Raw genomic sequence first — 139,275 nt, 5'->3', positions numbered from 1 at the left:
AATCATTATTTGGTTCTCTCAACAACAAAAAATAAAAAAAATAAATCATTATATTTTGTATTGTAATACTCTAATTTCAAATATCCAACCAAATACCTATATCTTACCATCCACTAAAGGAAAATAAAAAAATAAATTGCCAAGCTGTGTTGTCGCCAGCTATTGATTAATTAGGAATGAATAATTATTTTTTGGTTGTTGCCTAACTAAAGGTTGGACTATCGTGCAATACTTTTCTTTTAAATAATCTCAAACAAATATTAAAATTTTCCGACACCCCAACTTTGATGTACTACTAAACATGATTATAAGTTGGCTAAACATGGGAAACTAAGGTTGATTAAGAAATTAAGAGACAAAATGGTCGATTTGGTTAACACGTGGCGTCACTACTAGCCCACCATTAGATGCATCTTATGCATAATTTATTTAGATTTGACTGCATTTTGCAACGATTTTGACGAAATAATTTATTGTTGAAAGTTTGTGATTGTTTGGGATGACACCACTGGTTGATTTTATTATTATTTTTTTAAAAGTAGTTAGTACTCGTGGAATTGCAATGCAAGTATAAGAGTTAGTTAATTAATTTACAGTAGTCAAAAATGCCATCATTATTGTAATTTGGCATAATAAGTCGTTAATTCATCATCAAACTTCTCTAGACTGATTGCTGCAATATTATCCACAAATATTTATCCGAGTTGTGATACATCAGCATTAATTATAGATCGATATTAATTTCGTCCCTTGTGATTAATTACGCGGATAAGATATTTATTTATTCCTAAAAATATCTTCTGCTTTTCTTCACATATCCAAACCGAATAAAAATCTCGAAGAATCATGCGACTATAGTACTTTAAATTTCCTTGCTCATACTCAAATACTAAGAAAACAATATTACAAGAAAATATATATTAAAAATTCGAGAAAATAAAAAAAAAACATTTAGACAAATTTCATTTCGAGAAATGCAGAATTGATCTGCTTTGGCGCTCCTTACAATATTTCTTGAAAGAACTCAAATAGCTATGTACTAAAACCTAATTTCTTGAAAATCATATAATATCATATCATATAATATCATATTTCAAATAACAATTCCCTTTTGATTATAACACGTATTAGCAATAATAATACCTAAATATATGCTCACTAGATCTCCTAGTTTTTTTAATTCAAGGAGAAATTACGAAAAAGCCCATTGCAATTTTTTTCAAGGGCTCTTCCTCAAATCCACCACCACTACGCTCACATTATCGGTGCTGTGGCGGGCCAGCGCCAGCTTCGTGAGCAGAATCGACGCGTCGGAGCAGCCCTTGTCGGAGCTCTCCCCCGCCGCCGTCACGCTCATGTCGTTCCCCGGCGATCTCGGCGGCGACGGCGGATTCCGCGACTGCAGGCACATGCGCGCCACCCCGCACGCCGTGTCGTTCGACACCACGTCCCACAGCCCGTCGCTCGCCAGGATCAGGCACTCGTCCTCCGCCGCCCGCTCCGTGATCGTCACCTCCGGCTCCGATATCACGAACGGCTTCAAGTAATTATCGCCTGATCGTAACATGAAAACCAAATGCACGAATTTAGATCTAGCTCGATTATCGATTGAATGATTAGGTTAATTAGGTTTTGAAATTTCGTGTTTAATTACCAATTGCGCGGGACATGGCCAGGACTCCGAGAACTCGAGGGCCGTCCCAGAAAATGACTCGGCCGCCGGCTTCTTGGATCCGGTTCAGCTCATCTGGCCGGTCCGGCTGCAAACAAGTAAACAACAGAAATCAGATATGAATTTGAGTAACAGTAATTAAATTTGGATTTGGGGAATAAGAATATTCGATTTTGGCGTGGAATCGAACCTTATGATCGACGGAGAGGGGAATCGCGACGCCATTGCGGCACAGCACGGCGCGGGAATCACCGCAATTCGACACGACGATCTTGTCGGGGGTGACGACGGCGACGACGGCGGTGGAGCCGACGGCGTCGCACTGCGGAGTCTGGAGCTCGCAGCGGCAGGCGGAGACGCAGCAGGTGCTGTCACGGCCGCTGCTACAGTCGCCGACTTCCTTATCCATTTTCGAGAAGCTCTCGCACATGACTCGCTCCCACGACGACGAGCCTCCGGTTTGGAGCTCGTCTTTCACGATCTCGTGCATCCTATCTCGGCACTTCGTTGCGACCTGCAAATCAATCAAATCCGATTCAGTAATCAACCAAAATTAATCAAAAAGTTAAACGAATCCAAGCATGAAATAAAGCTTACATGCGAGCAGCCGTGGCCGTCGTAGACGCCAAAGAAATGCATCCCGCTGGGGAAATTAGGGCTTAGGCCGCTAAAAGAGGGGTGAATTGCAACAGCGTCTTCCATATCTCTTCTCCGTCCACACACGGAGGTCATCCCGAACTTCGGAAAATCCGGAGCCACCTCAGCCTCAGTTGCCACCGCCGACGCCGATACACGTAACTGCTTCGCCTCCGGCTCCACCTCACCGGCGAGCTTATTCAACTTCTCACAGCTCCGAGCGGCGACCTCGCACTCTCTAGGCGGCAAAACCGGAACAACGGCATCGCATCTCTGGCGCTTCCTCTTCCCGCGGCCGTCGAGCGGCGGCGCCACCGCGGAATCGGTGGGGACGAACTTGAACTGATGGATTTCCATCCTCCTCCTCCTGGCGGACCTCGAGGTCGGCTGCACCGGTGCAGACGTCTCCGTCTCAGCGAGATTCACTTCACAGCACATTCCAGCCATCCATCCGAATCAAAAAACAACTCAAATAAAATCAAATCAAATCAACACTCTCCAAAAACACAAAACAGCAGGAAAAATCACAGAATTGAAGAAGGTGAGAAGCGAGATCGAAGATATGAAAATTTTTTGGAAGGAGAGTGGAGAAGGACCCAGCAGCATAAAAGGGAGAGAGAGGCACATTATACAAGTAGTTGATTGGCGGGCAGCTGCCCGTCACCGTCTAGGGCAGGACAGGGGAAATGAATGATCCGACACTAACAGTTGGTGTGACGTAGAGACGCTGAATGCGAGAGGGGGGATCTGGGCCGTCGATCAGGGAGACACGTGTCGGGGAGAAGAGGAGGGAGGATACGTGGACGAATGGGAAGCGAGCACGAGGGGGGTGAGGTGGGGGCCTTCCTTTACTGACACGCATGTGGGTCGAAGCAGTCCCGTGGGTTGTTATTCGCTTTTTTTGTGTTATTTTTATTTTTATTTTATTTTGTGGGAAATTTTCTTTATTTGGGGGGAAAAAGATGTTGGCTTTCCACGAGGATTACCAACACGTGGCGAGATCGTGGCGTACGAGATCCTGTTTCTGGTATTTGCCTCCCTCACGCGTTCTCGCGGCGCGTACAAAACTATTTTTGTATTTTTTTTACTTTTAATTTTGTGTGAGAATATATTCATTATTGAAGTGCGTTCATATCGAATTGAATGGGATATTGACTAAGTTACGTTGTTTATTATCGAAACGGTGGAGAATTATTTTGTCATTGTTTTTTTTGGAGTAATTGAATGATGAGTAGGAAGAATAAAATTAATGTATTTTGATGGTTTCAATTATACGATAAAATTGATAATAAATGAGGACTCAAAATATTTTCATGAATATGTGAAGTTCAGCTTCAAGCTCGTGCAAGAAGTTAGAAGTGTCTTTTTTTTTTTTGATCAGGAGAAGTTAGAAGTGTCTAATAACTTAGAATTTAAAAGCAATAAAATTATGAACTTATAAATATGTATAAAAAGATTGAAGGGTTTGAATAAAATCTTGATTTTCTGGCTCAATATAAAATCGAGCAGAAATAATTTGGATTTGAAAATTTTAATTAAATTGAGCTGAATCGAATATTTCGATTTGAATTTTCTAACTAAGCTTGGATTTTGGTTATTCACATTTAATGTTTACAAAAACACACCATTTACTTTTCCATTTTGACGGGTCTAACACTACTAAAGGACATAATAACTGTCCTTTATCAGATTCATTTTACATATTAAAATACATATTTTAAATATTTTATTAAAACTCGTGCCTTCTATTCCACCATACAAATTTTATGGACGAAAGGGAGTGTTATTTTTACAAAAGTCAAATAAAATTACTTTAGTAAAAGAAAGTTAAGATAATTCAAATTTAAAAAAATATATATATTTCATGTTGATACACAAAATAAAATATGAGTATGAAACGTACTCCCTACGTGTCATAAAAATATTTACTTTTTATCAATTTGGTACGTATTATATGAGTGAGCATTTTTCTTTTTTGAACCATTTTTTCCACTAAGGCTTTGTTATTTTTAGTTAATACATTTATCATGGAAAAATGAGGTTCTTTAACTACCTCATTTTCGCTTCTCTCATTTTCTATGAAAGATAATTTCACTATTTTGCATTCATTCTTTTTATTCGAGTATTGATAAGGAATAAAGAACTTGTGAAATTGTCTTTTTTTTTATAGAAAATCAGGATTAATAAACTAAAAATTTGATTGGATAATTTCTTGTTATTCATTATTCTTTCATAATAATTCATTATTCTTTCATAATAATTCTATCAATCAAACATTGTTTTTTTCTCACTAGTAACACACTTAGAGCAACTCCAGCGTTTGAGGCGAAGCTCGCGTCGATCCGGTGCGCTGGAGTGCTGCCCGCGCTGGAGACCCAGCCAGTTCCGAGGCCGAGGCCGAGGCGAAGCAGAGATCCGGGGCGAAGGCGAGGCGTGCGCGCCCTTTTTTTAAAAAAAAAAATCGAAATTCCTATTTTTTCGTTTGATAATTATTGTAATTTTATTTTATTTATAATTTTTTATCGAAATTTATGATAATTATCGAAATTCCTATTTATTATAATTTTTTTTCTTTAAAATATGACCGTTTGATACACATTTGGTCTCGTTTTGGTCCGATTGAGCCCTAGAAAATTATTGTAATTTTTTTTATTATTATTATATTTAAATTATGTCTTTAAATTATTGTAATGTAGAATTTTAATTTTAATAAAATATGAATTTTAAAAATAAAAGTGTAGAAATATGAATTTTGTAGAAATAGGGATCTAAGCACCCACCTAAGACACAATGCATTGGAGAGGGGTGTGTCTTAGATGGGGCCCACTCCTAAGACACCCCTCTAAGCAACCAGCATTTTGGATGCTCTTAGTCTTAATATTTATTGAAAGTTATGTAACCAACAATCATACACATTTTCACGTGACATAAAGTATCTAGGAATTTGAATGCGAAAATGAAAATGGGGAAAAAGAAAAGTTGATTGGTGAGAGTGGTGGGGTGCGAGTGGGGGTGGGTGGAGAGGGAAGTACGTATAGAGTGGAGATTGAGACACGTAAGGGACCACATGTCAACGTCCTTGGACGGTCTTAGAATATCACTCGACACGCGTCCTCTTTGTGACGTGGATCCTAAGCTGCCGTCCCTCTCTCTCTCTACGTACATGCACAACACAATAACAATTCTACTTGACCTTTTTATATCCCGGCCCCACTCCTTTCTATTTTTGAATTTCTCCACCTATTCCTTTTCCTATTTCTTAACAAATTTCTCAACATATTTCATTCGATTTCGGATTAGTAATTTTTTATTTGGATTTTTTTTAATTCAAATTGTTTGTCCCTGATTTTAAAATTTTATTTGGAATTTTTTTAATCTATTATTCATTTTTTTCACTTTTTCACCTGCACACAAAACACTACTCTCTTCGTCTCACTTCAATAGACTCACTTCTTTTGGACACGGAGATTAATAAAACTTATTTTTTAGTAAAAAAATGGTAGTAAAGTGGTGTGGTCCACACCAATTAAGTACATCTTTTATACCCAAAAAGAAAAGTGAGCCTATTGGAATGAGACGGGGGGAGTATTTTCTTAAATCTTATGTAAAAACTAAAAGTCTCAAAATAATCGAGACGGAGGGAGTACTATAATAATAACAAATAGAGCTCATAATCCTCTTTAATTCTTGTGTTCAACTTATTTTATGCACTAAATAAATGTTCTCCGTTTACTTTACACCATCAACTTATTATACACATTATTTGTCCTGATAAAGTGAGCCATTATTAATCGAATAGAAGAAATAATGTAAATCATTTTTTTTATAATCATATACTTGTACTGAAAAGTAGATCGTATGTTTTCAATCAAAACACTTAAGATTATATTAGATAGAAATTGAATATAATTTTAACATTGACTCGTGTAATAATTAATAGAAAAAAATCATGGAAGGTGAGGATTTGACGAGTATTTTAACCTAAATGGTTATATATATATATATTTTTTTTGTAGAAAATGTTTTCAGTTTGCATTGGTGAAAACAAAAATATATATCCTTCAAGTATTAAAATCTTATTAATAAATTTAAAATCAGGGTAATGAAGTTTGAAAATCTATCAGTAATAAGAGAATTTTCGATGAATTAGATTAATTCACTTTCTTGGTGTTATTATCCGAATGGAACACACTATTTTAATTTGGGCCATCGGGCTTTTTTTGGTTTCAGGCTAAACTTTTTTCTTGCTCTATTCATTTTTTTTTTATAAATTCAAAATTTCTCCTATGACTAGGAGAGTTATACAATAGCATTGGGGTAAATAAGTCGCACTATAAATTTATGTATAGTAGTAGAAAATAAAAATAAAATAAAATAAAATAAAATTTAAATATGTCTTTAGATATGAGTTCTTTCACTCCATCATTTTTTTCGTTTGTAAGAATTACTCCTTCACTTCTCGAAAGAGTTTTATTTCTTACGAAATCATATAGGTTCGATTTGATTCAATTATAATCAAATTGACTCAATAATAAATATAAGTCAAATTTGAATATTAAAATATTCACTTGATTTGGGTCGATTACACCCATAAAATTGAGGCCGAAGAATGGAGTGTCTAAATTTGCTAGGAATTTAAAATGTGGGATGCAAGGGCGAAAAAGTATAAAACAATATTCATAATTTAACATAATTAAGAGCATGCAAGGATGGAATAAGAAAATATTAGAATGGCCTTTGAAAGCATTTATTCCTCGAATTTCTCTTAGAGCAAGAATTTGGGCTTTTGATGTCTAAAGGGTTCACTAATGGATTGAATGGATCGAGACCCAATATACATAAAAAATGTCGGCCCAACTAAGTCCATTTTAGCTATAGAAATGTAAAATAGTCCGACAAGAATAAAAAATAGAGTCCATTTCAAAATGATATTTAGAGGGTGTTTAGAATAATCTTATAAGGTCCCGAGGGGACATCAAGCGGTGCGAACTCCTGTCTACGAACAGTGAGGTCCAGGATTCAAACCCCACCGCTCCTCTTCCCCAAAGTTAAAAAAAAAAAAAAGAATAATCTTATAAATTTTGAGAGCTTATAAAATAGTTTCAAACGCTTACAAGATGTAATATATCAAAAGCTTATAAATTATCAAATATTTAAATAATTAGTTTATAAACTAGAGAGATAAAATCCTAATTAGAGAGAGCAAAATAAAGATAAATTAAATTAGAAGGGTATGTCATGAAAGTATAACAAATCATAATAGAATTATTTTAGTAAATGGTGGTTGTTTATAATATTTATGAAAAAATAAATTAGGGTTGGGGAACTTATTTTTTTAGAATTTTATAAGTTTTTAGATCTTATTTTTTAACTTATAAACTATTTAATATTTTTTTATTGTTAATGAATTATGTATGTAAAAATATGAAATTTTAATTTTAACTATCGATAAAATTTCATATTTTTACACACATATTTTCATTTGAGCATTTCCTTTTTAGATTGTGCATATTAATTGCATTGGACATATTTAATGAGATTTAGTTATCCTATGTAATTTTAAGCTATCAAAGAAAATGAGATTTAGTTATAACACAATGACAAATACTCCCTCCGTTTTTTATTAAGTGTCATCAGCCTTCAAAATACATATACCAATAAAGTAAGATATTTTATATTTGAAACCTTAGTAATTGTCATAATAAATGCATATATACAACTAATTATTACATTCATACAAGTATTAAATAAGGATAAAATAGGAAAAATGTCATAAATATACTCTCAAATTTTGAAATAAGACACATATTGAGAAACAAAAAAATGAGCTAAATGGAACACTTATAAAAAAACGGAAGGAGTAATGGCTATCATTATCACGAATAAAGTATTAAAAAATAAAATTAAATATAACAGGAAGAAAAACGATACAACATACGGTCTTCAGACCAATTAATGCTAAAAAAGTACCTTAAAAATGCTAAAAAAAGAAAAACAAAAAAGAAAAAAAAGAAAAGATAAAACTAGTAGCAACTTTATTCAAAAGTAAACGAAAAATAAGAGGAAGAAGAACGATTCAACATAAGGTCTTAATAAGATCAATTAATGCTAAGAAAAGTTAAAAGAAAACTAGCATCTTTATTAAAAGAAACAAAAATTTAATAACAAGAAGAAGAACGATACAGCATATGGTTAATGCCGGCAACGAGGTCTAACTCAAGTGGCAAAGTTGAGGCACTATAGATTATTCTTTATAAGAGGTCTTGGGTGCAATTTCGCCTGCGTACGAATACTTTTCCCACTCTTGTATAGATAGTAGTTCCGCCTGCGTACGGGTAGGTTTCTCATATTTGTGCGGTGTAAAGGTCCCGTCTACTACGTACGAGTTGCTTATTTAATTATATATTAGATTAGATACCTCTTATAATTCTAAAAAAAAAAAAATTAATGTCAAAATGTGAAAAAACTAGTAGCAACATTAATTTTATCCTCTGTTTGAGGCCAATTGGCTACACTAATATTTTATAGCAACTTTAATTTTAATGAGGGTTGAGGCCAATTGGTTACACCAATATTTTCTGGTAAATACTACTCCCCTATTGTTGTCTCAATTACTATTTTCAATTATCACATTATTATTGTCTTATTTTATAAAAGGTAATAATTAATTAACACTTCAAATGATGTGTGTCCTATAATTTTTAATCAATTTAATCATTCTTCCAAAAATTTTGGGACAATAATAATGGAACAGAAAATGTGGACATAAACTAATAAACCAACGAGTTATAAAAGTTAAAAGTATGATATACTTATAATATAAAAATCATTTTTTGTATGGATGAAAGGTGGTCTAAAAAACATAAGATGCGTTTACCTTTGTTATAAAAATTTCATTTGAAAATGATGGATAAATAAATAATAAAATATTATTCTTTTTTTCTTCTTTTTTTTATCATATATTTATTAGAGATGAAACGATGAGAAAATATTTTCACACCACTACCCAAAGATAATATTATTCAATATTTGAGAGAAAATGAGTTGCATGTATTCCACCCTACCCAGATAATTGTTTTTATCATAGTAAATATATAAAAATATTAAAAAAATAATAAATATATTTTTTCTCTAATAATTCATAAAAGTAAATGGACCATAGAGAAAATCGTGATTGAAAACCCACATGTATAATTAAGAAATTTAGCCCTGCCGTGATGAATAATTCCTAATTAAATAAAAAATTAAGAAATTTAGTAGTATTATTTGTGTAAAGCTGTGTTACCGTGTAGCATATCGTTCAAATTTTTTTACCACCATCTCCGAATAAATTTAAATTTTAGCTTCCTTCAAATTTCGAACTTCAATGCTATACTACTCATCCATTAAAATAATGCATTTCATGTAGATTTTTATAATCGAAGGGTTAAAAATAATACTTTCTTTTTTTAAAATAAGAGTTTTCATTTGAACTTATATATCTCAATCCTAATATTGTTTTTGTGATTTTTTTTGTTTGTATTTTATTTGCCGACTTGTCTAAAAATTCAATCAATATAGGTTGTCTTTTTCTGTCCCAAGAGTTACGCCCAATGTCTTATTTCTTCAATGACAAATTGACAGCTTAAATCTTGTTTTTGGCTATAGCAAGAAAAATCTCATGATCCAAAAATCACGACAACATCAATGTTTAAAGTCATAGCAATTTACAAAAGCAATATTTATATAATCAATTTAGCCACATATGTGTGTGTAAATGTTTTCTTTTCTTTTATAAGTATTTTTTTTAAGAAATGCATTATTGACTTTTGAAGTAATTACTTTTGCTTTACCCAGCAGTTATACTCTTAATTAAGGATTCAATCCGTTTTTTATTAAGTGTCCCAAGTCGTCAAAATACACATACCAATAAAATAAAATATTTTACATTTGTAACCTTAGTAATTGTCATAATAAATGCATATATACAATTAATTATTACATTCATACAAGTATTAAATAAGGACAAAATAGGAAAAATGGCATAAATATACTCTCAAATTTTGAAATGGGACACTTATTGAGAAACACAAAAATGAGCTAAATGGGACACTTATAAAAAAACGGAGGGATATATATACTAGTACTAATTAAGTTCTATCTTTATTACATAGATAGGCTTATATATCGAGGATTAAATTGATTTTCTTTCCTCGGTGCAATACATGTGACTGAAAAATGAAAATGTTAAGGAAAAAAGAAGTAGAAATAAATCAATATAGCGTCTACATATATGCCTTTTCAAAAACCAGAGGGCTTAGCCCACTGGCCACCGGGTCCTCACTTAAGTGAAGTGACCCGGGTTCGATCCCTCTTGGGAGCGAATTGGAGATTGGAGATATAAGGTGGATTTGGTGAATGGAGAGATAAGGTGGTTCTTGGAGTGGATGGGGAACTAATTACTAACATCTAACATGACTTTGACCGATAAAAAAAAAATAAAAAAAAATATGCCTTTTTAAAGGTACATTTATATGCCTTAAGAAACTCAATAAGGACTTTTATTTTCCTTAATTTATTTATTTATTGCACCATGACACGTAGTGCGTCGAATTAGCTTTCATACATTGATAGATAGACTAAATAAAGATACTTAATTATATGTTTTTTTTAATTGAATACTTAATTATGTGTTATAACATATGATTCACACTAGATTATGGTGAAAAAACATAAATAGAAAAAGATATAAAGCTTCGAATCATCATTTAAAAGATTGCCCCTCTTTTATCTACTAATTTATGTTTTTCATTTTTTGAGATTTTATAGGTAAATTAATGGAATTAAATAGCCCTAAACAACACGTTCAAATGGATGTTTCAAAGGCACTGATATCTCAATTAAATTTAGAAAAAGGTAAGTTATGACTGCTGAGTATTCATTGCAAACCCTTTAAACATTTCCACGAATCATCTTCAAATTCAATGGGTCTTTTACTATTTAATCGTGGAAAAGTAATAAATTCAATGTAACAAAGGGAAAGAGATCAATTAAATCATATCCCGCCGTGACTTTTAGCTATCCACTATTATTATCTACACCCCTCAAAAAACTATTATTATCTACAAATGTGAATAAATGATACCTAAATAGTATTAGGTTCATAATAATACACATACCTTGAAATTCATATATTGGGAATCTAAGTCCCAAATCTAGGACCACGATTTCAAATTTGAATCCCATAATCTATCAATTATTTCCAAGACTATTAGAATTATAAATAACTACAAAGTAAATCTCATGACCTTTGACTATTTTTGCAAATTCAACCCAAAATTTGAATACTTGATGATTTATTTATATAGAAAATTAGCTTGACCATTCTAATTATTCTGTACAAATCCGAGATAAGAATCATATATTCATCCAACATCGAAATAAAAATTACCCATTCCGTCCCACTGTATCTGAGACTCTTTCTATTTTGGGCGTTCCACTGTAAGTGAGACTCTTTTCTTTTTGGGTAAAAGTTTTTTCTTTAAGCATCTTTTCACTTTTTCGCCTACACACAAAATACATTTTTTAAATTCTCGTGCCCTAAAAAAAGGTCCCACTTACAGTGGGATGGAGGGAGTAAATTAAGAACTTTTAAAATCTATTATCACAATTGTACTCTGGCAATTCAATTTCGTCATTGATCACTCAAAATTGTATTTCGAGTTGCACAATATCGATCCTCAACTCGATTATTCAACCGTAGACAACCAACCATAAATATGTACAAAATAAATTAAAAGAGTTTGGTTTGCTACAAATCATAATGCCCTTGCTGAACCATCTTCAAAATTTAAGTCGAATTTGTAATAATTCTAAATCTTAGCATATATACTCAAGTGAAATTCTTATAATTTCGAATGAAAAAAAACATAATTACAAAGTAAATCTCAATCTTTGACTATTTTTGCAAATTCAACCCAAAATATAAGTCGAATTTGTAATAATTCTGAATCTTTGCATGTAATTAAGTAAATAATTTCGAATGAAAAAACTAGATACGAGGATAGTAAGATACGTCAAAGACCCAAAAAAACTGTCTTTAAAGGCGTCAACTCCACTAAGTCCATTTATTTCCACTGATGCCCATACGTTTCTCTCTCTCTCTCTCTCTTTCTCTCTCACTAAAAACACATTTTAGGGAGGGACACGACACGATACCCACACACACACCCATGTGAAAATTCACTCCACAAACCTCAAACCCTCCTCGCCAAATGCAATAAAAGCTTTCTGGTTTTTTCCATCAACACATTCTTGCTCAATTGAGTTGCTGTACAGTTTTTTTTTTTTTTGTTTTTTTTTGAAAAAAAAAATAATGTTTTTCAAGATGTGCCCGGCGCCGGAAAATCCGGGTCAGGACCCGTTTAAAGCTCTGAAACCGATACTGAAAGAGAGGACCCGCGACGCGGTAACGACGTCGTTGAAGGCGGCGGTGGCGGCGATCCTAACCCTCTCCATCTCCCTCGCCGCATACTCCGCAATCTACGGCGCGATTCGACCCGATTTCTTCCGCTGGCCCGACCGCTCCGACCGACCCGACCCGGATTTATACATGGCTTTATTCAACTCCGACGATTCCCCCACGAACGTCTCCCACCTGGCCTTCGGCATCGGCGGGTCGACCGCGACCTGGGCGAACCGGGCGGTCTACTCGGATCTCTGGTGGAAACCCGGGTCGACCCGGGGGTATGTTTTCCTGGAGAAGGACCCGGGCGGGCCGGCCCGGGGCGGAATCGGGCGGCGCGTCTCGTCGGAGTGGCGGCGGTTCCGGCGGACGGCGGGGTCGGAGTCGGCGGTGAGGATTGCGCGGGTGGCGGCGGACCTGTTCCGGGTCGGGCTGCCGAACGTGAGGTGGCTCGTGATGGGGGACGACGACACGGTGTTCTTCCCGGAGAATCTGGCGGCGGTGCTGGGGCGGCACGATCACCGGCGGATGGTGTACGTCGGCGGGAACTCGGAGAGCGTGGAGCAGGATGTGATGCATGCGTACGACATGGCGTTCGGCGGCGGGGGGTTCGCCATCAGCTACCCGCTGGCGGCGGAGCTCGCCGCCGCCATGGACGGGTGCCTCAACCGCTACCACTACTTCTACGGATCGGATCAGCGGGTGTGGGCCTGCGTGGGGGAGCTCGGCGTCGGCCTCACCCGCGAACCGGGTTTTCATCAGGTGCGGTTTCTTTTGCTAATTTTGTTCTTTTTAAAAAAAAAAAATTATATTTATATATGTTATTTTTTATATTTGGGTAGATTTAATTAGCTGAGATTTGGGTGTGAAATAAATGAATTACGCTATCGACGTGAGTAACCGCAAAGTGGAGTCGGGCTATTTTATAAAATCGGTCATACAAATTAATTTATTATGAATAATTATATCTAGAATATTACTACAAAAATAGTTAATGATAGTTTCCATATCAATCTTTTTATAAATATATGAATATATATCTAATTAAGATTAAGATATTTTTAAATTTATCACCGGACCAAATTACCAACACTAAAAATAATTAAAAATAACATATCTATGTTAGTATTTCTTCAATATGCCACGTCACCACTAATTTAGTGCCTAAAAATTAGTTATGTGATAGATTTGAATATATGCTAGAACAATTGGGGTAAACTGATATTGTGAGAAATTTAAATCTGAAAATTGTGAAAGTTAAAATACAAACTATAATTGATTAAAAAAAGAACTAAACTAGGAAATGGTATGACACGTGTGTACAAAATATCTTAGGTGCGTTTCCTTGTATATACATTTTATATTTTAGAGTTAATTCTATTTTCTCAAACACTTTATAAAATATTCTTCAAAATTTGTCTTCGAACGTTACAAACTGACATACATACCACTCCTATCAGCTTTTTATAATATTTAAAGCATAATTATGTTTTAAAATTTTCTAAATCTTTAATGAAAAATTAAAAGAATTCCCAAATATTTGACCGTGGTGGGTCAAATTATCAAGACTCTGTGACGGGCATCTTTTTTCCATACTTTAAGATCCCGAGGAAATTAAAAAAATCAATTCAGCCGTAAAATTGGTTGGTTAAAATTTGGCGCGTGGATTTGGTGTCTCTCCCTTATGAAGCCACGTGGCCGAATCTGAATGGGAGTTGGTGATGGGTTTTGCTGCCGTCACATGGCTGTAAAACCCCCACTCATCTGGGCTCCCGCCACGTATGCATCACACCCATTCTTTAACTGGCCGGCTTTTTCAGCTTCATTGCCTTTGTTTGTTAGGTTTTAACGCTGATAATGAATTAATTATTATCTCATTTAATTTTTGGACTAGTATGTCTAGGCGGTGTTTTATTTGACTCAATTATATAACATATTGGTATGTGGAAAGTTGAATATATAATAACAATAATTAAGTTACTATTGAAATAGGTAAGAATTTAAATTTGACCACGTAGAGCTGAATAAAGTGAATCCTTATTACTTTAATTGTTTAATTGAGCTTCCAACTGTAAATCTATGGGACGTGTCGAAAAAGTTGATGTATTTGGTCTTATTTAAAGCTTATAAACAGGTGTTGTGTTGATGTTTGTTTGTTCTTATTCCAGACAAGTAAAAATAGCATTTAAGCATAGACAATGAGGATCTCTCTCTCTCTCTCTTGGGATAAATGAGGATTTTTTGGGTGTTCGATTATTCGAAATTATATTGAATTGGAATTATTTTTGTTAGGGGCCAAGATTCATAAGGCAAGACTACGTACGTGGTATTGTTTCGAGATTAAGTATCGGGTCAAGTCATATCATAGGATATCATGAGATTCTAAATTATATCTAATCCATCAAACCCAACGCTCGATAATTTAGTTGAGTTTGGCCAATTAAATGTTTTGCTGACTAGAACAAGAGTAGTTTTAGTGGATTAGAAGTTAGGAGAGAAAAAAACACTTTTTCATCCCCCACTATTTTGTGTCTCTTATACTTCAACTCAAAGACTTTAAAAGAATGAATACTAATATTAACTTAAATGACAACCCCCCTCCAAAAAGTGTGCTTTACATGCGTGTGCGTGTTGGCTTAGTGGTAGAATGGTTAATGTTTTCTGATCAAAGATATCTTATTCGAGTCCATCGTGGGTCAACATGGGTGTATATTTATGGATGGCGATATATTTTTACCCTAGGGGCATGTTTGTTTGGCACGGATTCTGGCCTGGGAAAGTAATCTGATTCCAAAATATTAAATTCCTGTGTTTGGTTAAATTTTTATGAGTCAAGGAAAGTAATAAGAATCCTGAAAACAAGGAAAGTAGTGCAACTTTCCAGGATTCTTATTCCCTAGCTTTTCTTAGGTATTCTTTTTCCTCATTCTCAGGATTCTTATTTATTTGTATTATTTTATAATAAAATGTAAATTATAATTTTTATTTAGTTGGAATTTAATGTTTCTATTATTATTATTATTATTATTATTATTATTATTATTATTATTATTATTATTATTATTATTATTATTATTATTATTATTATTATTATTTAATTAGTTCATAATTTATTTTAAGCAAATTATATTGTAATTATCGTAACTATGTATCAACTTTATATTATTATTATCATCATTTAATTGATTAATTAGTTCATAATTTATTTTAAGCACATAATAATTTAATTCTCATAACTATGAATCAAATTAATAATAATAATAATAATAATAATAATAATAATAATAATAATAATATTTTAAGCAAATTATAATTTAATTCTTAGAACTATGATCATACTTTATTAAGAAAATCTTAATTTAATTTTTTAAAACTAAAAATCATACTTTATGTACATTATTATTATTATTATTATTATTATTATTATTATTATTATTATTATTATTATTATTATTATTATAAACAAATCTTGATTAAATTTTAGAGCTATGAATCACACTTTATTATTATTATTATTATTATTATTATTATTATTATTATTATTATTATTATTATGTAATAAAATTTGAATTTAATTTTAGAATTATAAATCATATAATTAACCTTGATAATGTACTTTGTTGTTACTAAAAAAATTATAGAGAAATTTATTATAAAGATTAAATTACAATTTAATTCTTATATATATTGATTAATTATATTTATTTAATTATACAAATCCATAATACTAATAAATATTTTTGGTATTTCCAAACACTGGAAAATGAATCTATTAGGATTCATTTTCCACGGAATCATTTTCCTGGGAATAACAATCCCAATTCACATTACTTTCCTGGCAAACAAACATGCCCTAGAAGTAAGGTCTCTTGACATGTCAGACGGTCTGACACAAGACTCCCTCGTTTGAGAATGATTCCCCGTTATTGAACTCTCTTCCCGCCGTATGATTCTTCCAGATTGATATTAGAGGGGATCCCTTCGGGCTCCTAGCAGCACACCCGTTGGCGCCTCTGGTCTCTCTTCACCATCTCGACTATGTCAGCCCCTTGTTCCCGAACCAGACTCAGCTCGAGTCGGTGAGCGTCCTGATGAAAGCCTACGAGGCCGACCCTTCAAGAACTCTGCAGCAATGCTTTTGCTACCACCACAAATACAAATGGTCGGTCTCGGTCTCGTGGGGCTATGCAGTGCAAATATTCCCCACTCTGTTGACAGCGAAGGAGTTGGAGACGCCTCAGCAGACTTTCAAGACGTGGAGGTCTTGGAACGACGGGCCCTTCACGTTCAACACGCGGCCCGTGAGCAGGGATCAGTGCCAACGGCCCGTTGTCTTCTTCCTGAGCTCTGCTGAGAAGGAGGGGACTGAGGAGACAGTCACGACCTACAGAAAGGCCGCGGCTCATCCGGTGGATGGCTGTAACAAGGACTATGCTCGTGCTGCGGCTATTGAAAACGTCGTCGTCTTGGCACCCAAAATGGAACAGCAGGAGTGGGATCAGGTTAGTAAATTGTTTGATAATGGAATTTTGCATCATATTTATTTGGAAAAAATGTGCTTCTTTTGTTGGAAATGCTCTTAGTGTTTCTTGACTCGTCCACACTATGAAAACCATCACTTAGTTTGGAGAAATGTTTTCTTCATGATCATTAGTTATTTGTTAATCATTATTTTATTATTATTTCTTGATTAGGATTTAGAAATTATAGTTATTAGGGTTTTATGAAATCTATAATTAAGATTTAATAATCAATAGTGAAGGATTTGATGATTAATCTGATTAATTAAATTTTGATTTAAATTAATTAGTTAAAACAAGAAATGAAAAATAAACAGTTGTGTGTTAGTTTGATTACTACTCCCTCCGTCCCATTCCAATAGGCTCATTTTCCTTTTTGGGTAAAAAAGTTGTACCACCCACACCACTTTACTACTAAAAAGTAAGTTTTCTTAATCTCCGTGCCCCAAAGAAGTGAGCCTATTGGAGTGGGACGGATGAAGTAATTCTTAATTTGTTGTGAATGATTGATTTTTTATTTATTTATTTTTTTCAATATGCAGAGTCCAAGGAGACATTGTTGTGACATTGATGGAAATTTAGGAAATCGAACGATGAGAATTAGGATTAGAAGGTGTAAACATTCTGAGACGATAACAATTTGAGGTTAGCTTAGCCTCCAATATATATATACATATTTACAGTATTTGTAAATAATTGGCAGACTATTGGGTTACACTATTTTCCATATTATTATAGAGATATATAGATTAATTACTTTGGATCTGGGATAAGTGTTTTTTCTTAGAATAATTACCTATTTTTTGTGTTATGGAATTTATGATGCATTTCATAGAAATGATTATTGAGTAACTCTATGTTTTGGCTTCTTAGTTTCTTATACCTAAAATCTCTTTAAAATATTTCTCGATAAATTAATAAATTACATAAAGTAACTTTAAAAAAAAAAAAATGGTACACAACTTTTGGACACGTGAATTAAGAAAAATATGTAGATTAGTTAAAAGCTTTGAATGTTTCATGTTTTGTGATTGCTTCAAGAGGTGTTGAATCATCCTTATTTTTGTAGTGGCCAAAATTCGTATAAGCCTAATTAACAATAACTATGCGGCCCAACGGGCTAGTCCGATAAAACGGTCCATACGACACTCATAGCCTATATGCGGGAGATACATAAATTCGCCCAAGAAAAAACCCTAAACGGGGGAGTGACTTGGCGACTAAGTCAGACGAGAGTCGCGGGAGATCGTTTCCTAAGAAGTCGGAACCGCTAGGGCTGCAACAGGGGTTCCAGCAGAACCCTAACCCTAGCCGCCTCCCTGCACGTCCGCAACATATATATCTACCAACTCACTAATGAAAGGGGGGACATCGACAATCACTCATATCCACTCTTGCACTCGCACACGATCTCTCATTCCCGATCTCCCTGCTCTTCCGTTCCGCCTCCACGCTTACAACTCTCGAGGGTTCCGATCGTCCGACTAGTCCCGCTAGCTCCGACGCCCGTCGCCCCTTGATTCATATTGCTCATTAGCTCTGCCTCCGACTACTGGATCATCCCGATCATCCGGAGAACTCTCTTATTACTATCTTTTCTCTATCTCCTCTCCATCGTTTAATTATTGTCATTAGGTTGCTAGTGCCCGTCGATTCAGACGTGACTGACGTCACTTCCGTAATTGTTGGGTTCACCCCCTACAATTTTGACCATTATTAGATACAATGAAGTGATAAATACAAGAATTTTTTTTTTTTGATCGGACAAAATAATGTTAGAAGTTAACAGTTAGTATCCAAACACTCCAAGAAATCACCAAGCCCACCTTATCTCTACAATCACCAAATTCGCTCCCAAATGGGGATCGAACCCGAGTCTCATCACTTAAGTGAGGACCCGGTGGCCAGGTGAGCTCTGGTTAAGAATTTATTTAATTAAACATGAATGAATTTATCTATTTAAATACATAAAAACATTATAACCCATTTTTTTACACATTATAACTTGATCTAAAATTTAAAAATACTCATTTATTAATTATAGATGCATTCTAAATTATTAATTGATTAATATCTTAATATCTCTCTAAAGTAGAAAAAAAAATATAGGTCTCCAGGTTATTAATTTATTCAAGGTTTTAACATATAAAATGAACAATTAATTTTTAGTCGCATTATATATCATGTATTTTGATTAATTTTTAGTCTCGTTATTCATCATATATTTTGGTGGGCTATAAATCAAAATACACAAATTACTGTTGGGCCCAGGCCTTGCATTGATTCCACGACCGAGTAAAAGGTATTGGGCCTAACTAAATTCGGTTCCAAATTCTGGGTTATGGTTTTAAAAAGAAAAACAAATTTCCCCAATTTATTTTTGGGTAATTCTATTCATAGCCCCCATTTTACTCAATATAGCCTCCATATAAAATAATAATAATAAATAATTATGAAATTACTATTTTACCTTATAATATATGGCCTCAAATTAAATGTAATTTTTTATATTTAAATTAAAAAAGCATAGCCCTCAATAACACGGAATTGCAACTTAGGTAGAAACTTTTCTTCATTCTCCAAATTCCAACCACGCAACTCTTAACACCAGAAATCTGCAATTCAATTCGTGAAAAATGAAATAAATTTACAAAGAATGTTATTCACATAGATGAATCTGAAATTTTAATTTTTGGTACAATAGACAAGTGACATCCATGTAGGTAGGGAAAGAGTTTCTCCTCTGTACCATGGAAGTAGCCTGTGAGAGGCTTCAGATTCTGGTGAAGAAGCAATCTGATCTGCTCCCTATTGGCTTTGAACTCAGCCTTTGAAACGGACACTTTCTTCAACCTCTTTACAATCACTTCCATTTAGCTCTCAGAACACGCCTTATACGTGAATCCCACTGTCCATTTTCCCATCACCTTTGCTGAAGCGCTCAACAGCTTCTAAAACCTGCGCATCATTCCCAGAAACACCAATCCATTACCCTTCTTCATCCCCTTGTATTGCTCTAATGTCGTTGTCTTGCCGCCGGTCGAGGGAACGCACCTTTATACTTTTGTATATTTTCCACAAAATGAAGCAGATAATTATAAGATGCAACGAAGGATCCTACTGCAATTCCGGCTATTGCTCCATCAGAAAGCTTGTTTTTGTCACTACTTGAGCAAGAATCCAGAGGTCTGCCACACATAGAGGTTTCTAAATTTATTGATCGGAAAAAATGTCTAAACTCAATGGAATTGATCCCGTTATTACGTCGTTGAAGGAAACATTGAAGTTTCTGAGATTGATTAGGCTATTCTGATCAGGAATCGGTCTGCTCAACTGATTGTTTTCTAAATACAAAATCCTCAAATTCGTGAGGTTGTCGAAATCGGGAGATAGATTTCCGGAGAAGTTGGCGAAATTCACACTTAAAGAGATTCGTTTTCATATTTTTGGGGCTATACAAAATAAAGATTTAATTTAACTATGAAAAAAAAAAAACTATATTTATAGGATAAAATAGTAATTTCATAATCATTTATTATTAATATTTTATATAGAGGCTATACTGAGTAAAATGGGGGCTGTGAATAAAATTACCCTTTATTTTTTGAGGCAAAAGAAGAAATATATTAGTACTTCAAATTGGATTGAGACAATAGTAAGGTTGACGAGTTTATAATTATCTAAATTATTTATGATGATTATTTTATTATTGGGGTATTAATGAATTTTAATTTGTGGTCTTTATGAAATTAGAACTAGGGTTCATTGATTCTATTCTTAGGGCTTATGATTTTTCTGTCTGCATCATTCATAAGTTTCTTATATATATTTACGAAAAAACAATAAATATATAAATACTATGACTATTTTATGGTGGATAATTTAAGCATCAAATTCACGGTAAAAAAGTGTAGGAATTAGAGGATAGCCGGAAAATGTGTTAGAAATATGACATTTAGTGACTTTTTGAAAATGATGGGTCTAAAATTAAAATGAGTTCAACTTTGAGAGATTTTTGAAAAAATAAAGTTTATTTACCTTTTAATGTTTTTAAGAATAATTTTCTTATAATTTATCTACAATTTGTTACAGAATTATAATAGAATATCAAAAATGCCTTTGGTAAGGCATTAAATGAACTTGGATAACTTTATAAAATACAGCGAAGTATATATTCATTAAATCATATGTAACACATATTAAGTTAAAAACATTCAATAATTGTAAAATAAAGGATGAGGGTCAGTACAATATTTAAGAACTCAATGCTTAGAATTGAAGTCATAAATGTTAATTAATAACTCATTTTTTTAGGAAGTTGGCAAATGAGCCCATAGATGTGCTCTCAAAATTGATTACTTTATTAATGAAAACGACAAAAGGTAAAAAAAGAAAGAAATAAATAAATGTAAAACCAACCCTACAGTCTATATAATTTGAATTGGGTAGTGCTAAATGGCCATAATTATGGCTGCCATAATGGGTTAGATTGGTAATTTTATATTTATTGCAATTATATATTTAGTTATTGATTTATTATTTTACAATGTTATGATACTTAAAGATTCTTTCCTTATATATATAAAATAATTATATACTATTATTACCGATAATTACAGATTATTTGTTTATATATATAAATTAATTATACTATGTTTGCCTAATTAGTTATTACCGAAAATGAATGGGATTTATTTTTGGATATTTGATAGGTTTTAGGATATATCAATTCCCTTTAGAAGTAGTATTTTCTTCTTACTCTTTTAGTTCTATTTAATTTATTATTTTATATCTTCAATTTGTTTTATTAAATATGGAGTAATATTTTTTTTCTATTTTCTTATGTCGTATATGTAATAGTTATAAGTGTTTCTTTTTTCTTTTTTAATTTCTTATTTTAATTTGAATTCAAACTGTTTCATTATATATTTTATAAAAATAATCAAACAATATGGTAAACTTATGACACTAATACATTATCATCATAGGTATACTCCATTTTATAATTTATATTTATAGTGTTAATTGCACTATTATATTATAGATATTGATACTCTAATACAATATAATGTAAATTTTCATGATTAATAATGAGCTTTAACCTTGAAAATAGTATAATTAATTAAAAATATTCATTCAACATCTCCAACTAAAATAATTTTTTTTAAAGATTATTCATCATTCTAAAATTAGCCAACGTTATTTCAACAAAACAATTGATGCATATTAATGTTAGTTGAATTTTTTTAGACATCAATCAATTATTTATTTCCTAAAATAATTGTGCTAAATAAAGAGGGAAACAAACCGTGAATTGTAATAGGAATCATTTCCTAAAATAATTGTCTAGATGGGTTGTGTGTGTGGGTGTTGGTGGGGTGGGGGAATCGTTTGAGTTTGAAGGGATAAATTATTCATCAAATTAGATAATAAATATTTCAAAGTATTATGGCAGCCATAATTATGGCTCCATATAATTTCCCTAATTTGAAAAAGAAAATGAACGGCTGGGGTTTGCCGCCGTAGAAATTATGATAAATAAGTCGATGCCAATTAAATATGAGTCAATGTTGCTTGCTGGGCCACATTAATCTCAATAATTGTCAGCAAAATAGTAAAAATAATAGTGTTTATTTATATACTAATATATTTATGGAAGAATAGATAATTTTTTTATCAACAAATTATTTGTAACATGTTCGATTTTAAATAGTAACATGTTCGAAAAACTTATTTCAACAAAAGATAGTTAATAAATATGTTGCTTGCCGCTATGATGGTGGGTATTGGCTTCTGCTTTCATCATGATTTTGGCCCGATTGTCTTGTTCTCCGACTCCATTCTTGCTATCCATGTTTTACACGAAGATTACAATGGATCCGAGTCTCTTCCGGATGACTTTTGGGAAGTGTTCGAACATGCAAAGGAAACTTTGGTCTTCAACTTCTGTCACATGCGGCGCGATGCAAACATGGCCGCTCATGAGCTCGCGAGTCGAGCTTTCTCTTTTCCGGATGTAATGATCTGGTTACATGACTTCCCGTCATGGTGTTCGCTAATATTTTCACCACGCCGCAAGTATACGGGTAGTTGTAATATATGGAAGCAAGGTCGTATCCCACAAGGATTAGTAGTTCAATCTAGTGATTATCCTAATTCATTTTACTCGACTATTTAGACTAAACGATTGAGTGATTGGTTTGATTATCTAACTAAATACTTAACAAGTGCAAAGACAAATAAAAATCAAATAAGCAAAGTGGATAAATAAGATGATTAAGGCGATTTAGGGACTAGGCATCGATAATTAAGCAAAAGACTTCAATTATAGCTCAATATTAATCTTGACAATCCTAATTATCTAGAGTGATCTCCCAACTAGTTCTAGCCCCCTCCCGGACGACTAGAACGGTAGATTACGGGTCATAGTTGCCGTCCCCGGTCAACTTCTAACCTATAACTCCCAAAAGCACACAAAGATCGACATACTCTCACCCAACTCTCAACCTCCCGGTTATCGAATTGATATGTTTCAAACACCTTATCTATTGCAATTATTCTCTCCCGATTCAAATTGCAAATTAGAAATGCATAGAATGTGGCCAACAAACCATACAAGAAATAAAACAAGGGTTTGAAAAGATAATGTGCAAAGGAACAAACAAGATTTATATTGAGCACAAATAATCAATCCATTACAATAATCATCTAGCCTAATCCCCAAATCAAAGAGAAATTTAGCCTATCATGTTCAACAATAACATACCCAATGAAAAGAGAAACATAAATGAAAGAGAGAGAAAAGAATAATCAAATCCTATTGAGAAGCTTGCTTCAATCCTCTCTCCTCTTCAATGCCTTCTTCAAATGGGTAGGAAGGAGTATTAATGGGGGTTAGGGCTTGGATATGGAGGTAGGAATGAGTATTCAATGATGGAGATGATGAATAGTGTGAGGAAAAGGGGGAGAAAGGGGTTTAAGGGCTGAAAAACCCGACTGGGGCCCACTTGGGGAGTCTCCGCTCTTTTCCCGCGGTCTTGGCCCGCGCCCGCGGCCGGCAAACGTGGGGGAGAGTCAGGGGATGTCACAGCCCACTATACCAACGACGGGTTAACAGGGGTTATGACTTGGGGTGAACAATAAGAAATGGAAATGGACAATTACTTAACATTAAAGTATATGGAAATGTCACTCATAGATAAAATGCTAGGATTATATATGATTATTTGGATACTTATAAAACATACACATAAATGAGAACTGATTAAGGTGGGTTACCCAATAACACGTATAACAACTTCATAACATAGAGCTATCCTAATCAAAGTGTTTTGCAGCGGAAAACGTGTGAGATATACATATGAAGATGTATACTCAAGGTTACATTTCTTGAAATGTCAAAGGAACACTCGCTCAACATCATTCCATTCCATCAACTGCTCAACCTGCACATTTAGAAATACATGCAGGGCTGAGTATAAAAATACTCAGTGGGCATAGCCGAAAATACAACATGCATACATATATAAATTGAACTGCCATAACAGTAACACACAAGGGTTTTCTTAAATGACCTGCGCTTACTAAAATATTTCTTTCATTTTCATAAAGTCGATCGGCCGATCATTTTCCTTCATATGATCCATATCTGTTCCTTTCTGTCACGCGCCGGGAAGGAGGCCTCCTTACCACGGACGCCAAGACCGGTCGCAAGCGACTCGCGGTCTCCATGAGTGTACACGTTAACCCTAGCTAGCGACCTTTGTCTAGCATAGGATCCCAATTGGATTTCCTTTAAAGTTGGCGAACCAACACAGATAGGATACATATAAAAACATAAACATTTTTGGCAGTCAATCATTTCATTTCATAAACATTTCATAAGAGTCATTTATCATTTGGCATAATAATAAACTGAAATTAACAGTTAAAATCATCTCATGCATATATTCGTATAAGAGGCCTACGACACGCAGGGGATCTCTATATACGTATAGTAAAAGTAATGCCCACCTGATTAGGCAAAGCCTGTCGTTTATCCTTATCTCTGAATCGAAATAGCAGTGTTAATCCTCCTGTTGCTCAAAGCCTACAAGAAATCTATTCTCAATAGGTCTCCTTGAATTCTAATCTTAAGTCATGGTGTAGTGCTTAATATTCTATGATTCACTTAGCCGGGTTTTCAAAATTTAATGAATAAATAATTGAAAACATTTTCTCTTGAGTTAAGAACACCAACAATGTTCTTACTCATCTTTTAATAATTGGAATTATAAATAAAACCAATTAAATTATAAATATTCTTATTGCAAAATATAATGCAAATCTTGTCATGCTTAGCATATAATAAGTAATTTACTTAAAATATGCTTATAATAATAATTTAATATTATTATAAAAATTTACTCTTTGAAAATAATTAATTAAACTTAATAAGTCTAATTAATTATAATAGTGTAGCTCCTTTAAATAAAATCTGTACAAATCCAATTAAATAAATACTTGGGCAGCCCATGATTTAAAATAATCAAAGGCCCAGCTTAATATAGAAAATCGGCCCAAAATTAAGAAATAACCCAGCCCATTTAATTAAAAATCTCGGCCCAAGTACTTATAAAAATCGGCCCATAACTAATTAAATAAATTGAGCCCAATTCGCAAGCCCACCCTCAATTAAAATCGGCCCAAGTCAAAATTTAAAACAAAGGCCCAACACTTCAAAGCCCAACCCCTAACCCAAACCTAAAGCCCAACACTCCCTCCCCCCCTTCTTCTTCTCCCTAGCCGCACAACACTCACACACACAACTGCAATTCACTCTCTCTCTCTCAAGCGGCGCAGCACACACACTCACGCATACACAGACGCGGCTGCACCCTCTCCCTTCCTCTCTCGATCTTTTCCGGCGGCGGTAGTAGCGCCGCCTCCGCCGTCGCCTGACTCCCCTCTCCCCATCTCTCGCCTCTATCTTCTTCAACCTTCATCTCTCGCTCCCCGTCGACCTCTCTCTTTCTCTCTTCACGTCGGAAGTACGACGTCGCGGAGACTCGCCGGAGGCGCAGCAGCGACGAGCTACCGCCACCAGCTCTCTCTCTGACCTCTCTCTCTTCGGCTGGTAACAGCCGCCCACCGTGGAGCTCGCCGGAGGAGCAACAGCGACAAGCTGCGCCACCCTCGGCTATCTACACACACCAGGACACATAGACGGAGGTAGCACGCAGCCGCCGTCCGCCGACTCTCTCTCTCAAGTCGTGGCCGGGCAGAAGCGGTACCGCCGCCGTGCTCTGCCTCCCTCCGCTGAACTTTGGCCGACGGCAGCAGCTTCATGCCACCACCATCGCCGCCCTCTTATCTCCCTCGGAACTCTCTTTGTGACTCCCGCCGACGAGCAGCAGCCGGAGCCGCCCGCCGGAGCCCTAACCTCTACCCAGACCAGCTCCGACCAACCCCCAGCCCATTCCTTGTTCCCGACAGCCGGCGACTCTCAGGCCGTCGCCGTCCTGTCCTCACAAATCCTCAAGACTCGACTTTTATTCCTTCAAATACATTGATGCTTTCAATATAAAACAAATCTCTTCTTTTCTTTAAAAACATTCATGCTTGTAAATAAATGTATATGAACAGAGTGTATGCATATGAATAAAGTTTGCATCATTAGAAATTCTTGCAAAAGTTTATACATGTATGTTGGTTTACTGGATTGGCACAGATGGTATGCTTGAATTTTAACAGTCGAGTAAATGAGGTAAGGGCTCGAGAGGAAACCTTTAGGAATTTGGTTTGAATTACTCAAAATGTGAAATAGGTGTTGCCTGAATCTGGATTTGCTTGTTTGCTGGAATCACTATGGTTGTTGCGCACTTCAGGGATGAAGAAGAGCTTGTGAGGAAATTTCCAAATGGATTGCTGTTGTAAAATATTGATTTGCATGTGATTGCTTTAACAAAAGTATGGCTAAAGTTGTGATTTTGGGGAGACAAGGTATCATGTGTAGTGTGGTTGGAAAGGAAATTGGTTAGGTGGAAAGAGTGGGTGGAATTGAGTAGGTGTTAAAGTGGCTGATGGGAGAGGTAGGTATGGGAGAATAAAATAAAATACAATAAAAATCTTCCGGGTTGTACTATGAAAACTGTAATAATCGTTCAGTGTTCGCTTAAATAAATAGTTCGTGAAAATATTTGAAAGCTAAATTAAATAAATATGCAATGCATATAAATTCAATAACTAAATTTACAAATGTTTTTGTAAATCATATTTATTTTTGTTGGAATTAAAAATAAATTCATTTTTTTTATATCCGGCGTGAATCATCTTACTTCTAAATTTCGAAAATAAATTCTAAATTTAACTCAGGGAAACGGGGTATTACAGGGGACCCGCGGTCCCGCCACGCGGCCGCGGGTGGTGACCGCGGGTGTCTCCTGGAGCCGGGAACAGCTGACACGCGGTCTCACCCCGCGGCCGCGGGTGGTGACCGCGGGGTACTGGGCGTTTTGCGCAGTCCGCTCGTTTTGCTCCGTTCTCCCTCGTCCGGACTCGGATTTGGTCGCCGTTTGCGCTCACGGATTCCTATCGAGACGTACTTCAATCTCATATCTTCAAAATCCTCCAATTAATCCTTTATTTTTCCTGAAATTACTCCAAAACTACACCAAGATATCAAATCTTCATAAAACTAAATATTCGGGCACAAACAAGCATTCACAAGCAAAACATGAAGGGAAATGACAACAAAACATGTGGAATTAAGGTATGAAAACCATGTTTGTCACATGGTTACTAGATATTGTACGTTCTGACTTGAATTAATATATACGTCTTTCTCTCAAAAAAAAAAAATATGTTGCTTGCTTATATACAAAATCTAAACATTCCATGAAGACATAATTAATATAGTTAGTTATAATCTAATAGAGTATTTGTTCTTGTTCTTTTTAAATCCAACATTTCTAATCATCAATGATATACTTTTAGTTTTGAAAATAAATTAAATCTTCTGATATATCAAATCAAGTGTTAGATGGGTCTCATGATCAAGGCATTATATTATTTGTTCTCGATTTTCCATATATTTTTAAATTGGCCTTGGTTAGTACTTAATTAGTAGTCCAAAATCTTGGCCGCCCTTATTTTTATACTGCAAATGCATAGATGTAATTGGTGTAAATTAAAGTCGTATTCACATAAATTGAAAAATAAAAATTCGCAACAATTATTAAGTTGTTCGAAGATTTCCAAATTAAAATTTGATTAAGTAATTTAAATAAATAATTATGGACGACACGAGTTTTAATAAAATGTGAATAAAGTTGTGAGTGAAATAAATGTCTCACTTTTCTTCACACAATAAAAGAAGAAGAAGAAATGTCACTTTAAATATAGGTGAAGTTGTGTGAACTCTACTATTATAAATGAAAATAATAAAATTTTGTGAACGAATCGGAAAGAAAATTACTCCCTCCGTCCCACTTCAATTGGCACACTTGTCTTTTTTGTTTGTCCCACTTCAATTGGCACTTTCCAAAAATAGCATGTGGTCCCTACCTTCTCTACACACATTAAACAAATGGTCCCCACCCACTTTACACACTCAACCCTTTATTCTTAATCTCCGTGCCCAAAGTAAAAGTGCCAATTGAAGTGGGACGGAGGGAGTATAATTTTTTTTTTGTGGATAGTGGGAGTATTAGTATATACTAAAATTTGGTCTCCAATTGATTTCTAGCATATACTAATTTCTAAAGATCCATTTGGAACATAAGTAATTATATTGAATATTTTTGTTTTGTGTTTCTAATTGTGTTATGATCTATAAATGAGTAATTATTTTTGTGACACGTAAAGTGTAGCTATTTTCTATGACAATATAATTTACAATTAATTAATTATTTAAAGCGTGTGTGTGATACATTTATATATATATATATATATATATATATATATATATATATATATATATATATGGGGAGAGGTTCAGGAAAGAACCATAAATAAAAGAAGACTGGAGAACCATTTTCAGTCATTCGATCATCAAGATCTACGGTGGATGCATTATCTTGTTGGATGAATGCAGATCCTGGGTTCGAATCCTGAAGGGAGCATTTTTTTTAAAATTTTTTAGTGCATTAATTTTAACAGCAAATGCATTAATTTTTACAGTGGATGCATTAGATTTGATGGTTCTCTCATTCTCACAAATAATGTAGTTCTCTCTAGAACCACACCCTATATATATGTATATATATATATATATATATATAGAGAGAGAGAGAGAGAGAGAGAGAGAATGTGAGAATATGTACCACACATAATTAACTCACAACAAAAGGCGAACCTTTATTTCACTCACATGTACTCAATCAATTCATTAAAACTCGTACTCCCTCCGTCCACAATTTAAAGCCATACTTGCTCTTAATTTTTTATCCATAAATTAAAGCCCTGTTATGTTTTTGGGTAAATATCACTCCAAACTATTTTCGCACTATCAATTATATCTTGAACTATTGAAAATAATTTTTTAAACCTTAAACTATCAATTTTGTATTAACCGTACTTTTTATCCACTTTTCATTATTTGAATTTTTAATTAGTAAGGCATATAATCACGTCGTTTTATATAATGTATGTCAAAAAAAGAATAATTCCAAATACATCGCGGTATTAGGTGGTGAGTTACATCAAATTTTTGAAGCTAAAAAAAATGAACGAATGGTACAATTGATACAAAATGGATAGTTCAAGGTTTAAAAAATTATTTTCGATAGTTCAGGATATAATTGATAGTGCGAAAATAGTTTGAGGTTTAAAGTGATATTTACTCTATGTTTTTTGTACTTTTTTACTCTTCTTCTTTTCCTATATTTACTAACATTTGTCACTAATGGACCCACCTTAAAACACATTTATTATTTTTATATTCTATATTTACTACACTTTTTATCACTTGTGGACCCACTCAAAACACCTTTATCACTTTAGTCAACTATCCTTATATTTTTCTACATCACCTTTTTCAACTTTCATAGTCTTCGTGCCCACACCAAAGTGGGGCTTTAAATTGTGGACGGGGGGAGTATTATTCTTGAATGCGTACTCATTTAAGGGAGGAGGAGAGTTATATTAATCTAATTTATTTAAAAGTTATTATTAAAAATTGTCTCAAGTTTAATATCATGGTAAGGTCAAATTTTGTTTTTGAAGTTACAAGAGGTATCTGAATACAATCAATTATGAAACTCGCACGCAGACGGGACCTCAACACCACTCCACGGTGGAAAAACATCACCGCACGTAGGCGAGAACGCCTACGTGTGAGACCAAAACATTGCCGCCAAGCGGGATTGAACCCAAAACCTCTCACAAACGAGAGTCTTTGGGTGCCTCAGCTTTGTCACTAGAGCAAGACCTCGTTCGCTGGCAAGGTCAAAGTTCGAGCTATTTTTTTTAATAATAACCCTTTATTTAATAATTTAACCTAGGTATAAAAGTACGTTCTGCAGAGAATCCTACAAAACATTGTGGAACTAATTTTCCCTATTTAATATGCTTTGTTTATTGCTTGTGTTTGAACATCCACTTTGACCTTCCATATCCATTCCTCGCCTTCCAAGAAAACAATAAAATATACAGAACCAGAGAGTGGGAGAAAATCAGAAAAACCTCTCAAATTTGACACAACTCAGAAAAAAATTGAACCCATTTTGTACAGTGCCCACCGTACAAACCTCCCTGCAAAGGATCTGACTCAAACCCTAGCTTCGTACAAACTCAATCTACTTCAAGAGGTACTTTTTTTCTTACATTCTTTCGTCGATTAAAGAGTTCGTATTTTGAGGTCAAACATTAGGGTTTTTTTGTGTGTGTTTAACTGAAAAAGGGTTCATTTATTTGGGGCTCCTTTGATCTTAGATCTTTATTTCTTCTGCTCGTTGTTGTTTTTCTACCATTTTTGGTTTGAAGACAAAAGGTATAGATAAGGTTTAGTTTCTGCCCAAATTTAATGAAATAAGTTGATAAGCTTTGAATTTTGAAGCGAATGATTTGGCATTTGGGGTTTTTTTGTTAATTAATCTTATTTAGATCTCAGAGTTCAGACCACAGTGTAGAACTAAGACAAAAAAGGGTTTCTTTTTCTGATAAATATGAATAAAAAATTGAAGCCCTTATTTTGGTTGTTAGCTCAAGATTTTTTTTTTGAGAGGGGTTGTTAGTTCAAGAATTATTTGGTTGTTAGTTCAACAAATTTGGAGAGAGAGAGAGAGAGAGAGGGGGGGGGGGGGGGGGGAAAGAGAGGTGTTGAATGTTGATAGTGGTTTTATTATATTTTATTTTTTTCTTGGAAGGTAAGAAAAAAAAAATTTAGGGAAAAGAAATGGGCAGTAGATGGTGGACAGATATGGCTCCGATGCAGCAATCGTCTCTCCATCTCATAAACTCCGCCGGAGATGAGAATGCCGGCGATCACAACCCCACCGGCGACGAGGAAGACCACCAGGAAACCGACGAGGATCGCCGCAACCTCGACCCGGAGGCGGGGGAGCCGTCGTCGAGCTCGGGGCGCCAGCGCCGCCCCCGGGGGCGGCCCCCGGGATCGAGGAACCGGCCGAAGCCGCCCGTGGTGATCACCAAGGAGAGCCCCAACGCCCTCCGCAGCCACGTCTTGGAGATCGCCACGGGCGGGGACGTCTACGAGTGCCTCGCCGGGTTCGTGCGCCGGCGCCGCTGCGGCGTCTCCGTCTTGAGCGGCAGCGGGGCCGTCGCGGACGTCACGCTGCGGCACCCGGCGGCGCCGGACGGCGTGATCAGCTTGCCGGGGAGGTTCGAGATACTGTCGCTGTCGGGGACGTTCCTGCCGGAGCCGGCGCCGCCGGGCGCCACCCGGCTGACGGTGTTCCTGGACGGCGGGCAGGGGCAGGTGCTCGGCGGCGTGGTGGTCGGGGCGCTCATGGCGTCGGTGCCGGTGACGGTGATCGCCGTCTTGTTTTCCAATGCGGTGTACGAGCGGCTGCCCGTCGAGGACGAGGATGGCGGCGGCGAAGGAATGCCGCCGCCGCTGCCGCAGAATCATGACGGGGCGTCGGATCAAACCAAACAGAATGTGCCTTTGTACAATGATGTTGTTTGGGCTCCTCAAGCATGCCCTCCTCCCCCCTACTAATTAATCTTGTTGTTTTTTGGTTTAATATTTTAATTTTATTATTAATGTATGTCACAAGTTTTGGTTAGACTCAAATGATCTTGTACCAATAGAAAAGATGAAAAGATTTTGTAATTTGGTGATGATAATTTTATGGTGCATCTTCTTAAATACTAAGTGAATGTTTTTGCACAAGCATTGAGGCTTTTTGAGTTTGGTTTGCAGAATAATATAGCAAATTGCAAAAGTAATACTCTACTATAACCGGTCGATATGATCGAGAAGAATATACTATTTAATTGTACAATACTTGTTGACATAAATTCTTAATGAGGGCTAAGTACTCTTTGGTATGTTGTGTACTAGCATTTATGAATTTTACAGAGAGGCAGAGATTTTTTAGGACAATAACTTATATTGATTTGAAAATTAGGATAAAAACTTTCGAACTTATAAAAATAGGACATTAATTTTTTTTTAGAGGACACTAATTAATAAGCGTCGTAAAAATAGGACATTTCTCAGCTGATAATTGGCCGAAAAATGTCCTGCGGATGCAATACTTATTAATTAGTGTCCTATTTTACTCTAAAAAAAATTAGTGTCCTATTTTTACAAGTCCGAAAGTTATTGTCCTAATTTCCAAATCAATCTAAGTTACTGTCCTAAAAAACCCTCGAATTCAATTTTACAGTAAGAAAAATTTTATGTAGTTTATTAATGCAGTTGAATGCTTATATATGAAGCCAAGAATTCTCGATCTCTTTTGTTTCATTGTATTTAGCTTGGCAAAAATAAAAAGTAACTAGCTTTGTATATATTATTCGAAGTATTTGATTAGGTTTCCACTATATATATATATATATATATATATATATATATATATAGGCACGCTCAAGTGAGATTCCCTATTTTTCGTGAGACACTGAGTATAATGAATAAGATGTATATACTGATGAACAAGGGCCACAAGGCAGTATATACTGATGAATAACGAAATTTAAAATATTTCGCTCCCTCCAGGATTCAAACCCTGAGAAAAAAAATTCTCCCTCTAGATACAATATCAACCATATGATTGATAAAATAAATGCACGAGATCGTATCTCAGGTCTCACTAAAAATAGGGGGTCTTATTGAAGCGCTCCCTATATATATACTCCCTCCGTCCCATATGGATAGGCTGATTGAGATTTTCACAAAGATTAAGAAAAATCATTGGAAATGAAAATATATAAGTAAATTTTCTAGTATGCCCATATATATTTATTATTTAATGATGTATTAAAGTGGGAGTAAATTAAATAATTAAATAGTGATATAATAATAAATGAGTAAAAAAATACTCCCTCCGTCCCCAAAATAAGTTCATCTTTGGAGATGGCACGAGTTTTAAGAAAAAATGGTAAAGTGTATTGATAGTGGAGAAAAATACTTATAATTAGTATTGGGAGTGGTGAAAAGGTGAAAAAGTGTTATAATTAGTATTGGGAGTGGTAAAAAAGTGAAAAGTAAGAATAAATAAAGTATTATTAGTGGTGGGATAGTTGTCCAAAAATGGAAAGAAAGAAAGAGGAACTTATTTGGGGAACGTCCCAAAAAGGAAAAAGATGAACTTATTTCAGGGACGGAGGGAGTATTAATTTTTATGGAAACAAACCTATATAAATGGGACATTCAAAAAAGGAAAACAAGCCTAAGCACATGGGACGGAGGGAGTATATTGTAAATTTTTTATACATGAAAAATTATAAATCCTTTCCTACTAGCTCTTTCTTTAACCATCTAATATTTTAAAACATCACAATTTTCAATATCTAAAAGGGTTATTATCGCCTAAATATACTAAATTTGGTGGTGATGTAGTTTTGCACATAAACTTTTAAAAGTGTAAAAAAATACATGAACTTTAATGTTATCACAAATTCAATTTCTAGGTATTCAAACTCTATAAAAATCTTGTGATTTACATATTTAGAGATGTCTTATACGATATCTTTTAGAGATGCCCAATATGATGTCATTTTTTAAAACGTTCTATTAATACACATCAATATTTTGACTTGCCACATCAACTTTAATTTGAGTAAAAAATGAATTTGTGACAAAATTTCTACAATATTAAAGTTCATATACAAAATCAGATTACCCCAAAATTGATTTATTTAAGCGCTAATAACCCTATCTAAAAATATTACTTTGAATAAATGTACAAGCTACGACATCTAAGTAGAGGATTTTAAGAAATGAGCGAAAATTAAAAAATATTCACATTTGACAGTAAAAATATCTACATCTATAAAAATATGTTAAAATTACCTAATTTCAATCGAAGGGACAAGAAGCCCTTGAACTTGGCAAATTTTGTTCGAAAGTTCAATGGTGGTTTTGTCCCTTTACTTAATATGGTGTAGTTTTAACATGTTCTTGTAAAAATGAGTATTTTTACATATGTACTATCAAATGTGTGGATAGTTTTTACTCAACACTTGAAAAATTACTTTATACTCCATTCGTCCATGAAATATTATCCTACTTATCCATTTTTCCTTATTCACAAAGTAATGTCCTACTCTGCTTTTTGTACCACTACACCCTTTTTTCTTTCATTTATTTACCATCAATTGCCACTAATGGACCCACCATACAACAACTTATTTCATTTTTATATTCTACTTTATTACACTTTATTACTAGTGGGCCCACCACACAACATCTTTATCACTTTAGTCAACTACCCTTATATTTCACTCACAACCACTTTATCATCTTTCTTAAAACCGAATAAGCGCTGCATCTCTGACATCATCTCCTTCGGCTTCAAAACGACCCCCTCGCCTACCAATTTCCGTGCAAAATATCTTCCAACAACCCTCGCCGGAATCTGTCTCGGGGCAGTGCAATTCAAATCCGTGTGGCAGGTATGATCCATCACCACCTTGATCACTCTCCAGATCGATGCACTCTGAACGGCTCGCAGCATGAACGGACAATCGTTGCCATGCTTGCAAACAAACCACAAATGGGTCGTACTGGAACGATCCACGGCGTACTCCACGTGATTCTCCATATGGTACAGGCCAACAGCGATCGCCAAATCATCCTTCGACCGGAATAGAGCCCCCACTGATAATATCCCGCTCTCCAATACGTTTGAATCCTCCCAACCTAATGCCGGCGCATCGTCAAAATCGAGGACTGGAATCCCCCAGTCACGTGCCTCAAGCTGCTGAACTCCAACACGAGGCTCGACATCGGGCTGATCATCCGATGTGAAATTCTGAGGCCCTGTCTGTCTCCACGCTTCCTGTTCAGTCGACACTGAATCCAATATCTCTCTGCGTCGTATCGCCTCTTCTTCCTCATTCGAAGACTTGGACTCGTCTTCCTCCTCCTGCGACGATGAATCGTCCCTACTATCATCGTGTGTCGGGATACTTCTTCCAACGTCCGTCTCGATAGGAAACACAGTAGACCGCTGTCCCTCATAATATACCTGCTCTTGAGTCTGAGGAACCGGAGCCGCAGATTGTTTGCCCTTCTCGATCACGTAAACAACGGGATATTTCTTATGCTCGGAAATCAGCCGGTTCAAATCCGAATCAGCCTTCAAAGCCACTTTTATTTTTCGCCCTTCGTCCGTGGTCGATGTGTAGAAAAGCATATAAGTGGATCGACCATCCTCGTTTAATCGATCGTGCACCTCTTGCATCAACTTCGCATGACAAAGGTCTTCCTTAGACATGTACACGACAACCTCATCGTCTCCTTCATACTCGGTTAATTTCCACTGACCACTGTGCCGTATAACGATTGCTTGAAACGACATTTGCTTCAAAACGACAAAAATACAATATTTAAATACACAAACAGGAAACCGTGTACCCCAATACATCAACTGAATATACAAACATGCTAAAAATAACATCAAAATCATATTCAACCCAACCGTGTACAGCAAAATAGACCACCGTGTATAACCGTGTACACGGAAACCCTAACCGTGTACAGAAGAACACTAAGGGTTCAAAAATAAGGTAATTTGCGTATAGAGTGTTTTTTGATGCCGTTTTTTAGTCCAAAACATGTAATAAGTCATATATATATAACATAATTATTGAAATAAACAACAAAAAATCACTAAAACTCAAACCGTGTACTCAAGAACACAAACCGTGTACAGACGAAATTTTAAAAAAAATATGTATTTCACATACCTTATGTAATACAAGCCTTTAGATGATTTTTTATTTAATTCGGAGCAACCGTGTATGTGTTTCGAGAGGATTTTCTTCTTCTTTCTTGTTCAAATGAGTGATGAATGAACATTTGGTTGGTATTCTTCATTAACTACCTACCAGCAACCGTGTACGGACCAATTAAGTTCGTAAATTTAAGGTTGTTTCCTTAACAAGTGTGTATGACTTTGAGTTGGTATAAATGCACCTAACAACCGTGTGATATGGTTTTAATTCCCACATAAAATCACGCCATAAATTCATGTGCACCCATAAATCATACACAAGATATCAGCCTATGGGAATCAAAATTTCTCACATAAAATAACGCCTCATTTTAACGTGAATAGAGAGAGAATCAGATTTTGGTTTTACTTTCTTATTTTTAAATAAAAAATAACTAATACGTCACTATCATTCACTTTATTGACTTGTACTTGTGTACTTTATGTCAAATGTGCTACAAAACTTATTTTTTTATAAGCCTTGATACTTAACTTATTTATTTTATCAAATATGCTACTACTATGTATTGTCACATACTTTGTGGACGGAGGGAGTACAATTGAGAACATAAATCAAGAAAGGATTAATGATCGAACAATATTATAATCTCTACTAATCTTATCAATCCTATCTTAACTTGTTCAAAATGAATATATTCCATTAAAGCATCCTTCCGACTATTGAATGGTGGTTTGGAGGATGATTTGTTATTTTGTCCAAAAGATCACGAAATACAGATCAATTCATAAGACGCTTCTCCGATCCTGTAATAAATAGGTTGAGAATTCGAGTTATCACAGCCTCACAGGGAAAAATGGAGAACCATTATTGATCATTTAAAAAAATAATGTGTGCATCGTAGTTCAATGAAACTCCGATGATAGAATTGATACAAATTAAATATTCAAAATAAAACTAATACTAAATTTTAAAAGTCAAGATAAAATTAATAAAATAGCTAAAGCTCCGATAAATTCAATCTAAGAAAATAAGAAAAATCTTTTATTCAAGAATCCACCTATAACTCCACTAGTCTGACCAAAAGATATAGGCCCTATCGTCTAGAACACCAACTTTGAAGAAATCTAGATACTCCCTCGGTCCACCAATTAAAGGCCTAGGGGAAAAAACACGGGTTTTAAGAAAAAATGTATTTTTATTAGTTGAGTGGAGAAATGGTCCCACTTTTTTGTAAAGAATCTTTGATTTTTTTGATTAAATAATGAATAAAAACTTATCAAAAATAAGTAGGCCTTGTTTTTGTGAACGTCCAAAAAGGCAAGTAGGCCTTGAATTGGTGGACGGGCGGAGTAATTAAAAGGGATTCTTATAAACATATAGTTATTTATTTAGTTATTAAAATACCTCTAAAATTAAAAGAAATAAGAATATATATATACAAAATATGTAAAACTATATATTTTTAAAATGGTATCATATTACACTTATCCATGAAAAGCTTATAAATGTAGCACTAGCTAGTAACAAGTAATTTGTTTCATTGACATTAAACACATTCAACACAACTTCATATACTTATACAACCTCTCATCGTTCAACTTTATGTTATACAATCCATAATCCAAAAAAGAGTCACAAAAACTTCTTAGAGTTTGTACGTGCAGCTCCCATCATCGCTCCTCGCCGTTGGATCGAAGTTCTTCGCGTTCGGGTCCGTGCACCCTTCCGGCACCGGAACATTGACCTGCTGAGCCGCCTTGCCTGCACCAAAAAAGAAAAAAATGTTGAAAATTTATGTCAGACTGTCTAAATGTATATGCAATTATGACTGCCGTTAGACAGTCTGACACGAGATTTTCGCGACTAACCGTAGAAAATCCCTCGGTCAATGGTATCTTTGTTGGCCTCTCCCAAAGCAGCATCTTTCAAGTATGTCTCAGCCAATTGCACCCTCTTGACATTCTCCTGCTCCTGCACCAGCATGAACCCGTATTCTAGAAGCTTCTCCAACGTCATCTTCGGCTGCTCGAATGTCGGCGGCCCGTCCCTCGAGTTCACCAGCTTGCCCCCGACATTCTCTATCCCGATTGTGGTCACCCACTTCCTCACTTCGTCGTCGTACACTCTCGCCCTCAGTGCCCCAAAGAAATCTGCGCGGCACGCAAAGTCATTCGGCGTGGTATCAGAGTCACGTGTTCAAGTCTCATCGATCAATGAATCAAATTTTTATTAAAAAAATTATTATATTTAGATTGTATTTTATTTTCATATAGTAGTGAAAAGAAAGTCAGAGATTGAGAGAAAAAAAAAAGAACACACTTTTTGGCTTAAAAATATTGTTTGGCCACATTAATTGATGAGTTTAAGACCAAATTCACGATCAAATATATATTTAGTTGTAAATTACCTCATAAATAGGATAATTAATTCACAACCATATACATATTTCCATTTAAAGAGTAATTAGCAACTAAACATTTTTTTAATCTTGAATTAATTAAGTAGTAAAATAGCAAAAGCAGCTAACTTTTTTTTCTTAACTTTTCTATATTAGTATCTATTTTTTATATTTACTACTATTTTAAAATGACTAGTTTATCAGTCCGCTATTTTGTATTTTCCCCCACTTTTTATATTTAAAATTATCGTATCGTTCGTCCATTTTTAAAATCCTAATTTACTCTGTCTCTGTATTCAGAGGCAGAGTAAGTAGGTAATTAAAGATGAGAAACTAACCGATGGACTGGCCGGGGAAGGTGTCGACGAGCTTGACGACGGCCTCCTCGGGGACGCCATCGGTGCGGAAGATGCCCTTGCAAACGCCGATACGGTCCTCGCGGGTGGGGGCCCAGTAGAACTTCTCCATGCGCCCGTCGCGGATGAGCGGAGCATAGAGGGTGGAGAAGTCGTTGCCGGTGACGATGATGGGGACGCGGGGGTTCTCCTGCTTGTTGTACATTCCCGGCAGCTGCACGTTGGTGGGGTTGTCGGCGATGTTCATCAGCGTCGCGTTCACCATCTGGTTGTTCACCGTGTATTGGGTGGTGCCGCCCATCCGCCCCGCCCCGGCGTCCAGGTCGTTGATGAACAGGCAGCACATCTTCCCCTTCTTGATTATGTCGGCCGCCTCCCGGTACCGCTGCCGGATCAGCTTCGCCGGCTCTCCGGCGTTCCCGCTCTCCAACTCTCCCGCGCTCATCATGATAGGGCTGTTGGACGTATACAGGGGCGGACGCAGAAAATTAGTTTGGGAAAGTTAAATAAAAAATTCAAAAAAATATGAAATATAAGGTGATTTTTTTTATAAAAAAAAAAATTGGTTTGGGGGGGCTAGTGCTCCCCCTTTCGCCCCATGTATCCACCACGGGGTTTAATTATTTGAGATAGTCTTGTATCTTATCGTCTAACGGGTCAAAATATGTTACTAACAAACAAACACCCTTAAATATGGGTTCAATCAACATATTATTGTTTCAAATTATAAATATATTATTGAATATGGATTGAATTATCCATATATTTTGACACGTCAGACAGCAGAGACAGATCTAGAGGCCGGGCAGCCTCGGCGGTCGCCCGGTCAATTTTTTTTATTACCTATATATATGTATATATTTTGATGAAATATTGGCGGTCGTCCGGTCTGTTTTCTTTATTAAAAATTCATTAAAAACATCCGATGAAATCTCGCCCGATCCTAATTAAATTCTTAGATCCGTCCCTGTCAGACAGTCTTACGTAAAATTGTTGGTGGTTGCGATACTCACTTGATGCCCATCTTGCGAAAAACGAGCTCGCATTGGAATGATTTGCCTTGTCCTTTGCCTCCCCAAATACCCAAAATAAGAGGGATCTGTATCCAAAAACCACATGAGATTCTCTCTTGATGGGATCATGAAACACAACTACTAATTCAAAATATGGGAAATAAATTTGCCAAATTAAGAAAGAAATGAAGATATCACCTTGATGTTAGGCAATGTCATGAAATTCTTGGTGATGTGAACAACAAGCTTGTCCATGAAAGCTGGGGCAATGTAGAATCCATCCAACTTGTTGTCCAAGTTGTACCTACACAATAAGTAACAACCATCATCAAAAATATATATATTTTTTTAATTTATGTGAAAAAAAAAATAAGTGGACTATTTTAATAGGACGGAGGGAATACTACTTACTCGCGGAGGCCCTGGCTGATGTACTCGTATGAGCTGAGGACAGCGTCGTGTGTGCCCATTCCGGTGGGCGCCTGGAAGAGCGAGTCGACGAGTCCCTTCCCTCTAGTGATGTCCTGTTGGTCGTCGGAGACGTCCTCGACGAGGCCCTTCCACCTGTCTCCGGAGGTCTGTTTCTTCTCATCGACATCCTGAGCCACCACCCTCAGCTTCCTCGACGAAGCCTTCGGGGCGTGTGAGGGGTTCGCCTTCTTCAGGGCGCCCCCGAAGAAGGCCGTGCTTGGGGCTGCACTGCCGCCATTCAACTTCACCTGCATCATCAGTAGCAGGTGAAATTAATAAAATACGAGACTGAAACACGACATAAAGGCACTTTATGTTTTTGGTTTTTCCCAAAACAACAAACTGCCAATTTTTTTTAAGAGTAGAAAGAGTGTCAAAACTGTAACTTTTTTTTATATATAATTATTTTCAGCAATTCATTTTCTTACTGGTGGTGTTAAAACTCAAATCCCTTTTGCATAAAAAAGTTGATCTCATCGTAAAAAATGGGACAAATTGTTTTATAGCATCAAGAAAATACAAAAAATTTAACAAATCATAACCCGAATTATTATAAACTACACAATTAATTATTAAATTATTCTAAACCGTACCGGTGCGCGGTTGACAGCACCGACGGTGGAGACGGCGGCCGCCATTGATCGCCGATTAGAGCTCGAAGTGAGTGTGATTTTATTGGATATCTGATAATTTTTGGTGGTAGCTAAGTGTGAGGGTGGGGAGATTATTGGAGTTATATATATAGTAGAAATATTGGAGTTTGAAGAGTGCACACAAATTTGGATATTGAGATGATAGAGGGGTGTTCAAATGCCTATGTCCACACAATCGAGATTGCACATGTGCCACGTGGCAAATCAGTATTGGTTTTCAAATTAAAGGTTGTTTTTTTTTTATTTACAAAATTTAAATTTTTTGAGGTTGAAACTAGTAATTCAGAGGGTTCTTGAGGTTGGAATTTTAGCTTTACTCCTCACCACTTGTATTTTGTTTGTCATTTTTGCTTATTTTATGGGTTTGAATTATAAGGGGAAATTTATTAACAAGTTCGACAGTTCGAGAATGATTTTATTATTCTCTGAATTTTCCTATTACAAAATATGTTAGATAGTATTATGTTCTATTGGTATTTATAATGTCATGGAAAAATTCTTTAGACGTTATAATGATATATTAAGAACTTATGTTCTATATTCAAGTAATTATTTGATTGTGTCATTAAATTAACATTTTGTATTACATGTTAAAGGGTGAAAATAAAGGTAGTTTAGTCAAATAATAAATGGTTTTTTTTTTTTTGGAGAGAAAGGGAACTAATTCATTAAATCACGATGAACGATATTTGTGAGCTAGTTAGGACGAAAAATTTGATAAATAGATCATAAGATCAAACGACAAAATTCACCAAACAATGGACAGTCCAATTGACCTCCCGACGAATATGGCAAAAATCAAACATAGTATGTTCTTTGACATGAATAAACGTAGCACATAGTTCATCCACAAAGAATCCATACCCTTAATCGGACCTCCAACCAGTCAACCACATGCACGACCAATAAGAAGTCGGTGAAAACCATGATCGGATCCAGGTCCTGCTCCAAATAGAATCCAATACGTACTTATTTTTCATATATTTAATACTTCATCTGTTTATAAATAAGTGTTCTCTACCATCAAAAAATGCATACCAAGGAAGCAATCAAATTCACATTTATAACTTTATTTGTTATTTTATTTATATATTAAAAAAGTATTAAACATAGATATATGGGAAGAGTATGAATAATTTACTCTATTCCTGAGATGGAAACTTGTTTGGAAATAAAGAAAAAGATAAATGGGACACTTATTAATATTCGAGCACTACTAAGTTACTAACAAAGGAATTATGCTTCTCTAAAAAAACCCAAAGGAATTATGGAGAATTTCCATCTTTTAGTTTGAAAGAAATATATAGATATTTTAGCATACTACATAATGTGTTCTAGATCAAATTAATTTCGATAAAAATAAAAGATTGAGGAATTTTATTAACTTTCATGTTTGGTTTGCCTTTATACGATAATGCTTCTTAGTTTTTATACTATTAAAATTGTTAATTAAATATGCATTATATTGATAGAGAACTTGCAATATCAATTAAAATAGAGAAATTGCATAATATTATTTGAGATCTGTTCCATTTTATTTTTATGGTTGAGAATTGTGAAAACTATATCACTTTGTTTTTTTTTTGTTTTGAATAGTGTCCTTACTAGGCTTGTTTTTTTCTTGATTACTAGAACTTTCACCTCTTTTCTAGTTTTAAATTTTAAAAAACTAATTTAGAAATAATATTTTATGACTTGCATCTTCAGAAGTTGCAATTGAAAACGACTATCAGAAACTTATTTTTTTAATGTATATTTTGAATTTCAATTTTTTTTTTCTGGAATGTTCATGATTTAGACATTCTTGTCCCAGGGTTATTTACAAAACCCAAGTTCTATTTTGAAAGTCTCTTCTCATTTAATCTGTCACAAATAGTTACATAATTCAAAATGTCACTCGGTTATATTATCAATGCAAAAAATAAAATTTTCTATTTCAAATGGAAGTGATTAATAATTAATTAGTAGTATCAGATATTACTATAAGAGTGAGAGTTGTATAATTAGATCTTCTAAAGGGTCAAAAGCTTTATGATAAATCAATACTTGAATTCAAATATTATTAATCATACTATTTGAAATCAGCAATATACCATTAATCCATGGATTTGTATGTACATATTTTGAACAATAACTCGCCAGACTTCTTACACAAATTTTAATGATATTATAAAGACAGTTCTTATAATTACTAATAGTTGCATTTTATTTTATTTTTTTTGAATAAAATAGATGCAAAAATATTAAATGACGGCCGAAAATTATACTCCCTCCGTCCCCCCAAAAAAAGTATGCACGAAAAAGAAAAGTTGGAGTTGGTAAAAACTGGAAATTGAAATTTAAAGTGAAGCCCACACATATTATATCAGTCTAATTGCTGAAGATTAAAGAAAAAAACACTTTGCCTCTTTGAAAGAATTTTTTTTTATAAACAATTGGTCTTCTGTTTTTTCCTCCCACAATTTCCAAATAAAGAAAAATGAGATACATCACCTCACCAATTTCCTCCCACAGAAGCTGCTGCAAGAGCTACAAGAATATTGCTATTTGCAGCCATGGCGAATAAGAAATGCAGCAGCAGACAAACACATTGCATCTACATGTAAGTCAAGATAAAAGATTAAAGTTGCATCTATGGTATAACATGAGAAAATAGCAGGAAACTACTGATTACAGCAAGAATGAATAAATTTGAGAAATACCCAATAAATTTTGAATCGACCAACCACCTTCAACATTAGGGATAAAACATCTAAACAGACTTTTGAGACTCAAAATTGTTGAAAATTATTAAACTATCACCAAAAACAACAGACTTTGAGACACTCAATTTTTTTGAAAATACATATATTTTTCAAATAATTAAGTAACCTCATAAAATATACGTATGAACTTATTAATAAATTGACTGGAGGCAAGCAAATTCAATCATATTTAATACTCAATTCGAGATTAATTAGTGATAAAATTCGAATTTCACATAATCATGACACCATGTATGAAAAAATTAGTGTAATTGTAAACAAATTGAAGGCGTTGGTTGTGAGAAAGAAAAGGCAATACCAACACATGATATGCACAGGAAACTTGAAAATTGTGATGCTACAATAAAATCAAATGCAACCCAAGTGTTATGTCAGAATTTGGCCAACTGCATACCTTATGTTAAATGTCAGAATTTGGCTTCAGCCAACAAGTCACGAGCTTTATTACCACATCATCAAATCAATGCAAAACTGTACCACAAACTTTCTTGGTTAGTTGTCAGATTAGAAACATAAAAGATATAGAAGGGAAGAACAAGAACAGGAATAAGAAGAAGGTAACCTCAAGAACACCACTCCCGAGCATTCTGGAACATACGCAGCCACGGGCTGGGGCCTTTCTTGTCCACGTTCCAGTTCTTGGGATACCAAGGATACTGCCACATCAAGAAGCAACGCTCCGGATGAGGCATCATCGCGAGATGCCTACCATCCGGGGAGCAAATCGCTGCAACGCCTAAAGGAGAGCCGTTAACGTTGAAAGGATACACTTCGGTTGGCTTCCCACCGTCGTCACAATATTTCACGGGGACCAAGCTTGACTTCAGTACACGTCCAAGCACATCATCATCTGGGAAATAAGCTCTTCCCTCCCCATGAGCAGCCCATACACCCAATGTACTACCCTCCATTCCTTTCAACATCAAAGCTGGAGAATCTTCGATTTTCACACTTGTGAAACGGCATTCAAACCGTCCGGATTCATTGTGTATGAACCTCGGCTGCGATGGATCTCCGTTTTCCCCAAGAACACCTCCAACTTTGGGGCCTGGAACCCACCCTAAAAGAGCCATGAGCTGACACCCATTGCAAACTCCTAAACTGAAAGTGTCTGGCCGCTCGTAGAATTCTTGAAACTGAGCTAGTAGAGGCTTATTGAATCTTATAGAAGCTGCCCAACCTTTTGCCGAATCTAGTACATCGGCGTAGCTGAATCCTCCAACAAATGCAATACCACGGAAGTCATGCAATGAGATACCTCCATTAAGAAGGTCAGACATAGCAATATCCCACGGCTCGAAACCAGCGGCATAGAAGGCAGCTGCCATTTCCCTATCGCCGTTGCTGCCTTCTTCACGAATGATGGCAACCTTCGGTTTTGAAGTAGAATTCATGTATTTCTCATCTGTATACGATGGAGTGAAGGACAAAAGCCACGAAGGCTCACAACGACTTTTCAAGCCTTCTTTCTCGAGTTCTACACAAGATGCCAGCCTTTGGAATTTTTCCAACTCAAAGCTGGTTTCTTCCCACAAGTCCCTGAGCTGCGAAGTTTTTTCGGTCAAGTGATTTGCACCATCAATGTTCAGCTCAACTATGGGAGAAACAGTAACTTCACCAATAACTTCAGCAGTCACTCCAGCACTCAAAAGTTTCTCTCTCACAACAGCTGCATTTATTTTGCTGACTTCAATGATAAGGCCAAGCTCCTCGGCAAAGAGTGCTTGAGAAACACTAAGAGCCTCTGGAATAGTCAGATTCAAGCTAATGCCGCAGTTTCCAGCAAATGCCATCTCAAGAGCACTTACTAGCAATCCTCCATCACTGATATCATGGCCAGCTGAAATCAAGCCTTCCTCGATCAGGCTTTGCACCGCATTGAAAGCACTTTTAAGGTAAGAGACATCATCGAGATCGGGGCACTCATCCCCAACTTGACCAAATACTTGTGCAAGAGCAGATCCACCAAGACGCCGCTTTCCTTTCGCCAAATCAATGTGGAGGAGAAGACCATCATCGCCAAGCTTCAAATCGGGTGTCACAGTTTTGGTTATGTCGGGACAAGTGACATAAGTACTGATAACGAGATTTCCAGGAGCCTTGACAACTTCTCCAGATGAATGCGCTGCCATAGAAAGACTATCCTTTCCACCATCAATAGCAATGCCAAGTTCGATCATGGCTTCTGATAGAGCTATGGCTGCATCATACATGGCTGCCCCTTCCCCGTCCAGTTTAGCTGCATACATCCAATTGCCACTCGCCTTTACATCAGAGAGAGAAGTGACCCTAGCCCAAACAAGATTTGTAAGAGCTTCTCCAACAGCTAGCCTTGCCATAGCTCCTGGGTTCAGAAGGCCTTTGATCGGCTGCTCCCCGATCGAGCAAGCACCTCCTGTAATGCCGGTATAGCTTTGAGCAATCACCGCAACATCAGAAAGTGTAATCTGAAGCGGTCCCACAGTTTGCTGCTGTGCAACAAGGCCTGTGACACACCGATCAACTTTCGTAGTCAAGAACCGCTTCGAAGCAATAGAAGGAAGCCTTAATACCCGTCTCAGAGAATCCATAACAGATATTCCCGTAGCAATATCAAGAGGCTTCCTAGCATTATCAACTCGATGAAATTCAAAAGTTTTCTGGGGCATATCTCCAAGCACCTTCTCGAGCTCAAGATCCACAGCAGGCGGTGGAGGAGGTACTCCATTTGCATTGCATTTTTCCATAGTTAAACTATCCACAAGAATGATCCGCCCTTCACCACTAATGGTACCGATAACTGCCATTGAGACTCTCTCTCTTTCACATATAGACTGTAAGAACTCACGGCTTTCAGGCTTCACCAAAATAGCATCTTGCTCTTGGTACTCTGCACCCCATATCTCCAAAACTGACATTGTGTAATCACCAACTACCACAGCCCTGATGTCAATAGTAGCACCCTCTGGATATATAATCTCTTTGACAACATTACAATTCCCGCCAGCGCCTTGATCATGAATGCTAATGATAGGATTCTTCTCTCCCATTTCAATACAAGCACGAACAACTCGATATAGCTTCTGTGCCATCTCTGCATCTCCGCGCTGCACAGCATTGAAATCCAGCTCAGCATCATTTTGGCCACTAACCATGCTGGATGCAGCACCACCCCCCAGACCAATACGGTATGCAGGCCCTCCAATCTTGACAACCAGCATCCCAACTTCAGGCTCCCCCTTCACTATGTGGATATGATCAATCTGCCCGATGCCTGCACTAAACATTATCGGCTTCAACCATTCTCGCCTCTCCCCATTTGGCAGCCTCATTCCAAAGGTCCTGGTGTAGCCCTGAATCAATGGCTCGCCGAACTTGTTTCCATAGTCAGATGCACCATTGCTAGATTCTATGAGAATCTTAAGGGGAGAAGCCAAATGTGAAGGATACGTGAATGATGAATCCTCCCACGGAGCATAAGACCCTTCAACATGTAGATTCCCAACACAGTAACCAGCTGTAGATGCCACAACAAAAGAACCCCTGCCAGTAGCATGTGTGTCTCTAATCCTGCCTCCAGCACCTGTCTCAGCACCAGGATATGGTGCAACCGCACAAGGGAAGTTGTGGGTCTCAGCAGTGAACAAAATATCGAGGTCACGAGCACTCATGTCCAATGGGCATGTCAAACCTGGATGGACTGGCCGCAGCTGATTCACAGGAAACCCTCTGATTGCACTGGAGTTGTCCTTGAAGCCAATGACTGAATTGTTTGGGTTCGCTTGCAAAGTGCTCTTGACAATCTGCATAAGAGTCCTATTCACCGGCTGCCCATCTATCACGATCTTCCCAGTAAAAAACCAATGCCTGCTATGCTCACTGTTAGACTGAGCAATATCGAACAACTCAACATTTGTCGGATTTCTTTTGATGTCCTCCATGAAAAGCTTGGTGTAGTACTGCAAATCTTGTTCATCAAAAGCCAACCCCATTTCCTCATTTATCTCCTCCAACGCCTTCCGCCCCTTCTCCATGACGGGTATATAACGGACTTCCTCAGGGACGACAGCCCTCTCAAACGACGTCAGCTTCTGATTATAAACACACTCAGTCATTCTATCATGCACCAATGCAGCAAACTCACTAATCTGACTCTCCACCAACGACGCACTCCCAGGAGCAAGGCACAACAAGTATCTCCTCGATCGCTCCAATCGGCTTATCTCAGTCAAATTGCAAGCTCGGCAAATTGATACTGCATTGGAAGACCATGCTGTGGTGAAAGACAAACGAGGGCCGACTTCTACCACAACAGCATTCGAGCTCGATTTCATCTCTTCGTCCAGAAAACTCTCTGCCCCCAGGTTATCGGGCTCGTAGGTTTCCCCCAAAAGCCATCTAAGCGCTGAAACCTTATCCTCGGAGAGAATTCCATCCACCCCGATGTTGAAACACTGTTCGGTTTTCAATCCAACGATTTGGCTTGAAACTTTCGTCTGAACCAATTTCAGTAGCTCAGCCGTCTCGTTATCTTGCAGTAATGGAATGCGATAGAAGTGCACAACCTCTTGAGAAGCCCTCTGAAGCTGATCGGCCTCCGCGCTTACTGAACTGCATACATCCCTTGAGACCACCGCTTTCACCTTCAATTGCCTCGACGCAATTTCTCGACGAGAAATTCTTACAGAAGGCTGTTTTCTCGGCAGCCTTGTTCCCCAAAGCAAGCAGTCCGTCTGCCTAAAGGAATGTTTAGGCAAAGCTAGTTTTTGCCTATAGGCACCCTGCAATTGCATACACAAAATACGTCTGTAAATAACCCCGAAAGGCACAAGTAAAATTTGCTCAACTTTGTAGATTAAGAAGTTAACTAAACATACTTGTAAAAAATCTGCAGCTGTGAGCTCCAAAGCTGCAGCCATTGCCGCTCCGTATCTCTTGCTTGCTCTCTGTTGGCAGCGCTGCAATCATAAAAAAAAATGAATCATCAAAACTTAGAGTTGATCAATGGAAACTTTAGGATTATAAAATATTTCAAAATCCGTTTACGTAGAATTTTTAAAAATTCAGCTGAAATCATCAATTTATGGTCTGCGATAGTAGAAATCATACCTTTTAACTGTTTTCCGGCAGTGGCTCGACGCGACGACGGCGACGTGAGGGCGGCGAGAGGATGCGGCGGGCAGGGAGGGGGAAGTTTTTTCGCGCCGCGAATACAGAGTGGTTGGAGTCTTGGAGAGGATGAGAGGTTTTCTTGTTTGGGCCGATAATATTAAATGGGCTTAAAGTAATTTCCGTAGGCCCAATCACTAAATAAAAAATTTGATGGACTGGATTCAAAAAGGAAAAGGCGGAATAAGGCGGAATAAAAAGAGAAAGAAAACCAAAAAGCTCATCGAAAGTCAAAACAAGACGGTAGACTCAGGTTCGAGCCTCGTTGAAATCATCACATTAAAATTTAATGGAAAAAATATAAATAAGGAAAAAAAAGTATTCGTCTAACTTAAAATGTGAAAGTGTAATAAATAGTTTATGAACTATATTGAGAATTTGAGATGAGCTACTTTATTTAATCGATAAAAATAGCTATTACTACTAGAGATTTTAGACAATATAAAGCAGTTCGGTTAGTGAGATGTAAAGTTTAGTTTTTTTTTTAATTTTAAATATACCAATTCGATCTGATTTGAAAATTCAAAATATGCTTAAAACTTAATTCAACTTAATTCTAAAATCCAAAAAAAATCAGATTAAATTTTAGGTGGCCACCCTCAATTATGGGTGACCCGGTTCTAACTACGATAATGGGCCGGTAGATGAATGAGCTTTTCATTTAGGCCCACTCCTTGATTGATGGAAAAAAAAATCAATCAATTGCATTTGAATCAATAATAAAGCTTCCAACTACTACTACTGTTAATAATAATAATAATAATAATAATAATAATAATAATAATAATAATAATAATAATAATAATAATAATAATAATAATAAAGCCTCGAGTACGTGATGTAGTTTCCGTACATAAGATGGGAGCCAATCAATCATCACAATTACTTCATTTATTTGTTTTTGCTTTCACAACCATACGATGCCTTACACCTCTTTAAATTGAAAATTGAGTTCATGCTCCGACATAGCTTAGTCGGTTAAAGACTATAGAACAATAATTTTGATTATTCCTGAGGGGTCCGCACTGTATGAACGTATAGAACGTATAAATAAGAGAATTTATATTCTTTAGGACTCGAACTCAAGACATTTAGCCTTAGGCATTAACACCTTACCGCTAGGCCAACACACGTACACAATTAAATAGAAATTTAATTTTATACTAATGTCCTATTAAAATATGTGAGTGGTCTGTATCATGCGAATGTCCGCATAAAAAACATTCTTAAGAAAATCATTGAACCCAAATCTGATTAAAATCTTCCAAACGAAAGTTCAATAGTAAAAACACTTGACAAGAATAAGAAAATGATACTTCCTCTGTTCCACTAACCATCTTTAATTCAATCTCAATTATCCATTTTAAATTTTGGTGAGACCATTTTTTCACTACATAAAAATTACCATCAATTTTCTTAAAATTTGTGACCAACTTTTCATGGACGGAGGAAGCACGAATTTAGTTCACAATATCAATATAGGAGTGTTTTACAAATTTTGACAAGTAAAATATTCTCAACAATTTTTTTAGTATTTGTTTTTTTCGCACTTCAACCTTCTTTAATACCTGACCTATCACTTCATATTATTTATAGTATTTATTTATTTGTCTCTGTCACGCACCCTCGCCCACGTTAGAAAGTCTAATATTATCGAAATATCAATATTATGACAACAACACAAGCCATTTTCAAACCACTATTATTCTATGTATTTTCTTGCACATGTCAATGTTAACGTCTTCCAATATTTGACGTCTTTCGATATACTAATATCTTAATCTATACCGACGCAGTGACCCGAATACTTGTGTGTGTGTGTGTGCGTTTTTTTTTGTTTGGTGCAAAAATTAGCACAAGGAAAGGTAAAAATGTTGAAAAATAGTTGTGTGTGTCAAGCGATAAGAGATTAATATGATTAAGATCAAATGTCTTGGGTTCGAGTTTCATGTAGCGTGGTCTTTAAATTTTTTTATTTGATACTGTTAATTTATCAAAAAAAAAAAAATTGAAAAAATAAGGGTTTACCGTCTCATACAAATTAAGAAATTATGTTTCATACTCCCTCTTTTCAGTGAAATAGTAGCCAGTTCGAAATGGCATAAATTTTAGTAATAAATTAATTAAGTGTGTAGTGAGTAGAATAAAAAACTTATTTTATTTTTTAAAAATAAGTATATTCAAAGATCACGCCTTAGTGAACTTGAATCCAATTTTTTTTTTTTTTCATTAGACATTGACCACTCTACCGCTAGACCAACACATAAGAACAGACAAAATATCGTTTTTATATATAAATTAACAGTATTAAAATAAAGAAATTTAAAAGCTTTGGTCTTTGGTCTTAGGCATTAACCCCTTACCGCTTGACCAACACACGCACACAACAAAATCTCATTTTTATTACAATATTAATTGCAATGTTAAAGTGTTAAAAGGTTCCATTTTTAATGGCAAGTTAGTAATAAATGGGTAAAATAGAATGTGATACATTTTTTGTTAACGGACGAAAATGATAAATTATGTACTCCCTCTGTCCACGAAAAGTGTAATATCTTTTGACATTTTTTGTGTTCACCAAAAGTATAATAATTTTATTTTTAGAAAATACTTTCACATCTTTTTATTATCTTTTATCCTTACAAATACCTCTTATTTACAAAAAAAAAAAACACCCTTAGTTTAATCTCAAAAACTTATATCGTACAATGATATAACCCTTTTTCCACTACTTGACAATCCACTCATTTTATCAAAATATGTGCCCACGAATGGATTACTTTTTTAATGGTCGAATTAGTATGTTTTTGAAAGTATATATAATTAACGTGCAAATTCCCTACAATACCAAAAATGTAGTAGTTTATTATACTTCCTTCGTCCCATCTTGTTTGGTGTAGTTCATTTTGGCACGGCTAATACAAGAGTAAAATTATAATGTAAAATATGTTTGCTATAGAAAATTTATTATTAAAAAAATCATATCAAGTCGAATGAGACGACCAAAAATAAAATTAGGCCAAGTGAAATGGGATGAAGAGAGTAATAAATAACCCTTAAATTCTAAATATCATTATGTAGGAAAAATTTTAAGTATCACATAATTAATGCATTCAAGCGGTGTATATTTTACTCGGTAAGCCATGAGGTTTATGGTTAAAATTCCGTCGCTCGCAATTCCAGAGTAAAATAAAATTATTATTTTAATATGTTGACCTATATATCATCTTCGAATCACACATTATGAAATACCATTTATATTAAATTATTCGCATTTATTTTTTAAAAACAACTCACTCACTATCACAAGTGCCCACTCAATAGAAAATGAAACATGTGGTTATATAGATCCGTACCCGGAAAGCCACTTGAATATCGAGTGGTTTAGAAACGGGTTTAAATGATTGTTTTCGGGTAGGCCCGTCGAGAAACGGGGCGACCCACGAAATATATCATTGGATCCAATCATTTTGATGGTCCATAATAAGTTTCACGTCCTCTAATATAGTACATACTTCATTTGTATTAGTCACATCAATTTACACATATTTAATTTAATATTTATTTCTATTTAATTCGATCTATATTTTTATTTTCAGGGAGTTCTATTTAACTTAATTTGTATTTGATTTTATAATAATAAACTATTTATCAAGTTTGCACCTCATGAAATTAGTCTATTCTTTATTAAGACATCTCACTGAATTAATTTCTTATTTTTAGAATGTTGTATTAAATTATAATCTATTTTTTCAATGACAATTATATCAAAATTTTCTTTAACTAAAATGACCTTACTCATTAGTCATAAAAAAAAGGGTGCCGTTTTGTACGCGCGTCGGCTCCCAAATCCTACCCCGATTTGATTAATTTATTTTTTATGTTTAGATTGTCAGTTTTATTAAGAATAACTATCATTTTTGCAGTCACTTTTAATCATAAGAACAATTACTTTTAAACATAAGGATTATTATTTTTATTTGAAATACCATATCACTTTTGTTCATAATAGGTGTAACTTTTATTCACAATTGTCACTTTTATATAACAGAGTAATGAGTTTGAATTCAGGTCGGATTTGGGGCGACCCGACCCCCGTGCACTGTAGGGCAGCACATACCAAATCAATTACTCAATCTGTCCACGATATCGTTTCCACTTTGTGGACGACACGAGTTTTAAGAAAGTGGTGGATAGTAGTAAGTATTTGGACTAAATATGGAAAAAATAAAAAAAATAAAAATAAAGAAGAATTCACAAAAAAAAATTGATATTATGATAAGGCAAAAAAAAAAAAGAAAAAAATTAAATAAAAAATAAAAAAATTGGAAAATAAATTTATTCACAAAGAGATGAGAGAGAAGAGATAGTTTTTATAAATTTTAATTTTAAATAAATATATTTTTACATTTTAAATCAATATATCAATTTAAACTTTTATCGTAATCTTTAATTTGATATACATATTAAATATTACATAATTAGTCGAATTTCACAATTTTAGAAAAAAAAGAAAACAAAAAAAAGTACAAAGAAAAAATATACTCCATCCGTCTCACAAAACATGAACAATTGAGAGTGACTAGGGTCTTAAAAAATGTTAGTTGAGAGTTATTGTGAATTTAAAATGAGTCTCACTTTATAAAGTGTTATGAGAGTAATGAATTAATCGAGGAAAAGTAGTGGTGTGTCATAATGTTTTTTTTTTTGAATAGGTATTAAAGTGAGATAGAAAAAATAAGGAGATAGTGTACAAAAATAGAAATATCCATGTTTTTGTGAGACGGTGAGAGTAATTCACAATTAAATTTTCAATTTTATTATAATTATAAAATTGTCACTCAATTTTAAAATCAACTTGAAATCGAATTCAAATTGAAATATTAATATGGTTAGTATTTAAGACCAAAAGTCACAAACAACAGCTTTTAATTCTTTATAATTACAACGTTCTTCAATAATCTTAATCAATTATTTCTCCAAAAAAAAAAAAAATTTACGCGTATTACCGCACATGACATGATATATATCGCCAGCAAAAAATAGTTCCGTCCCACGAATCTTGACATGCTTGATTTCGACACAGAAATTAAGGAATTGTAGATTAGTATTTTAAGTGTGTAGTTAATAAAGTATAAATGTGATAAAGTAGGAGAGAGAAGGCGATAAAAGTGATAAAGAATGAGAGAGATAAAATAATAAAAATGATAAAGTAGGAGATAAAAGTTATCTTATTTGAAAATGTGTCAAGATTTGTGGGACGGCCGAAAAAAGAAAACGTGTCAAGATACGTGGGACGGAGGGAATAGTAATAAAATTTTACCTCACGAAAGAATATAAACAAATCAAAGTGGATGAAAATGAAAATGATTATTAGCATTTCCAATTTGGGAGCGATGTCGGTATGCTTAATTAAACCAAGGCCTTGAATCTCTTTCACCAAAATTCCTCTCGAAAAGGGCAACCACCTACCTACCCCCTTTCAAGTTTCAACCCCCCTCTTCCAGCCCGACACGTGTCCATTTCGATAATCCGCGACCCCACGTCAGCAAACGCGTGGCCACGTGGCGGGCTCCGATTACTGGAGCAGCGGGACACGTGGAGGGATCTGCCGTCTGGGAAGGGAGGCGGGAAAATCCTTCCTTTCCCACCTTCCAGAAAGTTCCTGCAACTCCTGGAGGACAATGGCTCAGGCATCTAGCGGCTCGCCTTCCGCCACGTGGACTGTAGGCCACGTGAGTTTCCGACGTGGCACCACTCTTCACCCGAAATTGATACGCTCCTTTTTCATTTCCCATTGCTTTAGGGCACTTTTCACTCACCTCTTAGCTTAATTTCTGTGAATTACTCTCTCTCTCTCTCTCTCTCTCACAGCATTGATTAACGGTTTTTTTGCACTTCTTGTAATTCCAAAGATTTGAAGCGAGTGCGAGGAAAGTTTTGATTTTCTCCTTTTGTTGCTGCTGTTGTTGTTGTTGCTTTTTTTTTTGAAACACTGTTGTTGTTGTTGTCGTCGTCGAAAAATAGGATTTTTGTATTTACTGTTATTGTTATTATTTTTAAATTCCGAAGAACTAAAGGAATGAATGTTGATGGGGAAGGAGGTGAAGAAGGTGTGAAAATGGAGGAGAAATTGGTGTATATGTGGGGGTACTTGCCAGGAGCATTGCCGCAGAGAGCGCCTATTCTGTCGCCGGTGGTGGTCCGGCTGCCGCCCGGCGAGAATGCGTGGAAGGATGTTTGTGGCGGTGGCTGTGGTTTCGCCATGGCTATTTCAGGTGATTCGGAGCTTGGTTTCTGCGCTTTTCTTCTCGTATTTTTCCACGAAACTACAACTTTCTCCGAATTCATGGTTTTAGATTCGGCATTTGAGTTTCCTTCGGAACTTATGAGTCAAATTTGCATCGGAAGTTATCTTTTTCCTTTTTTTGGGATGGTATATTTGTTGACTTCTGTTTGAAATTTTGAATGTTCTGTTGAGTTCTCAATGGCTTCAGAGAATTGGTTATTTTTGATTTTTTGTTTTCTTTTGAATAAATGAAATTCTCGTTTGTTTCTGTTTTACTCTTAAGCCCCGTTAACTTAGTACTAATTACTTAGTGGCGGATAAACGACACCCGAGTGAAATCATGTGAATCTTTATATTGGAAAAACTTTTTTGATGATATGTTTTGCTTCTTGAGCTGAGTTGTCTAATTCATGATGCATGAGTAATTGGAAGAAGGTAAAATATGGTGATTTTTCATTTTTGCTATATCCTTGAGTTTAACTTGAGAAAGATTTAATGCAGATACTTCATTTGTTGTACTTAAGCTTCAGCCATTATACTTGTTCCAACGCTCATAACCCGCTTTTTCCAGACTCTGGGAAGCTCATTACATGGGGGTCGACAGATGACTTGGGTCAAAGCTACGTGACATCTGGGAAACATGGGGTAATGGAAAGTTACATTGTTTATCTGTTGGCAAACTGGATTTTGCAATTACCTTGTCTATAACCTACTCTTTTCATCGATATTGTTAAGGAAATGCCAGAGCCTTTTCCACTTCCTGCAGAGGCCATAATAGCTAAAGCTGCTGCTGGTTGGGCACACTGTGCTTCTGTAACAGGTATATATGGAGTGTGACAATAAAAAAGAGTATGTGATTTCCACTCCGGAAGCAAATGTCGACAACTTGACCGCCTATGGTTCTCTTTTACTTCATTATAATTTGCATGTGCAAAATAGGTGTCAAGTTTAACTGAACTAAAAGGAACTTGACTAGCAGCCTTCCTAGCGAGATGCAGTGTCCTGTACGAGCTTTAGCGTATTGAGTGAACAAATGCATTTCTATACTAGTGAACATTTAGATATTTTCCTCACCAGGAAAGGGAACTGAAAACCTATTTCTAGAGTACGCCATGTATTCGTGATTTGCACGTGTCATAATTTGCTTACTTTATACTCCCCTCCGTCCCATTTATATAAGCTGATTGGAATTTATTAAGAAAAATTATTGGAAATGAAAATATACAAGCAAACTTCCTAATATGAAGTATTTAATGATGAATTAAAGTTGGAGAAAATTAAAGAATTAAATAGGGATATATTAGTAAATGAGTGAAAAAACATTACCTTTTGTGGAAACAAGTCTATATATTTGGGACATCCGAAAAAGGAAAACAAGCATATATAAATGGGCAGGAGGGAGTAATTTTTTATCAATTCTTTGATGATTAAATGGTTACATGCAGTCAGCGGGGAAGTTTACACTTGGGGATGGAAAGAATGTGTACCTTCTGGCAAAGTCATTGGCGATCCTTCCACCGGTTTAAACACAGAGAAGGAATCATCGGAGAAGCAAAGCTTAATGTTGAGTGAGCAAGGTATTGCTTGTGGTCTCTGGCCCAGTTATGTCCAAATTCTTGTTTTCAACTTATGCAGACTAACTTATTGCGGAGTAACTCCATTACAGTAAGCCCTCGTTCTCATGGACCAAAATCCAGCGACGGTAGAGGGGCTGATGACACTTCTAAAAGGAGACGTGTTTCACCAGCTAGGCATTCAGCTGAGAGCTCATCTGGTGATGAAACTCTTTCAGCTTTCCCTTGTTTAGTAGCTCTTAACCCGGGTGTAAGAATTGCATCTGTTGCTGCCGGTGGTCGACACACCTTAGCATTGTCAGGTACACATTTTGTTCTTTGTTTAACTTCAAAATAGTGCTTTAGTAACAGAGGTGTCATTTTGCTTTTTTTGTCAAGTTGCAGATGTGGGTCAAGTGTGGGGTTGGGGCTATGGAGGTGAGGGGCAGTTGGGTCTGGGATCACGAATTAGAATGGTATCCTCTCCTCATCCTGTACCGTGCATTGATCCATCTTTCAACAAGGGTCGCTCTCTAGGCCTTTCTGGCGGAAACGTGAGTTCAGATAGCCAGGGATATAGAGTTCCTGGAAACTATGTAAAAGCAATTGCTTGTGGAGGTAGACATAGTGCAGTCATCACAGGTATTTTCAATACTATATATTCCCTCATTCATTGAACTTCTGTATTTTCCATTCAATGATGTATTTAATAATTAGCTGCAGTTTTTGATATGCAACCAGTAAAAATGGTTGTCTTGATGTAATTTTTGTTTCAACAGATGCTGGTGCACTGCTGACTTTTGGTTGGGGATTGTATGGGCAGGTGAGAATATAAGTATGCTTGGTCCTGTATTTTAGGATTGGCTTTCTCGTGAAATAACATTAATTAGTCTCAAGTAAGAAATATCAGTTCTATCGTTATTGCTTTATATTGGCCAGGTTAAGATAATATTGTTCATCTTATTTGTTAGCTTAATGTTACATTTGGCTTTATTGCCTTGAATTTTGAGTAATGATGTGAGAACATGTTCTTTTCCCTCAATGTTTTATTGGTTTATACCTCAAGTGTTCTGAATCACGATTTCATTACATCCTTAAACCCTATCCCATATTTTCCAAGGAGTAATCCATTATTGAGGAGGTTACTACCATTACCAAATCTACCAATTGTGTGATTTGGATCTTAATGCATTTTCTTTCTTTAGCAACTAGTCTTTTATCATTACAACCCCCAATCGAACTACTCTTTTTCTGAACTAAATAAAATGAATACAACAGCAGGTAAAATTTGCACTCCACTGCTTTTGCTAGTTGACAAGTGACAACTCTTCTTAGAAGGGTAAATAGATTTGACATAAATTCTGAACTATTATTCCCTCAAAATGCTTACATTTACGGTGTCTAGTCCATGTAATGCCTTGTTTTCTAGACAATATGCCTCTTCCACCAGAAAGATCTTTTGAAAATCAAATCAATTGTTTCATCCAAACAATTCTGCCTCTCTCTAGCCTGGATCAAAAGCTATAGGCATTCTAGCTCTCTAGAGTTCCATAGTGAAAAACTCCTTGAAATTTTTTGTACTTCCACTCCCACATGAAGGAGTGATTATGGTCGTGACCACTTGAGGCAGAACGTAGAAAGATTACCGAGAGGGAACAGTTGATGTCCAATCAAATATGTGATGGACTGCCAGATATTGCCTCGTTATCTGGGGACAGGCTAGGGTGCTAGACTTTTGACTGTTTGCTCAAGTTTTACATTGGCTCATATGGATGTAGTCCGTCCATTCTTCTGTAGTTTATTATATATCTCCGCTAACTGTTTCTGCAACTGAGTAAGAAGCTTCTTTTCTTCTCTTATCTGATGTGTAGTGTGGACAAGGAAGCACAGATGATGAACTTAGTCCTACATGCGTGTCTTCTTTACTTGGAATCAAGATAGAAGGTGTAGCAGCAGGGCTTTGGCATACAATCTCCATTTCTGCTGATGGTGATGTTTATGCTTTCGGAGGAAACCAGTTCGGTCAGTTGGGAACTGGTGCCGATCAAGCTGAGGTATCATTATAGCTATGGTTTTCCAATTGCTGGACTTCATTGAATCTAGTTGTGCTTCTATAACCTGCATAGTTATAACATTGTTACTACTCTTGATAAGACCATCTTTTTGGCGAATTGCTAACAGACTCTGCCTCGACTCCTCGACGCTCCAAGTCTGGAAAATGTCCACGTAAAAGCAGTGTCCTGTGGGGCCCGCCACAGTGCAGTTGTCACAGGTGTGTTTAAGGCAATTAGTCACTTAACAATCTTTGAATAATCCTTCATCAGAAAGACTATGCTGGTTTAGTGATGAGCCTTGGCTAAACTAATTGCTTTCACTTTGTTCATGAAGAGGATGGCAAAACATTTTGCTGGGGATGGAACAAATATGGGCAGGTACAACAATATGCACTAAAACCTAGTGAAGCATCTCACTTTGTCCATTAACCTTCCATCTATACAATTCTTGATTTGCTAAATCTTTGGCTGAGGCAGCTTGGTTTGGGTGACGTGATTGACCGGAATACTCCCTCCCAAGTTCTGATGGACGGATACGTGGCAAGAAACGTGTCATGCGGGTGGTGGCACACTCTTCTCCTCGCGGAACCACCAACTTGAGCATCTCCTTCCCAACCGGAGCGGGTACAATTTTGTTAGGTTAGAAGCAGAATCTGTTTATTGGCATGGGTGTGTGATATGTGCATCGTCGCGTAGGCATATTCTTTAGTGGTCGTCGTCGCGCAATGACTTGGTGATCTTTTAGCAACTGGGTCGATTAATACATCTTTCTCAGCGCATTGTATATTCTTACTCATCTCTCTCTCTTCTCGTGTATTCTTCTTCCCATCACTTACCAATCACATGTATTCTTGCCATACATCTAGTTCTTGGAGTTTGTATGTTTGTTAATTTAGAATTCAGTAAGAATAGTCAAATTTCAGAGGTGTATATATGCCAAGTGTGAAATTTGACATGTTATTTGTTTACTCTAACCAGCTCAGTATGAAGGAGTAGTTAATGCAGTGAAATTCTTGAGTTTGAAAACTGAAATGAATTCATTCTAAGCTTTATATTATTGTGTTTTATGTTAACCTTTTAAGGCTTATGAGTTGTGGCGAAAATTTATCAACTTTATTCTGGAAAAATCAAAATCATGGCATTAGAAACATTTTTGTTGTTGTTGGGGGTGCTTGAGCCCCCCTCAGCTCCACTCATCTATCTTGGTGATGTGGATAAAGTTTTTATTAATTGGGAGTTGGAGATATACATGAGCCTGCAAATAAAATGCATACACAACAATTTAGTCAACAAGATTGCACAATGAATATGAACAATTTAGCCAACAGGATCTATTTTATTTATTATTTTTTGAGGGAAGTCGATTCGTTTTTCACAAGTGAAAGGTATAAATACCAATTATTTAAAGAACGTGGAAAATTTTGCAAGATCTTCAACTGTTTTGGTACGATTCCTACGTATCAATTATCGCCGTGATAATGATAATATATTAATAATTTAAAGTATAATTAGTATGTAAAGACGACTTTGGAGAAGTGGAGGAAGCTTCCCAGTCAACGAGAGTTTGGTCAATTTTCACTCATCTATATATATATAAAAGCAATATAAACTCTATCCTACGTGGCATCGTATAATCACTTTATTCTAATTTTCCTCAATTCTCATTCATTCTTATTTTTTTTAAAATTTTAATCAACAAATTTCTATATGTAATAAATAATATATATTTCTTCTTTTTGAGATATTCGATATCTAATAAATAATAGATAGAGTATTTCTCTTGATTGTAAAATGGAGAGTATTAGATAAACTCGATATCTTCGAATTTTAATCAACAAATTTATATAGATAGACTAAATATCTAATAAATACTCAAATCTAGATTGAGCCAATTTTCAAATTATTTTTTCAAATCTAGAATGAGCCAATTCTTGCGATAACATATACGAAAAACAGAAAGTATGTGTAGGCTTATAATTAGTAAGTAGCTTATAGGTTTTAATCAATTTTTATATCTAAAATAGATTCGTCAATGTCAAACAATATGTGGTCTCTATACATACGTATTCTTCGTATTATTAAAAAAAATCTATTTAATTCTTGCTCCATAATTTGAAAGATATAATGGTGACTAATAATTTAAATATTATTTTAGGTGTAACCAAAGTTTCCACAATGAAGCATGCAACCAGATTTTTTATCAGCTCTGATATTCAAGAAGTTAAAGATTTTATATTAAGGTTTGTATAAATATATATTTAAAAATACATTTTGATATAAGATTTATTCATGCATCATACAAGTGTTAATCACATGTTTCTCACATATTCAAGTTTAAAATAATTTCAGGTGCGGTCTTACTGAAGATTCCAACAATAACACCACAGCTGATATTTCCAACGTTAGCCGAGAAGTAAAAAGTGAAGAATGGTTGAAACCTGCTTTAGTGAAAACAATTAAAGAGATTAAAAACTCTGAGGTAATTTTTAATTTGCTATACATATTTTAAAATATTTTCATAATTAGAAAATAATTATCTTTCAATTTATAGAGTGGAACTATATCTGCAAAGGCACAATAATTGATTTTCACCCTAAAGAAAAACAGAGGTTGTTGCTGGTCAACTTTAATCATAACTGGAATTATTGCCATGTGCAAATTACGATAAAATCAAAAGTTAATGTATTGTGGGGCTATTTTTTAAGGTCATGTACGAAATACAAATTTGGACAAACTTCGTGTATTTTACGGCCATTAACCCTAAAATATAATATGAGATAATTTTATGAAAATGTCATATTCAAAATTCAAATGCGTAATTTTGATATTTAATATTCGAAAGATTTTTATTTAATATTCTCCTCATTCTACAAATATAATTGTAAGAGAGATTGGTATAAATTTTTATAATTGTAATTTAATATATCGTGATTGGATAAAAAGGGTTTATAATAGGAGTAGTGTTAACAACAAATGAGTAAACAATTGATAAAAGTATAGTGTTAACAACAAATGAGTAAACAATTGATAAAAGTATATTTTTGTTTCAGGCAAATGCTTCTGGTTCGAATGCAGAAGAAACCAAAGAATTTGTAGAATTGATACTAAAAAAGATGACGGTACAGCCGGACAAAGTCTTGCTGATGGAGAATCTGTTGTGGTATTATCAAAAGATATCCTTATACATGATGCAACAAATCCTATTGCAGCTATAGTGGAATAATGCATTTGATCTAGAAATGTTTAAGAATAGAGCTATCTTGGCCCCCGCCAATGAGATGGCTGATACGATCAATGATTACGTCATGTCTCTACATCTACCAAGGAAAGAGTTTACCTAAGTTCAGACAGTATTTGCAAAGAAGATGGACATGGACCTCGATGAACAAGTATTATCGGTTGAATATCTCAACACAATCAAGTGTTCAGGATTGTCGAGTCATGAAATTAAATTGAAAGATTGATGCATAATCACGCTTCTCATAAATATTGATCCATCTAATGAGCTTTGCAATGGCACTACGCTGATAGTAACTCAGCTTGGGGAACGCGCAATTGAAGGCAAACTCATTTCAGGAAAAAATGCGGGCAATAAGTTTCCCATAGCTAGAATGATTATGAGTCCATCAGATTTCACTAGATTTTCAATTCATTTTCAAAGAAGGCAATTCCCTGTGAGTATTTGTTTTGCTATGACAATAAATAAAAGTCAGGGACAATTTCTGTCAAATGTAGGATTATACCTACCAAAAAAAATTTTTAGTCATGGGCAACTCTACGTGGCGATTTCAAGAGTCACTAGAAAAACAGGTCTAAAGATTTTAGTATGTGGTGAGAGTGGTCATATGCAAGACAAAACAACTAACGTGGTGTATGATAAAATTTTCGATAGATTATGAGGTAATTGCAAATTTAATATTTTATTCAATCTTTAAAAGTTAAGTCATTAACGATATTATTTAAAATAATTTTTTTCTTATTTTTTATTTGGCTGATTTGATATGTGCTTATTGATACTGCAGAGGTTGGTACAACATTTGAAACTGGAGTGAAAGTAAGCAAAAGAATTAGGATGAGACCTCTAGAGTACTGGAAATGAGAGAGTTTCTTATACAGACGAGTTGAAGACAGTGGGTATACCTCTAGAGTACTGGAAATGAGAGAGTTTCTTATACAGACGAGTTGAAAACAGTGGGTATATTTTTTTTTGTCTCTCAGTCTTTTGTTGGAATTTAACATTTGATATCTTGGTATTGATTTCAAATAAATATTACATCTTTTACTTTAGAACAAATTTATTAAATACTATATCTTATTGAAAAAAAATCATCAAATAAAAAATATATTGAATAATTACAAATATTTGTATTTTAATAGATCCCCGTCGATTTTCGACGGGTTACCAACTAGTTGTTTACTAACAATATATTCTTCCACCCAACAGATATATGCACATGCAATGTAAGGGTTTTGGGTTTTGGTAAATAAAATCATGAATTACTTAAAAATAATAATTCGTAATTTAAACATGATTTTTGAAGTATGGTGAATTAATTATCATCTTTTTAATTTTTGTAATTTAGTTTCATTAATTTTTTTTGGTCGTCGAATTGTTGGGATGAAATTCACATGAATTAGTTCTACACGTAATATTCATGTTATAACGTTGTTTGCATTAAAATTATTAAATATTGAAAATTATGGTGCAAATATAGGATACAGTCCCTTTATAATTTTAAGAAAATTTTAATTGAAATTACATGAAACGACGTCATTTAGGCCTCATAAAAATGATGTTGTCTTTACTAATCCACATAAGTTTCAATTCAACACTCTGGTGATCGAAAAAAAAATTGAGGGGATGAAATTGCAAAACTTGAAAAAATGGTGATTTAATTCACCACACTTCAAAAGTCAAGTTAAAATTACAAATTTAAAATAATTTGTGATTTTATTTGCCAAAAATCCTAGTATATATATTAGACCGTTTTTTTTTCTTTGTTTTATTTTATAATAAATATTTTTAAAATAGTGAAACATGAATAATGAAATATGAAGTTAAAATTTCATCCGAAGAATTCATGTTTTTCTTTGTCGTTCGAGGGTAACAAAGCAGTATCACACGTTCACATTAACTTTATATATTTATGTTTTTCTATTTTTTTGAAATAATGAATATTCAAACTCGAGTTCATTCATTAAATTTTAAAAAAATTAACAAATACTCCCTCCGTCCCAATAAAAGTGGCCACATTTCATTTTTTGGTGTCCCATTAAAAGTGGCTACTTTCTAAAAATGACAAAAGTTTACTTTAATTAAGTCAACAATTACTCACTAATTTGGTCAACAATTGTAGACCACTTTTTAAAAATGTCAAAATTACTCACTAATTTGGTCAACAATTGTAGGCCACTTTCTAAAAATTACTCACTAATTTTGGTGGGTCACACTCAATTAAAACATAACAATCCATTTCTTAATCTCCGTACCCAAAAAAAAGTGGCCACTTTTATTGGGACGGAGGGAGTACCAAACACTAGTTCAGTTAAAATGTCCAAAACACCCCTTCTAGAAAAAGAGAAACGAATTTATGCAACTCCGCACCCATAAATTTCCAAACGTTTGACTTGAAAAAACCAATTTAAAATTAAATAGGAATTGTATAATTATAATCACATTTTTCCCACCAAACATTTCAAAACTCTCCGTTATTATATAAAAACACATCAAATTTCCCAACAAATTCTAAACTCAATAACCACCGCCATGGCCGCCGCTCATCACCACCACCTCCACCTCCTCCTCGTCGCGGCGGCGCTGCTATCCTGCGCCGTCGTCTCCCTCCCCCCCTGCCCGCCCTGCGGCTCCAACCCCGTCCCCTACCCCCTCAGCACCGCCCCCACCTGCGGCGACTCCGCCTACAAAATCCGGTGCTCCGGCGCCGGCGCCCTCCTCTTCGACTCCTCCAACAACACCTACCCCATCACCTCGATCTCCCCCTCCACGCAGCGCCTCACCATCGCCCCGCCGTCGTTCCGCCCGGGGACCTGCCTGGCCGCGGATCTCCCCTCCAACGGGCTCCAGCTCAGCCCCTCCGCCCCCTTCAACATCACGAGCAGCAACACCATCTTCTACCTCAATTGCTCCAATTCTATCCTCAATTCGCCCCTCAACTGCACCTCCACCAGCCTCTGCCACGTCTACAGCAACGCCACGGCCAGCCCCTGCCGCGGCACCCAGTGCTGCGCCTTCCGGGCCGGCGGGTCGACCACCGCGTACCGGATCCGGGTCAGGGAGGAGGGCTGCCGGGCCTACCGGAGCTTCGTGAACCTCGATCCCGCGCTGCCCGTCGACAGGTGGCCGCAGCCCGCGGTGGAGCTGCTGTGGCTGCTGCCGCCGGAGCCCACGTGCGCCGCGCAGGCCGATTGCGGGTCGGGCTCCACGTGCGGGCCGGACCGGAACTCGAATGGGGTGAGCAGGTGCTTCTGCCATTCGGGTCTCGAGTGGGACCCGGTTGCTGGACTTTGTGCTCTAGGTTTGTTTCTTCTCCACTCTCAACTCTGCTTTTCCTTTTTTTTTTTTTTTTTTGAGAAGAACTCTGCTTTTCTTGAAATTTGGAACTTTCAAATACTCCTATTTATTTTACTTCTATTATAAAGATAAACCTTAATCGTAAAATTTAAAATAATGTTATGTTCTTATTTTACAATCAAGAAGTTTAGGTGAGTGTGAATTATAGGCAAGATATGATCAATTCACGATTAAATAATTTTGTGATGGTCAGTTGTTGACAAAATATGATCAATTTACTGTTAAGAATCTTCGTAGGTGTGAATAGTGGACAAATATTTATTTCACTATTGTAAAGATGAAAATTTAAAATTTAAAGTCTGTTATGCACTTAATTTACAATTAAGAAGTTTCTTTAATTATAAATTGTAGGTAAAATACAACCAATTCACGATTAATGAGTTTTTTGGTTGTGAATATTATCAAGTGACTATGTTTCATTTATCATTTTTATCTTAATAGCTACTCAATTTATAGAAAAATAGATATCTCATTAATTCACTATACAGTATATGCAAATAGTGCTTTTACTTATATATATGCCTCTAATTTTATTATTTTAATGTCCATTTTTGAATTAATTATAGTAGCTTGATGTTGATATGCAGAGTGCAAAGATCCAGATGGTTGTGGCAAAGATCGAACTGCGCTTATAACAGGTATTTTTTTGCTAAATAATGATAGTATAAATATATCAAACTTTACACTAATTCGATAATATTTGATCACCTAGTTATAATATATGGGCCCTTTGACTTTTACACGACCAAAACTAACATACTCCCCCCGTCCACGAAAGAACTTCCTATTTTTCTATTTCGGGACGTCCACGAAAGAACTTTCTACTTTTTTCTATTTTGGGACAATACCCCACCACTTAAAAAATACTCCCCTTTGAAGATAATTCCCACCACTCAAATAACATTAATTAAAACAACACAATAAATTATTAATACTTTTTCACAATTCCCAATACACTTTACAATTTTTTCTTCACTCTCAATACACTATATAACATTTTATTAAAACCCGTGCCACTCCCTCCTAGGAAGTTCTTTCATGGACGGAGGGAGTACTATTTATTATTTATTATTTTTATTTTATATTGTTTAGTGGGTGACTTTAACTATTGTTTAGTGGGTGACTTTGGGAGAAAGAATGGAACTTTCTTACTAATTTTCACATTGAAAGAGGAAAAAAAATAGTGCTACTAATGGATTTCACTATTTATTGATGTGTAGATGTTGAAATGATTCTAGGCGACACATGGTATTGTTAAAGTTGTTGGATTTATCATTTTCATTCAGACCTTGTTAATTTAAAACTTGGATGAACTTTCTATTTGAATAATTTTTTTTTTTAAATCTTATTTTGACTCTTCTTGCTCTCTCACCTCTGGCGTCAGGACTTATCAAAAGTAAATATGTCTAAATTTATTAACTCTAAAGAAAAAAATTGTCTAAACTTATCAGCTAAAAGAATAAGAAAATATGTCTAAATTCATATGTTATCTTCTTAGTTTTTTTTTTTTATAAAGTTGATATGTTATTGTCTCTATTTTGGGGAAAAATCTGTATGTTATCTTCAATGCAATAACTAGAATTGAATTTTAACCCCACAAATTTTTTTTTTTATTTCATTTGTGGACTGGTGACACTGTATATAAACAAGAAATTTTCTATAAAAAGAAATGTAGGCTAATAAGATGTCACTTGCAAAATGTATTTTGTATTATTATTAGCCCCTAATTTTGACTTCAAAGGTACTGATATCTATCACTTATCTGGACGCCATACATTACGACAGTTGAATTTTATGTTTTTCATCAGTTTTTTGTTGTGATGGATTGAATTTTAATCCATCTTTATGCTTTCCTTTACTTCAATCTTGGTTTTCATTTTATAGTCAATGATGCCATACATACATAACTCATGCAGGTCTGACAGTTGGCCTCGGCGTGGCGCTGCTAGCATCTCTGGTCGGCTTCTTCGTGCACCGGCGCCGCCAGCTCATCAAGCGCGAGCAAGATCGCCTCACGCGGGAGCGTGAGAAGATTCTCAACTCCGGTGGCGGGAAGTCCGCGAAGGTCTTCACCGGCAAAGAGTTAAAGAAGGCGACGAACAACTTCGCTAAGGACCGCCTCCTCGGCTCAGGAGGCTATGGCGAAGTCTACAAAGGCATTCTCGATGATGGCACCATAGTCGCCGTCAAATGTGCCAAGGTTGGCAACTCCAAGAGCACGGATCAGGTCCTCAACGAGGTTCGGATCCTATGCCAGGTTAACCACCGGAGTCTCGTAGGCCTGCTTGGCTGTTGTGTGGAGCTGCAACAGCCATTGTTGGTCTACGAGTACATCCCTAACGGAACCCTCCTAGACTACCTAGGAGGGGCCAAGAGAGGTCTTCTCTCTTGGCAACGTCGCCTCAGCATTGCGCAAGCGACTGCTGAGGGGCTGGCCTACCTCCACTTCTCAGCAGTGCCACCTATCTACCATCGTGATGTCAAATCGAGCAACATTTTACTCGATGAGAAGTTGAACGGGAAGGTCTCGGATTTCGGGCTATCTCGTTTAGCCCACACGGACCTGAGCCACATATCCACGTGTGCTCAGGGCACACTCGGATATCTAGATCCAGAGTATTACAGGAACTACCAACTTACGGATAAGAGCGATGTGTACAGTTTTGGGGTGGTGTTGTTGGAACTACTGACTTCGCAAAAGGCAATCGACTTCAATAGGGCGGCGGACGACGTGAACTTGGCGGTATACGTGCAACGACTTGTGGAGGAGGAGAGGGTGATGGAGGCGGTGGACCCGTTGTTGAAGGAGGGGGCAAGCAGCTTGGAGCTCGAGACGATGAAGGCGTTGGGGTTCCTGGCGGTGGGGTGCTTGGAGGAGCGGCGTCAGAATAGGCCGTCAATGAAGGAGGTTGCGGAGGAGATTGCGTATATTATTAGTATCGCAACGGCAAAGCCTACCGGAGAGTAGCACTTATCATTTGAACCTCTTTCTATATATATAAACGCATACGACATACTAGAAGTTATGGTAGGTTTTTTTTTTTTTTTGAGCTCTTTTAAATTATGTTTTTCCTTGGGTTTATTTTGGTTTCATCCTACACTTGCAGTTGATCTCACTCATTGTACATAGTTTGTGGCTAGTGAACAATTTCCATGTTTCCAATTTAAGATGCAATTTTCAACTAGAGTCATCTCTAAATTCATAAATCAATATCAATTAAATTATAGAGAAACAATAATAAATATGTTTATAGATTCTATCATGCAAAATGCTAAAAAGATGCCCCGCATCAACCCATCACTGGATGGAGAAAAAATACATTAATTAACTTATTATGAAATAAATATTTCCTCACTCATTATATCAATAAATGAATTAAACAAAATATGATATATCAATTGCACAAGATTTAATTATAATAAACTACAAATAAAAATATAGAATCGTTTAGAAATGTAAGACATGTTATAAACTAAACAAGATATGATATATTAATTGTACAAGATTTATGAATAAACTACAAATAGAATCATTAAGAAATGTAAGAAATAGTGCATGTTATAAACGAAAAAAAAATATGATATATTAATTGTACAATATTTATGAATAAACTACAAATAGAATCATTAAGAAATGTAAGACAGTGTGCATGTTACACAACATCAACATACTCGGACTTTTGTAGATTTTTTTTTTTTTACATAAAAAGGGATCTGAAAATATATAGGGTCGAAATTTTTATACAAATCAAATATGTTTGGATGTAATATTATAAATTCTTTATGTAATATATGAATTTGTTGTCAAAAGAGAATGATTAAAGAAAAGGATTATTTGCCTATAAATACAAAAACTTTCCCACTTTTTTAGAATGTAACACCATCTTTAGTTTTTTCTCCATAATACACCAACTTTACTATTCTTCTGATTTTTCTCATGCAGATTTCTGAAAATTCTAAACTATCCCCAACATAATAAAAATTGCAGAATAACCCCAACCATTAAAAAATCAAGACAAAAAACCCTCATTATGATTTTTAAAACAGTTTAACTATTAATCAGGCCCAACATGCTTCCGTAACACTTCAAAATAAATCTTAAATTAAACCAACATTATACCTTTGTCGACTGGTCTTCTTCAGGAGTCAGTCTCGTTGCGTTTTACGGCTCGTCTGCCTCCCCGGCACGCACCAACCACACACTCGCAAGAGATGGTTGCAACCCTCCTCCTTCACTAAGTGTCGACTAAATATTTTGTTGGAAAAATAAAGAAAATATTTTTACTCAACCCGGAATAGTTGGACAAAAACAAAGCGTTTATAGAGGATTTATATAATAATTAATTTATTTCATAAAATACTCCCCAAGGGAGGAGACTAACTTGTTTAGCTACACATGGTAGCTAATACTTGTGTACATAAATTAAAAAGGAACTAAAACTAAAAAATTTTAAAAACAGAAATTTAAAATTACAAAGATAATTTTCTAGAGAGAGGAAGTGGTGTGTGAAAATGTTGTGAATTTTCCCGATGATCTTCTTCTCTCCAGCACTTGTGGTTTTATAGAGGTCTGATACCCTCTATTATTGCTTGTTGATTGGCCTCGGATTCCATCCTTGTGACCAGCTTGCTTGAATATGACATCCACCTTCTTTTGTTGGCCATTATTGCCGACACTTGTTGGTGTTGTCACATGTGCTGGGCCCTTGCTTTATCGCTTTGTGATAATGCTGGTAGGGGCCGGCTGCTTTCTTTCCACTCAGATTTGTCCTGGAGTGCTGAGTGGTCCTCCTGTCATTCCACCCACTTTTGTCGTTTTTGTGGGTGCGTTCCTTGCTGTGAATCACATGATTCACTCAATTCTGTTGGCCACCTTACTTTTTTGGTGCCCGCGGGGTCCTCCCCTTTGGAGTCTGATGTTTGTCGTGTTCATCAGACCGGAACCTCCTTCTGTCTGGTTTCGGGAAGAAACCTTTGCCGAATTCTGGTTCCTTCTGCGACGAACATTGGTCGCAGATTTTCTCGATCCACTGGCCCGAATGAGCCATGTTGCAGAATTTGCGACGAGTCTCTTTGCTCCCCGCAATCTTGTTGTCCCATATTGTTTGCCTCTTTTTCTCGAAAGATTTTTCGGCAAACTCAGTTGTTGTTCCCGTCATTGTGTTGACCAGGAACGTTCCCAGATCTGAATTCTGAAAGAATTTGAACCTGGACTTCATTTTGTCCATCTCTGTGAGACAGACCCAAAGTCCCCATGCTCGTCTCGTGGAGATTTGATCCTCCGTAAATGTTGAGGCGATTGGGACTTGAAAATCAGGAACTTTGATCCGGTTCAAGGCTCCTGTATCTGGTCTCCGAAGCTTGATGAAATGAAAAGCTTCATAGACTCCTTTTCCGACGGGTTCTGGTGCTGCACTGAAGAAGTATAGTTCCAGAACATCTCCTCGTTTAAGGGACTCGTTATTCTCCCAGGCTTCAAACACCGTTCTCTGGATCCACTTCGGTAGACCCTTGATTTCGTTGAAGGCTGGAGCAGTGGTATAAACTGAGGCCAAAGCCCCAAACTCATACCATTCCTTGATGTGATTTGGATTGGCTCCTGGAGTCGTCCAAATCCTAGGGTATCTTCCTGCAACATCAACCCGGCAATTTCCCGGATTAATGCCCTTTCTTGTGATGAGTTTCTCCCACCGGTCTTGATACATCTGCCAGGAAGGAGAAATATCAATAAAATTAGTATCAACCTTAACTTGGCCTGTCATGGGCCTAAGATTGATCTCTTCCTCTTTTACCCCAGAGGTGGAGGGTTGACATGTTGATTCAGGGTGTGACCCCTTAACAACATCTTTTCCTCGAGCGTCCGGCTGTGAAGCCATTCTCTCAGGACTTGTGCTAGGGGTACTTGAATCCCCTGCTACAGGTAATCCGCCCTGTACGGAAAGCATTGCTTTAGCCCGGTTTTCACGGACAACGCGCAAGAGCGGCTTGCTGAGTACTTCCTGAAGATTGAACATCTTCATGAAGCAATCATCGATTTGGTTGGATACTTGGGCTTCGTCAGCCGCTTGTATCTTTCCCGCTTGTTTAGTGTGTAGTACACACTTCTGCCATTCTTGTTGTAGCAGCTCTAGGCTTGCGAAGAGCTGCCCCTGTATTGTTTCGATGGCCTCCACTTCAGGGAGCTCCATCCCTTGTAAGGAAATCTGCAAGAACATTCTGATCAGATTTCAAAACGACAATATCATAATCATAATATTGACATTCGGCTTGCCATCTAAGCAATCTAGATTTTTCAGGCTTAGATTCAATCTTTTTTGTTAAGAAAGCTTTAACGTTAGTGTTATCTACTTTCAAAACAAATTTCTTGGCAAGTAAGAAAAGCGGCCATTTTTTAAACGCCTTTCGCACTGCAAAGAATTCCTTCTCATTGATGTGCCATCGCACAGCTTCGTCGTCGGAGAAAAGACCGCTACAGTATCTGCAAGGTTCTTCTCCAAAAGGGGTGATCTTTGTAAGCACTGCTGCCCACCAGAAATCACTCGCGTCGGTGTAGAGGACCAAGTCATCCTCGTCTTGTGGTATTGAAAGTTTCGGGAGATTTTTACAAATCTCTTTCAACTTCTTCATACCCTCCCGATGTTCCTCCTTCCAAATGAACGGAACATCTTTCTTCAGTAGTGGACTGAAGACTTTCCGGTGCTCTGCAAGATTTTTGATAAACATTCCTGCAAAGTTAACAACTCCGAGAAAGCTTTGGAGTTGCTTCTTTTCTTTGAGATCTTCCGGAAATCCCTGGACTTTTTCCACAATATGATCTTGTAGAATTATCCCAGTTTCATCGATCTCGATTCCCAGAAACTCCATCTTCTGGGTAGCAATGACTGCCTTCTTCTCAGACAGTACCAGTCCTTCTTGTTGACAAACATCCGCAAAGATCTCCAGATGCCTGACATGTTCATGAATGTTTTTTGATGCAATAAGGATATCATCAATATAAACAAACATAAACGAAGAATAATCTTTGAAGAGATTGTCCATCTTTCTTTGGAATATCTGAGGCGCGTTGGCTAGCCCCATTGGCATGACATTCCAGACATAATGTCCTTGTGGAGTTGAGAAGGCTGTGAACTTCTTACTCCCTTCCTCCATGCGAATCTGGTAGAAGCCTGATTTGCAATCGAACTTTGAGAATACCCTCGCACTTCTGATGCAGTTGATGAGGTGTTCTCTGCTTGGGATGAAATATCCGTCAAACTCAAGAATGTCATTAATCCCTTTATAATTAATGACCAATCTTGGTTTTCCTCGCTTGATCTCCCCATGATTTCTCACCAGAAATCCCGGACTGCTGTAGGGTGATCTTCCTCCTTCGATTAGCTTTAAATCAAGGTGTTCCTTGATTATACTCATCATATCCTGTTGATCTTGAGGATTCATCAGGATAGGTTTGAACCTTACGAACTCATACTCCTTTCCAGTTTTAACTTTCAAGGTTGCTCTGAGTTGGTTCTTGTCCCACCATGCCAAAGGATCCTCGTGGTAACACTTCTGGATTCTCCTTTTGACGTCGGCTATGGACACCTGTTCTTCTTCCTTGATATCTTTGTGTGATATCAGGGATACTTTGAGGATTTGAGTTTCTTCCTCAGAGAGATTTGGGAATCCCTCAGTTCTGCATTTGAGCAAAACTTCTCCGAATCTCCTTTGATCCTTCATTTGGGGTCTCCGGGGTCTGCCATCATCACCACGCTTGCTGCGAAAGTTGATTGGCATCGAGCGATGAAAAGCTCCTTTGAGCCTTTGCACAATGATTTTGTGGTCACAATTGGTTGTGAACACTAGCCTCCTGGCTTCATTGTCTTGAATATACCTCTTGAAGCTTTGCAGGAAATTATTCCCGAATAATATATCTGCTCCGGTATCATGGAAATAAATTGGTGGAGTCTTGACCTTGTACCAAGGTGTCTGACCTGCTCCGCCGATCAATATTTCCGTCTGTTTTACTCCCTTTGATAAGAGTAAAATCTTCTTGGAGAAATCCCTTCCTACAATTCGAGGTAGATCTTCTTCCACTTCTGTTGGAAAGACTCCTCGCTTTGCTGTACAGATTCCTGCTCCTGAATCCACATAAGCAGCAAAATATTCTGCTTTGTATTTTTCGTATAACATCCCTACAGAGATGTATATCGAGAATGGGCTGGTCATTGGATCGTCACTCTTTGGCGTCCAATGGTGATCTCCATTCCTCCTGATTTCCATGACCATGGTTTATATTTGTCAAGGAAATTGCGTCCTAAGATCAGGACGTCTGCTTCTTGTCCGGCTTGGCCTTCGGTCTGAATTTCAAAACCTCCAACCTCCAGAATTTCGATATATCGGTTGTCGCCTGGATTCGCCAGATAATACAACATACTGCAGGGAAACTTATTTTCCATACTTGTTGTATCAATTCTTGTGGAAACCTGTCTCCATCCTTCGGGACATTTGAATTTGACCCTCATGTCTGGGACTGGTGTTTCCTGGATCGCCTTTCTCTCATAGGAGTGAGAGAAACTTCTTGTTATAGGCCCTGAAGTTAGCCTATTTCCTTGAAATGATAGCCTGGGTGTTCCCAGTCTGAGACTCTGGGTATGGCTAAGCACCGGTTTGTCTCCAACATCGATATCAATTTCCCTGGCTTGGGGAATTTCCACTCGGTTTGGAGGGGCTGCCTTAGCAACTTCTTTGAATATTTCTGGAATTTCAATAAATTCTTTTCCCAGAAATAACTCCGTATGATGGGAATTTGATAGGGCATACGAGACTTGATAAGTCAATGAGTATGGCCTGTTTCCATCTATCATATACTCCTTCTTTTTGTAGTCCTGATAGAGAGTCAGGGCTCGGCTGAAGGATGAATCCTGTAGATTATAAGCGGTCTGTGGATAAAACTCGGTTATAATCTTCTTGGCATAGAGATTGCCCGAAAAAGCTCCAATAACTGATTCTCTGGCATCTCTGACCCTTTTATCGCAAAGTGCGACGTCAATTGGCTGGTCTGTCCCTGGGAGAAGGGAAGATTTGAGCACCAATTGAATTGCTCCAATATGAATCCATTTCATCGTACTTGCGACTTCTGGCTTCATTTTCCTGAGATCCTTCCTAATATCTTCGGCCGGAACCAGCTGGATTTCCACCTGGTTGCTTGTAATTTCAATTGGAAGCGCCGTTTCTTGGCTTGTGACACCAAAAAAGACATGATGCTTCCTCTTGGTTGGAATCAAGCTATTTAAAACTCGATTCAATCTTCCATTGGAAAACCCTTGGTAGGTTTGAACCTCTTCGGTTTCCTTCTTGAGTTTTTTCACGAGCTGCTTTACCACTTCCTTTTGTGGAATCAGGAAATGGCTAGTAAATCCATTCTGATCCTCCTGCTGGGAGTGGTGAACCTCGTGCTCTTCTTTAGTCTGACTCGGCTCCGGTTGATCCATCGGACGTCTCCGAATCTTCAGAACTAAAGATTTCCTCTTGCTCATATATACTCTCATCAGAGGATATATTTTCGAATTGATACACGGGTATCAAATCCTGGTGGTAGATGGCGTCTTCGATATCCGGTGTGGATTCGAATTTCCTTATCTTGTTGTCTGGGCAATTTGTAGAGATATGCCCTTTTGCACCGCACGTCCAGCAGTTGCAATCCTTGAAACTTTCATTTGCTTTGGTTTGAGTGCGCCTGAAAGTTTTTCTCACCGGGATTCTCTTTTGATTTGAGAATCGGTTTCTGGATGGTCCGCTCCGTTGGCCTGATTTGTAGGAGCGTGCCTTCTGTCTGGTCCACATAGTTCTTGGTTTCCAAGAACTCCTTCTGGTCTTTCTTTCATAGGGTTGGTACCTATGTCTCTTTCGTCTCCTCTTTTGATACAGCAACTCAGCACCAATCTCTGTTGGAAGATCAATGTTGTCGCACATCAATGGGGATTTCTTGTTGAGTCTCCTCAATCTCTTGAGATTCCTCTGGTCCGCTGCCTTCTGGCACCATTCGAACAGCTTTTTGTGAACATAAGACATCCTCCTTGAAGCGCTGTCGAGGGGATATCCTCCGGGTGAGACATACTCCTTGATGAGCATTTCTCTCCATGGACGTGGAAACTTTGGGAAAAAGAGGTCCATGGCCGTCTGATCTTCCACTTCCCCCATATGAACATATAGGGTATAAAGGCGCAGAAATTCATCGAGAGCTTTTGGCTCCAGCACCATCAATCTCAGATTGTGAAGTGCCTGTTGATATTTCTTGCGCTTTTCCTCCGCGGATCCTTCGAAAAAACCCATTCCCAAGAAATGGATTTTAATCTGCTTAGTAATCTCCTTGATGATGTCATACATGGATGGACTACTAAACATTTCTTCTCTTACTGGAATCTCAAGTTTGTCCCAGTATTGTTTTGCCATTCCTGCCAAACTGGCTTCGAAGACTCTGGCAAATTCTTTCTTATCGTAATCAATTGTAGCGATTACGACTTTCAATGATGAAGCCCATTCATCGATGAGATCCTCCCATTCTTTGAAGCTGGCTTCGTCAAGGTTGAGGATCAATCCATATGGATGGACTGGTTCCAGTGTGACCTTTCCAACCGGAGTATTTTGCATCTGAGGCCTCCGTCGTCGGGTTCGCTGGAACTGGCTTGCATCGTCTTGGGCTGACCCTTTTCCTGACGATTCTTCTCCTTGAGGCTCAAGTTTGGGGCCTTCATCTCCTTGGTTCATCTTTAGATCAACCATATTGAGGTTAGCAAAAGATTCTGCTAACTCTTGTAGATCTTCTAATCCGATTCTGTCAAGGCTATTCATGATTTTTGCCTTTCATGATTCGGATTATGTCCTCCGGCTGCAACTCCTTGGGTTTTGCATCGAATAGAGATGTAGACGTCGGGTCTTTGGACCATTGATTCCGAATTTTTCCGGAACATGGTTTTCGCCTTTCGATCTCCTCCATTCTTCTCTGGATATCACGCAAGAGGGTAAGGATTTCCTCTTGTTTGAGTGATATTCTGCTTATCTCCATCGGTAGTTCATACAGCTTGTTGCCGTAATATTCCACCGTTTTCTGAATCTCCCGCAAGTTGACGTTGTCGGAAGAGTCTGGCTCGATCTTATAGTAGCTCGGATAAGCTACTCCCGCCTTGTCTTTTTGTTCCATCAATCGTGTGACTGATGGGCCTCCTCCATGGTCCGTTCAATCCTTGCTCTGGCCGTGGCCATTATCATGAGATGTTCATGATAAAATTGGATACTCGCGATGACCTCGCGAATAAACTCGATGTCTCCTCCTCGTCGTATGTTGGTAACGAGGACTCGATTGTTCCACCTGAGATCACTTAAAAAGTGACTAGTTTCTGTCTCCAAATTCTGGAGAGAGTTCCTGTAGTGTACACATCTCGGACACTCGTCCGGATCCATAAACTTTTAATGGAGTCTCCTCCCACATGGGTTAAAAATAAAATAAACTAAAAATTATATAATTCCTCTATAAAAACCCGCTCTGATACCATTTTAAACGAGGATCTTTTCCATTTTAAACGAGGATCTTTTAAACTGTTTTTTTTTTTTTTTTTTTTTTTTGCTTAATGATACGTGGCGTTGTCTCACAGTCCAGACCCAGATTACAGAGTAATCTATCGGGCACGAGGAAAGTTTCCAGCCGATATACCATTCAAGCCCAGTCTTAAACATATTTTAGGGATAAATTGTCTTTTTGTCCAAAACAAAAGTTTTAGGGGTCAAAGTGCAATAAATTTTATAATGGGGTAATTTTCGAATATCCATACTTTGGGCATGGGAAATTCCAGAAAATATCGAAAGTTTGTGTATTATGGGGCAGAATCTAAAGGTGGTGTTATAAACTAGAATTTGGTCATAGTTTGTGTATTTAGGGGCAAAATACCCTAAAGAAAATGAAATTTTTCGCCACTTACATGAATATCTTCAACAAATGATGAATTTATTGGAAAGCTTCAAGATCTAATAATTAAAAATTATTTTAATTTTTTAATAAGATGTATATATAATATAATATATCTGACAGCCACAGCTGTAGTTACGTATGAAAACGTTTGAGATAAGGCAATAATGTGTTTAGGCTTTCCAATACTGCCAGATCTATTTTTCTAACGCCAAACTAGAAACACTCATTCTCTCGTATTTACCCTTTTGCAATTGCCACACTAACATGATGAAGAGATAAATCACAAGTTCTTTCTTCTCATTTCATTATCTTTTATTGGAGATTGGTTTTGTTTCATCCAAAAATTCCAATAGCTGAAACTTTTAACAAATTTTCTTTAAATTTTTTAATTTTGATGGATATCATCTCTAGCTTTTCTACTCAGTATCCAAAAATTATACTCCCCCGTCCCAACTTTTAGTATCCATTTAAGAATGACACGAATTTTAATAAAATGATTGGGTGTATTGTGAGTGGAATAAGGGTCCCACCTTTTATGTAAATGTTAATTAAAGTAGAGCAAATGATCCTACCTACTTTTATAAAAATAGAAATGAATAACAAAATGTGGGACAACCAAAAATGGAAATATGAATATTAAAAATTGAGACGGAATGAATATTATTTAGTTCTCGAAGTCCAATTAAAAATTGTGATCTCAAAAATTTTACCCCTTGCATATGGGTCTAGACACGAGTCCATATCCCCTATGTCCACTTTCATGATCGTGCCAATTTGCTCTCTATGCTTAAGATAATTTGAGGTTCAATATAATAGATATATTATGACATTAATATAATTTGTATGGAACTCGTTTTCTTGAAAAAGTATTATTAAATCTTGAAAACAATCATAGGCCATCTAATAGTATTATAGTTTTGTTTGATCCCAATTCAAGAGATGACAAAAATATATCCACTATTTCCATGTTAGTAGTACCCTTTAGCCACATAATCATAATATAATGAATTCGTGGTGCAAATTTCAAATCATATAGATGACGAAAATTTATATTTTCAACTCGTCATTTTTACAGTAAATTCACTCTCCATTCGTTCTATTTGGATTGACTTCCATTTCGTTTTTTAGTTGGCCCATTTGAATTCAATTGTTTTCTTTTGAAATAATCAATTTACACTATATAAAAGATGAGTCCACCTACCTTTACACTCCAATTTTATCTTTTTAAATAATCATGTAAAAAAAATGAAATAAGAAGAATAGAGTAATATTCTATAACAAATTCATAATATTTCATTAAAACGATTTTATAGCGATAAATCTGATTTATGTAATAATTCAACTGTTTTTTGTACATATATATATATATATATATAAAACAAGACAATGAAAGAAACATAGAAAACATATATAAAACATAGAAACATAAAATAAGGGAAGGACAATGAAAATGGAAAGGTTCTTGGGTGTGGCGTTAGTAAATTGCTATGTGGCACCTACCAATAAAAATGGATATATTTGTAGATTCCAAGTAGGAGAGCTTCGCTGTCTGCTCCAATCTCATCAAGCCACACCGACACACACACTACACACACCACACTGCGCATAAATTGCACCACCAGCGGTTGTGTTGTGCCGTTGAACAGCAGGGGAAACTTTTCCGACCGATTCTTCGGCTAAGCCGACGAGTCAATTTCGCCTCGATCCGCTGCGAACCTCACGGTTTGATTCTTTCCCCACGCGATTTGCGTTTCTGGTGGAATTTACGTTTGATGCGATTCGTAGCTTGATTTGTGCTATTGATTTGTGACATCTAGCAATGTGAATGTTGTATTCTATTGGATTCGAGTCGTTTTGTTGATTTTGTTGAGGGGGCTGATTGATAGTGATCTTCAGTTTTTTAGCAATATATGTCTCTTCCTGGTTGAATTGTGGAAGGGTTGTGGTTTAATGCATCCATTTTTGCTGTGTTTATTTGGATCTGATTTGCTCGAGACTAGATAATTCGTCGTCAAAATAGATCCTGTTGTAATCAGTTTTAAATTTGTGTGGGAAAGCTCAATCTAGTAATTGAGTAGAGTACCTCTTGCTAAATGGTGTTTTTTCTGTAAATTAGGTAAAAAATTGGACAGTGTGACATTTGCTTGAACATTTTGTTTCTTCTTTCTTGGGTGTGGTTATCATATTTATGGATTAGGTTGTGGTAAGTTGGTGCTTTGTGTATTAATTATCCTGTTGCACAAGAGTAATCTTGTTTAAGATCTTCAGGTGTTAGTATGATCTTAAAAGGAAATAGGAAAAGAGTTTACAACCTTGATCTCTCCGCTATTTCTGATTGATTTGATTTCAAACGTTAGTTTCGTGAATGTTGAGGCCATGCCACACATGAAATGTTATTCCTCATTGATTGATTAAAATGGTTTCCCTCCATTGCACTTTATGTATAAGTTAGTGTAGCGAAATTCGATAAGAAACTGAGAGGGAAAGTTCATCTGTGTACTTTAGAACGGAAGCTGGTTGTTGGTATTACTTTCCCATTTTGAAGTTCCTTTCTTTTTCTTTCTTTTTGTATTTTTTTTCAGAATATAACATTTGGATGCAGAGTTAGATCTTAATGATTTTCATTAAACTATTCTAGAGGCCTCTAGAAATCTTGTTCTAAAATTCAACAGTGATAAAGAATTAAGTTGTTGGAATTTTGTCTGATAGAGTTCTTTTTTAAAATTAAATATACTACATAGCATTTGGACCCCACCAGAAACTATGGCATGGTTGCAGACTGAGTATTATATCTAGTTATCCTCTAGAAATTCTTTGTTTTTGTCACACAATCAAAGTATCCAACTTTGGTATAGCTGGAAAGTTTGTTTCCTTTCAGCTAACATTTTAGATGTTTTCTCTTGAGTTCCTAGCTTGCATTGGTTGCATGACGCATACGCTGATATGCGACTTCCCAACTACAGCTTTAAATATTTTTGATCTTTCTCTTTCCAACTCGTTTGGATTTGTTTCTTTCTTCTTTGCACCTATTGCCTTCGTGTCAATTTTACGCTAAACTAGTTATGGAGGACCAACAAACTTATTGAAAGCGCACCATTTAACATTATATCCCATTACAGATGTCAATTTAGAGTTTCGCTTGAGCTGCATGATTCGTACTCTTTTTTCACTCATAAATAGAGATAGGGTTAAGGATTTACAAGTTACATCTATAGCTTTTCTTCTGCAGGTTTTTTAGCTGTTTGAAAGAGAACGGTAGCCAAGATGAAGGCATTAATTCTTGTTGGAGGGTTTGGTACCAGATTGAGGCCGCTGACACTCAGTGTGCCAAAGCCACTTGTTGATTTTGGTAACAAGCCCATGATTTTGCATCAGGTATGTTATATTCTTGATTAGGTTAGCTTGCAATCTTGTCGTATGTTAATTCTTAACTGCATCTATTTTCATGTAATTCTTGCTTCTTTCCACGCGGGACCTAGATAAATATGTATTTTCTTCAATACATACTCTGAGAATAGTATTTAACATTTCAGATAGAAGCCCTCAAGGCTATTGGAGTTACTGAAGTGGTCTTGGCAATCAATTATCAGCCCGAGGTAAACTGTCAATTGACTCAGTTTCTACGATTGTAAAATTTTCATATTGAAGACCTAGCATTAAGCAGATTATCATTACTAACAATGGACTTTTCCAGGTAATGATGAACTTCTTGAAGGATTTCGAAGCAAAGCTCGGGATAAAGATTACGTGCTCACAAGAGACTGAGCCTCTCGGTACTGCAGGTCCCCTTGCTTTAGCTAGGGACAAACTTATTGATGATTCTGGCGAGCCATTTTTCGTACTTAACAGTGACGTCATCAGTGAGTACCCGCTGAAAGACATGATTGAATTCCATAAATCCCATGGAGGAGAGGCTTCTATCATGGTGACCAAGGTAGGCCACATTTCAGTACTCCAGTCACATTATTTCTCAGATCTGTGTGTGACAAAAATTAATTTAAATAGTTAATATAGGTGGATGAGCCTTCAAAATATGGTGTTGTCATTATGGAAGAGTCGACTGGACAGGTTGAGAGGTTTGTTGAGAAGCCAAAGATATTTGTGGGTAACAAGATCAATGCTGGCATTTATCTGCTCAACCCCTCAGTTCTTGATCGTATCGAGTTACGTCCCACCTCCATTGAAAAAGAGGTGTTCCCAAAAATTGCAGCCGAGAGAAAGCTGTACGCAATGGTGCTGTCAGGGTTCTGGATGGACATCGGACAGCCAAAGGATTACATCACTGGCCTGAGACTTTACCTAGACTCCTTAAGGAAGCGGTCATCTCCGCTGTTGGCCTCTGGCACTAATATAATCGGTAACGTCTTGGTGGATGAAACTGCCAAAATTGGTGAGGGATGCTTGATCGGCCCTGATGTTGCAATTGGTCCCGGTTGTGTTGTTGAGTCGGGTGTGAGGCTGTCTCGCTGCACCGTCATGCGAGGAGTCCGGATCAAGAAACACGCTTGCATTTCAGGCAGCATCATTGGCTGGCACTCCACTGTTGGTCAGTGGGCTCGCGTGGAGAACATGACCATCCTAGGCGAAGATGTCCACGTCGGTGATGAAGTCTACAGCAACGGCGGCGTGGTCTTGCCTCACAAGGAGATAAAGTCCAGCATCCTGAAGCCAGAGATTGTAATGTAAGGTCTGTTCCATCACCAAATCTTGTTTACTAAGTTATATATGTCTGCAATCTGTAATGGTTTGTGCTTTTGTTCTAGTGTTTTTCGATTCTTGATTTTGCTTTTAACCAACTGTAAAAGTCAGTCCCTGCCGTAGTTTCTCCTTTCTTTTACCTTGAACAGATCATCTCTCTTGTGTGTGAATTGTTTCACTGTGTTGTTGTACATAGAAATAAGTTTGAATTAAGTATTATTTCTTGGTAATTTTGTGGTTGTATAAGGATGATGAAGATTTGTTATGTGCTATAATGGCCGTGTAACGTCTTCAAGTTCAGATTGCAGAATTTTGGTCTCTATATTGATTGGATTTTTTTTTTTTTCAATAGGGGATTTTTTTGTTTCTATGTATAGAAAAAGTGTAGCAGAATCCCTCAATTTTTTTACATTTTTTAGCTAGACTTTGTTGTATTTTTACTCTGGAGGATGATCTTGTACTCTACATTACTTTGCATCATGGTCTCAAATTTATACATTTTTTATATATATATATAAATAGGTGTCAACTCTTGGGTTTCTTGTAGTTGAGTTATGAAAGCTCAAAATTTTATTTGTGTATTATGATTTTTCATATAAAATTCTGAATGAATAGATTTCTTGCATGTGATCCTGTTTAGGGTTTGATTTGGATATGGATGAAATGTGACAGGTCATCTTTTCCCATACCTAATTTCTTTCATCATATTTGCATAGCATAGGTCCAAATCAATTTCATTAATTAATTTTCTAACGTGGAAATCCAGCAAAATAACACCTTAGGTGATGTTAGATTCCATTATTTTTACGTCTTGGGCTAATTATTTCATTTGTCTAGTAGTCTCAAAAGAAAATAGAAGTTCCATCCCAACATTATATCATAAGTTATGTTTTTTTTTTTTTTTTTTTTTTTTTTTTTTTTTTTTTTTGAATTTGGGGGAGTTGGGGAGGGAAAACAGTGGGATTTGAACCCGGCATTTCACTGTTCACACATATCCACTGGTTATCTTATGCGTACTTATATTAATATCCAATTCAATATTAAATCGATGAAAATTTGACATAAACTTGAGTAGTTGCGCACTTGCATCATATAGATAATTAAATAATCACGGAGGGAAAAAAAAGTGTGTACATTGCTCAAGTATATGTATATATAGAGGTTAATTATCGTGAGAATTATACCTTTTAAGAGAACATGAGAATAATATATTTTTCTATTCACTTAATGCATTCATTGTTACATCGAATTCATGTGATGTATTTATCCAATAAAATGATTTTTCCACCATAGATTTTTATGATCGAAAGATTGATAATTACAACAATCTTGATGCTTACAACAATTAAGAATTCTTATAGCGTAGATTAGATTATTGGGTATATATTAATTGAATAAGAGTGGTGTCACTTTATGTACCCTGGCATTAGTTAGCACGTCGTTTTAATTCAACGCCTAATTCTTTTAATAAAATCCAAGTTGCTCCCTCCAAAATTAAAATAAAAATCCAAGTTGCATGAAGCCTTTATGTTTTTTGACAAGTATTTCAATTAGTGGAAGTTGAACTTAGTTAAATAAACTGATTTTCAGGATATAATTTTTGGTAAAGTCAATTTCTGCAGCTTACTGTTCAATTTTTGGTAAAGTCAATTTTTGGTAAAGAAATTAAAAAACACAAAACATTACAATGAATCATAAAATAAAGAAAAAAAATACTCCCTCCGTCCGCCAAGATTATGTAAAAATTACTATATTTGGCGTCCGCCAAGATTATGTCACTTTCCATTTATGGCAATGGTCCCACCATCCTCTTTAATATTTTATCCTTACTAACACTCTTTATTTACAAAAAATCACTAAAAATTCAATCTCAACCACACATCTCATAAAGTGGTGGGACCCTTTCTTCATTACATCAAAATCATCACCAATTTTATTAAATCCCGTGCCCAAGCAATTTTACATAATTTTGGCGGACGGAGGGAGTAGAAAACAAAGAAAGAATAAAAAAATGAAGTAGCTGGTGAACAGTGCCCGCTACATCTGGCAGGTACTGTTCACACCGCTTCAAATATTAGTGGTAGCAGAGGCACCATTGGAGAAGGGTTTCACTGCCAATTTTTTTTTTCCTGCGTCCGCTCGTAGACCAAAGGGTTTCTTGTGTCGATGTGCGCCAAATTGAAGATGCAAAAAATGATACTTCTTCTGTCCCCTAAAATTATTCATTTATTTTCATTTTTGATACGTCCCCCAAATATATACACTTTTTATTTTTGGATACTATCCTTCACATAAATTAAACAATTTTACCGTTATAATTTATCAATACCGATCAATGCAGAACATTCTCTCCACTATCAATGCACTCAACAACTTTTTATTGAAACTCGTATAAAAAAAAATCTCTGCATACATTTGAAGGACAGACGAAGTATTGAAGATTTTAGGGTAGATAGATAGTAATGAAGAATGAACAATATGTACAAAGTGAGTTGGAGCAATGCACAAAAAAGATGGTCTAAATCTACATAGATGCCACCAGCCAAAACATGATGCAGGAAGATATGGAAACAAGAAACCAAGAAGCAAAAGCAAAAGCAATGGATATCTGAAACATGCCACAGGAGAATTTGGTCTCCACTCTGCAGATGCTCGTATCTCTCGTGAACAGAACGATCACGCCTGCAGACGAGCATGCAGCAGCCAGGGACAGCGTAGCAGTCACCTGCAAATTATTTATCGCAAAAGCAATGAGCAATGTCACACTTCCTATATATGGATAGATATGCTTGGAGGATCCAAGAATCAAGTCTGTTTAGGTAGTTTGTTCAAGAAATTTCCAACCCGTCTCAGTATCTTGATAGACGATGAAATCCTACGTATGATTTCACACGAGGAGTCGCCTTTTATGTGAACTGAGGCCTAAAATGAGAAGAATGAAGATAAATGGAGTGATTCCTTTACAATCTATCAACTAGGTTTAGCCAGCAAATGCATCAGTTTACCTATTTGAAGCAAGTATTAGTTCATATTTTGAGGCTGTATTGTTAAACATAGCACAAATCAAGACATTAAACTATGAAAATATATGAATGCATAAATTTCAGTTTATAATCACAAACATAGCAAATGTTGTCTTGAAATTTAGCTAGAGAGAAAAGCAAAAAATCTCGAAGTGTAACTCTTTTAGGCAGCTCAAGGTTTAGCAGAAAATCTCAAAGTGTAACTCTTTTAGGCTTCTTGATTCTATGTTCTAAAAGTATAATCATTTATGACAAAGGCAGCGAAAGTTCTTGATTCGAGTTCTCCCCAACGAGAGAGGAGAAGCAAAAGGAACTCAACTTATGCACAACAACGTTATCTGTTCAAGTGACACGAGTCATTCTCTCAATCTCATCGAAGATGTGATTTTAGCGCGAAAAAAATATGAGAAAACGAAGGTTCAGAGAGGCGTTACCCAGTCACCAACGACAAACAGGCTGACGAGAATGTGGTTGTAGAGATCCTTGTTCGACCTTAAAGCATGCACGTCGAGGCAGGCAAGTCCGAAGCTCCACAAAACCTGAAGCCCCATTGATGCAATTAAGTAACTGGTAGAGAAAGTTCACCAATGAGCAAGAGAACTGCAGTTGTAAACCAATCCTTTCCATGAAAATATCGAAGCTCACGAAGTTCTCAGAGACGAAACAAACGTTGTGAATAAACGATTTATTCACAATAATCCAGAACAAAACAATGAGTAAAGACAATAAAAGGCCCATCAAATGTTAGTATTTTTCTCTATGTTTCTTCAAGTTATGTATCAAGCAAATAACAAAACTAAGGGTAGAACATTGTACAATTTCCCAATACAGTGGAGAAAAGGAAACTCAAAATCATCAAAGATATTAGGCTCACATTTACAGTAATTTTGAATCAGATTAAAAAAATTGGAAGCTGATGCAGAAATTAATAACAAGAACAAAGTTATATGAAGATTAAAATAACCTAAAGAAGCATATATAGCTCTGTATAGAACAATTTCCCCCACACATAAAAGTACTATTTTTTGAGGAATCCATGAAATGGAAAGAAATGGAGCTAAATGATACTGATATCTGAGGATTCCTTGTCCCTTGAAAGAAATGGATCTAAATATATGAACTAATCTAGGCTGTTGCATAGGAAGAATATCTATCTATCATCATTCCATACTAAACCAGTAGCCCAAATATCATCAATAATGCTAAAATTCAATATCTAAAAAAACCAATGCAAAATTTCTGCTATTGTTGTTATTAAAGGAAATAAGAGTAATTAAGCTAAGGTGAGGTGGGAAGAGAGAGAGAGAGAGAGAGAGAGAGAGAGAGAGAGAGAGAATACCAAAATGCAGTAATAGTAGAGAAGGCAGTAGCAGAGGCCATAACCCCAATTGAAGCAGCTGCAAACACACACTGTCCAACCCTTAACATCAGCCCACTTTTTCTCCCTGGGCTTCCAAACAGCTCCTTCATCTCTCCTCTCTCTCTCTCTCTCACACACACACACACAGTAGTGTAATTCTGGTAAAGATTGAATTTTTATGAGATGGGCTGTTTCCACAGGCACAATAGTTTGTAGTTCTGGTAAAGATTGAATTTTTATGAGATGGGCTGTTTACACAAGACAGTAGATTCCTCGTTGTCAGAAATATTCACATTAATCACTGACTAAATTCTCTTTATTTCTGCTGCGAACAGAGGAAAAGCAATAAACAATTCTCCTTTAAATGACTGTGGAATTGTGCCCATTACCTCTCAAGAAAAAGAAAAAGAAAAAGAATAGTATAAACTTTTTTTATACTATTCTTTTACTTTAGTGGATGACATAGAGAGTGACAAGGGTGGAGCGTGGAGCAGGTTTTCTTTTATCTGAATCAGATTTCTGAACCAGATGTCTTGAATTCAAGAATTATTATTACCATTTTTTTAAAGATTTGGACTTTCTGAACAGAAGTTGATCATATTCAGGAAACAGGCAGAGCATCTGAAGTCCCTCATTTAGCTTCAATCTTAGATGTGTTGCATATATTTAATATTGCAAAATTTATTGAGGGGATATTGCAAAATCTATCTATAGTATTGCAAAATTGTTATTGTTCAAAATTATGTTTTGGCATGTGAGTTTATTATTTTGGGATTGATTGATTTTTCCAGATTTTACTTGGAATAAAACAATTGCTATCAAGAAATTGAGGAGATATTCTTAAATAGAGAACAAAATTGTGTTGACAGAGAAAATGCAATTGGAAGAACTAGAGCATGCAATGCAATTCTTCATTTACAATTTATCTAACAATTTTGAAATGTAATTTTTTTTTTCACAAACCAATTAACCAATATTTTCTATAAATTGCGATTTCATAATTTTTTAATCAAAATGTCGTTTGTTCATCATCTATATGAAATTAGTTAATCCAAACAAATTGGGTACCAATAGAATCGCTCGCCTATCCATCGTGGGTATGAAATATCATGCCCATCATTAATGTTGCAGTATCATGTGAATATCAGAATATGAATTTTAACTATAAAATTTCATTTCAATGCCATTTTATTTTGCACGGACGACATAAATTTTATTAAAAGTAATTTGAAATAAATATTTTGCGAAACAAGAAGTTATAACAAAATAATAAAAAGTTAAAAAAACCTTTTTAGACTAATAGAAACTAAAAAGCATCAACATATTTTAATGAAATTTTTGACTAGAGAATAATGCTCATTAAATAAAATTGTTAAAGGTCTTGCTCATTAATTTTATATTTCTAAACTTATAAAATGAATTTGATCTTCATTTAAACGATGCAATATTGATTAAAGCTATTTTACTCATTATTTTTATCTTTTAATTCCTAAATTATATTCTTAGTTACATTAGAAGAGATATCCCTAAATTTAGAAAATATAATTTGTTTTAATATTTTAACTAATTAGAAAATTTTAATGGTCTATCCCTTTTTATCTAATATATTTAGAATAAATACTAATTATATCTAAATACATAAAATATGTTCAAATTTTATTTTTTTTAATTTAAAGTTATCATTTCATTAATTATTATAAATTTTAAATATTTTAAAATTTAATTTTAAGTTAAAATTAGGGCAACAATTTGATGTACAAATCACAATATTATCATTGTTATCTTTAATTCTTTATCTCTTATAGGGTGCGTTCTTTTTGGTTGTAAATTTATCATGGAAAAATGAAGGATAAACAAAATTTTATCATTTAAATCATTCATTTCTTTTCCCACATTTCCTACTTAACCCTTATTCATTTATCATTTACACTATAAATGAGGGATAATATTATCCCTCTAAAAATGGTGTGATAATGTTACCCTTCCTTTATAATGTAAATGAGAAATGAGTAGGGTTAAGTAGAAAATGTGTGAAAAGAAATGAAGGATTTAAATGGTGAAATTTTATTTATCCTTCATTTTTTCATGATAAATTTATAACCAAAGAGAACGCAAATAGAACAATCGCCATAAAAAAAAAAAAAAAAAATCGCCGTCCTTAAAAATAAAAGAAAAAGAAAAAAATTAATGCCAACCATATCCCAACAAAACCCTAGCATCCTAAAACCCTCGATAAAAGCCTCTGCTTCTCTCACTTCACAAAACCCTCATTTCTCCTTCTCTCTCCATCTCCACGAAAAATGGCCCTAAACAACGTGATACGCAGAGCTTCGAGAGTCGTACCTTTGGCCATTAGGGCTTCCGCCGGAAGTCAGAGGTACCTGCACAACCACCGCCAAGGCGCAGCCGTTCTCGCCGCCGTCAATCAACCTTCACGCAATTTCTCACCGAGGGTATTTTCGTCGGTCGCTGTCCACCATTCCAACAAGCCCAAATCGGACGAGTCGCTCCTCCGAGTTCTCAAGTCCGAGCTTACGTGTGCTATCGAGAGTCAGACTGAAGAAGAGGTTTCTGATCTTTTTTCAATTTCTATTTTTTCGTTTAGATTCTCAGATTTTACCGTCCCTGAAATTAAAAGGAAATTTTTGTTGTCTCTTTTGAATTATTAGATTCTACATTTTGCTGACTGCAATTAGGTTCGATTTCTGATTAATTGTTACAAAAATGAGCGAGAAATCATTTGAGAAGATCTAGACAATTCTGAATGGGGTTTATTGAGTTGTTGCATGTAGTCTTACTTGAAAGTTGAAACAATCTACTGCACCTGGAATATTTTATACGTAATTTATATAGTTTTTCGTTTATATTTTGATGAAATGCTAGTATTATTTCGCTAACGATCTCCCTGTATGGGACAAGGACAATATGTAGCTTTAGGTTTGTATTCTGTTATCACATTTGAAATGTATTATTGCAACTATAATGATCTTCAGCTATGGGGAATCATTGAGCTGCTAATTTTGTAGTTTCCTTTTTAAAGTAAGATTTTGATTTGCTTGATATGAAGACATACTTTACCTGAGATTTAAGAATGCATTGTTATAGTTAAAACTTTTTATTAAACCTAATGGGGTATGAGGGTATCTGTCACTGTGGTTGATTTGTTGCCCATCAATTTGATCTTGAAGAATTTTTGTTTATTACTCAAGTTCGTTGTTTGTAGTATGTCTTCTCAACTTAGAAGCTTGATTGAAAGGAGCTTATTTTAATTGTTCTCCCATTTCGATTTGTTTTTATAGATCGAGATTCCGGAAGCCTTCCCCTTCCAAATTGAAGACCAACCTGGACAGCAGACTATAACACTGATCAGAGAATATAATGGAGAAAAGATCAGTGTTGAAGTCCAAATGCCTGAGCTTGCCGGAGATGACGAGAATGAAAAGGAAGACGATGATGAGGATGATCAGCAAGCGATAACAGAATCTCTTTTACCAATAGTTGTTAAAATCTCCAAGCCCAATGCACCGAGCTTAGAGTTTTCTTGCACTGCTTCTGCTGACGATATTACTATTGATAGCTTGAGCATCAAGGATCCCGAGGTCTCTGAGGATCAAATAGCATACGAGGGACCTGATTTTGGGTGAGTTTTACTTTTGACTTAATATATATTTGGTTAATCTTTTGGAATGTTGTTTGGTGGCTGCCGCACTTCCTTGCAATGTGTCTAAAGTCGTGGTTTGGTGTTTGATTTTCTCAGGGATTTGGATGAGAATCTGCAGAAAGCCTTCCACAAGTATCTTGAAATCAGAGGAATCAAACCTAGCACGACAAATTTCTTGCACGAGTACATGATGGACAAGGACAACAGGGAGTACGTCGGGTGGCTGGAGAACTTGAAGAAGTTCGTTGAGGCTTAAGCTTCAGAGATTAGGAAAGGAGTATGGATTGGGATTCATTGCTGAACAAGTTAGCTGCATGAATTATATACTTCCCATCTGATTTTGCCCTCTTAAAGTTGCGGATTCGCTTTAAACTTATGATTAGCCAGAACTATACATGTTGGCATCGTTGAAGCTTATGTTTTTGTGTCAAAATGATTTGATATTAGCTGATGTGATTGTGTTGAACGACTAAATAAGTGCATTTGGCATATTAGTCTAAATGGAAATAGCTTATTTGATTTTTTGTAACTGAGCTGCATATGGGATCAGCTTTTCCTCAAATTAATTTCGTGACAATGACATCTAGCAAATTTGTCATTAATTTGCTAGACAATCATATAGAAATGAATGCCAATGGTTAATGTGATGAAAGAAAGAAAATTGATTGTTCTTGATAGAAAATCTTTGGACTCGTAATCTAAAGTGGCATAATCATTGAAAGATTTTAATTTGATACATGACTTATTCAACTCATAGCAAAGTTGATCATTAATTCAAATTTTTGGCATCCTAGCAAATGTTAAATACTGTGTTCATGCATTTTTCAAGTGCTCAAAATTTGGTCTGATGATATATTCAAAGTTCGACACAATTTTGATAATGAGTGCAAATATAAAATTACAAATAGATATTTTCCCTTTTAGATTCTTCAACCTTAACATATTGGGTAATGTGGATAAGGGATTGGGTTGGGAAAAAAAGTGTGAAGAAAAAAAAAACCATAGCAGCTGAAGGCCTACTAAGACTGAATATATCAATCCAAACATATATTAAACATTCATCGAACAGTAAAATCATATGGCATGTAAGCCATCTACACAATCCCGTTCTCGAAAGAAAAACGAGCCCTTGCAAAAACGCGGCAATTAATGTAATTGCAAGACAGTTGACCAAAAACCAGCATCCTTCCAAAGTTCCAACCAAAAGCATTTGAGAATATACAGACACCACTGCTTAAAATACACAAGTAACCAACTATATGCTAAACGGTGGAAAAGAACGTTTACAAGGCTTGCAAGTCCAGTTCTGTATTCAAACATAAAAAGCTACGACACCTTACCATACGTGAGTACCAAGCTAGGGGAAAAACCACATCTTGATGAAGATCGACAAACCCATTTGCAGCACGAATGCAGAGACAACCACAATCATCGTATCAGTGGTTTGTATGTAATTCTTGAGGTTCAAACTGACAAAGCTGGCTGATGCAGCACCAGCAATCAATATGATAATCCACCGAAGAAATTCAAGGGGAATCAGCAACAGAAACTGGATAGGCAATGAAAAAACAAGCATCAGATGTTGCGTATGAAGAAAGCAACCACGGAAAGAGAATTGATAAAAAGCCACATGCAGCCAACAGAAAGTCTCAAGTAAGCCAATGGTACATATCATTGTGCATTATGGTACGATTCAGTTGCACAACCTTTCCCCGAGTGATAAAACTAAAACAATCTAACATGTATTTAGAAGCATATAGCTGCAGTTTTCATGATGGCAATGCAATGGAATTGATCCAAGTGTTCTATTTAGTATATCTTCTCATTCCGCCTTGAACACTTCATCCACCAGTGAGGCTCAAAAGGCCTACTCAAATTCCACGAGTAAAGAGGTACTAGATTATACTTGTCAGATGCCATAAAAGAGGTCACTGCCCACCCCCACCCCACAAAAAATGGAAAGAAAAGAAAGAACGAGTAAAGTGAGCAAAGGGGAGAAAGAGAAAAGAAGCATTTCCTCTAACAAGACTAACAGAGTAATAACAAGTTTGAGAAAAGTTTGGATGAACATAAATATTTTTGGTAGTGTTAGTAGACTGTGAATATCCAATTAAATCTCTATAAGTATCACCTAAAAACAGCAAATATGAACATAAAACTGTTCTGAAAAGGATGCAAACAGTATGTCAGGGCAATAAGCAATTGTTAGAACTTGAACACCAAAAAATGGAGGTGAATGGTAAAGAAAGATACTTACAGAAGTCAAGATGAAAATGAAAAGGGAATATCCCCACAAGCACCAAAAGCGTACGAGGCTGACACTTGCACCCAAGTACTGAAGTAAAAAGTAATATCCCAGAGGAACTACGAGAGCATATCCATAAATAGAGCCTGCTGCCACATTTACATAGTTGACATCAAATGCCCATGTGATATTTGGGTTGCCTTTGCTGTTCATTAAGTAGGTGGCACAATTCCCAAGGGAGGCAATCAAAAAAACCAATGTAGTAGAGATCCAGACAAGCCCATAGCTGAAAATAGAAAGAAATGAGCAATGTCATGGACTCATGGGGAGACAATATCCAAGAACTAGTCATAACCCAGCATATGAGAATGGTCATAGGTTTTACCTTGTAATATTTGGGTGATAGATTAGATTTGATCATGTAAAGGATTACATGATCAAATAGACTCAAAATTGTATGATCCATCAAAGTAAATGGTGGATTAGCCTACATCCTATCTATCTAAGCTATCACCCAAATTAAACACCCCCATGGGGAGTTACTATTTCTATAAGCTTAATAGAGAAGATATAGGACATTGGATCATCTTAGTGATTGATAATCAATAATCATAAAGCATATGTATAAGCATCTCATAGAAATTAATGTAGCCTACCTTCTATGTTATGCGACAATTTGCTCAATGTTGTTAGCAAAAATAATGAAGTTACAACATTTCTGTTGTATGAAATTAGAAGGAATATTAATTTTCAAGTAATTCTTTCCCAAGCCAACCCTTTCCTAAGAAAATATACAACCAAAAAAGGCAAAGGTTGGTACGGACAAGTAGTTGATACCATACCCAACAATTACATCGATCGTTCCCTTATCAAACTTACAGGTCTGGGTTTGCATCAATCTTGTTGACAAAGTCTCCAGTTGTAGGATACAAAGAACTTATCAATCTGTTTAAAACAACGTCGGTGTCTACATTAAAATATTGTGTGTATGAATAGATGCTGAATACTCCCTTCCAGTTGTTTGTTGGCTGTTGACCACCATCATCTGAGAACATACACATATTTAGCTAACTTGAGAAATAGTAATTACTTAAGAACCTAGAATGATTAAGTAGTATTCAATGCACACTGAAGAGATATGTCTTTACACAAATAGGGGGACAAAGAAAGCAATTTACCCTGTATGTAGCATATTAATTAATGATAATGGAATTCGTCATGGTAAAAAGAGAGTGATGATTCATTCGAGCTACTATCAAGTGACAACAATTCATTGAACCTTGATATGATTTCCTTAGTTGAAATGGTGATTCTGCTCATGCAGCAAGTAAAGATTTAAAAGGTTTCCTGAGTTGACAAAGCATAACTACCAAACCACAAGGGAAAAAAATTCTAAGTTCTTTAACAATACAATCACATGATGCAGTAGCCCTGCAAAATAAACAATAAACACTTCATATAAATAAGGGATTCTATAACTTACCACTGGGACCGCCAATCGTTTGGTAGCCCTGATTATTGGTATTGGGAGGAAATATTTGCAAGTTTGCTCCTGGAACTATATGGGATTCATAGTCAAGAAATGCATTATTGAAGGAATGATTAGCAAATACAAAGGAACCTTCTAAAAGATCTCATACCTTCCGGGTTAGCGGTTTTCTTATCTTCACTAACAACAGCCTGTGCACATCCAGACAACATAAAACGCATTAATAAACTCATAATTAGAAAATATCTCGGCTAGGAGCCATTTCTATCTATTGTTCAAAAAATATGTAGCTTAATGGAATCACATATTGACAATCAAACCCATGCCCAAATGCTTATATGATCTACTACAGTATAGATAAAGAAGCTAACACTTCTTCCTCATCAACAAGAAAGATTATCCCCTTTAGACACACACACACACACACAACCAGTCAGTAAGAACCTCTTGCGATGAATACAACGAAAGGATTCATCCGTCGCACAATAAGCTAGTAAATACAAGCTAATTGCTGACACTGCTAGCTCCCTAAATGCACCTAGATTGACCCAAAACTATCAATTGGTCCCATCCATGTGTACAGCGCGTTTTGTTTAAAATCAGAAATCTCCCCCAATACTTGCACAATCATCATTCAAGAAACCAGAAAAATAAAACACAGACAATGGAAACCCTCGTAAATGAGAATCGTGATGGAAAAGCAAACCCACTTAACTCAATACTCAAATTCCCAACTTGTCTTCCTTTCAAACCTCAAATTAATTCGGAAACAATTCTCTATTTCAAATATCACAATGAGGTAACTAAAACCCAAAGGCTACGCGAACACTGATCCAAGCAATAATGCCCGCCGTAAAAAAAGTAGTCCAAAAAGCACAATTAAAAAAACATGCAGAAGCAATTTTGGGCACACGTAGAGAAATAGCAATGGAATTTCGATTAGCGTACCGGCACGGAGCCAACAAAGTGGCTGCTGGGGATGTTGGTGAAGGATTCGTCCATTGATTCAAGCAACTCAGCAGAAGAGAGAGAGTTTCGCGATAATATTCATATTATAGTGGGGTCAATTGCTGAATTAAGAAGAAAAGTTGGGGCGAAATTGTGAATGCGTGATAAGTTGCAGATTTCGCCAAAGTGCACGTTTAGTTTTATTTTGTTTTAGTCTAAAAAAAAAGATTTATTTTGTTTTGTTTTGTTTTGGATGTTATCTGCAAACACACGAATTACATTCAATTTTTAATTTTTAATTAATACTACTGTTTTAATGATACAAAATTTAAATTTTTTGAATTAAGTTTCAATTAAAATTTCGGTAACATTTTATCCTATGTGGGCACCGCAACGCCGGAATTTTATTATATGAAACTGAAGTATTACTTCATTTTCTTTTTCCTTATAACTGACTTATATTTTTCTTTTTTTGAGAATTATTATTATAACTGACTCATTAAAAAATAATGTATCAGAATAAAATTCTAGCGTCTAGGTAGAATTAAATGTATCTGAAATAACAAAATTCAAGAAGTTAAAAGTTTATGTATTAACTAACTAAACATATGTTGATTATGAACTAAAATTTGAATATAATATTTATAAACAATTAATCCTTTTGTTTTTTTTTTCCTTTTTAAAATTTACATATTTTGTTACTCGTTGCTTTGTAGTAGAGGAGAGGCGTCAAATGGTTGGGTCATAGTCTCAGACAAATTTACCTTTAATTGAATTTTAAAAAATAAAGTAAAAGAGATCCTATATTTCCTAATCAAACTGTTGAACAAAATTTAGCTTTCGAATTAAATGATTAAAACATCAAAGAATGAACATTTCCGATAGTGTGGATCATTTACACTTGCTCGAGGAGATATTGAATATAATTAAAAAAATATATATAAACAGACAAGCCATGAAATGAGAGTAATAAATTTCATAGAAACACAAATGTGATGGATGATAGATACAATATTTCCACTGTTAGTAAATAAAAGAGACACCTTTTGCTTGTCGAGTCTATAATCATCAAGGAATGATGGACGAAATCAAATGTAGAGAAATCTGTGATCTATCGTACCGTACCAACTTTACTTCTTGATTAATCGCAAGGCGTCGCCTACTAAATGCAACGAACCCGTCACCAGTACCTGGTGAAGATACATCGATAAAATATAAGATTGAGTATTTGAAGGATAAAATGGCCAAACAAGTTCAAAAATAATCAATCAATCGAAGTAAATGGCAGAGAATCGTAAGAATTGCTACAGCTGCAAATATTAAATGGCGAAAGCATCTTGATCTAGGTTTTCATGCAAGTTGATCACCAATGATCATCCTATTTCTCGACCCGATTGCCTTCCCATGAATAACAGAACAGCTCTGGGGCGATAGTTATGCTATCAAGAATGCATGAAATGTGATCACTGAGATAAAAGACACGTTTGTCTTGGGGAAAATGTCTCCACATAAAACTTATGGTTGCAAGTAGCATGAAGGTAACGTTTGGATTGATCACTTGAATATCTCTATAGGAAATGGATTTTTGTAGGAAGCTCAATATAGTTCAAAGTCTAGATTAGTTGAGTATTAAAATTACCTGGAAACGAACAGATTGATTTTTCCGGGCGCTGTCCCTCAGCCAGTTAATAGCTAAAGGAAGTGATGTAAAAACTGTGCTGCTCTCAGAGCTATGACTACCTTTCTCAGTATCATCACTGCCTGCTTCACAAGTTAATTCTGCGTTTTTGGGATCTCTACCTGTATGATTAGTAACAGAGTTAAGCCCAGCCATGAATTCCGTATCAAGCAGCAAGAATGCTGAATTAGGATTTGGCTAATACCCTAGGCCATATTAAGCCTCGAACTACAAACAAATACAGCAAAGGGTAAACTTTTACCTTTTTCCCCAACAACGAGACTTTCCCATAATCTTTGAAGTGTCATCTGCCATGATAAATCTACTTGAGCATCAGCAGCAGGTAAAGCAGATCCCACCTTGTAATACACTGATGTGTTTGGAACAAATAAGGCCTTCTTGAAGTGGACTCCTGAAAGCATTGAACACAGGAAAGTATTCATAATGGGGATTTCATTCTTCTTTTCCTTTTCATTTTTTCTTTGTTAGGGAGGGTTGAAGCCCATATTGTAAATGATGACATGTGACTAGTACTGAAAATGTTGCCATTCTGCATTCCTTGAAATCCAGAAGAAATCAAATGAAACAAAAAAATTTAAATGCACTGCATCTTCCTTCATCTATCAATCCATTCTGACCAAATAGATTCAATGAACTTGGTATTTACCATGGCTAGCACATGCATTTATCAAGCGTGGAAGAAGCAACTGAGGGTCTCTCACAGACATACAGTTGAACAACAGAATCTGCACATTTTGCCAACATATTAAAAATCATGTGTCAGTTTTTAACCCATAAAATGGAGAAAAAGATACTATGCAAACAGAAACAGAGAATTTAATCACAAAATGAGATAATTCACATTTGACCAAAAATTTCAGATTATATTCCACGCATGCACCACAATAAATAAATCACATTTGACCAAAAGTTTCATTGTTTTTCCTTGTTCTTTTTTTTTTTTTCAAACTTTGGTGCTAGTTGGCATAGTCATTTCCCTGTATCTGATCTTGGTCGTATCTGGCCAAATATTGCTGTGATCAAATCATTCTGGAATCCTGTGCAAATGATGCACTCTATTGAGATTATATGTAATAGATGCCTGCAGAATACCTGAGTAGAAAGTTTTCCAACTGGTGCATTCTTTCCTGAATCTTGTGATCCTTTAGCATCATTGTTAGACTGGTTATACAAAGGTCTATGATCTTCTTTGGTTGCTAGACAAAACCATTTTGCACACACATCCATACTTTCTGGACTGTGGGCACCATCCAAATAGAACACAAGATCTCCTGGGCTCTCACTCTCAATGAGATGATCAGGGACAATCTGAGCACGTCCTTGCAAAGAAGCAGTTGCAAGCCCTCTGATGAATTCCTCAGGAAGAGAGGTCTACATCAACACCAAAAAACAGAAAAATGGAAAAGTGTATTAAGTAATGTTCTAATAAACAAAAACCGCTGTTAAATAGAGCTTACATTCTGGTTCAAGTAATTGATTCCAACATGACCTGTCCTCTGAAGCCAAGTTGAGCATAATGCGACTGCAAGTCCTGCATTTACGTATTGGTGCTCACCCTCAAGCCCAAGATGCACGTCAGTCAGGAGGCTAGGATCTAAAGGATCAGCTGCTTGAAGATTTACCTATAAGAGAATAATAAGGTAAGCGTTACTCATTGTACATTTTCCTAATGAAAAATAGAATGAAAATGTGAGTTGGCCTTTCAAGTCTATAAAACTCTGGTAACTTTGGGTTCTAGAGCTAGTCTAAGCAAAGATAACAAATACTGGTTGGTCCTAGTAACAGTAGTACTTTACCCTTACCAAAAAGATCACACTTTTTCATCAAGCTCTTCAATGATAAATTTTAACAGTTTTAGGACTAAAAACTCACAACATGAACAAAGCAGATAATCAATTTCTGTAGAGGCATGAACTCACATCAAGCTCTGAGGCCTTCTGCACAAGAACAGTCATTGCTTCTTCAGGTTGTGGTACGGTAAAAGCTGGAACACCTCTCTAATTAAAGAAAGCAAGTTAATTAAGTTTATTTGAGAAACTAGCATTTTTCATATCTCAAATAGTGAACATTACAATAAAATATTAGTGCCATCAAACCTTGAAGATTCCAGCTTTTTCCCCAGCAATTTGTCCAAGTGTATTTCCTGCTCAAGGCATCCAATCAATATATAAAACCACATAGCAAAATTTTCATTTCCACAAAGAAGAACACATATTTACTTTGTCATTGTCGGTACTGGAATCAACCAGTAAATAAAAAAATCAAACATTATTCACAACTTCCGTTCTTTTCAGAGTGGATACCACATGAACGTAGGTTCAGCATACAAAACTATTGTCCCAAGGAAATTTATTCCTGATAGAATCTTTACTTGTTCCAATAAGAAATGACATGTCTGTAAACTGATGTGAACTCCAGCCTCCTCCCAAGCCGCGCCCCCCCCCCCCCCCCCCCCCTCAAAAAAAAAAAAAGCGAAGAACAAAAAAGAAAACACTGTTCTTAATATGGAATTCAAATTATCAGATCAGAAACGTCAGCAATCATGAATGACTTTCCTACTCAAAACAAGAAATTTCTGGAAGCTATCCAAAACAATCAAATTCTTCATTTACCTAAACATCATGGAGAGAAAGCACTAACCAAGAATTTCCATGTGGTCATACCCTAGGGATGCTATGCCACAGACAACTGGATTTTCAACCTGAAGGAATCCATCATCATGATGTTAGAGATCCAGCAAACATTAACCTTTTCATGGAAATTTCAATTCGGACAAGCATATAAATTCAAGTCAAACATAACAATGTAGGTGACTTCAGTCTTCAGATAAATGACTGATACATACCACATTTGTAGCATCAAATTTTCCACCTAAACCAACTTCCAAAATGACAACATCAACCTGGACCCCAATAACATCAAAATGAGATAAAATTCTCCCAAACAGTACAGCATATGGCATAGTAAAGTTTTAAGTTTACCTGCTCAGCTGCAAATATCTTAAAGGCAAGCAAGGCAAGGAAACGGAAATATGTTGGCATAGGTACCTCATTGGAGGTTCTTTCCTACATGGAAGCAATAAAATCATCAAGAAGAAGAAATAATGCAGCACAAGCAGGCCCAAAAGAAAAATAGTTCCAGTGGCCTCAATTCCATAAAACAGAAAACAGACTGGATCTTTAAACATCAAAAGATTACTTGAAGTATATTAAATAGACAGAGTCGCACCACGTTATTTAAAATTGATCATGCTCCATAATTTTCTTTACTAGCCAATTTTTGAGGAAATTTTACCAATCCAAACACTTTAGTTACTTAAATACTCAATCCTGTAGCTCTATTTACGCCATTCAAGAGGATTTGTAACATAAATTGATGAGGGATACTAAGCATAAAAAACTGAACTGAGTCCTACATTTATCATTACAGAATATACACTTGTATTTCATATATCAATTTCAAAGTACAACATGAATGATAGATATCGCTTTATTTGATTAGGACTTGGAAAGTAAACTAGTATTTCATATATTACAGCAATAACATTCAAAATTATGTCAAACCATGATCTTAAAGGCTTGTCAGGTATTAGAGTTTGAAAGACCAAACAAATACACAATGAAAATGCTGGAACAATATTAGAACAGGCAGCATACTTGCCTTTAGTCGATCCCAACACCACCAAAAGTATTCCAGAAACTTGTCTTCACAAATATCTGAACTAAAATATCCGGGAGGGGTAGGGGATGAGGATAAGTCAGTCAATCTGATTGCATTTCTAATTCAATGTATGTGTGTCTGTGTGTATGTGTAAAGATGTGTATAAGCTTTGTAATAAAGGCAGGCATTCTCCGTTTGTAAGAACATACCCATCCAGCCTAAATCTTTCTCGAACATCAATAAGGTGAGGGGATGTGAAAAGCCCAGTATGGAAGCCGCAGCAACGTAGAATAGATTCTGTGAAAGTGCAAGTCGACCCCTTCATGTTACAGAACACCAAATAAAATCAGTGACATTCCATAACCAAAAGCAGTTCTAAGAAGTGCTATTCCATTTTGAAAACCACAAAATGCAAAACACTAAATGAATTCACCCTCCCACCTTTCCTTTGGTGCCTGCCACGTGAATAACCTTCATCTGTTTTATTGGCTCCTCTAGTTCGAGCATCTACATTCCGCAAATGGACAAGGAGATAAACAATTACTCACAAGATTTGAGTACATAAAAAGAATCATATCCAACAGAGATACCTTAATGTAGTCAAACAATATGTCGAATCGATCCCCATTGTTGCTCTTATCAGCTCGGCTGCGCTTTGTTATCAGTGAAGACAGAGCCTCCATCGCGTCATCGTATGGAGACAGCACAGTGTCTGCTGATCCATCTCCTTCTTCATTTATATACACATAAAATAAAGATGAAAAATCACCGAAAATAAACACCAACTAAATCAGCAGAAACGCATCAGCTCGGATACGCGAGCAACTACAAACGAGCATTACATTTACGCAGTATCGGTTTTTTCAGAAATATTTATTATTCCATTGCAGTATTATTTCAAAATTAATGAAACACAGTAATCAGTGATTTTGGACTGAATTTAGGCGTGCTCACCTTGCGACATTTCTTCTCTCCAAATGAATGTTTCACTGCTTGAAATTCCGAAGATAGTAAGATTCACGCAAGCAGAGATGTTTGGTTCAGTATATCTATATATATGTAAATATATTTGTATGTATATATATATATATATATATAGAGAGAGAGAGAGAGAGAGAGAGAGTTGGTGGAAAACTGAGGAGCTAAAAGGTTGAAGAAGCGATGCGCAGTGGCGGTTGGTGAGTGGGAGGAGGATGAGAAAAGATTGGGTTGTCTTGTTAAATAAAATGAAATCACAGAAAGCGCTACTTATAGTTTCACGCTTTTAAGTGATTACTCTTTCCCTAATAAGCCGCCATATCTTAATTTCTTTTCTCAGCAACAAGTCTGCCGAGTTTTGATGGTGAGTTCAATATTGAAATTGAGGGAAGGCGCCGACGAGGAGCTGCCGCCGCCGTCTATTTGCTGCTGGTTATAGTCGAGGGCGGCGATGAACGGCGAGTTTTCTGCGGGATTTGTGAGGAAGGAGGAAGAAATAGGAGAAAATTCAGATTTGGGAGTTATTTCTGTTGTAATTAACGCGTACGAAGAGGAAGAAGAAGGGATCTGATAAGAGAGTGTTGCAGATTTGGAAGTTCTGCTGTGGGTGTGACGGGAACGATACAGAGGGAGAGAGATGGGATATTTCACGCGGGCCTAAAATATTGGGCTGAGACGTCGAGTTGAGTTGGGTCCAAATTTCTAGCATTTGCTATTTTGGTTTTGGGCTTTTAATAGAGTAAGCCATTTGGTAAGATTCGAGACACCTGAAAAAAAAAAAAAAAAAAAAGATGCAGTATACTCCATTCACTCCTAAAATTATGGATTTATTATTATATCGGTACATCCCTAATAATTATGATGTTTCCTTGTTTGGGAATGACCATACAAACTTATATTAGTAATAAAAAACTTTATCTCCCTTCACTAATTATAAACACAAAATCTTGGGTACACCTGAATGTATCGTACAGGGTTGATTCGTATTCAAAATAGTACTCCCTCCGTCCCAATAATGAAGTCCTCTTTCTTTTGGGCACGGGTATTTAGGAGAGTTAAAATATACTTCCTCCGTCCACCAATTAAAGGCCTAGGGGAAAAAACACGGGTATTTAGGAGAGTTAAAATATACTCCCTCCGTCCACCAATAATGAAGTCCTCTTTCTTTTGGGCACGGGTATTTAGGAGAGTTAAAATATACTCCCTCCGTCCACCAATTAAAGGCCTAGGGGAAAAAACACGGGTTTTAAGAAAAAATGTATTTTTATTAGTTGAGTGGAGAAAGGGTCCCACTTTTTTGTAAAGAATCTTTGACTTTTTTGATTAAATAATGAATAAAAACTTACCAAAAATAGGTAGGCCTTGTTTTTGTGGACGTCCCAAAAAGGCAAGTAGGCCTTGAATTGGTGGACGGAGGGAGTATGTAAAAACAGTAGGGACCACATAATTAGTGATTTAATTAATATTATTTTATTTCTTAATTAACACCCACACACATACACTCAATGAGAGAGCAGCCGCCTCCTCCAGCAACTCCGCCGCCAGCCTCCCTCTGAAATCCGGCAGCCGCAGCAGTTAGCAAGGCCAACCACCACCGCACGCCCAAAGCCGCCAATCGCCTCCCCCTTTCTCCTAACCTTCATCTCTCTGAATCACACTGAAACCCTAGATCTCTAACTCTGCCCCTCAAGCTTCAATTTCCGGCGTCCGCAACTCCGTTCCCTAGCTCCCCCCTCCCTCTTCCCATTGTTCGGCCGGACAACAGCAGCTAATAGCCACCGCCGTTGCCGCCCTGACTCCCGACTCTCACCTCTCTCCCCCAACTAACGCTCACACATCAACACCAACAGCACAAGCCAACACAACAAGCCAACACAACAACACCTCTCTCCGCGAACCGTCGCTGCTGTGCTCGATTTCCGGCGAGGCAGCAGGACCTCCACCTTCGTCGCTCCATCTGGAATTCGCCGCCGCCGCTGCTGAGGGGCCGGCGAGTCGCCGCCCTTATTCCTGCTGAGAGGCGGTGGAGGCAGTGGAGAGATTGGAGGCGGCGGCGCCTTGCCGTCGCCAGGAGAGGGCAGAGCCCTGGTCGCCGGAAAACGGGCGGCGAGGCAGGGGAGAAAGAGGGCAGAGGGAAATCTAGGGTTTGCAGTGGTGGCGTTGGAGGCGGTGCAAGAGGATGGCGGCAGAGGCGCGAGGCGGTGGAAGGTGGAGGGATTGGAGGCGGTGGAAGGTGGATGGATTGGAATTTGGAGGTGGTGAAAGAAGAATAGGAGAGAGGGGGCAGATGACGATTTGAGAGAGAAGAGAGAAGTGAAGAGAGAGAGAGAGAGAGAGATGGGGGGCAGGTGGGTTGGTTTGTGAGAGGAGAGAGAGACATAATTAAATCTATTAATTGTATCCTAATTAATGCTAAAAAAGGAAAGAGGACTTGAATATTGGGACGGCCCAAAAAGGAATACGGGACTTGAATATTGGGACGGGGGGAGTATTATTTATATGGATTGGATCAGAATATGGGTTCAAATCAATGTGTGGATCAAAGTTTAAATAAATGTGTAACCCGATTGTACGGTACACGCGAATGTACCCAAGATTACCTCATTTATAAAAAAATGTGAGATCCAATCTCCATTCAAAATACAATTATCGAGTTTTTTTTTAGTTCGTGTCATTTTCATTGCACCACAATTATAGAAATGGAGGAAGTACATATCATGAAATTAATACTATTATATACAAATTCAGTTATGCTTAAACCCTAAAAAAGCATTTACCCTTTTTTTTTTTAATCCCAAACCCTAGCTACAACTTCAGTACTTGCATTTGCTCTCTTGCTCTTATTTTCTCTTCACTAAAATCTGCTCTCTCAACATGGATGAATTCGATCTTCCCCTACTAGAGGATTTGGTCCTTGATAATCAATTGGCAGATTTCATCTATTTCATTACTGGAGCAACACCTGATCATGTTTGCATTAAGGTGATGAAAGCCATTCCAGATTTCCAAAAGGGCGATGCTGCCAAATTCATCATCGCCGCTGTAATTTCTGCTGCAAAACAAAGGAATCAGCTGGAGAAATTTCTCGCACTGCCTGGAATGGAAAACGTTGCTGGAATCTTAGGCAAACACTTTTCGTTCAAAGGTGGAGTTAATTTCACCGAAATGAATCTGCTTGGTCATATGTTTTTAGCCTGCGGTTTGAAGTCTGTAGGGGCGATTGCTGCTGTGAGACAGAAATTCAACGCTATACACATTTGGGATGCTGATTTGTCAAAGGCAAGCTTAACCCCAAAGGATCTTGAACTGGTGGAGAGTAATGTTAATGTTCTGCAATTCGAATTTGCTCATGTTGTGAAAATTGGTCTTCCAACATTACTTGCTCTGGTTCAGAATGATAAAAAATTGGGGCCACTCGAACCTGCCCCAACTGCTGTTGATAATGGTGGATCATCTACTGTCCTGAAATCCGAGCCTGTTGAGGTATGTTAAATTGTTAATGTATGTCTATGTTTGTTTCATATTTAGTGATTGTTTTATACATGTTGTATTATCTAAGTGGACGTTAATTTTGCATGATTGATAAAATTGATGATTGAATATTTTTGTCAGTCTTATCCTTTTTTACGGATAAGAATCAAGCAAAACTAGTTTAAATGATAAAAATAATCAAGGACTTTGGGATATCCTAAAGTTTCAAACCAACAGAGTAAACATGAGATTAGTCTTACTATTTTTATTCATCAAGACTAATCCTTCAAAGTAAACGCCTCCTAATTGTGAAGAAGATGAAATTTTGGTTTGGTGGGAGTGATGGTTCGAGTGGATCATATCAGATTTACTCCGCATCTTATGATCAACGCTTGGTGAGTTTGGAGGAGCAGTTGCAGCAGAGTCGGGATGAACTGCAGCGGGAGCGAGAGGAGCGGAGACACGCAGAGGAGCGAATGAAAGCACACGTACTTGCTCAGCATGAGTTTCTTGTGCAGCTTTGTGCACAATCGGGATTTCCTCCACCACCACCACCAACTCTCTTCGTCGAGTGATTGTAATAGACAAGAATCGAATTTAATTACCTTTTTGTGGATGCTCTGCTTTTGAACTAAGTTGTGGATACTTGTAATATTTATTTGCAACGTTAAGTTCTAGTTTAGTTGAATGTATATTTAGGGGGTGTATTAGTTCCAAAATTGTGTAGATTTTAAAAGTTCGTGGATTTTAGAAATCTATAGAATTCGGACGGAGTCTTCATGATTTTGAATGAATTCTTTGACGGATTTGCCATGAATTACCAAGAATTGGCGTGATATTTTCGGACTTGAAATCTACAAAGCCAACGCCCGCTAGACGCCCGCGAGCGCTGGGCCCAGCGACCGCTAGGGTCCAGCGAGCGCTGGAGACATTTTCATTGCAAATGACTGCGCATTAAAGGGCTTATTTATTGTTAATCATTTCTCATTGCAAATGTATCTCATACAGATCTCGTTAATTTGTCACACTTTTCCACTTTCGTAAAGTTGTCAGATGAATCATTGCAACATGTATGTTTTATCATCTATTAGCAAATGGATATCGCTCGTTCTCTGGGTTATGTGCTGTGTCCATGGTTATATCAAATAACTCTGCCAGAGGATAATTACGTGAAGTCCAGCGATCGCTGGGTGCTAGCGGTCGCTGGCTTCTTTGGCCGCGGGCGCTGGAACTCAGTGCTCGCTTAAAATTTCATGGATTTCAATTCTCGTGGTTCTTGGCCGGATTTCGTCGTGTGTATTTTTTGGATGAAATCCATGAAAGTCATTCCGGATTTTAAGTCTATGGAATAACGAATACACCTAGATTTGTATGGATTTTAAAAAGTCTGAAACGAATACACCCAAATTTATATGGACTTTTAAAAGTCTTGAACGAATACACCCAGATTTCTGCAGACTTTTAAAAGTCTTGAACGAATACACCCAGACTTTTAAAATCCATTAAATTCCACAACGAATACACCCCCCTTAGTTCGTATCAGTGAAAGAAGCTGCTTCAAATAAGAAAATATTTACCTAGCTTTTTTTTGGTTGGAATATTTATTCACTTTGAAAAGCATTTTCAAATCTAAATTATCTCATCTTCCATCAGATAGTTAAGGAATATATGTACGGGCTTTATCTTATTGAGGTGGTCTTGAATACAATCGGGTTGCACCGTACTTAGACCCTGACCTGAACCCGTATCCTGGCATAAACCGTATAAAAACACTATTCTGAGTGCGGGTCAATCTGATTGTTCGGTACATCCGATCGTATCCAAGTTTTTGTGTATCTTATTTGAATTAGAAATTTGCCTAGCTTGTTGTAAATTACCTGCTTGGTCATATTTTCTTAGCCTGCGGTTTGAAGACTCGAGGGTCTGTGATTCGTTCTGTGAGGGAGAGATTCAGAGTTGATCACATTTGGGATGCTGATTTGTCAAACACAAGCTTTGGCCCAAATTATCTGCAACTGGTGAGGCGTAGCGTTCTGGCATTCAGACTTGCTGATGTTGCGAGACTTGGTCGCGCAACATTACATGCTATGATTGAGAATAATAAAAAGTTTGAAGCTGCTCCAGCTGCCCCAGCTGCTGTTGATAAGGGTGAAGCTCCTGCTGCTGGTGATGAGAGCACTGAAGAGACTGAGTCAACTGTAAGCAAAGAGGAGAGTGGTGAATACACAAGCAGTGGCTATGGCACTAGTGTTCAAGAATGTAGCTAAAAGGGGATTGGTAGTTGGAATATGTATTCACTTCATGTACCGGCTTTATCTTGTTTGAATTAGAAAGTTGCCTAGCTCTGTTGTAGTTTAATCTGTTTCCAGATATTTTCTCCCTTGAAAATTTATTTCTGTCGAAACACCTCAAAATACAATCTTTAACAAAATTTGCAAGTTTAAATACAACCTCAAACCTTTGCAGCTTGAGATTCAAATTGCATGTCATGAATCATGATAGACAACTTCACCAGAATACAATCAAAAGTAATGTTGTTCTATTTTCTCAGACGTGTGCTTATACAGAAAGGAAATAAAACCTGTTAATAAGATAAAGTTGAAGGGGAATACTCTATTTGGACATGAACCAAGCCATAACTGTTGATGCTCAATCCTTGAGGAAACCAAGTCACTTCCCTGTCATGCTTAGGAAACTCGCACCACTTTTTACTGTCCGGAAGGTCTAAGGATCGTGATACTCACAGTGAGGTCGTCGTTTCCCAAACTCTGCTGATCTTGTAGGATCTGATTGGCAGAATCGTTGCACGAGGAGCTGCAGCCGGCTAACTTGATTAGTCGAAGAGTTGGTATGTCCCCGAAAGTAGAAGGGATTTCCTCTAGTTTGTCACAGTACTTGATGATGAGATGCTCAAGATTTGGGAAGCAGTCAGTCTCATCTCCCCACCTCACCAGGTTCACTTTTTCAAGCAGCAACACCTTTAATCTACCATACTCTCCTTCAAGTATATTCCACTCAGACTCTTCCAACGAGCACGATTGCAGCTTGAGGATTTCAAGATTATGCAACGAAGCAATCGCTGCCATATACTCTGCTGAAATTTCCCAGCCGCGTAGAGCCAGTTTTTTGAGATTCGAGGGGAAATCAAGGCCTGGAAGCCCAGGTTTTTTCAAGGAAAGATGCTTTTTTGCAGAGTGAAAAGTGCAAGCAAACTTTTCAAGTTGATGCAGATAGACTAGATTGTGAAGACAGTAGAATGACCATTCCTCTGTGTTGGAGCTTCTGTCGTATACAATTCCCAATTTCCGTACATTCGGTATGCTCCTAAAAACATCCTCGGTAATTCTGAAGTCTCGTACGCCTGAAAGTGTTTCTAGACTGTCCAGAAAAGAAGTCTTTCTCCCATACAAAAGCAAATCAGGATAATCAGGGAGATAAACTTCTTTGAACTTAATATGCCTCAGTTGTGGCATCTCCCAAAATCCTGCAGGTAGATATGATGGGGGGCCAAGCAAGTTTTGATTAACAATCAAGATTGACAGATATCGAAGATTGGATATCGGTGCAGGGAGCTCACCATTGAAGGTTAAAGCAAAGTATCTCAAGTTAACAAGTCCTAGAACATCTATGGGGAACCAAAGAAAAGCCAAGTGCAGTGCATCTAATACTCTAAGCAGTCTAAAGCCTAGATAAATGTTCATGGGCTTGTGATAGGTACCAGTAAACATAAGAGAATGGATCAGTGAGCTTGAACGCAGAGCATCATATATTTCTTTCAATCGACCATCCGAATATTTACAAACTGAAATCATTGAATCCCTGCGAAACGAAGCATTATCGCGTAAAATATTTGAATCAATAGTTAGATGCCGATGACCAAATGCACCTTCTGATGAAATTAGATCATCATTGTTTGTCAAGGAGCGGAGAAACTTTTCCTTTCGAGCTTCTCTCAGGCAGAGATCTCTGACCAGATCGTGCAGGAAGCATGTCTTGATTTTGCCACTTGATGTCCTCTTACCCACCAATACAATACTTCTGTCAACAAGATCCTTCAGACATTTCTCCCCCACCTCGACCAAGCTTGTACCATCAACGCGTGGTTTTAGGAAGCCTCCGGCTTCCCACAACCAGATGAGTCTGGAGACTGGGATCTGATAGTCCTCGCGGAAAACTCCCATATAAAGAAAGCACATTTTCAAGTGATGAGGCAAGTGGTTATAACTCAATGACAGCAACTCTAAGCACGGGTCAACCTCTGTAGCCATGACGGACTTTATGTTTTCCACAACACTTCTCCATGGACCTAGCGAACGCTGGACCTTGGTTAGGAGTCCACCAACCAGAGCAATTGCCAGAGGAAGTCCTTGACAACTTTGTGCAATCTCATACCCAACTCTTTCCAATTCACTCGGACAATCTTCATCCTTAAACACTCTTCTCTTGAGAAGATTCCAACTCTCATCTTTGTTAAGAAAACGCATAAAGTAAGGAGGGTTGTTAGAACTGGCATACAAAGCCATGTCCGATATCCTAGAAGTCACCACAATTCTGCTCCCGTTGCCATCATCTGGACACAGTTGTTTAATATAATCCCAGATATCGCGCTCCCACATATCATCCAATACAATTAGATACCTACTTCCCTTTAGACTTTTGTATAGGTATTCCTCTAGTCTGTCAATACTATCTTCATAAAAATTGGAAGTAAGCTTCTTTTCCGTAGACTTGAGGAGCGCTAGTAGGATTTCACGGACATCGTATTCTTGTGAAACAGTCACCCAAGCACGAATATAGAAGTGATACACAATAAACTCATCATCATAGATATTTCTAGCAAGAGTAGTTTTACCACTTCCTCCCATACCAACTATGGAGATAACATCGAGCTTATATGATGGTGCTCCAGTCAGCCTATCCTTTATCTGCATCAGTTCATCATCAAATCCTACCATAACATTCTCAACACTATTCAAAAAACCAGCTGACAAGGAATTCTTGGATTCCAAAGTCTTCAAATCCATATCCCTCAACTCCAGCACTTTGGATATTGCTGTGTCAAATTCTCCTAACAAATTATCCAAATCCTGACAGAAGATACTGTAATTTGTATCCGTACAACATTCACACACCGAAATAAGCTCACTCGATGCATAAGAATCAACGACATCGTTAGCTGCACAAGCTAGATTTCCAATTTGTGCCTCGAGATCTTTAACTTCTTTTCTGCTTTTTGTGGAAAAATCTTCCAGAAAAGCTTGCAAGTAAGTCACTTTAACAAGGAAGCATTCAATTTGTTCTTTGTTATACAGAATTTCATGGCCTTTCATAACGCATTCCAGCGTTTGTACCAGAGATACAACAGCAGCATATGCCATGTCGTTCAATTGAAAAAGCTAATTAACATGTATTTTCAAAATAGGGGGGAAAAATATGAAACAACCCTAATTTCTCAATCACGAAACATTTATAAGAAAGTTGGAACGAAAACACTAGAGCTTACCAGAGGTATCCCCAATTCCAAGTTCACAAGCTAAACCTCTGAAACTGGAAGATAGAGAGATGATTCAGATAGAAAATATCAAGTTCGAGAAATCTTGCTTCAGCTCAGCTCATCTGCTACTCCATGTGTAATAACCGTTACAAACTTACAGCTTAACTACCTGTTTATTAAATAAATAACCGTTGGATCTCAATTATGCACATTTTAGATAATAATTCGTCCGTACACAAAAAAATAGTTAATTTTTATTATTTTAAAATTTATATAAAAATTAATCTCTTTTAATTTTTAAAACATTCTATCACATAATAAGCCTTTTTGTCCACTCACAATACAATTAATTATCATTATTAACATTATTTTTTAAGTGGAACCACTTCACTAAGCATAATACATTCAACTATTTTTTTTATTAAAACTCATGCCGTCATCTATTAAGATTATTTTTTATGGATGAAGGTAATATTAAATTTTTAAAATTTAATTATGAGAATTTTAAATATATTTCACACATTTTTATAAACTAATAATTAAATAATTAAATTTAAAACCCGCATGAATTAGAATTCGCTAGGTGCACGTACATTTTCTTTTTGATAAATTATTTAAGTAAATAAATAAATTTAAAGATTGCACGACGATAGACTCAAATTCAGTACTTTAGGCCTTGAACATTAATCACCATATTTTCGCACATTTGGACAATTAATGTATAATAGTCAAATATTTAATTTAATAAGGGTGAGATAGCCAATTGTATACTAATGATGGAGTATTTTATAGCAAACTTGATGTTCAATACTAATAATAATAAAGGAGTGTTGAATATCATTCCAATGACGTTTTTCTCTCCTTCGTTGAGAGCCGTCGTCTTTCTCCTTTGTCGAGAACCTTTGCCTTTTCTTTTTTCGCTTCTTTGATTATGGAGGATCATATGGCTGGATTAAATCTTGCTAATGAGGATGATGAACTTTTACTCGACGATGCAATCACGGGAGATTCCTCCATTGCAGTTGAGTTATGTTTGGTGGGCAAATTTCTTACGGATCAACCTATTAACTTCAATCTGATGCGAAGTCGTCTTGCGAGTATTTGGAGGCCAGGGAAAGGAGTATTCATGAAGGACATTGGCCAAGGGCGTTTTATCTTCCAGTTCTTCCACGAGATCGATCTGCAACGGGTAGCCGATGGTGGACCTTGGGCCTTCGGAAATTTTCCTCTCATGCTTCACAGGTTAAAGAGGGGAGAATTTCCTCTCAGTGTTCCGTTAGAGACTCTTCCCTTCTGGATTCAAGTACACGACCTACCCGCTGGCTACCTCACAGAGGGTGTGGGTCGTTTGCTCGGAAACTTTATAGGCAATTTTCTGGAGTACGATAGTACTAATGCCTCGGGTGTTTGGAGGCAATATATGCGCATCCGCGTGGGGATCCGCGTCTCAGAACCCCTGAAGAGGTTTAAGAGAATCAAACAAAAGGATGGCTCTTCTTTTGTGGTCAATTTCAGATACGAAAGACTCAATATCTTTTGTTTTCTCTGTGGGCGTCTTGGTCATTCGGAAAAATTTTGTGAACTTGTGTTCAATCCGAACTCGAAAAATGTCGAACGTGAATGGGGTGCTTGGTTAAAGGCGGCAGATCGGAGAGACGCGAATTTGGCCGGGGATAAGTGGCTTAGGACTGATGATACTATGGCAAACCCTAGCGGGGCGGCGGCGGACGCTAGGGTTTCGAAGGAGCCGTCAGTTACAGATCCCATAATTAGCACGCAAGAAAATCGGGGTTTGATTGTAGCTCATAATGTTTCGCACGATCTGCGGAAGAGCATTCCACATGCCCAGCAACGGCTGGCATTGACCGAAATCAGTCACAATTATGGAAACACCTCCATGCAGATTGATGGCGCCAATCCTACGTGTATTGAGGAAAGGAAGCGAAGACGCGGTGCAGCTTCCGCGAGTGTGGTCACAAACTTCTCATCTGATGTTTTTCCTGCAGGCTTTGTCGAGGATGGCTCAGATGATCAATCTTCTCTATCGGCGGGCTCCGGGGTCGGAGCCGGCCGAGCCCAATGAATACCCTCAGTTGGAATTGTAGGGGGCTGGGCCAACCCTCTGCAATTCCCACGTTGCTTGAACTCAATCGAGTTCACCGGCCTAACTTTATCTTCTTATGCGAAACCTTATCACACCGAGCACGCATGGAAGATATCCGTATTCGTCTTAAATTTGAAGGTTGCTTTGCCGTCGATTGTGAGGGTCGCAGTGGAGGGATTTGCATGCTTTGGAAGAACTCTGATACTTGTTCTCTTCTCAGCTTCTCTCGAAATCATATTGATCTAAAAATCACAGATGGCTCTGGTGAGTGGAGACTTACCGGCTTTTACGGTTTTCCGGAGAGACAAAGGAGACGGGCTTCTTGGGACTTTCTTCGGCGACTTGCTAGCAATTATTCCCTACCTTGGTTAATTATTGGGGACTTTAATGATATTCTAGATCCAGGTGAAAAAAGAGGAGGTGTGGACCGGCCTAGCTGGCTTCTCTCTGGCTTTCGTTCCGCCATCCTTGATTGTGGGTTGTCTGACTTGCCTCTTATTGGTTATCAATTTACTTGGTCTCGCGGCCTGGATTCAAACACTTTTGTTGAGGAAACATTAGATCGAGCTATGGCTACTACGGGGTGGAGATCTCTCTTTCCTAATGCCACCCTCACAGCTTTGGTGGCTCCAAGGTCTGATCATGTTCCGCTCATTTTGAAGTGCTTGGGAACATCACAACCTTCTACTTCACGGCGCTTCCGGTTTGAAAATAAATGGTGTCTGGAACCGGATTTCCCTCGTGTTGTTAGGGACTGCTGGACGAACCTGTATGGAGTTAATATTCTCGAGCGACTCACGGCTGTCTCGGATTCCATATCTATCTGGAGCTCTCATCTCCGTCAAACTGATCGCAAAACAAAAGTTCAACTGCAGAATTTGATTTCCTCTCTTCAAGGTCGTCGCGACTCTTTTTCGCTGAACAAGTTGCAGCAAGCCCGGCAAGAGTACGCAGCTCTCCTTCTTAGTGAAGAAGCTCATTGGAAGCAAAGAGCGAAACAACATTGGCTCAAAGATGGTGACTGCAATACTAAGTTCTTCCACAATATGGCTTCTGCGCGGAAAAAAATCAATACGATCAATAAACTGCAACGGGAGGATGGGAGCTGGACCTCCAATCTTGAGGAAGTTAAGGCAACTGCTCACCTTTATTTTGAGAACCTCTTTGACGACTCAAACATCCAGATCGACTTCCACAGAGCCCTTGATCGATTGATGCCGTGTATTGATCAAGATATGAATGAAAACTTAACTCAAGCGTTCCACCCGGATGAGTTCAAGGAGGCTGTCGCCCATATGCACCCCGACAAATCTCCGGGCCCGGATGGCTACAATCCAAAGTTTTATCAACATTTTTGGAAGTTGATAGGAAATGACGTTTTTCATAACTGCTGCCAGTGGCTGGAAAGTGAGTATTTTCCACCTCATCTCAATCATACTTTGATTTCTCTCATTCCAAAAGTGTCTTCGCCTTCTAACATGAAAGAACTTCGGCCTATAGCTTTGTGTAATGTTTTATACAAGATCATTTCAAAAGTGCTTTGCAATAGACTCAAGAGAGTCCTTCCTCATCTCATTGATCGCGCTCAATCGGCGTTCGTTGAAGGGCGTCTTATACAGGATAATATCCTCATTGCCTTTGAGGCTAGTCATTCTATGAAGAGGAAGACTAGGGGTAAACACGGTTCTTTCGCGCTCAAAATTGATATTAGTAAGGCTTATGACAGAGTGGATTGGAGCTACCTTGATGCGGTGTTACGTCGTTTGGGTTTCTGTGACAAGTGGCGCGGATGGATGAACCTTTGTGTCCGCTCGGTTACCTATGAGATTCTCATTAACGGTGCTACAGTAGGTCCTGTTGTTCCGGGTAGAGGCCTCCGGCAGGGCGACCCGCTCTCTCCTTACCTCTTTATCCTTTGTGCTGAAGGCCTTTCGGCGATGATCCGTCATGAAACTGCTTGTGGAAATCTTCATGGGGTCCAACTGGGACGTGGGGGTCCTGCCATATCACACCTAATGTTCGCCGACGACTGCATCTTCTTCTGCCGGGCTTCTGTTATGGAATGCCAAACTCTTAAGCGGGTGTTAGAAGATTATGAGGCGGGTTCGGGGCAAGCGATTAATTTCCAGAAATCGGGCATATTTTTCAGCAGTAACGTCATTGATAGGGACCGAGATCTGATTTCCAGTAGCATAGGGGTCAGTGCGCCCTTGAATACAGGACGTTATCTGGGTCTCCCCTCACTCATTGGGAGGAAGAAGCGGGAAATCTTCCAATATCTGCGGGATAGGATGTGGGATCGTGTTGACGGATGGAATGGGAAAAAACTTTCCAAAGCTGGGAAAGAGATCCTTATTAAGGGGGTTGCTCAGGCCATTCCTTCCTTTTGTATGGCCGTCTTTGCTCTTCCCACAAGTTTGACTGACGATATGGAGAAACTGATGAACAAATTCTGGTGGAATAATTCGAATGGTGCTGGCAGAGGTGTGAACTGGATGCGTTGGGAAATGTTATGTGTCGACAAGAAGCTTGGAGGGATGGGATTCCGGAGCTTACAACTCCTCAACATGGCTATGCTGGGCAAAACAGGCTGGAGACTTATTGATGATCCCGATGCTTTAGTTTGTCGGGTTCTAAAGGCCAAGTATTTCCCTTCTTGCGAGTTCTTGGACGCAAAAGTTGGGAGCAGTCCTAGTTTCGCTTGGCGAAGTATTTGCTCGGCGCAAGACTTAGTTCGGAGAGGTGTTCGTTGGCGTATCGGAGATGGTCACAGTGTTCGAGTATTTGGAGACCCTTGGCTTCGCCACTCTAATAACTTTCGGATTTCTTCGGCTTGCCCTGCAAACTTAAATGGCCTTCGTGTTCATGAGTTACTGAACTCAACCACTAGAACTTGGGATTTGGATCCTCCTCAAGGAATTGTGAGTGCGACTGATCTTCGTGGCATCGCTAGCATCCCTTTGTTGCCTCAAGCGCAGGCTGACAGACTGATCTGGAATTACTCTGATTCTGGGTGCTACACGGTTAAATCGGCGTATAAATTGGCTAGCTCCATCACTCTTGATGAGGCTTACCGGACTGAAGGTCATTGGAACAGCTTGTGGAAAGTCGACGTTCCTCCTAAAGTTCGTCATTTCCTGTGGAGGGCAGCTCGAAATAACTTGCCTTCTAAGGAAAACCTCCTCTCACGAGGTGTTGTCGTGGGGGGAGAATGCGCTACTTGTCGCAGCGGTTTGGAAAATCTCTGGCACACGTTCTTTTTCTGCCCTTTTGCTGAATCTTGTTGGCACGCTGGACAGCTCTCTTCGCTCATTGGATCTATTACTTCTAGGTGTGAGTACTTCACACAGGCACTCTTCTGTATCATTGATGAGACGAGTGGAGAACAGAAAGCCAATGTTTGTATGATTCTTTGGCAGATTTGGAAAGATCGAAACAATGTCGTGTGGAAAGAGATCTTCCCGAATCCCACCCGTTCTGTGGATACTGCTATCGGTTGTCGTAGAGATTGGTTGGCGGCAAAAACTCAGCGCGCAAGACAGGAGATTACCCCAACCGTGACTGCTCCTTGCCTCGGCTGGCACCACCTTACAGAGGGTACTATTCACTGTGGTGTTGACGCTGCTTTTTTCACGAGAGACGAAGCCATGGGTATTGGGTTGGTTTTTCGCGATCATGGCGGAAGATTTATCACTGGAATTTCCATCAAACTCCCTGGCCTGCGCAGCGTGGAAGAGGGCGAGCTCATGGGCATCAAAGAAGCCCTCTCATGGATCAAACGGCTGGGTTTTGTAGAAGGAGTGGTGGAGTCCGATAGTAAGCGAGCTTGTGAGGCGCTTGGAGCTGGCGGAAGGAACATTTCTGAATTTGGGACCATTGCCGCCTTCTGTCGGAATGAGCTTTTGATGCTTCCGGGAGTTCGAGTAAGACATGTTCGTCGTGAACAAAATGCTATCGCTCATGGTTTGGCGAAAGCAGCGAGAGATGTTAGTACACAACATGTATGGAATGAACCTCCGTCCTTTGTGGTGGGTCATTTCCACATTCCATGTTCTTGTGTTGAATAAAATGTTACCTCGTTTCCTCAAAAAAAAAAAATACTAATAATAATAAACAACTTTATTATGTTAATGTTGTTTATCGTTTAATTTGGTCCATATATATTTTCTAAAAATCAAACATAAACCATAAATCATATTTTCCATAAAATATAAATAAAATCATAGTCTTCAAAATGTAAATCAAATCAAACTGCATAAACACGATTTAATCCGATTTAGTCTACGATTTATACCAAATTGTGAAAGCCCTGACCAAAACCAAACCAAACCTAACAAATTAGTTTACAATCAGCTAGCTCTCCTCATTTCAGGCGCAGATTTAGCAAAAAAAAATGAAATAAAAAATCGAAGCTTGAATTGAGCATCTCTTGTTTGAAAGTTTCAAATCATAGACACAATTGTATGAACTCACTAACCAATTTCTCAACAAATCTCGAAACTTGAGGCTCTCTCCTCTCAATTTGTGTATAAATATGTGAAGCTCTCATGTTGTGTTAATTTGCATCAATCACTGTGAGTTGAATTAATTAATACACATAATTAAAATGGAGAAAAATAGCTATCTTCTCATAGTCTTCCTCCTCCTCCTCTCCATCACAATTCCACCGGCGGCGGCGGCGGAGAAGCCATGCGCCATATACGCCTTCGGCGACACCGTCTTCGACGCCGGCAACAACAACAAGCTCGCCACCGTCTGCCGTGCCAACCACAAGCCCTACGGCGTGGACTTCCCCGGCGGCAGCGCGACGGGCAGGTTCAGCAACGGGAAGCTGCCGGGAGACATCCTGGCCGCCGAGCTGGGCATCAAGGACCTGCTGCCGGCGTACGCGGAGGCGGCGGAGGAGGCGGACGAGCTGCTGACGGGCGCCACCTTCGCGTCGTCATGCTCGGGCTTCGACGACCTCACGGCGAGGGAGGTGGGCGTGCTCAGCTTGGATAAGCAGTTCAAGAACTTCCAGAAGGCGTTCGTGAGAGTGGAGGAGAAGTTCGGGATCGAAAAGACGACGGCGGCGGTGAAGGGCGGCTTGTTCTTGGTCTCCGGCGGATCCAGCGACATGATGGATAATTACTACGCGCTGCCGCTCACGAGGGCTAAGTATTCTCTACCGGCTTACCATGATAAGTTGCTCAAAAATCTTGAAGATTTTGTCAAGGTATACTAAATTCTTCAACCTCATGTTCCTCTCTCTTTATAGATAAATACACAAAAACTCTCGTGAAATCGATTTTATGGTGAAATCGGCTTTACAATGACACTACTTCAACATACAAATGATAGTTTAAAATGTTAAACTATCATTTGTATGTTGAGGTAGTGTCATTATGAAGTCGGTTTCACGGGAGACCACCTCAAATAAATATAGAAGTAATATTAAACTGACTATTACCCTTATAATTTCCAGGTATTTACATGCATTGTTATTAATGGCCTTTTTTTTTATTTTAATTGATTCATAATCACTATCATCATTTTTTCTAATGTGTGAGACACTTTCTTCACTCATAAAACACAATTAGTTTTTATTAAAATTTGTGTCGCCTCTCCTGCAGAGAGAGTAATATTTTTAGCATTTTTGATGTAGTAAAAAGAAATTCTATAGATAAAAAAGTGGAAACAATAATAATGTTTTATTATTATGCTTTTACACGGTTACATGATATTTTTAATCATCAAATTTTCGTGTAAAAGGTACTATAGTAAATTCTTCTAGCTTAGGTTGGTCATATTCCCCTCATTTTGTAAATTAATATAGTGTTAATAATGTTTTGTGTTATCAATTTTTTTACATTTTTATAAAAAGGACAATATCCAATTTTAGCATTTTTTTATACAGTAAAATAAAATTTTATCCATGCAGTTAAAAATGTAGAAATAATAGCTATTTTTAACTATTATGCCCTTACACGATTTACGCAAAATTTTAGCGTAATCATAGAATTTTATGTGTAAGGACAGTACTACAATAAAAAAAAATGGCTATTTTCATATTTTTATCTATATAGATATAATTTTCTATTACTATATGTCATTAATTGGCTTTATATAGTTTCGTTTTCTATTCAAAAAACTCCTCTAATGTTCAGCGTTTTCCCAAAAATATCTCGTCATATAAAATTCGACGACGAAATGATGAGTCATCCGGCCAAATTTTTAAGTGAAATTTTTTTCTCACCTCATCCAATAAGACGTGCGATGTCATTCCACCTAAGAATCCGAAGAGGTGACTCGCCGCCAAATTTTATATGATAAAAACGTCGAAAGTTTGGGACACAAAACATCATTTCGTCACCGGATTCTGTATATTAACTATGGATTTGATGCAGAAATTGTACAATGTGGGTGCGAGGAGATTAGCAGTGATTGGGCTTCCGCCGGTGGGGTGTCTCCCCATGGATGTCGCCGCCAACTGCCCGCCGTCGCAGAATGCCACTGCAAATGCAAGCGGCGACGACTCTGTTAAGCGCAAGTGCAGAAGCCAACACAATTTAGACGCCCAAGAATACAACGCCAAGCTTGAAGTCCGAGTGAAGAAGATGATGGTGGACATGCCAAATATCAAAATTGTTTACATGAACATCTACAATCCTATCATGGATATGATCAACATGCCCAACGAATTTGGTAATTAATCATAAGCTACTATACTGCTTTTTCAATAGTTTTGCTCATCGTTTGACTAAAGGTTAATTGCCTAAAAATCACTAAACTTTGGTCGTATTCTGATTCTGCATACAAATTTTAATATCTGGTGTAGTAATTACTAGCTAGACTGTTGATTATAAGACTTAATAGTGTTTTTATCTTTTGAACTTTTGGCGTTTTTCATAAAATATCCTGCAGAACTTTCATTTTCGTCTAAAAATTCTGAACTTTCAGCTTTTTTCATAAAATATCCCACTATACAAAATTCGGTGACGAAAAGATGATTTATCTGGCCGGATGAAGTATTTTGGGGACCACCATTATTGAAAAATCATATTAAGACACTGAAAGTTTGGGATTTTTTGTCATCTTTGTGGCACCGAATTTTGTATAGCTGGACATTTTATGGAAAATGTTGAAAATTCGGGACATAAAACAATACTAACCCTTAATTTGATATGATTTTGCTACCAATCATAATTCTGACAAAATTTATTGCTAGCACGGCTATTAAAAAATTGATGTGTGCAATGTCAATTATCCATTGCCACCGTTGGGGATCAATATGGCAAAGTGATGTAGTATTTGAAGTCGTAGAGGTTAGAGTACGTAGATGATAGAATTGAGTTATTGGTTGTAAAGTTTTACTTACACTGCTTCACTTGATAATAAAAGTCATTCTAATTACCAAAAATAAAATAAAAATTGATGTGTCATTTCTTATGAAACAACGTCAGTTATTTAATTAATCATGCCGGCAATATGTTTGGCCGAAATTTCATAAATAGCAAAATCAGATTAAATCGAAAGTAAGTTTCATAATTATCATGCTACATTTTGAAATTTGTACGTAGAATAAGAATTAATTAACCCATAAACTAATTTACTTTATATCTGTATTTATATTTATATACTACTCAATTTATTTTGTTTTATTTTGTTTTGTTTTAGGATTCAAGACTACACTGAAGGGATGTTGTGGAAGTTTATCAGTTGAGTTGGGACCTCTGTGTAATGTATTTTCCGCCACGTGTCCTAAGAGATCGGAGTATGTATTCTGGGATTCAGCTAATCCAACAGAAGCTACTTATAAGGATCTTACAAAGATTTTCCAACAAAAAGTGCTTCCTCATCTACTCCAATAATTGTTTTTCATTCCATTTAGGAATCCTAATCCTAGCTACCTAGATTCTCTTACTTACTATTTTGAGCAAGCAATTCTTTTCTTTTTTTCATTGTTTATCTTCATGAACTATTAATCCAGTTTAAGTTCTAGTCGAATGTTCAGATATTGCATTACTGCTACTACTATATGTTTATGAGTTCATCGGTGAAAATATATGATTAGAGATTGATTTCCATGAAAATGGTTATATATTGCGATAATGAAAATTGATATGAATAAATTAATATATATGATTGAATAAAGTGCTAATAATGCATGAATAATTATCCAGACCTCAAGGGGACACCAAGCGGTGCGACCTCCTGTGTGTGAACAGTGAGGTCCCGAGTTCAAACCCCACTGCTTCCCAACTCCCCCAAGTCAAAAAAAAAATATTCAGATCTAGACAGTGGCGCATAAGAAATTTTCATTACAGGGGCTGAATTTTGTAACCCCCAGCCAAATTTTTTTGATCATGTTCATACAATCATTATATAAGTAATAGAAACACATAATATATATTATACATTAAATAGATCTAGTATGCTACAAATAACTCAAGAATAAATGCTTGACGAACTAATTGTTTCTGTTTGAGAAACCAATGATAATTGATTTCTATGTGTACTCATCGATTGAAAACGTTGTAAAATCTTTTCTTTACCAATTATTGAGAAAATATACTCGACTATATTATGTTCCTTCTTTCTTCTCTCAATTCAAAAAAAAAAAAATGAAATTTGGGGGTGGGATTCAGCCTGTCCTAGCCTCCATATATGTGGCTTCGCCACTGAATCTGGGTTCAACTCTTAGAGAGGGCGAAAATTTCATTAATTAACTGAATTGTAACTATGTATTACAAGTAACTCATTCAACACTATTTAGTAGTTTATTCATTATTCTCATTTTTTACGAAAATAATCATTCTCACCGTAATCTAATCCTATTTGATTATTTATATATTGTGATTACCATTTAGATTACAAATCTTTAATCTAAAACACATTATTGAATATATAATCGGACGTTCAGCTGATAATATCCATGCGAAAATTGGTAAAAAAGAAGAAGTAAAATTGCAAACTATGAAAGAAAATTCCTAGTATGTCTTTCCTTGAACATATATATTAATCTTAATTGAGTGAAAATTTAAAATGCCCATTCTCTTATGAATAATTTGAAAAATGCCCTCTCTTATCATACAAAGCATTTCATGCCCTATTCTTTAAGTACCCCTTGATTTGATGGGTTTGCTTGGTTTTCTGTGAAAGTCTTACACATTTGACCGATTTGACAGCCATCAGTCATAAAAGTCAACGATTTGACAGCTATCGGTCAAGAGTATATGTGCCCGGCCGGCGGCTAGATCATGTGTCCGGCCGGGCGGACACATGTTTTCACCGGCCGGACACTTGATTTTATCGGTCGGACACATGTCTGACCGATAAAATCATGTGTCCGACCGGCTAGATCATGTGTCCGGCCGGTGAAAACATGTGTCCGGCCGGGCGGACACATGATCTAGCCGGTCGGACACATGATTTTATCGGTCGGACACATGTCTGACCGATAAAATCAAGTGTTCGGCCGGCCGGACACATGATCTAGCCGCCGGCCGGACACATATACTCTTGACCGATAGCTGTCAAATCGTTGACTTTTATGACCGATGACTGTCAAATCGGTCAAATGTGTAAGACTTTCACAAAAAACCAAGCAAACCAATCAAACATCAAAGGATAAATTAGGCACTTCACATATTTAGGGCATAGAATGCTTTCTATGATAAGAGAGGGCACTTTTCAAACACACACATAAGGGATAGGGCATTTTTGCCCATTAACACATCTTAATTTGTAATTTCAATCTTAAGAAAAAAAATATATTTAAACATGCATAAAATAAAACATGTGTGAGTTTGCGATTGTCCATTTTTATTGGATTCTAATTTTCCATGTTATTATATTTATGTCATGTGACTACGCCAGAAAATTAGCGAATATGTAAAATAAGAGAAAAATTAATAATTTAATCATTTTAATAGTGTAAAAATGAGAATTCGTTGAATTTCGACAATTTGATATGTAATTAACCAAAAAAAAAAGTGATACTATAAGGCGGAAGTGGTGAAATATATGAGAATTCTACTACTCCCTTCGTCCCACCATTTTAATTAGTCCCCTCTCACTTTTCACACATATTAAGAAAATGTATTTAATTTTTATATTTTTATCTTTTATACCCTTATTTATTATTTTCACACATCCTTTTCACATTTAAGTGAAACATTAAATAAGGTTAATTTAGTAAAAACAATATTTTTATATAGTATTAATTAGAAAAGTGGACTATCTTTTTGGGACATCTCAAAATAGAATAAGGGACTAAAATGGTGGGACGGAGGGAGTATTAATTACTTAAGAAAGTGGTGAAAATGCGACAAATCTCAAAGTCAAATGACGAATATTATACCGATGATGGTGAGAAAATAGAATCATTAATCAAAATAAACAATAATAGACTAACTAAGAGAATCTAGTTAGCTAGGATTCATAAATTGAATGAAAAATTATTATTATTATTTGAGCAGATTAGGAAGCACTTTGTCTTTGAAAATCTTTGTAAGATAGTTGTAAGTAGTTTCTGTTGGATGAGCTGCATCCCAGAATACATATTCCGATCGTTCATGACAAGTGATGGAAAGCAAACTGCAGAGAGGTCCCAATTCAATTGCACCAGTTCCACAACATCCTTGGAGTGTAGTCTTGAATCCTAAAACAAAACAAAACAAAATAAAATAGTGTGAGAATAATTATTTTCGTGAGAATGAGAATAACGAATAAGTCAGTATATAGAATTGAACAAGCTGCTTGAATAGTCGTAATCAGTTAATTGGTGAAAGTTTCCAGTACCCCTCTAAGATTTGAACTCAGTATACTGACTTATTCATACCAATTCTCATTCTCACTGGATCCTATTTCATAATTTAGTCCAAGGGTTAATTAATTGCCTTCCATTTACTAAACTTTCATCAAATTACGATCTTGCACACAAACACCAAAGTTTGGCGTGATAATTACTGATCTGATTTTGCTACCAATTAGGGTTTCAACCAAACTTATAGTTGACACGACTAATTGAACGATTACGCCACGTCGATTATTGAATTTGGTCGAAATCCTGATCGGCAGCAAAATCAGATTAAATTCTTAGTGTAATGATAAGAAATACTCGCTCCGTCCCACTAGAATTGACGCACTTGCCTTTTTTGTTTGTCCCACTAAAATTGACACTTTCCTAAAATAGTATGTGGTTCCTACTTTCTCTACTCACATAAAATAAGTGGACCCTACCTACTTTACACTCTTAACCCTTTATTCTTAATCTTCGTGCCCAACTCAAAAGTGTCAATTCTAGTGGGACGGAGAGAGTAGTATTGAAAGAGAGCAGCTATAAATTACCAAATTCGTTGGGCTTGTTGATCATGTCCATGATAGGGTTGAAGATGTCCATGTAAACAATTTTGATTTTTGGCATGTCCACCATCATCTTCTTCACTCGGGCTTCAAGCTTGGCGTTGTATTCTTGGGCGTCTGAATTGTGCTTACTTCTGCACTCGCGCCTAAAAAAGTCGCCTGCATTTGTCACGTTTGCATTCTGCAACGGCGGCCAGTTGGAGGTGACATCCATCGGCAGACACCCCAGCGGCGCAAGCCCGATCACTGCTAGCCTCTTCGCACCAGCTTTGTACAATTTCTGCATCAAATATTCCGTCGTTAATACACGGAATCATGCGACGAAATGGTGTTTTGTGTCCCCAACTTTCAACATTCTTGCTATGTACTTAAAATTTAGCGACGAAACGATGAGCCACCTCGCAAGCTTCTTAGGTGCAACAATATCGTTTTATTGGATGAGGTGGGAAAATGTGTTTCACCTAAAAATTTGACAAGATGACTCGTCATTTTATCGTCGAATTTTGTATAGCGAGATATTTTTAAAAAAAAACACTGGACGTTGGGGGGGTTTTGTATAAGAAACGCAATTGGGGACATTTTCTAAAAGAGGAGTTTTTTACTATAGCGTTTTTAGATAAAAGTACGAAAATATTATAGAGTTTTTTTTTTTACAGTAATATTATAGCGTTTTATTACTTTGTTACTATCAAATTTAAAAAAAAAAAAAAAAATTGGTTACACAAATTAAAAGATACATATAAATCGTGTAAACGTGTAAGAGCATAATGGTAAAAAATATTATTTCCACATTTTTATCTGCACAGAAAATTTTCCTCCTGTTCTATGAAAAAGACCTAATTAATTGGATATTATATTTTTTCTTATATATATTAAAAGTTGAAGATGTAAAATATTATTAACGCTATAGCAATATGCTCAAAATAAAAACTCACTTAAAATCTTAAATATGAACTAATTTCAGTCATTAGGTTCGTCAAAATTTACGATTGATTCAAGATTATAAAGAGAGAAAAAATAATTTTTGAAATTCAGACATTTACGTAGCGATATAATTCAAATTTTATACCATAACGAATTTCTCAAGATTTTTGAGCAACTTATCATGGTAGGCTGGTAGAGAATACTTGGCCCTCGTCGTCGGCGGCAGCGCGTAGTAATTATCCATCATGTCGTTAGCTCCGCCGGAGACCAAGAACAAAGCATTCCCCACCGCCGCCGCCGCCTTCTCGATCCCGAGCTTCTCCTCCATTCTCACGAACGCCTTTTGGAAATTCTTGAACTGCCTGCCCAAGTTGTGCACGCCCACCTCCGCCGCCGTGAGATCGTCGAAGCCCGAGCACGCCGAGGCGAAGGTGGCGCCCGTCAGCAGCTCGTCCGCTTCCGCCGCCGCCTCCGCGTACGGCGGCAGCAGCTCCTTGATGCTGTAGTCGGAGATGAGAATATCGCCGGGCAGCTTCCCGTTGCTGAACCTGCCCGTCGCGCTGCCGCCGGGGAAGTCCACGCCGTAAGGCGCGTGGTCGGCACGGCAGATGGTGGCGAGTTTGTTGTTGTTGCCGGCGTCGAAGACGGAGTCGCCGAAGGCGTATATGGCGCTCGGCTTCGCCGCCGCCGCCGGTGGCATTGTGACGGAGAGGTGGAGGAAGAGTATGAGAAGATAGCTATTTTTATCCATTTTAAGTATACTAGTGTGTAACCCGTCGAAATTCGACGGGGAGCCACTTTATGTTGTAATTATTATTGTACATTTTTTTTTATTACAACATATAAATAATTTTTATATAAATTATTTAAAATTTTAATTTTATTTTATCAAAATAAATTGCTAGTATAGATCAAGCCTTTTGGCTAGTTATAGTTCTTATTGAGAGTTAAAATAGATTGTCTTTTTATACATTATTTGATGAAATTTCATAAAAGTTGATGTAAGCTTGACGATTTTAAAAAATAATAAGAAAAAGATTTAGGTCTATTTGACATAATATATGATGAAGAATTGACACATCGTATTTTTTTGTTAATTATATATAAAAAAAATTACTAATTTTCAGGAGTGTAATTTTTATAAATTGATAGACAAAATTTAAGACCATGTCTTATATATGAATATCATCTCATCGGAACCTTACAAAACTTTTGAACATCATCTTATCTGTAGCTTGAAATATCACATTAAACTTTGTACATTGAACTTCTAATCATTATCTTTTTTGAAGCTTGTTATATGAGATTTGGTTTATGGGTATCATCTCATCTTATTCTTGAAAAGATAAAACTTAACTCGTAAGCAACATCTCATTTGGAGCTAATAAGACCATAACTGATTTGTGAGCATCATCTCGTGCGAAGCTTGAAAGACTATAACTAACTTGTGAGCATCTTCTTGTGTGGAACTTGAAAGACCATAACTGATTTGTGAACATCATCTCGTCTATAGTTTGATAGACAGAGCTTAGTTCTAAGCATTACTCGCTTGGAGCTTGAAAGGCTGGAGCTGAGTGCTAACCATTATCTCATTTAAAGCTTCAAAGGCCGAAATTAAATTGTGAACATCATTTTGTTTGGAACTTGACAAACTATATCTAATTTGTGAGCATCATATTGTTAGAAGCCAAAATACTTGTAAGACTATAACTGACTTGTAAGCATCATCTCGTGTAGAACTTGAAAGACTATATAATTGACTTGTAAGCATCATCTCGTTCATAGTTTGATAGATTGAAGCTGAGTTCTAAGCATAAGTCATTTGGAGCTTGAAGGACCGCAGATGAGTACTAAGAATTATCTTATTTGAATCTTAAAGGACCAAAATTTAGTTATAAACATCTTCTCCTTTGGAGTTTGACAAAGCACTTATAACTTATGAGCATCATATTGTTTGGAGCCAAAATTGAGTTTTGAGTACATCTCAAATGAAGCTTGATAGACCATCTCTGATTTTTTAACATTATCTTTCACCCGGAGTTTGAAAGATCAAAAGTGAATTTTAAGAATCATCTTGTTTAGAGCTATACAAAAACATATACCAAGCGAAAATGCTTATAAATAAATTAATCAATTTGTATTATCACTAATTTAGTACAATTGACAATTTTCTACGTTGAATAAATAAAAAACTTATGCAGACATATCAAGATAAATTAGTTTTAAATATATTAAGCCAAAATTTACTATATTTTAGTTTATTTATATAAATGTTAGTGATTAGAAAATCATCTTATGTTTAACGCACAATTATAATTTTCAGCTTTCTCAATGTTAATATTGTTGTAAACTCGTCATTTTTTAAAATTGAATTAGATAACTAAAAATTTAGAGTTTTCACATCTACGCCAAACTACATTTTCCTTAAACATATATCAAATAATTGAATTTTTCAATCCGATTATTAATTAATCCAATCAAACTAAGTAGCATATTTAGTTTTTAAAAATTCAATAATAATAATTTGTACCTTAGTTGGTTGATTTAATATTATAGGAAATAACAAAGCTAAATTATTTGATCTTTTTTAAATATAACTATTTAACAAATATAAATAACATATGAAAAATGCAATGTATTACGTCATTATTTTAATATATCAACTCACATTATTCATTAAATATAATTATAGCCAAAGTAATATTAGATAAATTGAATTAATTTTTAATATGAATATAACTATTTATTTGGCAAACTGAAAGTTAATTGACGAAATTAAATTGGCATTGCAAATATATAAAAGATGAGATACCACATACAAATATTATATAGGTTGTAGTCAATATGAACTTGCGAATAAATAGGTACCAATGTCATAAGACATGTGGAGTATCTTAATATATACTTTTTCTACAAAGATTCTACATTTTCTAAAATGTAATAAAAAAAGTGTCATAAAAATCAATATGAAATTCAAATTGCATAATTTTATTTTTATAAATATCTTTTTATATAGATTTTACACTTTTTAAAATATCATAACGCTAAATATTGAATTATAGAATTAATAAAAATATAAATAATGTAAGAAAAATCAAATTTATTAATTCATTATTTTAATATGTGGACTCACATTATTGACTAAATTTTATTATTGGTCAAAATAATGCTAGATAAATTAAATTATTTTTAATAAAAAATATAACTACCTATTTGGTCAACTAAAAGTTAATTGACCAAATTAAATTGATGGGGCAAATATATACATAATGAAATACTACACAAGTATTTATATAGTATGTGATCAAGATGGAGTTTGATTAAAAATCAATGTGGGATAACTTGTGAAAAAAAATGAGAATAAAGATAATAGATAATTTTTGAAATGGTGATATTCTAGATATGCCACATAGTAAACCATTTTCCTATTATAAAGAAGATTCTCACATTAATATTATATTAAACTTTATCATGGAAAAATTTAAATTACTACAAAATATAAATTTTTATATCCACCAAGTTAATTAAAATTGTATGTTTGGTATATAACTATGACTTTCATTATAATACATCCATAACATAAAATATGAGAAAATAAATTAAATTGTTGCAAGATATGAAATGACACATTTAAAATATAACATAGTAAGAAAATAATTGCAAAAATAGTAATAATGAAAATACATCATAATTAAATTATAATTTTTTTATTTAAACTTATCAAAAATTTAGATCCCATGTCAAACTTTGAGTAGACCTAATCATTTAGATAACGTAACAATAAGATTAAACTTCCATTTCACAAGAGAATATATAAAGGATGAGATACTACACACAAGTATTTATATAGGCTTTAGTTAAGATGGAGTTTGATCAAAAAATCAATGTGGGATAAGAGATGTGACTTGCGAAAAAAATGAGAATAAAGGAGATTAGAAAGTTTTCAAAATGATTGAACTATAGAATACTACATACACATTTTCATAGTTCAATTTTATAGAATAATAGTCATCATCTTAATTGATTGAACCATGATTGAGGATGAATATATTCTCTTGTGAAATCGAAGTTTAATGTTATTGTTATTTTGATTAAGTTTTATCTAAATGATTAGGTCTACTAAATTTTTGACGCGGGGCCTAATTTTCTTGATGAATAAAAATTATAAATTTAATTGTGACGTATTTTCATTATTACTATTTTTGTAATTATTTTCTTACTATATAGATTTTAAATGTGTCATTTAGATCCCATGTCAAACTTTGAGTAGATCTAATCATTTAGATAACGTAATCATAAGAACTCTAAGATTAAACTTCCATTTCACAAGAGAATATATAAAGAATGATATACTACACACAAGTATTTATATAGGCTTTAGTTAAGATGGAGTTTGATTAAAAATCAATGTGGGATAAGAGATGTGACTTGCGAAAAAAATGAGAATAAAGGAGATTAGAAAGTTTTCAAAATGATTGAACTATAGAATACTACATACATATTTTCATAGTTCAATTTTATAGAATAATAGTCATCATCTTAATTGATTGAACCATGATTGAGGATGGATATATTCTCTTGTGAAATCGAAATTTAATGTTATTGTTCTTTTGATTAAGTTATATCTAAATGATTAGGTCTACTAAAATTTTGACGCGGGGCCTAATTTTCTTGATGAATAAAAATAAAAAATTACAAATTTAATTGTGACGTATTTTCATTGTTACTATTTTTGTAATTATTTTCTTACTATATAGATTTTAAATGTTTCATTTGAAGCCTATTATATTCATATCTTGTAGGAATTTAATTTATTTTCTCATATTTAATTTTATGTTATGGATGTATTATAATGAAAGTCATAGTTATATACCAAACATACAAAAATTTATATTTTGTAGTAATTCAAACATACAATTTTAATTCACTTGGTGGATACAAAAATTTATATTTTGTAGTAATTCAAATTTTCCCATGATAAAGTTAAATATAATATCAATGTGGGAATAATGAATGACTAATGTAAGAATGTGAATGACCTTTTATTTAGGTAATGAATTGCTAAAGTTTGATATGTTTTCAATGTGGGATAAATGAATTAAGATAGCAAAGAATAGTGAATGGAGAAGATGCCACCTAGGATTGAGGATGAATGTGGTGTGTCTAATATGTATTGCTTTATAGAATTGATAGATAGATATTTTTGTAATTATTTTCTTACTATATAGATTTTAAATGTTTCATTTGAAGCCTATTATATTCATATCTTGTAGGAATTTAATTTATTTTCTCATATTTAATTTTATGTTATGGATGTATTATAATGAAAGTCATAGTTATATACCAAACATACAATTTTAATTCACTTGGTGGATACAAAAATTTATATTTTGTAGTAATTCAAACATACAATTTTAATTCACTTGGTGGATACAAAAATTTATATTTTGTAGTAATTCAAATTTTCCCATGATAAAGTTAAATATAATATCAATGTGGGAATAATGAATGACTAATGTAAGAATGTGAATGACCTTTTATTTAGGTAATGAATTGCTAAAGTTTGATATGTTTTCAATGTGGGATAAATGAATTAAGATAGCAAAGAATAGTGAATGGAGAAGATGCCACCTAGGATTGAGGATGAATGTGGTGTGTCTAATATGTATTGCTTTATAGAATTGATAGATTTATTTAGGTAATGAATTGCTAAAGTTTGATATGTTTTCAATGTGGGATAAATGAATTAAGATAGCAAAGAATAGTGAATGGAGAAGATGCCACCTAGGATTGAGGATGAATGTGGTGTGTCTAATATGTATTGCTTTATAGAATTGATAGATAGATATTTTTGTAATTATTTTCTTACTATATAGATTTTAAATGTTTCATTTGAAGCCTATTATATTCATATCTTGTAGGAATTTAATTTATTTTCTCATATTTAATTTTATGTTATGGATGTATTATAATGAAAGTCATAGTTATATACCAAACATACAATTTTAATTCACTTGGTGGATACAAAAATTTATATTTTGTAGTAATTCAAACATACAATTTTAATTCACTTGGTGGATACAAAAATTTATATTTTGTAGTAATTCAAATTTTCCCATGATAAAGTTAAATATAATATCAATGTGGGAATAATGAATGACTAATGTAAGAATGTGAATGACCTTTTATTTAGGTAATGAATTGCTAAAGTTTGATATGTTTTCAATGTGGGATAAATGAATTAAGATAGCAAAGAATACACTACAGGAAATTGGAGTTTTACCCACACATAATTACCCACGCATAATAATGTGTGGTAGTTTAGCCACACATAATTTGAAAATGTGTGGGTAAATCAATTAAAAGATTTTAATTAGTTATCGACATTTAAAATGTGTAGCAAAAACATTTTTGTGATATTTATTATTTTAACGGTGAATTTTTAAATTTAACTTATGTAACAAATTTTATTTTTGATTCTGTTGTGCCAACGTGGCAAACTAATAAAAGTTATTAACCACACATAATTTTAAGTTATTTATGTGTGGCTAATGAAATTTTATAATTATTAATTCTTGACATATAATAAACGTGAGAAAATATATTTATCCACACTTATAGTTTGGTCTTGATTAATTATTTTTATAAATCTTAATTAAAGTTTTACCCACACATAATCAACAATACATATTTTGAAAAATGTGTAGGTAAATCAATTTGAAAATTTCAATTAGTTATTGACATTTAAAATGTGTAGCAAAAAAAATTAGTGACATTTTGACGGTAATTTTTTTAATTTTGTTTATTTAAAGAAGTTTATTTTTAAATTTGTTGTGCCGACGTGGCAAACTAATAAAAAGTTTTAACCACACATAATTATCAATTATATATGTGTGGGTAATGAATTTTTATAGTTTTTTTTACAAATTAAAAAAAATCAATTTAAAACTTTTTTTTAACATAAATTCAATTTAAAACTTGTATAACATATTCTATGTCTATATCAATACAATCTACTTATAAGATTGATATTCCAACAAGATTGATCGAATTCAAAAAGATTGAATAGTGGATTAATTCGTACATTTATATAAGCATATCCACACTAGTATTTATATAAGCATATATATCCGCACTAGCTTTTAAGTTAATCTCCAACTAGTTCATCTTCTGTGACTAGAATTAAAAATTTAGTAAAAAAAGTATAAAAAAGAAATATACTAAGCATAGGCAAAACAATCATTTCGCAAAATTATTTTCGTTTTACCGCCATTTACCAAAAATCCCTCTAAAAACCTATCTAAGAAACTTGGCAGTTTATCCACAATCTTAGTGGAGTTTAAATTACCAATTCCTCTCATCCATTACAATCCCCACTACTCCTCTCCGATTATTCCCCACTTTCCTTAACTCCAGTAATTATAGGTAGGAAATACTGAATTGTTCGGAAATGGTCAGAGAAGAAGTTGAGAATACGAGGGCAGACATGGTAATCAACAGAGTGGAAAGAGCACACAGGCCAAGCAATGAAATTCCTGATGGATTCAACTATAACTATCTCAAGATTTACTACGGTGACACCTTTTGTTTGCTTTGTTTTGTCTTCTCTAAATTCAAAATCTTCAAATTTAATTCATCTTTAACCTAATGCTTGGTGATTTTATAATGTTCAATATTTTGAGTGTTGGTTTTACGATCTTAATTGTTCCCCCACTTTTGGGGGGAATAATTACTTATCTTGCTGATTTTTGCTATAATATGTGTGGGAATTGCAAAAATCTGGTCGATCACTAAATTAATGAGAATCATGTTGATGTTTTAGTTGTGGATTGTGCTATACTGAATTATGCTTGTGGCAGCATATAATTTCATGTTGTAAGTAAAAGCAAAATTAATAGTTCTCTACCCTCTTTAATTAACATAGTACCAATTAAGGACTCATGTATTGGCAAGATTTGGTTAATTCCTCCGTGAAACTGCAATACGACAAGTCGATGAACATTTTAGTTCTTGTAGTTATAACTCTTATGTTTTCGTGGACATTTTAGTTCTTGTTTTTAATCACATTTGAGAGTCTTTATTTTTACTTATCTAATGTCTACGTTCCTAATGGTATTGACTTTTAAGAGATGCAGATCATACTGCAATACGACAAGTCGATGAAGATGTGAAGCTAAACCACAAAAGATTGGAGGGTGAAGATCTTGAAGCACTTGGTTTATCTTCAAGACACATAATAGATTTTTGGCACCTTAGTTATTTAAATATTTTGGAATGTTTGTAATTGTCATATTATTTTGATTTTATGTAATATTATTTGATAAAATTTCTATGATATAATTGTGTTAGATGCATTGTCATGTGTTTTTTGTATTTATATTTCAATTTTGATATCACATACCTGATTGTGAAATAAAATTAGAAAAAAAAAATTGCATAAAATATATTTTATACACAATTAAATTGATATTTATAATCACAAACAAATAATATTTTTTTCCTAATATTTAAATATTAATTTTTTATTAAAATTTATACCCACACATATATTATATCAATTACCTACACATATAAATTGTGACGTGTCAATATCGATTGCCATGTCATCATCTACATAATTTCCACATCAGCATTATATTATGACAAAAAATATATTTATCTACACATAAGAGACACTTTTAGTGACATATATATGTGTCGACAATATTATTAGATTTATCCACACATAAATATATATATGGGTAAAAACCTTTCTCTACACTTTTATTGTGACACATGTTGACATTTACATTATGTGTGGGTAAACACATATACCTACACATAACCATACCTTTAACCACATTTACGTGTGTGGGCGAAAACTCAATTTCTTGTAGTGATAGTGAATGGAGAAGATGCCACCTAGGATTGAGGATGAATGTGGTGTGTCTAATATGTATTGCTTTATAGAATTGATAGATTTATTTAGGTAATGAATTGCTAAAGTTTGATATGTTTTCAATGTGGGATAAATGAATTAAGATAGCAAAGAATAGTGAATGGAGAAGATGCCACCTAGGATTGAGGATGAATGTGGTGTGTCTAATATGTATTGCTTTATAGAATTGATAGATAGATGTATGAATTAAATTCAACTCACGCTGATTGATGCAAACACAATATGAGAGCTCATGTATTTATACACAAATTGAGAGGAGAGAGCCTCAAGTTTCGAGATTTGTTGATAAATTGGTTAGTGAGTTCATACAATTTTGTCTAAAATTTGAAACATTCAAACAAGACATGCTCAATTCAAGCTTTGATCTTTTACTAAATTTGCGCTTGAAATTAGGAGGGTTAATAATTGTTAGAGTTTCAGTCTTTATGTCCTATATCTTAGGAGTATTATTTAAATTTACTTTTACTAGCATAGAGTCCACGCATTAGACACAATAAATTAGGTAGGATATATATAGTAAGTTAATTTTTTATGACATTGTAAGTTTAAGTTAAGATAGAATTTAAAACTTTGTAATTTGTAATAGGTAATGGTATAGTTTTATTAGGAGACAAATTCTAAGAATTCTAATTGTTCTAATTTATTTATTTTCAATATCATGTATTGTCATAGAAATTAGAATACCTAATTATGAGGTGGAAATACCACTAAGCTATACCAAAATTGGAGCCTTTATTAATTTTTAACAACTTGAGATCTTATATCACTTTTGGTGTCACACTTTGTGTCTTACTTCTATGTTTATATTCTCTCCATCCTACTGAACATGGCTCAAAATCAATTTTATGGTATTCTATTTATAATGGTTCAAAATTCACTTTATGCGTTAAATAAGTGAAATCTCTTTATTTTATAATTTTAAATGATATTTTCTTAATCTGCGTGTCCAAAACACCCATACACTACCACAAAACATGACCAAATGACATTGCCAAGAGATCAAAACATTTATACATTATGGAATACGTACGATTACAATAACATCAAAATAATAGAAGAATGAACAAATATTTCCAACTAAAAAACACCAATTCACAGCAAGTGATGGAAATGTTGTATTTCCTCTCGAAGTGACTGGATTTCTTGCATTATCTCAGCCTGATTGTCGAGGATTAATCTCATAACACTAGACATTCCCATCTGCAGAAACAGTTTCAAGCATTAAAAAACACTTGTACGATGAGGGAAGAGAACGAGCAGGGTCAATCCTGACATTTCGGGGTCCTAGGCGAAAACAAAAAAATAAGGAGAAAAAAATAATATTTTCTCATCTTTTCTTACCCATCATTTTCCAATGAAAATTTTACAATCAAAATAAACGCACCCTAAAGTGAAAAAAATGGACACATCAAAGTTGATTTGATAGTGAGATGAATATTTTTGTAATTGTTATCTGTGAATGAGGTAAAAATATAAGGGTATATGTCATAAAATAGAAAGACGACACTTATTATGGGTAGACGAAAATGGCAAAAAGAACACACTTATCATGGGAGTAAGTTATAACTATCCGAAGTTACCTCTTGCATGTGGAATTGCCTTAGTATTTCTAAGTGAAGATTTTGCATGTCTCCATGAATAGATTCTCGAAACGAAGCTAGAGTTTCTTCAGCTACAAAAGACTTCTCTGAATCAGATTGCAAGGAAATTTTCTGCAACTGATTATCTCCCCCCTGCCATGCAGCGAATTATATGAATCGTGTAATCCTTCAAATACTCAATCCTATGTATCGTAAATTCAACTAATGTTGTTGTTACTCACATTTGAAGTGGTTGGTGTTGCCGGTTGAGAGTTTGACAGCAGGTTATTGAGAATCTCTTCCCTAGTCTCTGATCCTGTTTTCTTGGATTTAGGCGAGCCCACTGGAAGAGATGCTGCAGCACCTAATATTCTCTCTGCATAGCTGGAGTATCTTCGAGGAGATGCAGCTGCAGGATCAACTGCATCGATGCTGTCTTGCCCGATGATGGTTTTCGTACGTACAGCAGACAAAGCGGCTTCTGATGGTGACAAGGAAGCTTCTTGGTGGGAGGTTTCTCTGCCGTGAAGATTAGTTGCATGCGGCATTAGCCCCATTGATGAGCTGGGAGGTGTAGACTTTGCAAAGCGAGAGGGCATTTTGGTGGATTGGCGTTTGTGAATGAATTTTTCTAGTGCTTTCTCGCCTCCCCAGCCTTTGCGTGGGGTACCAGAGGAAGTTCGTGCGGGTGCAAGGTTGGGTGTTGATCGTGAGAAGGTAGAAGGGGTGTTGTTGTCAACCTGCAAGAAACTTCATGAAAACACATTTTGCAGTAGATATTTCTCTAGAAGAAGGGTGATATGGAAATCAACTGAATACTGATAAAGCTGTCAAATCTCAATTAACTAAGCATTCTATCTAGACTATGATATATAGTTGAATAAACTCATTGATATAGAGAAAGAAACCTGTTTGGATGATGAGCTAGGTCTCATGTTGAAAATTGGATTCTCGTCACCGGCTGCTTCCTCTGAAAGGCCAAACCTCCGAGAAGGTAAAAGAAATCCCGGGTTTCCATCTTTATCTTTCTCCGGACCATCATGATCATCCCATAATTTATCAAAAGAGGGCGTAAGTGGTTGAACTTCAACAATGGGAGAAAACACCTCCATATCATCCATAACATTATTATGAGGTGCATTCAATCTTGCAAGGGTTGGATTTATTAACGAGCTGCCCACACGGGGTTGTTCCTCAGAAGTCATGAATCCCGATGCAGATGACCTGGATGGAAGTGGATCGGGCATGATGATCGAGTCCCCTACATCACCAGCTAGAAGAACAGTCTCATCTGTTAAACTGCTTTTGTTGAATGTCACAGGTTTCGACCTCTGCCAGCAAAGATTTGTGATGGCCTGATGCAGATACATCGCGTTCAACAATGTTGTGAAGGTGTACACATAGAAATTGCAAGCAATACTCTTATGAGTAATGAATCACCTCAGAATCTCCATACACGCGTAGAGCAGTTACTGGTTGAGGCTTGCTACGAACATCGTAGAGTACAACCTGACCAGTGGTTGTAGCAGCTGCTAAGTTCAGTCCATCATCAGAGTATGCTAATGTAGAGAAAGGAGCCTCATGATGTATGCAAGAAGATGGCTTCCTTGACCCTGTGTCAAAAGTGTATAACTTCATATCTAGACCAACGCTAGCAATAATCTGTCCAAACCCATAAAGTAATTATCACAGGCGTGTTCTTAGATCGAATAGTCTCACTTATGAATATTCAAGACGGAATACCTTGTCGTTGGTAGGCGAAAATGCAACCCCCGTGACCGGTGCAGAGTGCTGCTTCGACCAAGAAACCTGTAATTTTGTAATCAATAACAGAATGAAGCATGAATTCAACTTGAGTGATCATATTATTTGCAAAAGGATACAACTATGTGTTCTAATGCAAACCTTTGGATTGTGGCCAGTAGTATCCCACAGGTGTACGGACCCGTCATCACCACCCGTGACTAAAAGGTGCCTGCTAACCCGAGAATAATCAAGCGCCACCAAGACCTTGTCATATAATCAGTATACGAGATAAGGAACAAATCACATGAAGCAAAAAGAAGGCATATTAAGTGGCCTAGTATCACCATATAGTTCAGAATAGTATGAGCAACCTGTCCCTGAGGGTCCTTGAGTTCAGCAGCCTTAGCCCCGGAAACAAGGCTGTGAACAATAAGTTCTCCTTTACGGCTAACAGAAGCTACGTGCTCATCTTTGCAGTTGCACATTACACCTGTTATAGTATCAGTGTGCCCTTTCAACCATTTGATACAACGCTTGCTCTGCAAATCCCATATCCTTACAACTTGACCAGTTCCACCAGAGCATAGATATCGAGACCCTTTGTTGCAAAAGTTGATAGTTGATATCGACTGCAGAGACTTATACGTTCAAACAGAACCACACAAACAAAATTTGGAAAAAAAAAAAAAAAAAAAAAAACATCAAGTAAACCTAATCTTAAGTTCAGGTCAGACACAACGGCCATAGTTTTGAAAGCTTCAGTTTCATCGAGGATATAGCTTTAGTCCTAAAATCATGGCTTCTTCAAATTTTGAGCGAGAGAGTCGGAACAACATTTCAACAACTAACACAGTCATCCATAATTTGCAATCTACAGCCTCATTAAAGTAATGTTGACATAGCTTAACGTTACAATCCAAATCAGCATCATAGCAATCCATAAATTCTTTGATCTTTTCTATCTAATTTGATTAGCTACTCCTCCTATCTAAACACCTACACCTCAAATTCTGACAATTGCTTCAATATCAAAGGCATTCATTGTTACATTCAATCTTAAGAGATGCCTTCTAAAGCATTCAAGCTCTTAAGAAGCAATACTATCTTAACATTTTCATCTCACCATTAACATCTTACACATGACTATAAATCGAACTTAATTGATGCATAATTAACATATTCAAATGCACATTAAATTCTTCAGAATTTTCTAGGGGGGAAAAAAGTACCTCAACGGTTCCGCCACCATCATTTTTGCAAGGCAGCGCCAACAATCGCGTCCCATTCCTCCTCCAAAATGATACTTTACCATCATCCCCTGCACTCGCCAACACCATATCTACCAAAAAAGAAGAATTAGTGATATCAATTAATAATATATCGAAATTTAGGGGAAAACAAAAATTGAGTTAGCAGTGAGCAGTTAGCACTGACTGTTGTGGTTCCACTTGACGGAATTGACGCTAGAGCCCGGCGATGGAGAATAGGCGAGGACGCAGTCATCTTCAACCTTGGGTGAAATGTCCACAAGTTTTACGGTGTCGCCGCCGGCCACCGCCAGCAGCTTCGCCGATTCCGACGAATTCATATTTAATCGATCGTCGATTCCACAACTTATGATCCATGCATTGCGTCGCTTTCAGTAGATGCATGCGGAGTTTTTATTTGTTTTTTTTTTTTTTTTCAAGTTTATTCTAACTGTTAATCTGTACGATTAATAACGTAGTGAATATTTATATTTATATAAAAAAAATAACCTAATAATAATAATAATAATAATAATAATAATAAAGTAGTACAGTATACTTGATTTCAATTGTCTTTTTTTAGTCTGGTAAAGAAATGATTTAAACTCAAAACTTATTTTTAACGATTCATGTATCGTGATGGACATTTCAATTGTTTTCTTTTAAAAAAAACGTTGAAATAAACGTTGGACCAAATAATTAAAAAATAAAAAGTCGAGATTATTATCATTTTTTAATTCCATCATGAACTAACTATCGATTTTGCAATACTCGAACCACAAGAAATTATACAAGTTTATTATCAGATAAAC

The 139,275-nt window shown here is 36.2% G+C and overlaps 19 protein-coding genes and 1 long non-coding RNA gene across 29 annotated transcripts; 10 read left to right on the top strand and 10 right to left on the bottom strand.

The window, feature by feature from the left end:
- Window positions 1–941: 941 nt before the first annotated feature.
- LOC131005924 (protein phosphatase 2C 37-like) lies at window positions 942–3,249 on the bottom strand. The gene is made up of 4 exons (XM_057933044.1): window positions 2,270–3,249; window positions 1,863–2,186; window positions 1,655–1,760; window positions 942–1,554 (listed from the first exon to the last, which is right to left on the bottom strand). The coding sequence occupies exons 1-4, from the start codon at window positions 2,753–2,755 to the stop codon at window positions 1,220–1,222; spliced, it is 1,251 nt and encodes a 416-aa protein (XP_057789027.1). The 5' UTR covers window positions 2,756–3,249; the 3' UTR covers window positions 942–1,219.
- Window positions 3,250–12,354: 9,105 nt separating this feature from the next.
- LOC131005901 (uncharacterized) lies at window positions 12,355–18,037 on the top strand. Its single transcript, XM_057933021.1, has 3 exons — window positions 12,355–13,514; window positions 16,712–17,254; window positions 17,815–18,037. Exons 1-3 carry the CDS (start codon window positions 12,663–12,665, stop codon window positions 17,914–17,916), a joined length of 1,497 nt encoding a protein of 498 aa, XP_057789004.1. The 5' UTR covers window positions 12,355–12,662; the 3' UTR covers window positions 17,917–18,037.
- A 6,382-nt stretch (window positions 18,038–24,419) lies between these two features.
- LOC131006060 (uncharacterized) lies at window positions 24,420–25,155 on the bottom strand. Its single transcript, XR_009095414.1, has 2 exons — window positions 24,847–25,155; window positions 24,420–24,717 (listed from the first exon to the last, which is right to left on the bottom strand). It is a non-coding gene; the product is annotated as an uncharacterized LOC131006060 (long non-coding RNA).
- Window positions 25,156–30,797: 5,642 nt separating this feature from the next.
- On the top strand, window positions 30,798–32,547 carry LOC131005982 (AT-hook motif nuclear-localized protein 19-like). Of its 2 annotated transcripts, none has more exons than XM_057933124.1 (2): window positions 30,798–31,059; window positions 31,623–32,547. In XM_057933124.1, the coding sequence occupies exon 2, from the start codon at window positions 31,647–31,649 to the stop codon at window positions 32,430–32,432; it is 786 nt and encodes a 261-aa protein (XP_057789107.1). In that variant the 5' UTR covers window positions 30,798–31,059; window positions 31,623–31,646; the 3' UTR covers window positions 32,433–32,547. The 2 variants fall into 2 exon arrangements, with proteins under 2 accessions (XP_057789107.1, XP_057789106.1); XM_057933123.1 differs by having other exon boundaries at window positions 30,799–31,059; window positions 31,618–32,547.
- A 5,503-nt stretch (window positions 32,548–38,050) lies between these two features.
- LOC131005916 (ribulose bisphosphate carboxylase/oxygenase activase 2, chloroplastic) lies at window positions 38,051–41,637 on the bottom strand. Its single transcript, XM_057933037.1, has 7 exons — window positions 41,448–41,637; window positions 40,795–41,102; window positions 40,582–40,687; window positions 40,384–40,469; window positions 39,353–39,825; window positions 38,485–38,766; window positions 38,051–38,377 (listed from the first exon to the last, which is right to left on the bottom strand). Exons 1-7 carry the CDS (start codon window positions 41,490–41,492, stop codon window positions 38,262–38,264), a joined length of 1,416 nt encoding a protein of 471 aa, XP_057789020.1. The 5' UTR covers window positions 41,493–41,637; the 3' UTR covers window positions 38,051–38,261.
- Window positions 41,638–43,816: 2,179 nt separating this feature from the next.
- On the bottom strand, window positions 43,817–49,474 carry LOC131005861 (probable phosphoribosylformylglycinamidine synthase, chloroplastic/mitochondrial). 2 transcript variants are annotated; one of them, XR_009095365.1, is made up of 5 exons: window positions 49,361–49,474; window positions 49,129–49,209; window positions 44,835–49,032; window positions 44,667–44,743; window positions 43,817–44,103 (listed from the first exon to the last, which is right to left on the bottom strand). XR_009095365.1 is itself a non-coding variant. In XM_057932962.1 (4 exons), the coding sequence occupies exons 2-3, from the start codon at window positions 49,168–49,170 to the stop codon at window positions 44,836–44,838; spliced, it is 4,239 nt and encodes a 1,412-aa protein (XP_057788945.1). In that variant the 5' UTR covers window positions 49,171–49,209; window positions 49,361–49,472; the 3' UTR covers window positions 44,123–44,743; window position 44,835. The 2 variants fall into 2 exon arrangements, 1 of the variants encoding a protein (XP_057788945.1); XM_057932962.1 differs by lacking the exon at window positions 43,817–44,103 and having other exon boundaries at window positions 44,123–44,743; window positions 49,361–49,472.
- Window positions 49,475–54,829: 5,355 nt separating this feature from the next.
- Window positions 54,830–60,290, top strand: LOC131005915 (ultraviolet-B receptor UVR8). 2 transcript variants are annotated; one of them, XM_057933036.1, is made up of 11 exons: window positions 54,830–55,698; window positions 56,281–56,354; window positions 56,445–56,529; window positions 57,155–57,286; window positions 57,376–57,585; window positions 57,668–57,904; window positions 58,042–58,085; window positions 59,134–59,316; window positions 59,444–59,534; window positions 59,651–59,694; window positions 59,794–60,290. In XM_057933036.1, exons 1-11 carry the CDS (start codon window positions 55,503–55,505, stop codon window positions 59,914–59,916), a joined length of 1,419 nt encoding a protein of 472 aa, XP_057789019.1. In that variant the 5' UTR covers window positions 54,830–55,502; the 3' UTR covers window positions 59,917–60,290. The 2 variants fall into 2 exon arrangements, with proteins under 2 accessions (XP_057789019.1, XP_057789018.1); XM_057933035.1 differs by having other exon boundaries at window positions 54,883–55,698; window positions 57,662–57,904.
- A 1,186-nt stretch (window positions 60,291–61,476) lies between these two features.
- On the top strand, window positions 61,477–62,531 carry LOC131006026 (uncharacterized). The gene is made up of 3 exons (XM_057933181.1): window positions 61,477–61,556; window positions 61,666–61,795; window positions 62,367–62,531. The coding sequence occupies exons 1-3, from the start codon at window positions 61,492–61,494 to the stop codon at window positions 62,529–62,531; spliced, it is 360 nt and encodes a 119-aa protein (XP_057789164.1). The 5' UTR covers window positions 61,477–61,491.
- Window positions 62,532–64,996: 2,465 nt separating this feature from the next.
- LOC131005884 (wall-associated receptor kinase-like 20) lies at window positions 64,997–69,093 on the top strand. Its single transcript, XM_057932995.1, has 3 exons — window positions 64,997–65,852; window positions 66,496–66,546; window positions 67,825–69,093. Exons 1-3 carry the CDS (start codon window positions 65,084–65,086, stop codon window positions 68,874–68,876), a joined length of 1,872 nt encoding a protein of 623 aa, XP_057788978.1. The 5' UTR covers window positions 64,997–65,083; the 3' UTR covers window positions 68,877–69,093.
- Window positions 69,094–79,295: 10,202 nt separating this feature from the next.
- Window positions 79,296–82,780, top strand: LOC131005939 (mannose-1-phosphate guanylyltransferase 1-like). Of its 2 annotated transcripts, none has more exons than XM_057933062.1 (5): window positions 79,296–79,574; window positions 81,082–81,227; window positions 81,386–81,448; window positions 81,547–81,786; window positions 81,867–82,780. In XM_057933062.1, the coding sequence occupies exons 2-5, from the start codon at window positions 81,117–81,119 to the stop codon at window positions 82,536–82,538; spliced, it is 1,086 nt and encodes a 361-aa protein (XP_057789045.1). In that variant the 5' UTR covers window positions 79,296–79,574; window positions 81,082–81,116; the 3' UTR covers window positions 82,539–82,780. The 2 variants fall into 2 exon arrangements, with proteins under 2 accessions (XP_057789045.1, XP_057789044.1); XM_057933061.1 differs by lacking the exon at window positions 79,296–79,574 and adding an exon at window positions 80,674–80,973.
- A 2,131-nt stretch (window positions 82,781–84,911) lies between these two features.
- On the bottom strand, window positions 84,912–87,547 carry LOC131006014 (CASP-like protein 5B2). Of its 2 annotated transcripts, none has more exons than XM_057933164.1 (3): window positions 86,913–87,547; window positions 86,008–86,140; window positions 84,912–85,275 (listed from the first exon to the last, which is right to left on the bottom strand). In XM_057933164.1, the coding sequence occupies exons 1-3, from the start codon at window positions 87,041–87,043 to the stop codon at window positions 85,075–85,077; spliced, it is 465 nt and encodes a 154-aa protein (XP_057789147.1). In that variant the 5' UTR covers window positions 87,044–87,547; the 3' UTR covers window positions 84,912–85,074. The 2 variants fall into 2 exon arrangements, with proteins under 2 accessions (XP_057789147.1, XP_057789148.1); XM_057933165.1 differs by having other exon boundaries at window positions 84,912–85,472; window positions 86,913–87,402.
- Window positions 87,548–89,108: 1,561 nt separating this feature from the next.
- On the top strand, window positions 89,109–91,123 carry LOC131005983 (uncharacterized protein At2g39795, mitochondrial-like). The gene is made up of 3 exons (XM_057933125.1): window positions 89,109–89,500; window positions 90,233–90,573; window positions 90,691–91,123. The coding sequence occupies exons 1-3, from the start codon at window positions 89,234–89,236 to the stop codon at window positions 90,848–90,850; spliced, it is 768 nt and encodes a 255-aa protein (XP_057789108.1). The 5' UTR covers window positions 89,109–89,233; the 3' UTR covers window positions 90,851–91,123.
- A 637-nt stretch (window positions 91,124–91,760) lies between these two features.
- Window positions 91,761–95,490, bottom strand: LOC131005976 (uncharacterized). The gene is made up of 6 exons (XM_057933117.1): window positions 95,277–95,490; window positions 94,480–94,519; window positions 94,323–94,397; window positions 93,719–93,884; window positions 92,852–93,125; window positions 91,761–92,143 (listed from the first exon to the last, which is right to left on the bottom strand). The coding sequence occupies exons 1-6, from the start codon at window positions 95,328–95,330 to the stop codon at window positions 91,952–91,954; spliced, it is 801 nt and encodes a 266-aa protein (XP_057789100.1). The 5' UTR covers window positions 95,331–95,490; the 3' UTR covers window positions 91,761–91,951.
- A 747-nt stretch (window positions 95,491–96,237) lies between these two features.
- On the bottom strand, window positions 96,238–102,524 carry LOC131005890 (folylpolyglutamate synthase). Of its 2 annotated transcripts, none has more exons than XM_057933006.1 (16): window positions 101,590–102,524; window positions 101,226–101,365; window positions 101,077–101,142; window positions 100,845–100,954; window positions 100,636–100,696; window positions 99,957–100,040; window positions 99,821–99,877; window positions 99,616–99,676; window positions 99,072–99,118; window positions 98,895–98,972; window positions 98,433–98,597; window positions 98,068–98,346; window positions 97,622–97,700; window positions 97,217–97,366; window positions 96,916–97,076; window positions 96,238–96,466 (listed from the first exon to the last, which is right to left on the bottom strand). In XM_057933006.1, exons 1-16 carry the CDS (start codon window positions 101,597–101,599, stop codon window positions 96,407–96,409), a joined length of 1,608 nt encoding a protein of 535 aa, XP_057788989.1. In that variant the 5' UTR covers window positions 101,600–102,524; the 3' UTR covers window positions 96,238–96,406. The 2 variants fall into 2 exon arrangements, with proteins under 2 accessions (XP_057788989.1, XP_057788990.1); XM_057933007.1 differs by having other exon boundaries at window positions 101,226–101,362.
- Window positions 102,525–104,365: 1,841 nt separating this feature from the next.
- On the top strand, window positions 104,366–105,901 carry LOC131005968 (uncharacterized). Of its 3 annotated transcripts, none has more exons than XM_057933102.1 (2): window positions 104,366–105,096; window positions 105,450–105,901. In XM_057933102.1, exons 1-2 carry the CDS (start codon window positions 104,488–104,490, stop codon window positions 105,657–105,659), a joined length of 819 nt encoding a protein of 272 aa, XP_057789085.1. In that variant the 5' UTR covers window positions 104,366–104,487; the 3' UTR covers window positions 105,660–105,901. The 3 variants fall into 3 exon arrangements, with proteins under 3 accessions (XP_057789085.1, XP_057789083.1, XP_057789082.1); XM_057933100.1 differs by having other exon boundaries at window positions 104,398–105,096; window positions 105,402–105,901; XM_057933099.1 differs by having other exon boundaries at window positions 104,398–105,096; window positions 105,399–105,901.
- Window positions 105,902–106,846: 945 nt separating this feature from the next.
- Window positions 106,847–110,726, bottom strand: LOC131005867 (putative late blight resistance protein homolog R1A-10). 2 transcript variants are annotated; one of them, XM_057932970.1, is made up of 2 exons: window positions 107,697–110,716; window positions 106,847–107,280 (listed from the first exon to the last, which is right to left on the bottom strand). In XM_057932970.1, the coding sequence occupies exon 1, from the start codon at window positions 110,460–110,462 to the stop codon at window positions 107,793–107,795; it is 2,670 nt and encodes an 889-aa protein (XP_057788953.1). In that variant the 5' UTR covers window positions 110,463–110,716; the 3' UTR covers window positions 106,847–107,280; window positions 107,697–107,792. The 2 variants fall into 2 exon arrangements, with proteins under 2 accessions (XP_057788953.1, XP_057788954.1); XM_057932971.1 differs by lacking the exon at window positions 106,847–107,280 and having other exon boundaries at window positions 107,506–110,407; window positions 110,588–110,726.
- Window positions 110,727–111,509: 783 nt separating this feature from the next.
- Window positions 111,510–112,661, top strand: LOC131012745 (uncharacterized). Its single transcript, XM_057940750.1, has one exon. It carries the CDS (start codon window positions 111,510–111,512, stop codon window positions 112,659–112,661), a length of 1,152 nt encoding a protein of 383 aa, XP_057796733.1.
- A 4,575-nt stretch (window positions 112,662–117,236) lies between these two features.
- On the top strand, window positions 117,237–120,578 carry LOC131005938 (GDSL esterase/lipase At2g40250-like). Its single transcript, XM_057933060.1, has 3 exons — window positions 117,237–117,897; window positions 119,069–119,366; window positions 120,339–120,578. Exons 1-3 carry the CDS (start codon window positions 117,289–117,291, stop codon window positions 120,530–120,532), a joined length of 1,101 nt encoding a protein of 366 aa, XP_057789043.1. The 5' UTR covers window positions 117,237–117,288; the 3' UTR covers window positions 120,533–120,578.
- Window positions 120,579–123,130: 2,552 nt separating this feature from the next.
- On the bottom strand, window positions 123,131–125,703 carry LOC131012732 (GDSL esterase/lipase At2g40250-like). The gene is made up of 3 exons (XM_057940732.1): window positions 125,098–125,703; window positions 124,014–124,308; window positions 123,131–123,324 (listed from the first exon to the last, which is right to left on the bottom strand). The coding sequence occupies exons 1-3, from the start codon at window positions 125,701–125,703 to the stop codon at window positions 123,131–123,133; spliced, it is 1,095 nt and encodes a 364-aa protein (XP_057796715.1).
- A 9,134-nt stretch (window positions 125,704–134,837) lies between these two features.
- Window positions 134,838–138,926, bottom strand: LOC131005874 (protein NEDD1-like). The gene is made up of 10 exons (XM_057932979.1): window positions 138,651–138,926; window positions 138,446–138,555; window positions 137,588–137,845; window positions 137,376–137,480; window positions 137,214–137,279; window positions 136,911–137,132; window positions 136,379–136,825; window positions 135,713–136,210; window positions 135,471–135,623; window positions 134,838–135,090 (listed from the first exon to the last, which is right to left on the bottom strand). Exons 1-10 carry the CDS (start codon window positions 138,802–138,804, stop codon window positions 134,983–134,985), a joined length of 2,121 nt encoding a protein of 706 aa, XP_057788962.1. The 5' UTR covers window positions 138,805–138,926; the 3' UTR covers window positions 134,838–134,982.
- Window positions 138,927–139,275: the final 349 nt, after the last annotated feature.

This window comes from Salvia miltiorrhiza, chromosome 1, assembly GCF_028751815.1.
Source record: "Salvia miltiorrhiza cultivar Shanhuang (shh) chromosome 1, IMPLAD_Smil_shh, whole genome shotgun sequence".
Classification (NCBI taxonomy): Eukaryota; Viridiplantae; Streptophyta; class Magnoliopsida; order Lamiales; family Lamiaceae; genus Salvia; species Salvia miltiorrhiza.
Note: the sequence above shows the minus strand (reverse complement) of the source record. Positions and strands in the feature narration are given on the sequence as shown.

Bases quoted from the DNA above. Each gene is read 5' to 3' on its own strand.
- LOC131005939 (XM_057933062.1), top strand. From the start codon at position 81,117: ATGAAGGCATTAATTCTTGTTGGAGGGTTTGGTACCAGATTGAGGCCG. The intron at 81,449-81,546 runs GTAAACTGTCAA...GGACTTTTCCAG, and splicing joins CAATCAATTATCAGCCCGAG to GTAATGATGAACTTCTTGAA. The intron at 81,787-81,866 runs GTAGGCCACATT...TAGTTAATATAG, and splicing joins CTTCTATCATGGTGACCAAG to GTGGATGAGCCTTCAAAATA.
- LOC131012745 (XM_057940750.1), top strand. From the start codon at position 111,510: ATGGAGGATCATATGGCTGGATTAAATCTTGCTAATGAGGATGATGAA.
- LOC131012732 (XM_057940732.1), bottom strand. From the start codon at position 125,703: ATGGATAAAAATAGCTATCTTCTCATACTCTTCCTCCACCTCTCCGTC. The intron at 124,309-125,097 runs GTATAAAATTTG...TATTTGATGCAG, and splicing joins ATCTTGAGAAATTCGTTATG to AAATTGTACAAAGCTGGTGC. The intron at 123,325-124,013 runs GTAATTTATAGC...GTTTTGTTTTAG, and splicing joins CAACAAGCCCAACGAATTTG to GATTCAAGACTACACTCCAA.
- LOC131005915 (XM_057933035.1), top strand. From the start codon at position 55,503: ATGAATGTTGATGGGGAAGGAGGTGAAGAAGGTGTGAAAATGGAGGAG. The intron at 55,699-56,280 runs GTGATTCGGAGC...CGCTTTTTCCAG, and splicing joins TTTCGCCATGGCTATTTCAG to ACTCTGGGAAGCTCATTACA. The intron at 58,086-59,133 runs GTGAGAATATAA...TCTGATGTGTAG, and splicing joins GTTGGGGATTGTATGGGCAG to TGTGGACAAGGAAGCACAGA.
- LOC131005890 (XM_057933006.1), bottom strand. The intron at 98,973-99,071 runs GTTTGATGGCAC...TTCTTTAATTAG, and splicing joins AAAAAGCTGGAATCTTCAAG to AGAGGTGTTCCAGCTTTTAC. The intron at 97,701-98,067 runs GTATTCTGCAGG...CAAAATGTGCAG, and splicing joins TTGGAAAACTTTCTACTCAG to ATTCTGTTGTTCAACTGTAT.
- LOC131005884 (XM_057932995.1), top strand. From the start codon at position 65,084: ATGGCCGCCGCTCATCACCACCACCTCCACCTCCTCCTCGTCGCGGCG. The intron at 65,853-66,495 runs GTTTGTTTCTTC...GTTGATATGCAG, and splicing joins TGCTGGACTTTGTGCTCTAG to AGTGCAAAGATCCAGATGGT. The intron at 66,547-67,824 runs GTATTTTTTTGC...TAACTCATGCAG, and splicing joins TCGAACTGCGCTTATAACAG to GTCTGACAGTTGGCCTCGGC.
- LOC131005901 (XM_057933021.1), top strand. From the start codon at position 12,663: ATGTTTTTCAAGATGTGCCCGGCGCCGGAAAATCCGGGTCAGGACCCG. The intron at 13,515-16,711 runs GTGCGGTTTCTT...TGATTCTTCCAG, and splicing joins GCGAACCGGGTTTTCATCAG to ATTGATATTAGAGGGGATCC. The intron at 17,255-17,814 runs GTTAGTAAATTG...TTCAATATGCAG, and splicing joins AACAGCAGGAGTGGGATCAG to AGTCCAAGGAGACATTGTTG.
- LOC131005867 (XM_057932970.1), bottom strand. From the start codon at position 110,462: ATGGCATATGCTGCTGTTGTATCTCTGGTACAAACGCTGGAATGCGTT.
- LOC131006014 (XM_057933164.1), bottom strand. From the start codon at position 87,043: ATGAAGGAGCTGTTTGGAAGCCCAGGGAGAAAAAGTGGGCTGATGTTA. The intron at 86,141-86,912 runs GTATTCTCTCTC...TTTCTCTACCAG, and splicing joins TCTACTATTACTGCATTTTG to TTACTTAATTGCATCAATGG. The intron at 85,276-86,007 runs GTAACGCCTCTC...AATAATTTGCAG, and splicing joins TGTTTGTCGTTGGTGACTGG to GTGACTGCTACGCTGTCCCT.
- LOC131005924 (XM_057933044.1), bottom strand. From the start codon at position 2,755: ATGGCTGGAATGTGCTGTGAAGTGAATCTCGCTGAGACGGAGACGTCT. The intron at 2,187-2,269 runs GTAAGCTTTATT...ATTGATTTGCAG, and splicing joins ACGGCCACGGCTGCTCGCAT to GTCGCAACGAAGTGCCGAGA. The intron at 1,761-1,862 runs GTTCGATTCCAC...ACTTGTTTGCAG, and splicing joins CCCTCTCCGTCGATCATAAG to CCGGACCGGCCAGATGAGCT.
- LOC131005861 (XM_057932962.1), bottom strand. From the start codon at position 49,170: ATGGCTGCAGCTTTGGAGCTCACAGCTGCAGATTTTTTACAA. The intron at 49,033-49,128 runs GTATGTTTAGTT...ATGCAATTGCAG, and splicing joins CAGCTGCAGATTTTTTACAA to GGTGCCTATAGGCAAAAACT.
- LOC131005874 (XM_057932979.1), bottom strand. From the start codon at position 138,804: ATGAATTCGTCGGAATCGGCGAAGCTGCTGGCGGTGGCCGGCGGCGAC. The intron at 137,481-137,587 runs GTTGCTCATACT...TTATATGACAAG, and splicing joins TCAAGGACCCTCAGGGACAG to GTCTTGGTGGCGCTTGATTA. The intron at 135,091-135,470 runs GTAACTTCGGAT...CTGTTTCTGCAG, and splicing joins GGCAATTCCACATGCAAGAG to ATGGGAATGTCTAGTGTTAT.
- LOC131005982 (XM_057933124.1), top strand. From the start codon at position 31,647: ATGGGCAGTAGATGGTGGACAGATATGGCTCCGATGCAGCAATCGTCT.
- LOC131005976 (XM_057933117.1), bottom strand. From the start codon at position 95,330: ATGGACGAATCCTTCACCAACATCCCCAGCAGCCACTTTGTTGGCTCC. The intron at 94,520-95,276 runs GTACGCTAATCG...GGATGTGCACAG, and splicing joins ACTTTGTTGGCTCCGTGCCG to GCTGTTGTTAGTGAAGATAA. The intron at 92,144-92,851 runs GTAAGTATCTTT...TTGCCTATCCAG, and splicing joins TCATTTTCATCTTGACTTCT to TTTCTGTTGCTGATTCCCCT.
- LOC131005938 (XM_057933060.1), top strand. From the start codon at position 117,289: ATGGAGAAAAATAGCTATCTTCTCATAGTCTTCCTCCTCCTCCTCTCC. The intron at 117,898-119,068 runs GTATACTAAATT...GATTTGATGCAG, and splicing joins ATCTTGAAGATTTTGTCAAG to AAATTGTACAATGTGGGTGC. The intron at 119,367-120,338 runs GTAATTAATCAT...GTTTTGTTTTAG, and splicing joins CAACATGCCCAACGAATTTG to GATTCAAGACTACACTGAAG.
- LOC131005968 (XM_057933099.1), top strand. From the start codon at position 104,488: ATGGATGAATTCGATCTTCCCCTACTAGAGGATTTGGTCCTTGATAAT. The intron at 105,097-105,398 runs GTATGTTAAATT...CTAATTGTGAAG, and splicing joins TGAAATCCGAGCCTGTTGAG to AAGATGAAATTTTGGTTTGG.
- LOC131006026 (XM_057933181.1), top strand. From the start codon at position 61,492: ATGAAGCATGCAACCAGATTTTTTATCAGCTCTGATATTCAAGAAGTT. The intron at 61,557-61,665 runs GTTTGTATAAAT...AAATAATTTCAG, and splicing joins GTTAAAGATTTTATATTAAG to GTGCGGTCTTACTGAAGATT. The intron at 61,796-62,366 runs GTAATTTTTAAT...TTTTTGTTTCAG, and splicing joins AAGAGATTAAAAACTCTGAG to GCAAATGCTTCTGGTTCGAA.
- LOC131005916 (XM_057933037.1), bottom strand. From the start codon at position 41,492: ATGGCGGCCGCCGTCTCCACCGTCGGTGCTGTCAACCGCGCACCG. The intron at 38,767-39,352 runs GTTAGTTTCTCA...CGTGCCGCGCAG, and splicing joins CTTCCCCGGCCAGTCCATCG to ATTTCTTTGGGGCACTGAGG. The intron at 38,378-38,484 runs GTTAGTCGCGAA...TTTTTGGTGCAG, and splicing joins TGACCGAGGGATTTTCTACG to GCAAGGCGGCTCAGCAGGTC.
- LOC131005983 (XM_057933125.1), top strand. From the start codon at position 89,234: ATGGCCCTAAACAACGTGATACGCAGAGCTTCGAGAGTCGTACCTTTG. The intron at 89,501-90,232 runs GTTTCTGATCTT...TTGTTTTTATAG, and splicing joins AGAGTCAGACTGAAGAAGAG to ATCGAGATTCCGGAAGCCTT. The intron at 90,574-90,690 runs GTGAGTTTTACT...TGATTTTCTCAG, and splicing joins TACGAGGGACCTGATTTTGG to GGATTTGGATGAGAATCTGC.